Consider the following 144,179-nt stretch of genomic DNA (forward strand, 5'->3'; position numbering starts at 1 on the left):
CACTGTTTTGTTAAAAACAATTATTTTTTTAATATTCCTACAGTCTACGTTAGACAGTATCATCACTTCAAAGCAGTGTTTGAAATTTTGTTCTAGGTTCAAAGTTGTGGTGATCAGAGCTCCCACCAACTGCCCTTGCACTCCAAAAGGCCTTTGATTGATGTCTTGTAGAGTCCTCTGGGTGAAAGTTTTTTTACTTAAAAATACATAATACAATCTTAAGGGGGTACAAAAAAGTTTAAAGTCAGCTTTGTAAATTGTTGGTTATTTTATTGAAAGAAAAAAGAAAAAAAAACAATATCATGACTATCGGTTCCAAAATCAAGTAGCAACTGGTCTACTCCCTTAATGACTCTCCCCCAAGTTCTCAGAAGATTCATTTTTGGCCTATACTTGTAAATGTATATCATCTAGTATGTAAGTTTCTATGTTTGGGTGATGTAAGTATGAAGATAGCTTAAATATTTTTAAAGGTATAATAATATTCAGTATATAAGTAGCTTATACATATTGCCAGCTGGAAAGTAAAGGAAATACAATGCAATAAACTTGCCCAAAGCAAAACAAAATTTAATAGGAAGCATATTTTACTGTAAAACTTGCACATAGAAAACAAAATTTAACAATGTATGATTTACTCAAAGTCTTACATAAAATAACTCTGAAATTAAGACAAAAAGGAATTTATCCAAAACTTACACAATATAAAGGCGCAACATGAACAGTATTAGATACTGATGTTTTGTCTGTACACTGCTGGAAAAATATCTCTACACTAATTATTTCTGTGTTCTGTGGAATATAGTTAATATGCGCATTTAGAGAGGTTGTGGTGCTACTGAGTAATGTGTTGGGGCAGTCACTGTTGTGCTGTTAGAAGTTAACAGTCAAGTCAGAAGAGATGTTAGGATGTAGCTATATATGGCATCACAACACTAGTGTGCATCTGTTGCAGACCTAAGCCTATTTGAATAAAATTTTCCAATGAGCATTACAATAGCTCAACTGGCCTGTTGAGGGGTGCAGATATGCTGATCACATTCCTTCAGTATTATTTCAATGTTTTCAGCATGGGTCTATGGAACATACCATACGCATTTTACAGCACAAATGTATTTTATGAGTAACATTGCGCGAATGAAGAAAGAAATATTAAGATATTAACAACCCAATGTCTTTAAAGATGGAGCATAAGCTCATACTGGGCCAGGATGGGGAAGAAATTCAGCACAGTACCTTGGCAAAAATCATCTTTGCATTCAATTTAATTGATTCAGCGAAACCACAGAAAACCTAACTCTGGCTAGCTGCTGAGGAATTTGACCTCAGCTTCCCTAGAATTCAAAGCCAGCCTCTGTGGCCAGGGTATGAATAAGTCCCACCTATATAAGACTGATGATTGCATTCGTGCGGCACAGATCTGCTGAGCAGTACTAGTGCAGTTACCCAAGATGCAACGGCATCACATTTGGTTGCAAAGAAAAGGGGGTGTGGGAGAAGAGAAAATAAGGTTTACTACATCCATTAGGATGTCAGTTCTGAAACCACTGCTGAAGCAGAGCACTGGTGCAAGATGTTTTTTATGTGACTGTTGGGATATTGCATACTGTGAAATGCCAAACACCAGAATTATATGTGAGACCAGAGTTTCTCCTGGCGTATACAACTTTCAAATAACTTCCAGGAATTCAGCCAGGTAACACTTTCAGCGATGCCTTGAAAATGGTGGGGTGTTCTCCCGCCGAAATATCGGCGGTCGCTGAAAGTGTTACCTGGCTGAATTCCTGGAAGTTATTTGAAACCAGAATTAAATGATCTTATTTTACAAATGAGTTACTGAACCAAATTTGGGAAGAAAAGAAATTTATGGTGCAGCTTGATAAAAAGAAGGGATCATTTGTTAGGACACATCATGGGACATCAAGGAATTATCAATTTGGTAATGGTGGGAAACGGGGGGGGGGGGGGGGGGGGGGGCGGGGGGGGGGGCACTTGTATGGGGAGGCAAAGGATTGACTACAGTAAGCTTGTTCAAATGGATCTAGGTTGAAGTAGTTATGCAGAGATGATGATGCTTGCCCAGGATAGAGTAACACAGAGAGCTGCATTAAACCAACCACAATAACAACACTGCTATATCTCTTACTACAGTCTTTTTTTTAAACTGAAACAGTTCTTGAGAGTGCAGCATTATTTTTTCCAGCAGTGTACAAGATGAGTGACAAACACATTTAAGAAAATTAAGATATAATACAACTCCTTGCTACATTTTATCCAAGCTCAGTACTCAGTATAAATAAGTGGAATGTACGCTTTAACACATATAATATAGTAAACAAAGAACGTTTATTTTGAAACAGACTGTATGTAGGTGATGCTAGTTTGGTAATACTACTCTACATCACTCTGCAGAAAACAAATTACTCTATGAATTAATTGTTATCATCTTTTGTCTTCTCTGAATTAAACTCATCATTGTTTTTTAAATATTTGGTCCACTTTATCTTCCATTTGCAGATATTATTTTCCTTTATAGCAGTACTGTAGAATGTCTCTCAGCAACATTTCCTTTGACATTCATTGCTTATAGGATCAGGGAACACAGAAGATGGATATTGGGGTGCAAGAATATTAAATCCAAGACAGCATCTAATTTCTGAGACTAGTATTGAAGGACTAATATATAAGGTACTAAATGTACTAGGACATCAGTTTACTGCCAATCCTTCCAACAAAATAGAATATCACTCCATTTAGACAACTGTTTACAGCAATGCATCCACACATTAAATAGCTAGGTAGTAGTTTGAATTAAGCCTCAGAATAATAACCTGAAGGTTTGGGGGTTTGAATATCAGGGCACCTAAGTTCTTCTATGGCACATACACGGCCTTTCATATTTATCAGAATGTTAATCATGCAAAAATATGAACCTAACAAGTGATTAGTTTTCTATCCTAATTTGAAATTAATTCTATGACTGACTCAGTAAACTGTTTCTAAGGTTGGTAAAGGTGGGCACATATATCCAGCACCAGGATAATGCATAGTAGAGGACAGTGGCACCCAAATGAACCTTCAGATTAATTTCTGCTTAGAACAATATTGATCTCGCCTGTGTACCATTAAATTTGGGTGTTGGGCAACATTTAGCTCTCTTTCCAGACTTCGTTATTCTACCTCACCTATTACACACAAGAAATGAAAAAGTTTGAGTGTCACAGTTTTCTGCAGTGCATGTGTGTTTGACCAATTCTCATATGTTCCAGTTTCAACTGATGAGTTAGTAATTATCTGCCAAAAACAAAGTTAGGAAATACCAGCTAGAACAATTAATTCTGTTACAAATTCAACTGAGAAATACAAACAAGCTACATATGTAACTGAATTATGCTGGTATCTGAGCTTTTGAATCCTTTTTAACTTATTTTTCAACTGAAGAAACAGATGTCCAAAATTCAGTAATGCCACACTACACAAATATGTAAACGATGGGGGACTGGGATGCAAAAGGTGCCTAAGACATTCAGTTGTATTTGATATTATTTAAGACCTCCCAACATGGTGAGAAAACAATCATTTAACCCTGATATGATGTTGTAGCATGATGTTCGGAAATAAATATCAAGAAAAGAGTGAACTCTTGACACATAATAAATAGTCTTTAATCTGGTGCATATAATGATATATCTTCAAAACTTTAGGAATCTGTTGAAACATAATACAAACATCAACGCTGTCAAGGAAGTGGTTTGAATAAATTTAAATTTATATGCGCGCGCGCGCATCCCCACACACACACACACACACACACACACACACACACACACACAAAGCAAAGCAAAGCAAAGCAAAGCACAAAATCTAGTCCACCATTATGTGTAACCTGCCTAGCAAATCTAATAAATTAAGTTTACATTATAATAGTGCACAAACTTAATAACAGAACATTGAAAACATATGCTACATAATAGCAAATGCTACACACAACACTGTCAACAGATTTTTCCACTAGATGATATCCATTTTTAGTAATACAGTAATTATCATGCCATCACTGTAACATATTTCACATTGTAAATAAAAATTTAACAGATGAAGCAATAAATCTGTTGTTTAATATTATATATTAAAATGCTTAATAAAAGGCATCTTCAAGTTTGTACAGTGTGATATGTACAGAGTTAATCTTTAAAATTGATGTATGTATTTAGTATTCTAAAATTCACATGTACACAGAAGCAGCCTTTTCACAATAAGCATTTTATGAGAGAGGGCAGAGGAATGACATTGATGGTATTTTCCTTGGAACATATCATCGGCAGAATAATTTTGAAATGTTTTGCACAAATCTTTTCTGGGTGCATTTTGTGTGTTCCAAATTTTACATTCCTGAATTTACTACCTTTGATTGCACAGTTAGGTGCAAATTAGCAAAATAATTTTGTAGGAAGAATGGAAGTCTACCTGAACAAATTATTTACGTTAATAAAACCATAGCACTGGTATCCAATATTGTTTTGACTTTGTGACGTTAACCTTGTTATAAGAATAAATCAACTTATAATAACATGGAATTGCACATTTCTTTAGTCTGAGTGTCTTCATTTTAATTCATAACATGTATTTTTTCAAAAGATTTAGTTTCTTATCCTCAGTGGTTTTGTCTAGAAGGCTACACACTGATACCTTAGCAGCATTGTCTTATTTATTAGTATAGTTGATAGAAACAAACTGAATCCACTATCAGAACTCTGTCAATACTGTCTTTGAGTTACAAATTAGCAATTACAAATCAGAATATCATATACTTTGTGTACATAAACAATCCACAGGCTACCAGAGTTACATAAAAATGAAATAGCTCACTCAGCAATTGCATTAAACAAATATTTTCTACTTTATTTACTTTTCTCTGTTACATTTTCCAATACAATCAATTTCTGCCACTACCTACATTAAAAGAGTGAATTGTAATGGCTACCACAATACATTCGTTACCGTAGATTGTAAAAACTGACACAGTCTGCAACTTTCAGTACCATAGTTTATTTGCCATGGAGGCTCTGGATGAAAGAAAGCGAAAGGTAGAAAATATGTTAAAATTAAGGATATATTTCTCAAAATCCTACACCAGAACAAACAAACAGTACTATAAGAAATAGAAATCATGGCAAAAGACTCATCCCTGAGATGTCAATAAAAATTGTTGGCGAGAAGGTATGCAACAGGTCAAACAGCTAGTAAGAGCATTGACTAGCTAACTCGGCAGGACATGTCACACAGTGAGAACTGGGAAAAATTGAAATGAAAAATCAATAAATGAGAGAAGAGTACATCAGCACCCATTAGCTGCTATATTTAAGATGGAGAGCATTTAAAAACTTGATAGAGTATTGAGTATATAACAATTTACAGGAAACATTAAGGAACAGTTTGATTATGTTTAAATCACATGAAAGACAGGGAAATGAGATCCTGAACTGCACTGGTAGGGCTGACATAAAAATATAGAATAAATTACTGACATGATGATACAAACCGAAACAATCTGGAAGAATAGTAAAACCATGGAAGTAATGTGAAAATAAAGTACCACCTTTGAGAATAATACCAATTAAAACCAGCACTGTCACAGTGAGAGTATGCATAATTGACCAGGTCCACAGAACATACTCTGTTAAAAAATAATGGCAACCTCTGCCTACAGTGTCTCTGATAGTCACCCCAACTTATTAGTAATCGAAGTAAAATGTGAAAGAAGGAACATTAATAAATTATGATGAATACAAGTATGCAGAATATGGAGGATATAGGTAAGTGATATTCTGCAAAATGTTAAGAAGATTCTGAATTAACACACAGACAAAGAATGGAGAAAGTAAAGAGTTAGCATTTATGGCTTTACAGGAGAAAACTAAAATGCATGGAGTTTAAGTATAATTAGGAGCTATTCCTGGAATAGCCTCAACTCCAGCTACACCAATTCTCTCTAAATATATTTATACCATTCTGTTTGATTACACACACAATTCTGTACTCTTCTGATATCATCATAATAATACGCAATGAATAACACACAACACTGAACTATTTGCTAACCTGAACTGATGTCATTTTCTACTTTTCTTCTTGGCTTTCACTTGATCGTTCTGTATTCTATTACTACGGAAACTTGAAGCCTGCACAATTTTACATACTTATAATCATACATCAGGAACTGAATAGCGTATTTTTGTGATGCCAGTTTTTATTTATAAAACTAAGTAAGGTTCTCAGGTGAATCATAAAATATACACTACTGTCTGAATGACAAACAAATTGGTTATATTTAACACAAAATAAATATTTGCTTAGGAACTTTATAAATTATTATTGACAGGATGTGTCACTGAATAACATCTTAGTACAGCATTATGCAGACGTGTTCTCTGCAACAGATGCCGACAGAAATGTCAATATACTGCTGTCAACTAACTATAAAAGGCAGGTACATACAATACAACCACTGAAAACTGTCTCTCTCATTGAGTAATTAAGCTATGCCTAATGTAAATGATGTATGAAAATTATCAATGAATTCTCATTGCCATAAGCTTACAGAAGAATCCCTGATGTTTGACTCCAAACCATAGGGTCTTCCGTAACATGTTTTGACTAGATACTCACTACTTATGAAATGCAGGTGTATCATAAATACCTTACGTAAACTGTTACATACCACATTAATAAAATGGACATCTTAACACATAGATATCACTGTCAATACAGAACAACAGACAGAGGAAAGACCAATAATAGTATAAAGCACTTTGATATGCAACGTAACCAAGGACTGCACTATCATTTGGCACTCTTCAGCACCAACAATATCGGGTATACTGTGCTATGGTTTCCCCTTGCCCCCTCTTTTGCAAATCAAATGATACATGGCAGTGATACAAGTAAAAAATAAATAAATACTAATATAAGAAGCATTAAATTAATATTTTGAGATGTTACTGAACTAATTATGTCATATGTGTACAATTTCTTCAAAAAAGCATTAAGTATAGAAACAATACTCTTGCAGTGCATTGTGAAGTAGTAAAAAAAGTATGACATCCAGTTGGGGAAAATATAAATGAGTACAACGCAAATGTATCAAAGATTTCACAAGACATGTGGCAAAAACATCTGTGATAACAGTGGCATCAAATGAACGGTAACTCTCAAAAATAGTTCACTGTACCTACACTGTACAGTGGCACAAATTAATAGTTCAGCTCTGTGTATTACAGACAATTCTTATTTTTCATAATAAATATTCTTCTTGTATCTACTATCAAATAGAAATATTTCAATTATCTTCTGTTCTACAAACTTTAATTTGAAATATTCAGCCTTTTTTTGGTTATAATTATCAGGTATATCAAAATAAATGTGGAAACTTAAACTCGCTGAATTTCAAATAATTTAACATCTGTGTCATACCATATTGGTGGATCCACATTCCTGAAAGGTGAACAAATCGATACAAATTAATAAAAGACTCTTTTCTGTTTCTTGATAAATTCTAGTACTATTCCTTTTAGTATATTATTTTAATGAGAGAATTTAAAGCATAGATTAATCTAACATACTAACCGTAGATAAATAACACCCCACATATAAGTACGGAACCATGTAGTAGTTCCAGTGTTTGCTTGATATTTTCGAATAAGAATTGGATGTGGAACTGGAAGTAGGCCTACCAGGGTGCCATGCTGCAGAAATTTTAGGATCTCACTTTCATCTGTCAGTCCCCTACAAAATATACAAACAATAGCCTCAGACCGGTGCAATAGATAAAATTTGTGCTATTGCTCAACTATAAAGTGATATACTGTGACTTACTTGTCAATACATATCTTCTCAACCTGAGGTACCAAGACTTGAAGCAGCCTCATTATTGTTTGCAAAGGAAGTTTACACTTCCAAGAATTTACCCACTCAGCTGTGGGTATCCACTGACCTCCAACACTCCCCTGGACAAGAGAGTGTGCTTCTGTCAGCCGGATGCTTTGTCGCTAAGTTCATGCAAATAATGTGTCAGCAACATAAATTAAAACAAACAAAACAAACAAATATTCAAAAGGCATAAAATAATAAATGATAACCATGAAAGCAAAACAAAAATTAAAAATGATGTGGCAGGAAGAGGTACAATAACAAGTAGAGGGTGCATTACATTCGGTGAAAAAAATTAGAATTGTTTCTTCTGGATATTTAATGACAGTGGAAATTTGTGCACTGTTGTAATAAAAGACACAACATGAATGAAAAATAAACATAACAAAAAGATTGAAGCATTGGTAAACTAATTAGAAAGGTAACACAGAGGAATAAAATATTAAGTATCTAATAAATTATTATTTCCGCTGTAACACTTGGACCATAAGTTTTCAACTTCTTATCTTCAATCTTTCTTTTTAAGTGATGCCAACCATGAATTCCTGCCCATTTTACCTTTGACAGTTCTGAAGAGTCTTATTTCTCATTGCAAAATTCCAGTCACACATCCTCTTTCTGAAATCTTGTCTGGCACATGGTATCCCAACCAACCAGCTTGATATTAAAATTGGCATCTCAGGTTATCACCCATCCCACTGCAACAATCGTTTTCTTTTCCAATTCCATCAGTCCCTCACTCTCAACTATCTGCTTCTTCAGAATCATACTTGACAGCATCTACTACTTTTGCAAAATCCTTTTACTCTGTAACCACAACTACCTGAATCGCTCCACTACAACAGGAACCCTTGCACTTCAACAGTTGGAATGGCACCCCAAGCACTGTCTGAGGAAGCAGTCCCAGGTACTGCTCTCTTATGCCCACATGAGAGTACTTACAGCCAATAAAAAGCCTTCCACTCTGTTCTGCCCCCCCCCCCCCCCCCCATCCCAACTCCAAGTCAATCCCTCACAGCTCCCCTACCGTGCTTCACTGCGTTACTCCACACTTTACACTCCCAAAAACTTCCTCCACCCTTCATAAAATGCACTACTCTTGAGTACCCATCCTGTAACACTGTTGTCAACGTTCCTGCCAAAGCTCTGGCCCCTGCAGAAGTCTCAGCATTTTCGAAAAACCTCACCTTTAGCCCCAAACCTAAGTTCAACCACACTGAGCACCTTCTTTCCTTTACTCATTCTCTGCAGTGCAAACATTTCTTCACCATACACCCCACTGACAGCAGCTAACTAGAACCCTACATAGAACCTTGCTTAAAACAGTTCAAACCTCCCTCCAACTGGGAACCTCCACTTCCACACAGTCATACCCTGGTAATCTTTCAGGAATTCCTCACTTCCATCCTGGCCTCACCTCCCTTTCCTGAATTCCTCCCCAGAGAGTTCAACAACACTCCTATGAAACACACAGCTACCTCTAACCTGAAAACCAGTCCAGTCCTTATCATCCTTCCTGCTGACAAAGGCTCTACCAAAGTGATCATGAATCCTAGTGACTATGTTGCTGACGATCTCTGGCAACTTTCCAACACCTCAACATACAAGCATCTTGTCAAGCCCTTAGTATTGTCTATAACCTACCATCCTACATTCAAGGCACTGCTCATTTCCTTCACCACTCTCCAAAGTTCCTGTCTTTTTATCTCCAGACTCTTCGATGGTCAGTGCAAATGCAACGTCCATGTACACCAACTTCCCCCATGCCAATGAACTTGTGCCCATGCAACACTACCTTTGCCAATGTCCTCCTGATGCCAAACTCACCACCTCTTTCCTAATACTCCTAGCCAACCACATACTGACCCACAATTATTTCACTTTTGAAGGCCAAATCTATATTTAAAAAAAAATAATAAAATAAAAATATGGTAGTGCCTTGGGCAGTCGCTTGGCACCATTTTATGCCAACTTATTTATGGACCATCTGGGGGAATTCTTCCTATCCAGTCAACATCTAACACCCCTCATCTGGTTCAGATTCACTGATGACATTTTCATGATCTGCACTGACAGTAAGGACAACCTTTGCTCTTTCCCTCATAACATCAACACCTACTCCCAAATCAACTTCACCTGGTCCTTCTAATTTCAACAAACAACCTTCCTATATGTCGATTTCCACTCTCAGATGGCTCCATAAATACCTCTGTTCACATCAAGTGCACCAACCTCAAACAGTACCTCCACTTTGACAGCTGTCACTTGTTCCATGTCAGGAAGTCTCTTCCTTAACAGCCTCACCACCTGTGGATGCCAAATCTGCAGTGACAACCAGGAGTTGTCGAAATATACCGATGATCTTACCACAGCCTTTGGTGACAGCCAATATTCTATTCAGCTCACCCATACACAGATCTCCTGTGGTGTCTACTCATTTGATACCAGTAAACCTGTTAACCAGCCACTGACCAGCACTCCCTCTGATCAGCCCGTATTACTCTGCCCTTGAATAGCTCAACCACAACCTTCACCAGGGCTTTAACTACATTTCATCATGCCCTGACATGAGGGCTGTCTACCCAAAATCCTACCCACTGTGATAGGGCAAAGTGGAGTGCTCCTGTTGCCAGGAATTTTGATAGCCCCAAGTACAATATTATGGCACAATAAAAGTACTGTTCACCAGGAAAGGCTTAATTTACATTTTCTTAATGATAAGGTTTTAACTATGAAGTGTTTTGTGCTATATATATATAAGTAAGAGAAAAGGGAACTGGAGCCAAAGATGATGAAAGAGAGACAGCACGGCGGACAATCCGTTGATGGCTGTTATCAACAAAAGCCAAGAAACTGGCCACTAGGAAGAGCTGCAATAGCCATCAGCAAAAGCCAAAGCTACTGTTAGCACGATGGCTAAAAATGCATACTTCTCTGGTTGTTTAATGAGGTTGAAATTTTTGTTCTTATACTCTCTCTGGATTGCAGAAATGGTAATAATTGTTAATTATTGACACTGACTGGGAATGTGTTGCTAATTTTGGTTGCTTGTCTGATCTGAAGGAATTTTGTGACACCTAAGCTGTGAATCACTAGTTTCAGATTTATTTAGCAATACAGTACCAGTGATAAACATTGGTGTGTTGGAGACTTCTAGTTTTGACAGAAACACAGTCCCAATCACATCCAATTTTTTTATTCTGGTTGGGCAAGTACCTGCTCGAGTTAAATGATTAATTGGTATGTTGAAAGTACATAACCTCTTGAGATACATGATCATTGAACACTCAGAAGTAGCATTTTTAGTCCACTGGTGTCTAAATTGAAATCAGTTTTCCATGATATCTCTACCAAAAAACTAGTACGGGAAGTTAGAGTGACAGGAGCCAACACTGGAAGAGGGACAGTTTTGATATCATAGTCTGAAATAAATAAATAAAATGAAAATATATGTGTCTTCTGAGAATAATGCCTTCAATTTTTTTATGTGAAAACTCTTAAAGCTTAAACAAATGTTATTAACATTTTAAATCTTTATTTTCTATGTATACATAGTTACAGTCCTCTTACAGCCAGAGGGCTTGAAATTTTATCGTGCAACATGGTGAAGTGTAAATTAACTACGTCGGCGTGTGGCAAACAGCATCCCACCACTGAGTTTCTGATCTCAGAAGAGTTCATCCACATAAGGAGCACCCTCTCACTCAGCATGACAATAACAAACCACACACTAGCACTATGACATTTGGCTCTACCAACAAACTTAAATATTCTACAGTGACAGTCCCAACAAACTAGTCTCTCACTGTGAGAAGTGTGTTCATCGCCAGGGTGACTATGTTAAGGAATAAATATGTAGGCACAAAGAATAAAAATGTAGAATATTAATAAAACTGATTTTACTTAAAAAGATTTAAGAATTCTCACATAAATAATTTGGAGGCATTACTTTTCAGCATGTTCTCACGATTATGGGAGGTAAACATTTATATGTGATGTGGGACTGTAATTCAGGAGGAGGAAAAGGACAAAAGGAAAAATGGTACAAGAACATGGATTGGAGGAGAGGAATGAAGGGGTAGAACTGCCTGGTAAAATTTAGCACTGAACACAATTTAAGCATTGATAATACTTTGATTAAAAATCATGAAAGAGGGTCAGACAAGTGGAAGAGACTTGAGACACCACAAGGTTTTGAACAAATTGCATAACTGGATTAAAAATCATGAAAGAGGGTCAGACAAGTGGAAGAGACTTGAGACACCACAAGGTTTTGAACAAATTGCATAACTGTAACACAGATATTAAAAACCAGATTTTAAACTACAAAGCAGTTCTAATAGGTTAGGCAATGATTGCCTGAAACAGATGTAAGCAACACAGTACAAGACAAGTAAGTGTCCTAGAGACACAAAATAGTAAAGGCAGCAGTGGATCAAATAGGCAAAAAGACAGGGCCCAGCAGAAACCTTTGGATAACACATGGGGTATTGAATCTACTAGATGAAAGGCGAAAATACAAAAATACATCAAATAAAATAACCAAAATGGAATACATAGGTCTAAAAAATGAGTGTGGCAGAAAGTTCAACATGGCTAAGCAGGAATGACTGGCAGACAAGTGCATGGCTGTAGAAGCAGTATACCTAGGTACCATCTACAAAAAGATTAAAGAGACCTTTGGAGGAAAAGGAAGCAGGTGTATGAATATCAGGAGCTCAGATGAGGAGACTGTGCTTAGCAAAGAAGGGAAGGCTGAAAGGTGGAAGGATTAAATAGAGGGTCTTATAACAGAAACAAACTTTAAGACAATATTCTAGAAAGAGAATAGGGAGTAAATGAAGATGAGTTTGAGAGAGATGATACTGCAAGAACAACTTGACAGAGCTATGAAATTTAAAGAAGGTCCCCAGAGTAGATGACACGCCATCAGAATAATTGAGATCCTTACTTGGGAAAGCCAGCCATGACAAAACTAATTCACGTTGTATACAAGATGTATCAGACAGACAAAACACCTCAGACCTCAAGAATACTGTCGTAATTACTATTCCAAAGAAGACAGGTGCTAACAGGTGTGACTAGTACTGAACTATCAGTTCAATATGTCATGTCTGCAAAACACTGACATGAATTAAGTCATGTAACAGTGAAACAACTAGTAGAAGCTGATGTTGGGGAAGATCAGTGTCAGTACTGGAGAAACGTAGGAACACATGAGGCCATACTGATCTGCTGCCTTACCTTAGAAGACAGAATGAAGAAAGGCAAATGTACGTTTACAGCACTCATACATTTACAGAAAGGTTTTGACAATGCTGATGGACTCTCTGACATTCTGAAGGTAGCAGGGGTTAAAATAAAGGGAGCACAAAGTTTTGTACAGAAACCATGCTGCAGTTGTAATAGCTGAAGGCCACAAAAGCGAAGCTGTAGTTGTAGCCTATCCTCTACGTTATTCAAATTGCACATTGAGCAAGAAGCAAAGGAAACAAGGAGAGATTTAGAAATGGAATTAAGGTTTAGAAAGAAGAAATAAAAATTGTGCAGTTTTCTGACAACATTGTAATTCTGTCACAGACAGCAAAAGACTTAGAGAAGCAGCTAAACAGAAGGGATAGTGCCTTGAGAAAATGTTATAAGATGAATATTAATAAAACTAAAACAAGAGTAATGGCATGTAATTGAATTAAATAAGGTGACGCTGAGCTAATTACATCAGGAAATGAGAGATTACAAGTAGTAGATGAGTTCTGCTATTTGGGCAGCAAAATAGCAGACGATCGCTGAAATATAACAATATTATTAAAAGGAAAGTTGCTACTCACCATATAGTGGAGATGCTGAGTGGCAGATAGGCACAACGAACACACACACACACACACACACACACACACACACACACACAAAAGACTTCATCCTCTGGCAGCTGAAGCCATGCTGCCAGTGTGGCTTCAGCTGCAAGAGGCTGCAGTCGTGTGTGTGTGTGTGTGTGTGTGTGTGTGTGTGTGTGTGTGTGTGTGTGTGTGTCCGTGCGTGCGCGTGTGTGTGATCTATTTTTGAGAAAGGTCTTGTTGGCCAAAAGCTTATATTGTGACAGTCTTTTTGTTGTGCCTATCTGTGACTCAGCGTCTCCGCTGTATGGTGAGTAGTAGCAACTTTCCTTTTCATAATGTTGTTACATTCCATTCTGGATTTTCCATTGTTTGATTTTTGCCAGACGATGGCTTAAATAGGACAGAAAATGTTTACTGGTAATACAAGAACAGCTTTTCTGAAAATGAGAAATTTGTCGAAAATGAATATCAATTTCTGTCTGGAGTGTACCTTGTATAGAACTGAAAGCAGTTCGTTCAAGGGAAGAATAGAAGCTTTTGCACTGTTATGCTACGGAAGGATACAGAAAATTAGATGAGTAAATCGAATAACTAATGCGAAGGTACTGAATCAAATATGGAAAAAGAGAGACATTTATGGGACAACTTGACTAAAATATGGTATTGGCTTACTGCAAACACCCTGCAGCATTAAAGAATCATTAATTTCATACTGTAATGGAATTGTGGGGGATTAAATTGTACCCCACCCACTTTAGGTTTATATTGTGGAGTACCAGCAGGTTAGGCTGCAGTTCATTCCTTAAAACTTAAGAGTGGGTTTGCCTATCAAAACATCAGTGATCTTAGGCGAATTCACCCAGCCACATTGGCACGTCTTCTCCAAACACCTTTCACCTCTCTCTGTACAGTATATTTCAGGTCACGCATGGTTAAGTACGCATTGTTATCAATGTATGGAAGACCACCTCAGTTGTTCTATTCCCACTATGAAACGTATCTCTACAGCCAATTATACTGATGTGTGTGTCCCCAATAGACATAAATGTGTGCTGGTCCAGGACCCAAAATCATTGATTAATTACAGCTTTCACTTTGCAACAAATTATGTGATAAAGATTTACCTTCCTGTCAGATTAAAATGTATGCTTACATGTACAAATCTAATGCACAGCTAGCCACTTTCATCTCTTGGGACTGTCGCACCACAGTGCCTGGAGACAACAGCGGCTGTGTGGATGTGAGTTGTGCATGTGTGTTGAGATGTTTGGTTGGTGGGGCGCTCAACTGCGTGGTTATCAGCGCCCGTACAATTACCCAATCTTTGCTCAGTCCAATTTCGCCACTTTCCTGGATGATGATGAAATGATGAGGACAACACAAACACCCAGTCATCTCGAGGCAGGTGAAAATCCCTGACCTCGCCGGGAATCGAACCCGGGACCCCGTGCTCGGGAAGCGAGAACGCTACCGCGAGACCACGAGCGGCGGACGTGCATGTGTGTGTATTTGTCTCTCATGTGATGAAGGACTTTGTCTAAAAAGATGGTATTTTCCAACACACTACTTTTAAATGTGCCTGCCTGCCACTGAATATCTCCTCTATGTGGTGAATAGCAATCTATCCACTTCACACTGTTACTGCAGTCCAGATTTTCAATTGTTTGAATCCATCTTGTGAACATAACAGTGCATTGTACCAATAACTGGAAGTCATCACACTCTAAATATAGTTTGAGAAATGAAAACATTGTAGCAGAATAGTTTTAGATTTCTCAGATTCAAACTAACTATATACTGTAATACCCTTTATTGTATTATATTGATTAACTGTATATTTGTAGGCAATGGTCAAGTGCCAGTTACCAATTTCCAACAAAAATGTGCAATTCTACTGTTCCATACAGTTAGCAGTGACATAAATTACTAGGACAATGTTTACAACAGGTGAAGGACAATAGATGAAACAACAGCTGAGAGTATGATAAAAATGACTAACATAATTGAAAATTTGGAGTATCATACAAAGAATATTTGAAATTTACTTATTTATTATCAAATAACATTTGGCAGTTTCACAGGAACTCTCATAAGACTGACATCAGCAATATCGTCATCTCAGTGTTTTGATGATGACATGTCATCACTGTCTTCACAATATCTTTGTGCCAAAGTTTAGAGGTCCAAGACTGAATGCATCAACTACACTTTTACATTGCAATATGATGCAAGCAGATGTAATAACACAAACAACACCATACAGTTTTCCCTGTTACTACAGTAGTTTAATAATTTGAAGAAGCATGTAATGGTCTAAGTTTTTTTTTTTCTTTTTTGCTGTATGATTATTAAGCCAACAGTTTTCAGCAAGTTCTTGTTTACATACTGTCTGTGTCTTCCGAGAGCTATGCAGGGATTCATCTCATTTGTAAGGAACTGAACACTTGTTCACCAAATAACATAAAAGCAATATTATGTAAAAAGAGGAGATTATGAGTTGCAGACAGGTACAGTGAAAAGATGGCTGAACATATGAGCTTTCAGCCAAAAGGCATTCTTCTAAAGTAGACAATGCACACACACACACACACACACACACACACACACACACAGGAACACTGTGTCTGCACACTAAGACTGGACTGCAAACAACTATGCATGATGGAAGAAGCAATCTGAGTGGTCAGGGTAATGAGGTGGCTGGGGTGGGGTGGGGAGGGGGAGGGATAGCAGGCTATGGGTGGTAGGCGGTAAGGTGCTGCTTGTGGGAGTGTGCAGATGTGTGGCGGGAACAAGTCAGAGTTTGCTATGTGCAGTTGGATGGTTAGATGGGGTTGGGAGTGGGGGTGGGGGTGGGGGTGGGGTGTGAAGGGGAGCAGAAAAGGAGAGAAACAGGAGGGGAAAAAGACTGTGGGTGTATTGGTGTAACAGAGGGCTGGGTGGTGCTGGACTGAGAGCAGGGAAGGGGATAAGAGGGTGTAGTATAGAGACTAACAAAGGTTGAGGCCAGGAGGGGGGCGGGGAGGAGGGGGGGTTACTGGAATGTAGAACATAATGCAGGGAGAGTTCCCACCTGCGCAATTACGAAAAGGTGGTATATATAGTAAGGATCCAGGTGGTGCAAGCTGTGAAGCAGTCATTGAAGTGAAGAACGCTATGTCAGGCAGCGTGCTCAGCAACCAGATGGTCCTGTTTCTTGTCGGTGGCCATTCACGCAGACAGACAGCTTGTTGGTTGTCATGCCCATGTAGGACGCAGCACAGTAGTTGCAGCTTAGTTCGTAGATCATGTAAGTACTTTCACAACTACCCCTGCCATTGATGTGTAGATGATGCTTGTGACCGTATTGGAGCAGGTGGTGGTAGGAGGATGTATGCAACAGATTTTGCATCTATGTCTATTACAGGGAAATGAGCCATGAGGAAAGGGGTTGGGGGTAGGAAAGAGTAGGAGTGGATGAGGTTATTGCACATGTTCAGTGGCCAGTGGAATTCTGAGAAGGTTAGTGGGAAGGGTTATCCTCATTTCTGGGTGCAATAAGAGGTAGTTGAAACCTGGGCAGAGATTGTGATTCACTTGCTCCAGTCTTGTGTAGTAGTACTGAGTCACGAGGGGGGGATTGCTCCTTTGTGGCCTGCTGGTGGGACTCTGGCAGTAGATGGATAATTGGAGAGATAAGGCACAGATGATCTGTTTAAGGTGGCTTGTTGGGTGAGTGGGACCAGGTGAAGTGAATGGGCAAGAAGGTGTTGGAAGTTTTGCAAGAAAAGTGGATAGTGTGTTCTCACCCTCAATGAATCTGAACAACGTAAGGGGTTATGGATTCTGAGTGGTTAGGAAGGATTCCTCTAGATGAATATATTGGTATAGGAGGGTGCAATGCAAGTGCCCACTGCTATCAAGGATTTGTTTGTAGGTGATGCTTTCGAAGGAGGAGTAATTGTGGGAGAGGATATCGTTGATTATAGTCGCCGGGAAGAAGGTTGTGGGTTTGGAATCAGTTGGACATTGTGTTCAACAGTAGCAAGAAGAATTTTACTGTCCTCCTCCCCTACCATGTTATCCCTGTCCCTCCCTACCCTAGCCTCCTCCTTACTCCTCCACCCAGATTGCTTCTCCCATCACGTGCAGTTGCTTGCAGTCCAGCCACAATGGCCAGAGAAAGTGGTCACGTATGTGTGTGTGTTGCATACTTCTGGAGAAGGCCTTTTGGCTGAAAGCTCACATGTTTAACAGTCTTTTTGTTGTGCCTGTCCGCAACTCAACATCTCCTCTATATAGTGGGTATCAATCTATCATTTTCATTATACTGTCATTATTCCATCCTGGATTTCCCATGCACGGATAAATCTGATATATGATAACCTACTGAATAAAATTCCTTTCCTCACTGTGTCCTTGCAAATATCAAGGCAGAGTATATAAAATGAAGCATTAAAAAGATAATTATTTTGTGATGCATATGAATAAACAGGTGTCTTATCATAACAACATTGGAGCCGCTAATTTACTTTGTCTGACCAAAACATTAATAAGAACATAACTAAACCACTGTTTTGTTTCCTAGTGCACAAGTAGTAACAGTACAGTGTATATTAAACGTGACAAAATCTCACTAACTGTGGGTACTTACCTGAGAGGCAGACCTCTGTAAACTCACATTTGACACTGATGAATCTGATATTTTACGCATGGAGTGCGACATAGTTGCAGAATGCACTGAAGCTGTGGGAGAACTGGGTGTTGCTGGCTGAAAATGAATTAATATTAGTGCCACAAAGTTAGTCAACATCATTCAGTAAAGTATCGAGTACACAGCATATAAAATAATCTGGTTGTACCTCTCCCTCAGTTCAGCATGGGTAAAACTATATATAGTAACAGCCACAGCAGCTCCAGAAATACCACCACCACCACCACCACCACCACCATTACATTGTGCAATCATTCTATTTTATTCCCAATGTGTAATTAATTCAGCTTTGCTTTGGTTTGTTGTGTCAGCCAGTTTTATTTTAAGACTACAATGGTCTTGCTGGATTGCACATCATGTTTTACTTGATATCCAAGTCGGCATGACAGCTTTAGAAAGAGCTGGCTATCAAGCAAATGGCTACTCTACACAGGTGCCACATGAGACATCAGTACTGCTCTGAAGCTGTATAATAATTATATGTACATAATGATATAAATCTTGGGGAGTATTGCAATTGTTTAGACAGATTGGGTATATGTGATCAGTGGTTCATGTGTAATAAATGTGGACAGATGGGTGTTAGTCTACAGGCATTAATGGCTCACTCTTTGTTGACTGGCTGGTTGGTTGGTTGGGTGGTTGGTTGGTTGGGTGGGTGGGTGGGTGGTTGGTTGGTTGGTTGGTTGCTTGCTTGTTGGTTGGTTGGTTGAGGGGGGGGGGGGGCGGAGGAAGGGGTGGGAGGGGGACAAACAGCAAAGTCATCAGTCCCATGATCTAAGGATGTAGAAACCGAGGGAGAAACAACACAAACAGCATGATTCAGTCAAGGGGAAGTAACACTGGGCAAACAAATGTCTGGGCAGCAGAAAGAGGAAAGAACAGAAGAAGAAGGGGGCAGGGGGGGGGGGGGGGAGCAGGACAGCCCCAGAAATGCTTCGCATGTTGGAGCACAAGCACTGCCAACAACACCTTCCAATCCCTACAACATATGATGATCACAACACAATGGGGACAACACCAAGGGAAGGAGACACACACAAAAGGGAAATGAAATGACACAAAAAAATGTGGGGAAAAAAGGGGAGAGAGAACCTGACCACTGTGGAGGCAATGCCAACACTAACTGAGGGACTCTGATTCCTGAAAAGAAAACTAAGGACAGACATAACCATGTGAGGGGTGTCCGCTAACACCTGGGACAAGGAAGACAGGAGGGCATATTTAGTGGGTGGTTCAATGCTGTGTAAAAAACCATGGGTCAACCTAGTATGGCTGATATGAAAATGACGGAGGTGGCAGATTCACACTGAGAGATGCAGAAGGAAGAACACCATGTGGTGTGTGAAGTGTGTGATTGTGTGAAGTTTTGTTAGATGGGTGGGGTAGTCTTCCAAGGGTCAGCCCATGACCGAGCAAAAAGGGATTTAACGTAAAGCCACAAGTGAGTCCAACTGGACCTGGACAGCAACTGCTTTCAATGTAGTATGAAAGGGAGTCCAGGAACTAACAAAGTCCTTGGGTCCTAACCTCCAAACAACACCAGAAGCTTTCAAAGGGCCAAGCTGGTTTTGATAAAGCACAAAATCTATGAAGGGTCGGTGAGTGAGTAGCAGTAAAAAGAGATTCCTTGAGAATGAATCCATTACAGTTCCAGTCAATAAGCATGGAGCAGATACCTAAACAGTAAGCGAATGGGCGAGAGGTCAAGGAGCGCAGGGTACAGCAGGCTTCTGCAAGATCCACAACTGCAAGAGAGTTGGCTACCTAGTGGCACAAGGACTGCGTGTCCCATAGCTGAGTTGTGATAGCAGGCCTCCAGCCTGAGAGACGATGGGGACAAGGGTCCCCAGACTGTGTCCCACCACTGGCAGGCACCAAAGAATCTGCAGGGGAGAGGGAAAGAAGAGGGGGCCAGGATTGGAGTGAGAAAGAGGGAGGAGGGGAAAGAACATAACAGAGGCAATGGTGGAACTCATCAACACAGAGTCAAGTTGGTCATATTTCTGATGAGCCTCAGTATAAGATAAATGATCAAGAGAGTTATACTCCTGGATCTTCTTTTCCTTCTTATAAGCTGGGCAGTCTGGTGAGTGTGGAGGGAGATAGTCATGACAAAACACACGTGTGGCACAACACAGCCGGCTCCCTCATGGAGTTGGTGTCCACATTCACCACAAAGATGGCCCACTGTACAGCAGTAAGACCTATGCCTGAAATGCAAGCACCGAAAACATCTCATGGGTGGCAGGACATACGATTTCACATCACACCGATAACATATAGGGTGTTACAAAATGGTACGGCCAAACTTTCAGAAAACATTCCTCACACACAAATAAAGAAAAGATGTTATGTGGACATGTGTCCGGAAATGCTTAATGTCCATGTTAGAGCTCATTTTAGTTTCATCAGTATGTACTGTACTTCCTCGATTCACCGCCAGTAGGCCCAATTAAAGGAAGGTAATGTTGACTTCGGTGCTTGTGTTGACATGCGACTCATTGCTCTGCAGTACTAGCATCAAGCACATCAGAACGTAGCATCAATAGGTTAGTGTTCATCACGAACGTGGTTTTGCAGTCAGTGCAATGTTTACAAATGCAGAGTTGGCAGATGTCCATTTGATGTATGGATTAGCATGGGGCAATAGCCGCGGCGCGGTACGTTTGTATCAAGACAGATTTCCAGAACGAAGGTGTTCCGACAGGAAGACGTTCGAAGCAACTGATCAGCGCCTTAGGGAGCACGGAACATTCCAGCCTATGACTCGCAACTGTGGAAGACCTAGAACGACGAGGACACCTGCAATGGATGAGGCAATTCTTCGTGCAGTTGACGATAACCCTAATGTCAGCGTCAGAGAAGTTGCTGCTGTACAAGGTAACGTTGACCATGTCACTGTATGGAGAGTGCTACAGGAGAACCAGCTGTTTCCATACCATGTACAGCATGTGCAGGCACTATCAGCAGCTGATTGGCCTCCACGGGTACACTTCTGCGAATGGTTCATCCGACAATGTGTCAATTCTCATTCAAGTGCAAATGTTCTCTTTACGGATGAGGCTTCATTCCGACGTGATCAATTTGTAAATTTTCACAATCAACATGTGTGGGCAGACGAGAATCCGCACGCAATTGTGCAATCACGTCATCAACACAGATTTTCTGTGAACATTTGGGCAGGCATTGTTGGTGATCTCCTGATTGGGCCCCATGTTCTTCCAACTACGCCCAATCGAGCACATTATCATGATTTCATACGGGATACTCTACCTGTGCTGCTAGAACATGTGCCTTTACAAGTACGCCATAACATGTGGTTCATGCACGATGGAGCTCCTGCACATTTCAGTCGAAGTGTTCGTACGCTTCTCAACAACAGATTTGGTGACTGATGGATTGGTAGAGGCAGACCAATTCCATGGCCTCCATGCTCTCTTGACCTCAACCCTCTTGACTTTCATTTATGGGGGCATTTGAAAGCTGTTGTCTACGCAACCCCGGTACCAAAGGTAGAGACTCTTCTTGCTCATATTGTGGATGGCTGTGATACAATACGCCATTCTCCAGGGCTGCATCAGCGCATCAGGGATTCCATGCGACAGAGGGTGGATGCATGTATCCTCACTAACAGAGGACATTTTGAACATTTCCTGTAACAAAGTGTTTGAAGTCATGCTGGTACGTTCTGTTGCTGTGTGTTTCCATTCCATGATTAATGTGATTTGAAGAGAAGTAATAAAATGAGCTCTAACATGGAAAGTAAGTGTTTCCGGACACATGTCCACATAACATATTTTCTTTTTTTGTGTGTGAGGAATGTTTCCTGAAAGTTTGGCCGTACCTTTTTGTAACACCCTGTATAACCTTGACACTCTCGGAGAGGGTATCTCTCAAAATCCAGAATAATGGTGCCAGTATCAGTGCGACTGTCCTTATAACACGCTGAACAAAATGAATGGCCCACTGTTCCAGTTTCGCCTGGAGTTCCTCATCTGTTTGAAGGATAAGGGCCCTATGAAAAATGACCCCCTAAACCATACTCCAAGACTGCAGATGAGTAATGGACACCGAGACATCGCCAAGATGATCCCAAGCACAAAGGGCTGCAGACTGGGTGGCACAAGTAGTTTCAATCAACAGTGTACCCAACACATCTTACTGTGAGACTCCACTTCACCAAACTTGTCTTCAATATTTTCCACTAAAAATAACAGCTTTTTGGGAGAGATTATGTCCCCATCCTCCCCAGTGCAGACAAGATAGCGAGGAAAGTGTTTCTCCCCAAGCGGGCGAGCCTGGCCCTTCTCCCAGGGTGTAGCCAGGGAAGGGAAAGCCGCAGGGTCATAAGAAGCAGCTTTCAATGATCCATTACTATCCGAAGAGAGAGCTGTAGAAGAATGGCCAGTTTTTTGGAGCTCGCTATGTATCATAAAAAGGGCCATCACAGATGTTGGAAAGAAAAATAGATACAAAGAAGGTACCTGTGAAGAAACCATGAGTAACAGAAGAAATACTTCAGTTGAATGATGAAAGGAGGAAACGCAAAAATGTTCTGGAAAACTCAAGAATACAGAAATACAAGTCACTGAGGAATAAAATAAATATTAAGTGCAGGGAAGCTAAGATGAAATGGCTACCTGAAAAATGTGAAGAAATCGAAAAAGAAATGATTGTCAGAAGGACAGACTCAGCATACAGGGAAATTGAAACAACCTTTGGTGACATCAAAAACAAAGGTGGTAACATTAAGAGTGCAATGGGAATTCCACTGTGAAATGAGGAGGAGAGGATTGGTGGAAAGAGTACATTGAAGGCCTCTATGAGGGGGAAAATTTGTCTGATGTGCTAGAAGAAGAAGCGGGGGTTGATTTAGAAGATAAGGGGATCCAGTATTAGAATCCGAATTTAAAAGAGTTTTGGAGGAGTAACAATCAAATAAGGCAGAAGGAATACATAAAATTCCATCAGAATTTCGATAATCATTGGGGAAAGTGGCAACACAGTGACTATTCACATTGGTGTGTAGAATTTACAGTCTGGCAACACACCATCTACTTCTGGAAAAATATCCACACAATTCCGAAGACTGCAAGAGCTGACAAGTGCGAGAATTATCACACAATCAGCTTAATAGCTCATGCATCCAAGTTGCTGACAACAATAATATACAGAAGAATGGAAAAGAAAATTTAGGATGTGCTACATGACGATCAGTTCGGGTTTAGAAAAGGCACCTGGGAGGCAACTCTAACATTGTGGTTGATAACAGAAGCAAGACTAAAGAAAAATCAAGACACGTTCATAGGATATGTCGACCTGGAAAAAGTGTTCGACAAAGTAAAATGGAGTAAGATGTTAAACATTCTGAGAAAAATAGGGGTAAGCAATAGGGAGAGATGGGTAATACACAATATGTACAGGAGCTAAGAGGGAATAATAAAAGTGGATAACCAAGAACGAAGTGCTTGGATTAAAAACGGTGTAAGACAGGGATGTAGTCTTTCACTCCTATTGTTCAATCTGTACATTGAAGAAGCAATGATGGAAATAAATGAATAGTTCAAGAGTGGAATTAAAATTAAAGGTGACAGGATATCAATGATACATTTCACTGATGACATTGCTATCCCGAGTGAAAGTGAAGAACAATTACATGATCTCCTGATGGAATGAACAATCTAATGACTACAGAATATGGATTGAGAGTAAATCAAAAGAAGACAAAAGTAATGAGAAGTATCAGAAATGAGAACAGTGAGAAACTTAACATCAGGATTGATGGTCATGAAGTAGATGAAGTTAAGGAATTCTGCACCATGGCAGTAAAATAACCAATGACGGACAGAGCAAGGACGACTTCAAAAGCAGACTAGGAATGGAAAAAAAGTCATTCCTGGCCAAGAGAAGTCTACTAGTATCAAACATAGGCCTTAATTTGAGGAAGAAATTTCTGAGAATGTATATCTGGAGTACAGCATTGTATGGTAGTGAAGCATGGACTGTGTGAAAACCGGAACAAAAGAGAATCGAAGCACTTGAGAAATGGTGCTCAAACGAATGTTGGAAAATTAGGTGGACTGATAAGGTCAGGAATGAGGAGGCTCTGTGCAGAATCGGAAAGGAATATATAGGAAACAATGGTAAGGAGAAGGGACAGGATGATAAGACAGGACCAGCGAATGACTTCCATGGTACTAGAGACGGCTGCACAGGGGCAAAAATCGTAGAGGAAGACAGAGATTGGAATACGTCCAACAAGTAATTCACGACATAGGTTGCAAGTACTACTCTGAAATGAAGAGGTCGGCACAGGAGAGGAATTCATGATGGGCCAAATCAAACAAGTTAGAAGCTTGATGATGCCCCACTCAAAAAAAAAAAAAAAAAAAAAAAAACCACACCATCCAGCCACAGCAAGGGGCATCTGGCACTGTGGCCGTTGTCAGGAGCTCTGATGTTCCAGAAAGACAAGCAACCACTCCTAAGCATACATGGGGAGGCAACAACTCAGGTGTCAGGCGTGTGATCCTTCTGTTGCCGTTGGGCTTAGCCAGTTGGTTACATAACAGCCCCATCACACTGACTGGCTCCATGTGCTGGTTGACCTAGCAGAGCAAAGGGGGGCTAAAACAGGGAAGGAACAGGGGAAGGAAGGAACAAGGAATGCAGAAATCAGATGGATAGGCAGGTCGACATAAGTAACAACAGCAAAAGAGGGGACAGAGAGGAAGGAGTGAGGTTGGGGAGGGGGGGCATGGGGGAAGAAATGTAACACGGGAAGCAAAAAGGGCTGCAATAACTTGGGGCCCCATGTGTGCCATGCACAAACTCACGAAAGAACCGTGAGGCCCAGAGAGGGTGGGGGTGGGGGGAGGTGTTCACAGTTGATTTCAACAAAAATCATTCCAACAGTGTATATTATCTCTCTAAAACAATCTCTGCTTTATTGTTGCTATAGAGCATTCAACTGACAAAAGTAAAGTGAAAGGTGAATTGTCTACCAACATTGATAATATACCTGCTGTCTCATGTTGGACTGATTATCCAGCTATTTTCAGCAATCATTGCTTCACTATAGGGAAAGAAATTGTGACCGAAATTGTTGTTTAAGTCAATATAGACAAAATGGAGGGGTGTGGAAGAGGCAGAGCAAGACAGAAAAATGCAAGGAGGAGGAACATGGTTACATTGTGTGTGTACTGACATGAAACTATGTTCGTTACTAAAAGTCTTTCACTAGTATTTTAGAAGAGAGCCCCAACAGAAACAGCAACAACAACTGAACCATTCTGCATTTGAGATAGTTCAGACACCGCATAAAAAGTGCATAGTCAGCCAATTAAAAAAAAAAATACACTCGTTTAAGATGGCAAACTCATCATAAATGCCAGTTGTTATAAAAGGTGTCATGCATAAATTTAACCAGTTGCATGTTACATATATCATTTTGAAACGGGACTACCTTCCCATCCCTACATGAAATTCCTTCCTCATGTCAACATTCTCTGAAGAGGTCATTTTAGCTTATATCTTTAACTTTCTGGACTTTATACTGTTATGTCTACATCCAGTTCCAGTAGTAAACAGCCCTTTAAAATAACACAACAAATGGGTTTATTATCTCAGATTAAATTTCACATTAATATGCTGTCAGATTTATATGGGGAATGAGCCATTTCTTTACAAACCATATTTGAAATTTCATGATATGAACTATGTAGTCATGTTGCACCACATATTCTAGAGAATTTACCTCTCCCCTAGTTCTGAAAACTACAATGTTTATTCATTATCATCATTTAAAATGATAGCTCTACTTGAAACTGAACCAAAATACTGTTAATAATATTTTATTGAAAGTAACTTGTTTATAATTAACTAAATGTAATTTAAATTATTGTACTGTAAATTCATTGAAATTATATACGAAATTAAGTAAACTTTTCCAAATTGAATATCAAAACATATAGGGCAATATGTGGGCCATTTTTTGATGTAAGTAACTAAAATTATCTCATAACTTATTTGTTATTTTGTAAATCTTACATGCAATTACATACTTTATCATTTAGTTTTATAGAAAAGGAAGTTGCGTATGAGCCACAAAGTCAGGCTTCATTATTGTCTTTCGGAAGCTGTCAGATGGCCAATGTATATTCCACCAATGTACTTGATAATCAGTCACAACATATGACAAGAAAAGTGATATACATAGCGTTTTATTTAAAACGTAGTAGAACAGTGAAGCAGAATTCTGGGACTTTCTGAAGCAACCAAGTTATTCTCTGAACTTTCATTAACTCTGAAATTTTCTAGTTTTCACTCATCTTTATACTTGTGAATGGTTGAGGCCCAAACTATTAAATTGCTCGGATGGTATGATTGAGTATTCATTATTACCACTGTCTAACTATAGTCAGAACATGAGAAACTGTATATTTTTTTCTCTCAGCATCAATGGTAATTAAAATGCTTCCCTCCTCTCACATTTAAGGGTGGCATTTTAATTTGGACAACACAGAGTAGTGGTGAAATTGCATTTGAGAATATACACAAATAATAATTAAGTTTAGCAGTATCAAGGATACACATTGTTTTACACTCTACATGCTACAAGTATCCAAATAAAAATTTGTCTGTGGAGATGTCAGGAAGAAAAATGTTCTGTTTGCTTCAGATCCAACTTAGCTACCTGTCATAGATTTTTCATCAATAAGCTGATAACTTTTCCTTGCACCACAATGCAATCATATTTGTGCCAAAGTGATCCTCAAAGGACAGTAATAAAGACAAATTATTCATGCGAAAGTGTGATGGGTTATTAATGACAAAGTTTATAAGAAAATATTAGGACAAACAACCATCTTATTAGTGCTCAGGTACGTAGTTCCAATGTCTCAAAGTGTTTATTTACAAATCTGTCAAAAGTTGCAGTATATACCTTTGGTGACTAGTTTCAAACCTTATGGGTCCAGTTTCAAGCCTGGCGTACTGACACTGCACTGAAAGTGCCTGATCTTAATAATGAACTTCAGTGTTTATTGTTAAGTTCAGGCAATTTCAGTGCAGCCTCAGTGGGCCAGGCTTGAAAATGAACCTGTACAGTTTGGAACTAGTTGCCAAATATAAATAGTGCAACTGTCGAAAGATTCGTTAATAATCACTTTATGAAATTTAATAAAGTTCTGGTTCTCTGTCAACAAAATTTTTGAAACAAAAAATAGTTCAGATGTTCCTGAATACTGTGCACTTAGTGTAAAGCCAAGCTGTGAAATAAGTAACTAATCATTGTAAAATGGTCCAAAAGCCCCAGTTCATGCAACAGCTTATTGTAAAAATGTAACTTAAATAAATGTTGACTCAAAGTGATAAATCAATATGAAAGGATAATAAGATACATTGCAAATATTCATACAGAAACACTGCCCACGGGTGTTATTACTAACTGAACATGGACTAAATTTTAGAAAAGTAATTTATGAGGCAACTTAATAGCAAGCAATTGTTGCAGGCAATGCCATAAAGGTGGTGATATGGCTATTTGTATAAGTTAACATACAGCAATTAAAAAACTTCCTGTCTTTAACAATACACAAAAAAGGTCAATTGAAATCCTGGGTGTTCTGTTCCACAGTAATGATTTTAAGTTAGTAAAGCATAAGTGACTGAGGTACATAGTCCAACAAATGCTGATTTAATGTGCTCCAAGGATAGATATAATAGTGTAGTTGATTGGGCTGGCCCTGAGCACCTTTCCACATTTGGTGACTTCAACATAGATGCAAATTTCAATAGAAAAGAGTAAATGACATATGCCCTAGTAGAACAGATTATACTATAACCAGCAAAAATGTTACAATTCATATAAAGTTATGTAGTGTGGTGCAACACATCACTTCGGTAAAGCAATGTTTTATGTAATGTCAACTTAACCGAAGAATGATGATCACGACAGGTGAAAGTATTTTTATTAGTTAAGTAGATTACAACTGTAAGCTGTTTGGAAGCTTTTGTTATTGCTTATGCATGTAAACTGGTATGCACAGACACTGTGCATCTTCAAGGTGGGACAACAGTAGCAGTTTACTATGCACTGTGGTACCTGATGGCTTGGGAGTTATTCCATGCTGCAGTGTCCTGACTTGGAAGGTGGAGAGTGCTACTGAATAAAAATCAAGCCATGACAATGAAAATGATGTCACAAAATGCAAGAAAGAGTCTCGTGATCTGTCAGAATTTGAGGAACTGTCATTTGATGCTGTCTAATAGAGTTCATGCAATGTTATGTAGAATGCACAAACTGTAATTGTATATGTAATGCTCCTTTACATCCACAAATTGTAATGGAAGACACAGTACAGATATTCTTAGAAAAAATACTTTCTTTTATTTAGTATAGATGAATATCATTAAAGTCCCACCTTTAGTAAGATATTTGAAAGTATTACCCTGTCCCACATTAGTGCCTTTTTCTCACAAAACAAACTGCTAGTAGATTCTTAGCATCGTTTTAAAAAAAGAGATAGACATGACTGCAGTAATTACGCAGTTCTTCCATGAAGCCTACTATCTGTTGGACCACAGGATGCAGATTGCAGGCATATTTTTACACCTGACAAAAGCTTTCAATTCAATAAACAATACTATAAACAGTAAACTACATATCTGGGATCAATCCATGCATTTTCTAAGTGTTAAGTACTAAATCAAGTTAAATGAGAACAAACTAACCACACTTTTTGGTCGTGGTGGCTGCTCCTCACCATCTACCTGTCTCACACTATCAGTGGTACCTCCCTGCTGGCTAGCTGGCTGAGACCCTGCAGTCTGCAGAGGCTCATTTGGCATAATTCCATTAACAGCTGCTGCAGCACTTAAGTCACACAGTTGTTGTACTGATGGGTGAGCGGATTCTTTCTCAGTCATTTTATCAATACCTAAGTGAGAGACAAAGTGGTTAGACAGTTAAAATATTTGTTCAATCAACATTCCTGATGTATGCCTCTGATTTAAATAAGCACAGATCATGTAGAAGCTGAAGAGCAGTATGGCAAGTACAATGAGACCTTGGGTTCAATCCGGTGCCCCCCCCCCCCCTCCCCCCCCCCCCCCCTCTCTCTCTCTCTCTCTCTCTCTCTCTCTCTCTCTCTCTCTCTCAATGATCATTAGAGATAGGCACACATGAAGATGCACCAAACATTTTCATTTTAAACATCTCTGGATAAATTAAATATATTTCATCACCTGTTTCCTCCGTGACTAACAATAATGCTTTTTTAGTTTGTAGTTTCCTGTCAGCTCTGCAAAATTTTCATATCACTGACTGTCTAATCAAGAACATTTCAACTAATGAGGCATCATGGTCACATTTAACAAATATGTCTATCTCAGTAACTGAAAGGGCTGAAACACACATTGGTCATTGTTTTATGAGTTGTGCTGTGGGTTTGTGAAGCTGAATATACATTATCAATATTTGGAGTGCACAGGGACTGAAAAAATTTGCATTTTGAGATAAATGAGAAAGAGGTGAGAATTTTGCCTCCAAATGTGAAATTACTTAATAAACACTGTTTCATAACGAGTTGTATCCAAATGGGCTATTTATCAGAGCTAGTTTGAAATAGTTATGTTTTTGCATACAACATCAAAAATGTAAGTAGTTACTGGCATTGCACATCATCTAGCAAACCATAATTTGGAAAGATAATGTGCCCAAGAACCTACTAGCAAAATGTAGTGTACAAACGCAATGATGCACCAATGCGCTCTGTGATTTCGCGCCATGCCAATGTGGACAGTTGAATGGTCTGTTTAAGATTCACATTGTGTAATGCAACATAGTACTCAGCCATGGAACCTAGCATTTTATAAGAAAGAAACACATGTGTTTGCCTTTTAGCTAAAGCTGAAAAAATAGTATAATGTGGGCAGTTTTAATGTGACAAATTAGATGGCAGATGTTTTGAACTGTAGCTGCATCAAATACCTCTAGAGGTCACACCTGAGCTACATCGTTAACAATATTTTGCTAAATGCAACAAGCAACTGCGTGGTAGCTGCATGTGAATGCTTTGTGTAATGCATTGCTTGTTGTTTTCTTTCTTTTTTTTTCTTTTTTTTTCTTCTTCTTCTTCGAGATTGGCAATCCCTGTGATAATGTGTCCGGTCTGCTGCAGGCTGCTGCCCAGCGAAACAGAGATGGAGTCTGCACTGCTCCTTCCTCTGTGGTGGTCAAAATTATAGTCTGTTTACACTCACCAGCATCTGCCATTACAGCCTATAGTGCCTGCCCTCTGAGATATATGATTGGAAAATAAAATCTGTAACATTTTTTTGGCAGCACTGAACTTCTTCCCCTAATGTTAAAAACAAGTAACCATACGTTCAATTCTACTTCTATGCTAGTGCCTTGTCAGTTCTATCTGCAGTGTTGTCAAGCTTGGGTCGTATGGCTATGAATGCCCACAAAAAGTTGAAATGAGTAGTCTGCAGATTTATTAATCTTCAAATTGATTGGAGGGGGGGGGGGGGGGGGGGGGGAGAAGTACAGAGAAAAACTTCATATCAGAGTGGCATTCACTTAACTGGTGGGAAAATACTGCTGATTTTCAATGGGACAATCATTTTTGAAAGCTTAAATGCTGCAGACAAATAAAGAAAACAAAGTCCATTTAAGTTTTTGCAAAAGCAAACATTCCAGTCAAGAAGTTCCCAATCAGCACTTTTTTGACAGTCAGTTTCAAAGAACTGATAATTTGTTTGTCTTTGCTCATGTAGTGTGACAACCTTTTAAATTTGTGTGTCTAATCATTTAGCAACAAAGAAAGTAGATGGAATTTCGACAAAAATAGACACGAATTTTGCAAAAAAATAGATGCTACATTTTCCAGTCCCTAGTAATGTATCAAAAGATATTTAGTGTGAAACAGTTAAATGTCTCTCCTTATTATGTGAAAATGAGTGCATCACTATGATAGCTGTAGTTTATTTGACATTTCGTTGTGTCTTTCAGCATCAACATCAACAATATTTGAATATTAAGTTAGGTAGAACAGTTAACAGGTTGCTGGATGGACATTGGGACGGACTGTGATTTATGTTCCTGTGGTCACTGTGATCCAAGTTTCAATCGTACATATAAATCGCTTCACAATAATAAAAAAAAGGGGGGGGGGCACGATGAGGATTTTTATATTTCAAATTGCAGTTTTCATATTTCAAATTGGAGTTTTTACGTCAGCCTTTGAACTTGTGATCAAAGACTGGTACAAACACTATGATTTCAAGCATCTGTCATCATGGCACAGTAGAATTTCATCTCTAGTATTTCATTTTTATGTCATTATTTGTGATCTATAATTAAAAACACAGATTAAAAAGGAGAACTAACAATACATCAAACCGACAACCTGCTTCTGGTGCCATGAGCTCTGTTGTTAAGCTGCTTACTCACTGCCCAGACTCCACCCAGACTATTTAGTCTAGTTGTTGACGCATGGCTATTAATAGCTAAATTCGACTCCTGGTGTCAATTGCGCACTTTGATGCTCACTTTTCTCAACATCTTACTTGGAAGTTCAGTGTACTGAGAAGCCAAGAAAATCTGAGAGATCATGTGATATCCTCTATGGTGAGATGATGATCCACAAAATAAACATGTGGGATAAGGTTGATTTTTCAGTACGATGACCTTCCTAAAAAGGCATCAAAAACAAATGAGTACCAAAGAATGTACCTGGTTCCAGGAGTCGAACTGTGCTATAAACAGTGGCACAATGCCAGTAATACTTAACTGTGCAGATAAGAGTATATGCAGCGACTATGCATAAGAGCTCAACTTGCAATGCCTGAACAAGATGACTGGATCAGTTGTCATTATACTGTGCATAAAATGGAATCAATAACTCAACTGTACACATGAAAGCACACCATTAACATTGAGAAAGAGTGGTAACCTATGAAATAGTATTGTTTGGAAATTAATATTTCCATAATATGAGGGTTGGAACTTAAATAGTGGCAACTATTTATTCACAACCGATACAAACGAGTTACATGTTTGCACCTGTTACTGTCCTTCAAAGTAGTCACCAGCATTGTTCAAATGGCTCTGAGCACTATGCAACTTAGCATCTGAGGTCATCAGTCCACTACCAGCATTGTGTAGGACCCATTGGCAGTGATGTGGAAGGCATAGTATACCATTAGCAGAGCCTGTTCTGTTGATGGTGCGAATGGAGCGGTCTACTGCCTGTCGAATCTCTGGAACAGTTTTGAAGCGAATGCCACAAAGTAGTTCCTTTATCTTTGGAATCAAATCAAAGTCACAAGGATTTAAGCCGTATCACTGTTCATTTTTGGAGCATCTCCTGTGACCAGCTTTGTGAAAGAAGCGGTGACACTTTCTGCACAACCCACCCATCATTTTGCACAACAATACGCAGGTGCATACAGCGCAAGCTGTGGCTGCTCTGTTCGGTCAATGGGACTGGGAAGTACTGCACCATCCACCATACTCCCCGGACTTAAGTCCTTGTTACTTTTATTTGATTCCAAAGATGAAGGAACTACTTTATGGCATTCGCTTCAGAACTGTTCCAGAGATTCGACAGGCAGCAGACTGCTCCATTCGCACCACCAACAGAACAGGCTCTGCTAACACTATACTATGCCTTCCACATCGCTGACAGCAGGTTCAACACAATGCTGGTGACTACTTTGAAGGACAGCAACAGGTGCAAACATGTAAACTCTTTTGTATTGGTTGTGAACAAATAGTTGCCACTATTTAAGTTCCAACCGTTGTATAAGTTTTTTGTAAATTACTAACTCACAAAAATTTTTTCAATTATTCATTTTAACTTACTTTGTAACAACTTTCCAGATTTTTTTCCCTTTTAATTATGGTGCAATCAAGATGCTGAAAAAATTAATTACTCTAATCATGCCTCCTTTGAGCCTTCCTACAAAAGTAGAAAAGATCTGAGAGCTTGAAATCATCACTTTTGGTTGTATCACACTTAATAACTCTTTTTAGTGGGAAACTATGGTGTACTTTCAAGAAATAGGCGTGTTACTGCTCCAACGCATATGCTTTTCCAGGTAATGCAATTCTTTATGTACTTTATATGTGTTGAATTTATTTTCTAAAATTTACCTGGTGTGTCTGGAAGCGTTGCCTTAAGTGTTCCAGGTTCAGCAGGCAATGCTGGATGCGATCCCTCCATACTAGGAAGGTCCTTTACATTCTCGGCAGATGACGTGCTCGGTAGGTGACGGCGAGTTCTTTTACTGAGGGACTTTGAAATAGTCCCATAATCTGATGGAAGATTGGCCAATGCATGGAAAACTTGCCTCTTGCGAATAATTGTGTACACAAGATTGGAGTTCCCTGAAAATTTCAAATAGATCACGCATACATTAAAAATGAAATCTCAAAAGAGAAATGCAAAGGCTCAATATAGATTTAATGCTAGTTATTGAAGTGAAATGGAAAGAGTATGACTTTTAGTCAGATCAATATAAGTTAATATCAATATCAGAAGAACAATGTGTACCTGGAATAGGATTTGTTATGAATACGAAAATAAGGTAAGGAGTGAGTTGCTGTGAACAGTTACATGAATGAATTTCTCTCATCAGAATCAAAAGCAATCCAACAGCAACAACAGTTTAGGTATATATGCTAATGTCAAAAGCAGATAGTGAAGAGAGAGAGAATATGAGGGCACTGAATGGACAACTCAGTATGGAAAGGGAGACAAAATTCTAATAATCGTGGTGGTTAGAACAACATAGAAGACAGAGTTATGGATGAATATGGGTGTGGTATAGGAATGAGAGTGGAGTAAGACTGCTTGAGTTCTGCAATAAATTTCAGCTAGTAATCACAAATACACTGTTCTAGAATAACAAGAGCTATATTTTGAAAAGACCTGGAGACATGGGAAGATACCAGATGTGTTACAACATTGTGAGACAGAGACTCTGACATTAGATATTGGATGGTAACAGGAAGCAGGTTCAGATTCAGATCGCAATTCACTGATGATAATGTATAAGAAATTTGGATACAGAGGTAGGGATGAATGTTTCAAGTTTTCCCAGGTTGTAGACACTGTTATAATGAAAATCACATCTGCTAATTTTGTAACCTGGTGCACCAACATTTCACCAAGGCTGTCTCAACTTGAAATATATGCTCCTGTCATACAGATCTTTACATTTGCACTGACAAAATCAGTGTACATATCACATCACACCAAATCCATTGCATTAGTAGATCTTCCTGTCCCCACCTTTCATGACATACATTTACATGTTTGTTAGGTTTGTCTATCTTACAATAGTATCAAACGCACTCATGATAAAATCAATTCGGGTTCTTGTAGTGTACTATCTCAAACTAATATATTTACCATCCACCATCATGCACGGTTGTATTTATCACCACAGAAATATATTTTAGATGTCATCTATTTTTCACCTTCCTTTCACTACTATGAATTCTGTCTTATACAGCACTAGCTGCACTTTGAATGCATTGCATTGCCTCACTCTTTATAAGTAGAAACACCTATACAAAACAGACAAATTTACAATTACAACATAAAAGGCAGACTTTTTGTGCATTAAATTAAGTTGTAAAAAGTTTATTTAATTGCCTTGAGATATACAATATTTTTGGTCTTCCTGTCTTCTGCGTAAGAAATTTTGCAGCTGTCCTACTTGCGAGCATGCAAGATGTAACTGACCACATGCAAAGCACGGGATTTCCCAGACTTAATCTACTCCCCTGAACACTCAAAAAAATGTGAAGTCCAGGTTGCAATATCAACAACATTTTGAAGAGGATGGATTGCTACTCACCCTAACAATGTCAACCTTCCTTCATTACCTTGTACCACCTTGGACTGGAACAACTGAACCACATCTTTCATCAGGGCTTTGATGATCAATCATCATGCCCTGAATCGAGGGACATTATGCCCAAGATCCTTCCCACATCTCCTAACACGGTGTTCCATACCCCACCCAATCTCCACATAATCCTAATCCATGTCTATGCTACACCCAATCCCATCCCCTTTCCCCAGCAATCATATTTCAGTCCTGTCACAGAACTATCATAGCCCATCAGAGGCCGGCCACCTGTGAAAGCAACCATGTCATATCCCAGCTCGGCTAAATCATTGCACAGCTTTTTATATTGGTATGACTACCAAGCAGCTGTTTACCAGGATGAACGGCCACCACCAAATTGTGGCAAAGAGTAAAGTGGACCACCCTGTGGCACAACATGCAGCTGAACATAATGTGCTTCATTTCAATGCCTGCTTCAATACCTAGGCCATCTAGTTCCTCCCCTCCACCACTAGCTTCTCTGAACTACGCAGATGGCGGTTATCCTTACAACGCATTCTCCACTCCAGAAACCATCCCAGTCTAACAGCCTAAGGTAACCTATGGTCTCCAAACCCTTCAACCAACACATTTTGCCCCTCTGTCCTCTCACTTCCTGCCAATTCAAGTCCCCCATGCTCATTGTGCTCTGCTCTGTGTCAACACCACCAGCCTTTTCCCCTCTCTGCTGCTCTCCTTCACAGCCCTCATTCCCCCTCTCATTAGGCAGCCTTCTCTTTTCACCATCTAGTCCTTGGTAGTCTATGCTCGGTCAGGCAGCAGTGACTTCTCTTTCCCGGCCAGTACCCTGTTATCCCTCTACCTTTCCCGCCCCACTCCAGATTGCTGCTTCTGCTCGACATGACACATTGCATTTTGGCTGCAGTGGCCAGAGAGAGCTGGTCATTATGCATGAGGTGTGAATGTGTGTATTTCATTTCTTCTTTCCTTTTCTGAAGAAATCTTTAGCTGAGAGCTCAGTGTGTAACAGTCTTTTTACTGTGCCTGTCTGTAACTCACTGTGTCATCTTTATAGGAGTTGCAACCTATCCTTTTCGTAACAGTACTGAACTTCAAATTTTGAATCACAGCTAGCACTAATTATAGAAAAATATAAGTTAATGTGGATGAGTAGGAGAAACAAACCTGTGATGTTGAAAAACAGCATTAGTCATTTGCTGCTTAACAGAGTCACATCAATTAAATATCTAGGTGTAACATTGCAAAGAAATATGAAATGAAATGAGTTTTTAAGGATTGTAGTACAGAAGGCAAATGGTTGACTTCAGTGTATTAGGAGAATTTTGGGAAAGTGTGGTTCAACTGTAAAGGAGACCACGAATAGGACACTAGTGCAACCCATTGTTGAGTACTGCTCAAATTTTTGAGATTTGCACCAGGTCAAATTAAAGGAAGACATCGAAGCAATTCAAAGATGGGCTGCTACGTTTGTTTTCAGTATGTTCAAACACAACGCTGGTATTACGGAGATGCTTCGGGAGCTCAAATGGGAATCCATGAAGGGAAGGCAACAGTCTTTTTGAAGAACATTACTGAGAAAATTTAGAGAACCAGAATTGGAAGCTGACTGCAGAATGATTTTACTGCTGCCAACATATATTTCGCATAATGACTATGAAGATGAAATAAAGAAATTAGGGCTCTATTTGCATGTGGGACAGGAAAGGAAATAACTAATAGTGGTACAGGGTAGAGTTCAAGTAGAATAACGTGGCAGGTAGATGCACAGCTGGCAGGAGGAGGTGGTGGTGGTGGTGGTGGTGGTGGTGGTGGTGCGGGGGGGGGGGGGGGGGGGGAGGGGGGGAGGGGGGGAGGGGGGGGTTGCAGGCAGGTGCTGTAGGGGAAGTGTCACTCTAAACTGAGGCTTACACTCTCATTTTTTGTAAATATTGAGTGGAGTCCCTCCATGCTCAACCTTTCATGGTGACCATTCAAAAAGATTTGCCATCACCTCCAATTTGGTTAGTATCTAGGAAGAATTCCACTGAAAATGCAACAAAAGCAGCAATTTCTTTTTGTCCGACATTTTAACCATTTGTAACTTTCAGAGAAGCATCAAGAATGCTGAATTTTGAGTAAGATTTACATTTCTCTCTTTGCCACATTAAAATTTGCTTCTTTTGGAGAAACATGGCAGAGATTACATAGTATCACCTCACTAACATATTGTGCAGACATAACTATAAGAAAATTCTGAAACAATGGTTTATTAAGTGAGGAACTGGGAAAAAGAATGGTCAATAGCTTATGAAAAAGTTGCGCAGTACATAGACCTGTTTATTACTACAATGGTTTACATCAGTTCACAGCTTGAACATTTAACTATTTTACGACATACTCAACATTTCTGTCGATGCATTTTTGTAGATGCAGTGGCTGTTTTTCTATGCCCATGTCATACCACCTCGCCGCCATGCTGTTCAGACAGTTATGAACCTCTTCTTTCACTTTGCTGTCAGAGCTGAATCGCTATCCGGTCAAATGTTCTTTTACCTAGGGAACAGGTGATAGTCACTGCACACCAAGTCAGGACTATAGAGTGGGTGGGTTATTATGTTCCACTGAAACTGTTGCAGGAGAGCAATGGTTTGCCGAGTGATGTGTGGGTGAGCGTTGTCACGGAGAATGTGTATGCCCTTGCTCAACATTGCTCTTCTCCAGTTCTGAATTGCCGGTTTGAGTTTTTTCAGAGTCTCACAGTACCTGTCAGCGTTAATTGTGGTCCCAGTGATTCAGCTCCGACGACAAGGTCAAAGAAGAGGTTTATAACTTTCTAAACAGCATGGCGGTGAGCTGGTATGACATGGGCATACAAAAACTGCCACAGCGTCTACAAAAATGCATCGACAGAAATGGTGAATATGTCAAAAAATAGCTAAATGTTCAATCTGTAAACTGATGTAAACCATTGTAGAAATAAACAGTCCTATGTACTTATAAAAAAAATAGGAGACCTTACTTTTGGGATTACCCTCATAGATGCACTGCTTGTGGCTTTGCATACCATGGTGGAACCCGAACTGCAACTTAAGTAAACGATTTCAATCGGGCGATCCATGTGGGGGACCTTTAACAGGGTTGCAAAGTGGTATCTTCAATACTAATCTGAAGTTTAAGGTTATCGAGTAAGTTTTGAAAGTCGGGAGTTGAAACAGACTTATCCCATCTATTAGTTTCATACTGCATAAAATAGGTTGCAAGTATTTGGAAAACTATTTGAGAGAGAATAATTTTTGTGGGCTGTCAATTGTCAAAATGTTTGCTACAGAAAGTAGAAATCACTGATTTAAGACTGGAACTTACAATAATGGTACTGGACTGATTGCCACTATAAGGGTGATTTTTTCCGCTGTGTACAAACTCTTGCAATTTGTTGATAAGAGGATAGGGAACAAAAAGGGTCTAATGAACTTATGTCCGGAAAAGCATGGTTTACATGCTACAAACCATTTATTCCATCATACATTGTTGCAGAGACTGCAGTCTAATATCCACTGTACCATGCAGACACAGTTACAGTTTGTGTTGCAAATAGTTTCCATGTGCCTCAATGCATGCTTGTACATGCCGTAGCATGTTCTCTCTCACATGTTCACATCAGCCAGGCTGCATCTGAACGGTACACGAATATGCTGCTCTACTGTCTCCACATCTGGAATGGGCTCTGCATATGCAAAACTTTTGAGATTGACCCATAATTGGAAATCACACAGTTTGAGATCCAGTGAATAAGCAGGGCATGGAGCTGGACAGCCCCCCCCCCCCCCAATCCAATCCATCAACCAGTGAAGACACAACTGAGATGCATCCAGGCATTAACAGCAAAATTGGCTGGGGCATCATCATGTAGTGGCCACATAGCCCTTCGAATCATCAAAGGCAGTTCTTCCAGCAGGGGAGGCATAGTCACCTGTAAAAACCACACAGATTGTTCTGGCCTGTTAGGTGATGTGAAAGAAAGACTGGTCCCAAAATACAGTGGCCAATTATCCTAGCCCACGCTTTCCGGCTGCACCGATGCTGATGATTCACTGTCACCATACCATGGATGTTCTGCACACTATCCCACAGATGCTCTGCATATTATCCCACAGATGACTGTTATGAAAGTTAAAGATACCACTCCGTGTAAAGGTAGCTTCATCTGTGAATAAGAAGGATGACACGAATCCCGGAATCATGGTTACCTGGTGAAGAAACCAGTGACAAAACTGCTCCCGATGTGGAAAGTCTATTGCTAGTAAGCCCTGCACACACTATAAGTGATAGGCATAGTAGCAATTGTCATGAAGAATGTTCCACGCTGATATCTGGCATACCCTGTCCTGGTGGGTCAACTGCCTGGTACAGGCATAGCAGCCACCTTCCACAGTGATAATCACATTTTCCTCCAAGTCTGGGATGTCCGAACATTTCAGGTACTTCCTTCATGATTTCCTGCTTCCTAAAATACCCCTTTCTCAGGCAAACAGTGAAACACTGTAGCAAACATTGAATGCTATGGTGTTTGTTGGTGTAGATAGGTCTCCTGATACAACCTTGCTGTCAGCTGCCTATTACCATTTGCCTTTCCATAAGTAAAAACTATTTTGGCAAGCTCGTGATTTGAATATGGAGCCATTGTGTACAATTCTGTATCACATCCACTATAAGATGAATCAGCAAGAGAAGTGAATCGGACACAACATTACCCATGACTATGGCAGAAGTGGGCACTGGGGCATGACGTACAAGATACAGTACCACCCTCTAGGAGGAAACCACGCATATTTTAACTGTGGCTGCATGGTACAGTGAATATTAGACCGCAGCCTCTGAAACAAAGTATGATTGAATAAATGGTCTCTAGCATGGGAACTATGCACTTCCGGACATAAGGTCATTAGAACTATTTTGTTCCATATCCTCCCATTGATCAACCCTAGAGTTTGTACACACTGGAAAAGATAACCGTGTATATTGTAAATGGTGATCCATTTCTATTCTGTTGAAATTAGTAGTGGGCAATACATTGAATGGTTAGCTCATTTCTCAGTAAGCGATTGCAATTTGTTGCTTTAAAGGTGCATGTACTGAGGTACTACTGCCAATGCGAGATCCATGTTAATTTACAACTGTGGGTGAGCAGCAAGCTCGCTGCACTGATACAAACACGTATCAATAATTCCTAAACAGAAAGGTATCTAATTGCGATCTTACGGCAAAATAAACCTGGAAGATGTGAAGACTGGATTTAGTGATAAATGCTGGACACTACAACAGCCATTCTAATAATGAAATCATAGAAAAGATGGATCATGCTACTACTACCTTGTGTTGATGTAATGAGTGACCTTTTATTTTTTTTTTCCATATAGGGTTATAGTGGGTTCACACTACATCAACACTGGAAGAGGCATTGTTTATGATTCATTTAAAATCAAGGCTGAAAGTGGTGGTGACAGGATTTTTTTTTTTTTTTTTGCATGCATGCATTACTGATTTGTGTGTGCCTGATATTGCGGGCACTCAATCACACACCTAAAACTGTATTGTTATTGATGAAAAAGACAAGAAAGCCAAGGTGTTATTACACCCAAGTTTGAAGCAAAGGTTTGTCTGCTCACAATCCCATTGTGCTAGTAACTTAACGGATCCCTAGTAATTTTCTGTGACAGATGCATTGGTTTCTTATTTAGTAGTACAAAGTGGTAACTTTTTTTTGTGTTCTGAGAAGGGAAATGGTGATATTGACTAGACAGGATAGATGCCATGTACCTGGTGTGCAAGCATATAGGTCAGTGGCTGCAACACTATGACTGTCCTGTTCAGTTTACTGTGTTCAATGGATTACTATGGCTTGTTGTAGGTATGTTTATTTCCTGTTAGACAGAGGTATTTGTTGTTATTTGGTGTATGTTGCACCTTGAGTGGAGAGAGTAAACAGAAAAGTAAACTGTTTAAGGTTGGGTGTCACAGTTATCTGAAAATCCACATTGTGATGCAAGCTACTGTAGTGACACCTTTATTTGTTGTCACTTTCTTTATACTAGATCCGATCCTTGAGTGATATCATTGATTATTAAGCTCTTTTTACTTGACTGCAGAGTTATTTCCTGCAACATTACTTTGAAATTAGCACCTGTAAGTTTGCTCACTACATGATTTCTTATTCTGCCCTCCCACCACAGTACATACTCATTCTCACGATGCGGTTGGTCCAATGGACAATACACATAAGACAGATTGCACTTAACACTTTTGAAGTATTCCAAGTAAACTAATTACAGGAATGAAATACTAAAGGTCGTTTTCAGGTAAATGGAAAATGCCGTGTGGCTAGGACCTCCTGTCAGCTAGATAGTTTGCCTGGTGCAAGTATTTCAAGTTGATGCCACTTTGGCGATTTTCAGTTGTTTCTACATGTCACACCTTATCAACCCCCCCCCCCCCCCCCCCCCCCACTGCTAGTGGTATATCATTCTTACAAAATTTTTATACAAACAATGAGTCATGCATATACCAAATTTGGTTGAATGTTCCTCAGTTATGCTTTTATGTCATGCCTTTTCACCCCTTATTTTCGCAGTAAATCTGTCCAGATAGCAGGTGATGTGTGTGACAATTCTGATAGAAACTGTTTCAGGCATTACAGTGGTATCCTGATATGTCATTGTCCTGTCTTCACAACCTCCCCCTTGCCATTCACAACTATATGCATGAAACGTCACAGTGACTTCCACCAATAAGTCTAGTGACACCAGAAACCATAGATTTGATATTAATATTGGTAGTTATCAAATATTTTTACATGTCACATCTTCTTATCACCAACCCCTCCTCTATGTTTATATAAACAGTGAGTCATGTATATACTACCATTTGATTAAAATGTTCCAGATGTTCCTTAAGTTAAGCTTTTATGTCTCCCAAACTGTGCATTTGGTGTTCCCATTACTCTAGTCTTTTAACGCAATTGTTACAGGAGTTTCAAAAATTTCTGTTGCTGTAATTTTTGTAATTTCTTTTTGGCAACGACTTAACAGCTCTTTCATAATGCTCCATTTTTCCTTACAATCTTTCACATTTCCCCACACCATAAAGCAAACATTTTATTCCAGAATCACCTTTAACTCGTCTATTGCACACTTTAATAGTGAGTTGTTAACAACATCTTTCAACATGAGAAAATACTCTTCAAGAGAGTCTTCCCATTTCTTCTTTAATTCAGGCAGTACCAGTGGCCTTCATGCCAAATTGTTCTTGCAAAGCTTTCCTCAGTTTAACAGTAAAATCTCAGATAGCCCTAAAGCATTTTTTTGTTGTTGTTGCAGGATATTGGTTACTGCCACAAATTAACTTAAGAGCACCCTAAAAGTCACAGACCAGTGGTGCAAATTAACATTTATTATATGGATATTTTGAGAAATACTCTTTGATTCTATAACCCGTTTTTCAATCAAAATCTTTTATGTTTCTTTCTCCAGTAAACTTTGTCTTTTATAATAATTGTAATTTCAGTTTCCACTAAAGTATTTATACACAATATGGCGTAGATTTCTCCCAGTTCCACTTCTGAAAATGACTCTTATATACATGGCTTTATGTTCACTAGCTTTCAATTCAACAGTGAAGTCACAAAATTCTCTCATATGTTTCCAATGTTTTCTGTCATCTAGAACTTAACCTGTTTACTTTTATACTCTGTTCATAATAAGAATAAAGCTGATATAAACATTACGCCATGTATTCTATCACGTTTACTTGAATCTCAATGGATTTTGTTTCATGTGGAGTGGACGCCAAGCTGTGTCCTGTACAGTCAAGTAGGATCATAAGAATATGTTTTATGCTGTGTTACTCGCACACAGACTGAGCGATAATGCAGAACAAAAGTTTTACTGGCTCATTAAACTTGGACCAGCTGGCTGGTCAGTGCTGTCCAACTAATCTGCAATTATATGAGCAGTTGCAGTTCAGATGTTAGAGAGACCAGCAGAGAAACAATATAGCTTCAAATGTCATTTAATTTTTAAAGATAATGAAATAATATTAGGCAAAACTCCAGCACTACCGCATGTTTCTTGGGTGATGTGACTGAAAACATATAATGCTCTCGTTCCCACCTAACATAGTATTCTCATTATGAACAAGATTGATGAAAATGCCTAACTTAGAGACGGGTAAATTTTCTAAGTGAACTACATGTCATGCAAAAGCTTACTGCTTGGGATTTCACGTATTGCTTAATACCGAAGCCACTGAAGGTATTAATTAGTCTCTTAGCTCCTTCCTTATCCCAATCTGATAAATACATTTCAGTTGTGAAATTGTCATCCACTATGTTGGTAATGAGGCAATCAACAACAGAATCCGTGAAACCATCCAGGCGCCACATTTTCTCCTCTTTTGTGACATGTCGTTCTATATCCCACCAGCATTCAGCAGTAACATGTGAAAAAGCTGGGTGCATTAGTTCCAGTATGTCTGGCAGAGTCTTGATATTTCTCATGATGAATCCCTTAACTTGGCTCCAGATCAGTTTTGTTGGGTTCATATTGTAACAGTACAGTGGTAAATGTAAAAACACAGCATTTGTATGGTGTGCTTGATGCTGTGAAAATCATTGTTTTTCATGTTTCTATGACACTTATCACTCTGGTTGAGAGACTACATCTGTCATATAACACAGTGGACATAGTCCAAATAAAAAGTATTTGGTTTTTCATTTCTGTCCTAAAAAATTAAATTATGTTTTCTTAATTTAAGCAACCATTACTAACAATCTTTCATAAAATATCAATAATTAGGAACTTGTATTTGAAATGAAAACAGGGATTTTGCATGCAATATGTAATTAGAAACAAGAAGACATGCATTATTTGCAAAAAATGATTATGAATTTTACAATTACGAGATGTCGGTACTTCAAATTGAACGAAAAAAAGACCATGGTGAGATCTGAACCAGCAAACCCAATCTACTATGCTACCAATTCTGCTACATATCCAACATGCATCTGTATCTCCATTGTATCAAATACAGTCCCTCAGAAAACTTCAAAGTCGCTTTTTCTGTAACTTTATGAAAAACATTATGAACAACCCATTTCTCGGCACTTTCTAACCATGTTCCACAAGTGTGTTCCACTACGGGGCAGTAAGCAGCCTCAGCCATATATTGCGTATTAACAGTGCAAAAATCAGAGCACAACAGTACAGACACTGTGACTGTACATAATTTTTGAAATAAAAACTATAAAGCTAAAGCATGATTGAGAAAAACCTTGATGGCTGTTAATACTTTAGAATATCCTAAAAGTTTCATTTAATGGAACTTAGTATTAAAATATAATACGTAAGTAGGTCCTACTTACAAGAGCTTAACACCACCTTGTGTGCGTGCTACAGCTTCTGACCAACCACTGTACTTGTGTTTGTTTACATCTGATTTATTCTTATGATGAACAGAGTATATAAAGATTTAATGGCTTTAAGCAGTACACAGGTTATATTTTAATTACTTTTTCAATTTCGCCTAAAGTTACCATTTCCACATATTTCATCACCTTCTTTCACTCTTAACAGTGTTCCAAAATAGCAAAAACAGATCTGTTATAATGCCTAAAAGTTAATGCATAGATAAACCTATCACCAAGATTCTAATTCAGTGTTCCACACTCAAACTTGTTTTATGCAATAGTTTTTTTTTTCTTTTGGGTTGTTTCTCCTTTTGGCACAACATATGAAATTTTTTCTTGCATCATTCTCTTATTTAAAATTCATATTCTCATATTTAAAATATGAGTCCTAACTGTATATTCAAAATCCACCTAATCACATGCTACTACACAGTAACAAGCAAAATAAGGCTCAAGTAATTTTATTGTATTCATCATCATCATCATCATCATCATCATCATCATCAGAGGGCCAAAAACTGTTGTTAATCCTTCTGTTGATTGATGCAGGGCTCTACAAATTTGTAGGAATATAAAGTTTCCAAGTTTCACAGAAACCATTTATTATTATCACTTTTAAAAACTTAAGTTATGGAAATGTGCAAGCTTTCAGAGCCAGTGGCTCCTCCTCCTGGAAAAAGTTATGGTAAAAGCACACAGAATTCTGGGTCAGGGGAGAACTTACAGGATGACAAGGAAAGACTTGTTGGGGGTGGCACTGGCTGAGATTTAAAAACTACAAAGAACAAAACACTGCAACACACATTTTCCCCATGAACATACAATAACTACTGAAGATTTATTGGCTTCTTTGGTGCATCATTTGCCTTGTTAGCAGAAAAATCTTTAAATCCTCCAATGAAATATACATTATAAAAATTGAAAGTGTTTATCTGAAATGTATCTTGCAAATCAGTAAATTGTATGTTATTCCAATGACTTCTGCTTAAGAAGTTCCCTTCATCATTACTGAAACCAATCTCTTGCTCATAAGGTCGTAGCAGCAGCAGTTTGAGATACATTGTTAAGAAAACTAGAGCAACTGTTTCCATAGTTATACTGTTAATACTTGTTTAGCATGTAACCCAGTAAAGATATGGAATCATTTTGAGCAGTTTGTCACCATATAAACAACAGGAATTCAGATTCAAATCAATTTAGCCACACTATATTATGGAACTTGTAACAAAACTTACCATCGAACTGGTACTGTATGATGTTATTAAAGATTTCAAGTAAAAAGAAAACTAAATGGTGATTTGTTGGAGATGAAAATAGGAACCATGGAGTACTAAATGCTTCCAACAAATGTAACAGTTTTGTGCTTGCAACCATAGAAAGGGTTTTCAAATATGGTGACACTGAAACATAAGAATATTTTCAAAATTACAAAAATGAAATTAAAATTTCCTTCAATAATTACGAATTCTTTTCAAGAAAGGTTCAGTACCATTAACAAGGATCGTCAGAAGACAGTCAAATAAAGGCTGCAAACGCTGATGTCCAGTAGTAATAATCTTGTGAAAAACAATGATTAAGAGATCTGCATGTGTTCCTGAAAAAGGGAAAAAAAAGACATCAGTATCTACATAGATAGTTCAAATAAATACGCCAAATTCACATCAGATAATTAATTTACCAGTAAACACAGGTATATCCATTGGTATTGTGGCAGTGTAAGGTTTGTTTAGACGGACACCAAAATTTCTCTCTCCACTGAGCAGGAGCAATATAAATACTCCAATGTGCATCAGGCCCACACGAGCTAAGGAGAAAAATCAGAACAGTTGTGATTAGGAAATATCTGAAACTGTGTTCATAATACTGGAATACTATAGAAATGAAGCAAGATGATGCCTGCTTACATTGATCAGCCCTTGAATCATTGAGATGATAGAGAATTGGCACCAAAATTTCAAGAACATCACTGCTCTTCAAAACATAGTATAGGAATTTCTGAAAGTAAATTATGTTATTTAAAATTAAATTCATAAGACATAAATAAATATTGCTGATACAAAAAGCTTTTCTTGGGTTTCCAATTTAAATTAAACAGATGAGAGCAAATCCATAAAATATAATTTACATCTAATTATCTAACAGAAGATAAGAGTCATACCATTCATTAATAAACTTATCAGATCAGTGGAAAATCCAGGATGGAATGCAAAAAGCTCTATTTGTGACAGTCTTTTTGTTGTGCCTATCTGCGACTCAGCATCTCTGCTACATGGTGAGCAGCAACTTTCCTTTACATAATATTGTTATCAGGTAAGTTACCTTTAAGATACTTTACACAGTACAGCATGGGATTTTTAAGGAGCCAAACTCAAAAATTTCAGGTATTACGATAAATAATTTAAGTTTAATAACCATGCCCATCAAGTGAATAGGAATCAGGTTTCCCTTTAGGATAAAATGCTTTATGCAATACAGATTCATTGCCAGAACACCTGCTGCTATGTCAATGCCCTGAATGTTTGAAATATATACATCAGGGAGATTATTCCTTAGATAGATATTTTTGTATGCTCAATCAAGAAAACTCATTTTTAAATTTCTTTCTACGGAAATTTTAAGTTGTTATGATGATGACGATGATGATGATGATGATGATGATGTGATCTGAAATGTACAATGACTGAAACAGAAGCTGCATTTGATGACTCATGACAAAACTTGAGAAAATTACATTTGCAACAGAATATCAAAAGTTGGAATGAGAATCCTACGACTATCATGAAACCAACTGAAGAATTGTGCAACTGGTTTACAGTAAATTGAGCAAGATTTCATATCTCGATAGCAACTCTGAAAGGTCACCAAAATATCTACACATGTCAACCATAACCACTTTGATACACACAAAATGCTTTTAAGACACAAGTTTCCCGGAATGTGGGAATAAGTAAAAGTCAAAGGGTCCCACGTGTGGTCAACAGGATGGCTATTTCAACAATTCTTACTTCAAATCCTTCAGTATGCAGTGCTAAAAGATGAGGAAATTTTCTCAAGTGTCCACTTACATCAGTGGTTGCATGTCCATGGGCTTTAAGACAAGTGATCCTTGACAACTGTTAACTGGTGAGTCACCAACCATGGATACCACTGATAGCTCAAGAAAAATTTACCAGTATATATGGCCGCGAAACTAGGCATTCATACAATGTTACAGCATCTTTGTTATATCACCTTCAAGACACATACACTTTTATTTGAATTAAGCTCTTGTTTTCTTAACTGTTGTAAATGAAGATGTCAAATCTTGACCAGTATTGGATGGATTTATGTTAACTGACGAAAACAAAACAATTCAAGTTTACCAATTAGACCAAAACACATGCAACATGACCACTTTAAAAAGCTGCACAAACATAACTACTACACAGAGCAAATGCACATTCAATTTACTTTATTCAGCACCTTTTACCAACAAAACAAAAAAAGTTTCATTAATGTCAGTAACACGTCTGTGTCAGGGCAAGAACTTTTTACCTTGCCCTTGTAACACACCTTATATGCTTTTGAATCATAAGGAATAAAGTGGAATCAATGAGTTGAAAACCTACTTAAATCACACATTTCATCTTCAGCCATTATGTAACATGCTTTTGTGTACTGAATGAATACCAAAAATTTTAATATATTTTCAATACTAACAATACAAAAAGTTTCTTTCTTAAGGAAGCTTGTTGGGGTATTTATTCCATAAAAGCAGGCAATAAGAAAACTGTGCAAAACTGATTACTGAGCATGGTACACAAAAGCTTATTCAAAAATTGTTTTACATCTTTACACTTACTAACCAGTACATTTTGTCAGTTATATTAAAAATGGTAGTGATTTTTATGAAACTAGTAGCTTTCATTCATGCATATGAAGATAATGATTTGCTGTCACCTCAACAAACAAAGTAGTAGTATAATTAATTCCAGTCAGCAGTTAAAACAGCATGTACAAAGCTGACAACTGAGAAATCAGTCCAAGTATTGTCTCTCATCCGTTCTTTCTCATTTATCAATAGTAACTCTTATGTTATTTATCAGTATTTCCCTCTGTCCCTGACACACTCTTTTCGTCTTTAGAATTATACCCCTCACCTATTTCCCACACCAAATGCAATCACATTTGATTGCTCCTTATTTCTTCTTCTATTGTTTCTTGTGTGTCTTCTACTTAACTCCTTTTCTTTGGGTTCATAATTTCACACTACAATATTATATTTCATCACTTTTTCAATACCATTTTTGTTAGAAAAATATTAATTACTTTTGCACATTAATCTACTCCTGCTGCTAACACAAGTAGAGGAGAGGGACCTGGAAGAGAGAGAGAGAGAGAGAGAGAGAGAGAGAGAGAGAGAGAGAGAGAGAGAGAGGGAGGGGGGGGGGGAGAAAGAGAGAGAGATTCTTGTTATATCATTCTCACTGACACTGAGGATGCAATACAAATTAATAAATTACGTGAGCTTATGATTAAATAAAAGGTGAATGTAACAATACCTTGTTGTAGTCACACATTTTCCAAAAAAAGACCAGAAGCTCTTGATGAAATTGCACTTTTTTTGTTGAGTTGGGTAAGTATGTTTGTACCAGCGGATTGTTAAGAAGTCTGGTAAATCCATGGAGAACGAAATGAAAATCTTCATCTCTGTGGATTCTTGACAGATAATTTATAAAAAGATTGTCTGGTACAGGAACCTACATGTACAGATTGCATTCATTTAAAAAGTGATCCCTTAGGCTATATAAAAAAAATTACAGCTATAAACTGAATGTCAGATCTTTACCTCTTCTCCTTCAGGGGCACTGCTGGTTGTATCATGATCTAAAGTTACTATCAATATCTGCAAGGCTGTATCTACTAAAGGTTCCATAGAATCAGAGAAAAGTAAATGGTTGTAAGGAACACCAAGACCCACTGGATCATATGCACATACAGTGTTCAATAGAGAAGTAAACAGTGGTAAAGCATGCCGATTCTCAGCACTTGTGAAGTACTGAATCCATCTATTTGGTGCAGTATGTATATCTGCAACAAGAAAAATATATCATCATGCAGAATATATACGCCAGAATACACTAAAAGTATGAATGAAATGAGACATAGTTGCACAAATAATATGTTGGATACTGCATGCACTCATGCCACAACCTCTCCCCCCCCCTCCACACACAATTTCAACTTACTCACTCCATTTAATTTCACTTGGTCCTCCCCTTCTAAGGGAGCAACATTTCCAAACAGGAATCCTTCTCTGATGGTCTCTCAAGAACCACTACCCAAACCAAGCCAAAAAAATAAATTTTGAAAAATAAATAAATAAATACCAGTCAGATGTATTGTGAAATTATTTGTCTAAAAATAAGAAATAAAATAGATTAGAGAAACTTTTGCTGCATCTCATTTGCGGTTTGTGATTTTGAGCACCATTAAATTCTTCCTCTAATCTATTTTATTTCTTTTTCTCAAGTCTATTATATTTCTTTCTGGCCAATCATTTCACAAAACATTTGATTTATGTCCAAAGACGTTAGGCCTCAAAGAGTTAATCTTTCCGACACTTCATTTACATAGCTAGCAGCAGCTGCTCATGAAATATTTCAATTTTCTATTAAATCACTACTTTTTTCTTAGTTACCTTTATTACTTTAAATCAGTTAACTTTTTTTTTTTTTTTTTTTTTTTTTTCAAAAACAGACCTCAAGCTAGTCAGTATGATACTCCATTTATTGATTTCCCATTCCACCAAATCAGTATTTTTTTCCTTAATTGCCCTGATTATTTTCAAGAAAATAAATCATTTATTACAAAACTAGACCTCATGCTGGTCTATTTTATACCAAATTTGTCCATTTTCCACTCTTTGTTTGTCTATGAAAAATCAGACAAAACACTGTTGTGTAATTTATAGGGAGCTTTGTTTGAGCAGAACTGCACCACCACCACCACCCCCACCACAAATTCTCTCTGAGAGATGACACTCCTTTCAAAATGTCACCTCCATACTTTAAAGACAAGCATAAGTTAAATTCACATCCTTCCTGCATTTAACACTACTACTACATTCACTCATCAACAAGCCACAAAGAAGGAGCTTCCCCTTTTCCCTCCCCAACTACACACCACTGCCCTGTGCTGAAACAAATCAACCACATCCTTCACAAGAATTCTGCCTATGTTTCATCACACTTTTAAAAGGAATGTAAATACTTGGGATTAAAGGTGACCCGTATGGGGACAGAGAGTTACCCGAGATTGAGGCCAGGATGATTACAGGAGTGGAGGATGTGTTTTAAGGAGAATGCCCATCTGTGTAGTTCAGAGCAGCTGGTGCAGGTGGGAAGGGCCCAGATGTCCCAGACTGTAAAGCAGAAACTGAAACTGATCATGTTGTGCTCAGCTACATGTTGTGCCACCAGGTGGTCAACTTCGTTCTTGGCAACAGTTTGGTGATGGTCATTCCTTTTGTTGGACAGCTGCTTGGTAGTCATACTGACATAGAAAGCTATCCATCATTCGCAGCAGAGTTGGTATATGACATGGTTGCTTTCACAGATAGCCTGGCCTCTTGATAGGATAGGATAAGCCTGTGGCAGACTGCAGGACGATGTGATGGATGCACGAATTAGACAGGTCTTTTACCTTGGTCTGTCACAGGCATACAATCCCCGTGGCAAGGGATTGGGAGTGGGAGTGGCATAGCGACTACAATGTTGTTTGCATTCGGTGGACAATGAAACATAACTTTAGGAGGAATGGGAAGTATCTTGTGTACAATATCACTCATTTCAGGAGGGTGAGAGATAATCAAAGCCCTGGTGACAAATATGTATCAGTTGTTCCAATCCAGGGTGGTACTGAGTGATGAGGGGCCACTCCTTTGTATCTGATTCTCAGGGGTGATGAGAGGATTGGATGTGTGTGTGAGAGAGATAAGGCACAGGAAATCCATTTGTGAACTAGGTTTGGGCGGGTATTGCCTGTCTGTGAAGGCCTTCGAAAGGTCTGCAGCATACTGGGGCAAGGCAGTTCTCATCACTGCACATACACATCCATGGGTGGCTAGGCTGTATGAGTGGGATGGACAGAGGTATGGGTGAAGCCATCAGAGAGGTGGAAGTTAATGTCAAAGCAGATGGTGCATCGGGTAGGAGGAGGAACAGGTGAACTGGATGTGAGAGAAGGTGTTGAGGTTGTGAAGGAATGTGGATAGGGTGTCTTGGCCCTGAGTTCATATCTTTAAGATATGATTAGCCTGAACCAGACTAGGAGTTGGGAGTTTTGGGAGGCTATGGAGGTTTCCTATTTGTTCCATAAACAGGTTTGCATAGGAAGGTACCACGCTGGTGCCCATGGTTATCCTGCAGATTAGTTTGCATACCTACAAAGGAAAAGTAGTTAGTAGTTGTGGGTCAGGATATAGTTGGTAAGGAGTGTACGGAATGAAGTGGTTGGTTTGGAGTCTTCAGGATACTGGGAGAGGTAATGCTCGATAATGGCAAGGCGATGGGCATTAGGGCTGTTGGTGTATAGGTAGGTGGCATCAATAGTGATGAGTAGGGATCCATGAGGGAAAGAGATGGGGACATTGTAAAGTCGGTGAAGAATGTAGATAGTATCTCTGATGTGGAAGGCTAGGTTTTGGGCACTTGGCTGGAAGAGTGGAAATTCTTGCAGTGGGAGCACAGTAGCCGGCTACAGTGGGATGTCCAGGATTGCTGGATTTGTGGACTCTTGGTAGGATGCAGTCAAGGGATGTACAAGGTGTCATATGGGTCAGTAGGGACTTACCGGAGAGGTTCAGGAAAGGGCTTATGAATTTCAGTAGTGACTGGACGTTATACTGGACTTCTGGGATGGAATTACTCTAGCAGACCCTGTAGATGCAGGAGTCAGACAGTTGACAGAGACATTTTGTCAGGTAGTTTCTGTGACTCATCACGACAATGGTGGAGGTTTTGTCAGCAGTGAGGGCAATTAAGTCAGGATCTGTTTTCATGTTGGGTTTGCCTTTCCTTTCTTCTGATGAATGCTTACTGTTCTTAGAAAGGAATAATAAGATCAAGCTGGAGGTAAGGAATTCAAGGATGGTGACCATGGGCTGGTTAGGTGGGAAGGGGCTGGAGGCTCATGGATGGTGGTATGAACTGTGAGAAAGAATGTTCAATGTTGGGATTAGGCTAGCTTTGCTTAGAGCAATTGGTGGCGAAGAAGGGTTTCCACTGTAGGCATTGGGAGCAGGAAAGTAGGTCTTTGACAGATCCATTATGGTTAAACTTGGGTGCAGGGCTGAAGGCCTAAGGGTAGGACAAAACTTTTATGGAACTGATGTTTTTGGAGGAAAGGTTAATAACTACATTTTGAATTTGCTTGGGTTCTGTGTTTTGTGTGATGCTGGAAGGGAATTTTGGAGGATGTGAGAAACTGAACAGGTCAGCTAGGCACAGTTTTGGATTACAAAAGGGTTCACTGTGAGTGGGATGGGTGTTAATGGATAATTGAGCCACAAGGTGAGCGTAGGATGTCAACAGGTTGGACAATTTATGGAGGTGGTATCTGAAATGCTGCTCCAGATGTTGGAGTGCAAGGATTTCTATTTCGGAGATGATGTATGTCTACTAGGGACTGCATAGCAGTAGTGTCTTGCGGAGGCTGTAGAGGTGTTTCTGGTATGGTTGTACCATCAGGTGTTTCTGCAGTACCAGGTTTGTAAGGGATAGGGGCTAGCAGAATCTGACAGGTGAAGGTCATTCTGAAAGGAAGGGTGGGATCCAGAGAAGGAGACTTATGGTTAGGCCATGGAGGGGGGGGGGATTTTCATGGTTTAGATGGCATTAAAGGAACAGGGTGTGGGACAGGATTTTGACCAGTGAAAGGAATACTTTCTGAACCGCTGCAGAAAGATGGAGCAGTGATCAATTAATACAGTGTGAGTCTAAGGAGTGAAATGGATGGAAGAAATTGTGCTGGTAACAACAGGACAGTTTTTGGTGCAGTACTGCATTTCGACAGCTGCTAACCCTTCCATATCATAAAATCCCTCCAAGAATGGGTTGTGCAAGTGTTCTGTGCTTGGTTTCCTTTACAGATGAGCTACACTTTCCTAGAATTCTCCCAATGAACTTACCATTCACCTTCCCTAAAATCAAACTAAAATAATCACTCCATTTTATGTTGCTTTGCATCATTATACCTGGGTATTTAATCACTGTGACTGTGTCAGGCAGCAGACCGCCAGTGCTGTATTCAAACATTACAGGATTGCTTTCCCTACTCCTCTGCAGTAACACACAATTGTCCACATTTATAGCAAGTACGTAACAGTTTATAAAAAGTTCAACTTGCTGCATTTGTTTGAGTTTGAAAATCAAAAAATGATGTATTCATATTCTGTTTGGATGTCTGCAGCATAACAAAACAAAAAGGTAAGGCACAGAAGAAGCCTTAGACCACAGCCTAATGCCCTTATAATGAAAATCAATTAAGACACAACAACGGAAGGTCTTCAGTAGTGGATGAAACCCTTTATGAACTGAGGTACAGTTGACCAGCAAGAGAACTTCAGTACCGTCATATAAACAACAGAGGAACTGGTGTAATAAAGAGGAAAAATTGCTGGGGTTCACTGAATCCAAATGCAATTCTGTGGTATTCTGAAATATTTTGATTTTTATGAAAGCTCTTTGTAATTTGTCTTGTTACTGAATAGATTGTATTTTTTATAATTCTTAAATAAAACTTTGTAAAATTTAATATTCTGTAACAGTTTATTAAATAATGGAAAATACATTGAATATGTTCAGAATGAGAATCTGGCCCTTTTTACTAAATATCCATTTACAAAAGACACTATTTCTGAGAGAGGCCTCTTACTTATCAGCTACTGATACAAAAAAACTGTATGAGTTCTAGATTTAGTTTACAAAAAGTCTGTGTGTGTGTGTGCGTGTGTGTGTGTGTGGGGGGGGGGGGGAAACAAAAACAAGAAAGCCCAGATGTATCAGTACTAAGTGGATGGAAAATCCACTCCAAACAGTTAATCTGACGTGGCTGAAGTTCAAAATTTAGACTAGTTTTACCATCCTTTTTAGGACAAGTATGCCATCCTTTCTTGTTTGTTTGCTAATTTACTTTTTTATTTTTTATTTCATGACTTACCTTTCATCCTGACAAAGTTTCCAACTGTACAGAAAGCTAGAAGTCAGTGCTTTTATTTTTTATATTCACATGAAACAGCCACACATCACACACAGTTTGATTCACTATTACCAGTATCATCAGATGTTAACATCATCAGACAATCATTGACCCCAGTGGTCACAAATTATGGGTTAAAATCACTGCTCAGTGTCACAGTCAAACACTTCACGAAACTGGTAATCAGATTGTGGACAGTCTGTGGCTGTTTTATCTAAATGTTAATTAAAACATTTGCTGTGTCCTCAGCACGCAATGACTTCTCTCTCTCTCTCTCTCTCTCTCTCTCTCTCTCTCTCTCTCTCTCTCTCTGTGTGTGTGTGTGTGTGTGTGTGTGTGTGTGTGTGTGTAGATGTTTCTGCACTGATAAGCTAAAACATTATGACCACTGGTGGCATTGCGGTCACATGACATGGTAACAAATGTACGTAATGGAACAGACAGGGGCAGGGGATAACCCTAATGAAGATATGGGCTTTCAGATGGAGAAATCCACCAAGATAAGTAACTTTGACAAAGGGCAGATTATTATTACACAGAGGCTGTGAACGAGTATCTCAAAAACGGCAAAGCTGGTCAGATGTTTATGCGCTACTGCCATGAGCATCTAAGGAAAGAGGTAGGACAATGAAACTACATCTAGATGCTAAATAGTTGGACATCCACGACTCTTCACAGAACTTGGGGTTTGGAGGCTTGTCTGCTCTGTAGAGTAGGATAGATGGTGGTATGTGGCATCTTTGCTGAAAGAGCACGGTGCTGGTGCACGCAAAAGTGTTCTGGAGCACACCGTTCATTGTGTATTGTTGAACAGCAGACCATCCTGTGTATTCACATGTTGACCCAACAACATTGTCAATTATGATTGCAGTGGACACGGGACCATCGGAATTTGACCATCAACCAATGGAAACACGTCTGCTCTTCAGGTGAATCATAATTTTGCTACACTAGGTTGATAGTCATCTCCACAAATGTTGTCATTGAGGTGAATGGCGGCCCGAAACGTTTAGTGCAACATTGATGCAGGCTGATGTGAACAGTATTATCCTATGGGAGACGTTCTTGGAGTCAGAACTGTGCTACATTGGTTTGAAGAACATTATAGTGAACTCACATTGATGTCTCCAAAAGCAAATTCGCCTGATGTAAATCCTATGGAACCCATCTGACTCGCTATCGGATGCCGTCAACGCGTTCGAAAATCAGCGGCCTGTTATTTACAAAATTGTGTGCACAGACATCTGATGCCATGTCCCTCCACAAGCCTACCAACAAACTATTGGATAACTGATATTTTGTTCCAAAGATGGACAAACAAGCTATTAAGCAGGTGGTCATAATGTTTTGGCTCATCAGTATATATTGCAGTTGAGTTACTTACTGTCCACATCTTGAACCAGTACTGATTTTTTTTATAATTGTATAATTGTAATGTATACTGCAATCTTATTGCAGTTTTACATAGTCCACTCAGAGATGCTTTAATATCATGGGCAGTATTAATGGAAAACACCCCCTCCCCTCTGTTCTCAACATACTTCCTGTCATTTAAATTGTAAACAGTTTACTGAACCATGTAAAGCTTCATCTGTTCTGCTCTCCAAGGGCACTTAAAGCTATAGTGTCCATGTAGCCTCCTTCACTTACAAAAGCTAAGGAAGGCAATATTATGCCACTGCACACCAGGACAGTCAGAAATTTGTGGCTCTGCATTAGCGCATAGAGCACTCATGAGAGAGTGTGCAAATCCTACTGTAACACTATGTACCATTCATGTACAAACAGTGACTTCACTGTTGAGGCAGTCTATCCTAAGTATAGTGGTTGGAAGTTTGGGATAAAATGTTTGAAGTTACGTTCTCCAGATAGGAATGTGGGAGGGAGGAGTGGTAAGCATACAGGTTCAGCACATTAATTCACAATCGTAGGGGCCATTGGGGAGCAGTGCACACTGATGGTGGCATGGGGACGTGAACTGGAAGGGGGTGACAGGATGGAGGAAGGGGAAACTGTCATGTGGAGGTTGCAGAGACAGTGAATTACGTGAAATGATGTGTTGTAAGGATAACTCCAATTTGTGTTGTTCAGAGAAGCTGGTGGTGGAGGGAAGGATGTAGATTGCCCGGGTTGTGAAGCGGCCATTGAAATTGAGCATGATGTGTTCAGCTGTGTGTTGTGCCACTGGGTGGTTGGCTTTGTTCTTGGCAACAGCTTGGTGGTGCCATTCATTCTGATTGACATTTGGTTGATAGTCATAGCGTCATAAGAAGCTGTACATTGTTTACAGCAGAGTTGGTATACGACATGACTACTTTTTCAGGTGGCCAGGCCTCTGATGGGCTAGGATAGTTCTGTAACAGGATTGGAGTAGGTGGTGCTGCATGGGTGGATTGGGCACATCTTGTGCCTTGTTCTGCCTCAGGGATATGATCCTTGTGGCAAGGGATTGGGGGTGAGAGTGGCATAGGGATGGACTAGGGTGATATGCAGTTTGAGTGTGCAATGGAACACCCCTCTGGGAGGGTAGGCTATCCATCTTTTCGGGGCAGGATGAGAGATAATCAGAACCCTCATGAGGAATATATATCAGTTGTTCCATTCCAGGGTGATACTGGGTGACAAGGGGAGTACTCCTTCGTAGCTGATTCTTGGGAGGTGTTAGGAGTATTGGGGGTGTATGAGAATAAAGTATCGGGAATCTGTTTGTGGACTAGGTTGGGTGGGTATTCCCTTTCTTCAGCATACTGGGCAAGGAAATTCTCATCACTGCTGATAAGTCGTCTATCAGTAGCTAGACTGCTAGATTTGTTACTGGTAGGTTTGATCAACAAGTGATCATGCTGGACATGCTTAGTGAAGGGAAATGGGAATTCTGGTCAGAAGAAGGCATTCTCCTTGCACAACGTAACTGAGAAAATTTCGATCACCACCACTTGCGACAGACTGTAGAATGATCCTACTGCCACCAACACAGACCTCGTGTTAACGACTGAAAAGACAAAATAAGAGAAACAGGAATTGCATGGAAACACACAGACAGTTGTTTTTCCCTCTATTTGTGAGAGGAACAGGAAAGGAAATGACTAGCAATAGTACAACATACTATCCACAAAGCAACGCATGGTGGCTTGCAGATTATGTATGTAGATGCTAATGTACATGCATTGGGTTGCAGTATCATCTGACCACCATATACTGTGAAATCCCTCTGGAGTGTGTTACAGAACTTCTACTGGAAAAGAGTTGGTGCTGTTTGCTTTATTTAGCACTAAGTTAGACAACTCGTCTTCTTTCAGTTTTTCTTCTTTTCTGTTGAAACTGGTTGTGTGTTTTTGAATTCCTATGGCCTTTCAGTGCATTCTAGCGTAGTAATTGTTGGACCTGATAAAACTGCAGTATTAGAGAATTGAATTTTGTGATTCTCTGGCTTCAATTAATGTGCAACTGCTGCCAATTTATCCATTTAGCACAGACAAGAATTGTCCTTGTGTTCTTTAAGCTGAATGTTGATGCTTCCACAGTCTTTAATTTCCAATACAAAATTTATAGATCATTGATTTATCAAATATGACAAGTTTCGATTGCTGAAGTAATCATCTTCAGATCATGACTCAATACATGATTTACTGCATGTAATGAGTTACAGTAACAATATTTAATAACCTGAAGATGAGTACTTGAGAAATCAAAATCAGTCATATCATTTTATAAGTGTGTGATTTAGACAAATTTTATATTGCTTCTTTCATTGATTTCTATGTGCAACTGACTACATGTGCAAGGAATTTTTATACTCCTGCCATGTCAAGTCAAGTGATGAACATAGGCCATTCACAATAATCAAATATTCACACATTTTTCTTGTCGGTTTAAACAGTGTTTTCATACTGTGCCTTTTTAGCACTCTCTGATGCAATGAGTGACTGTTTCTTGTGAATTGGATGAAAACTTTCTCTTTAGCTGGCTGTTTTTCACATATTTTAGGATGTAGCGCCCTGTTTATCTCTGTCATAGTAGTCATTTTGACTAAAAGTAATTCTTAAAATTATCAGGCTATTCCTGTGCATGCATATGTGTGAGTTTTCTCTAAATTTTGTGCCCTAAGGATCTGTCAGTTTTATTAATATTTTGGAGACCTTACCAGAGCATAGCTGATGCGACAATGCTGTGTTCAAACGGCCATGCCAGATTATAGCTTGGACTGCGATTTTCTCAACATGAGCCAACCTCTCTCTCTCAAAAGCTGTACTCTTTCATATGATTACATTTACAGATATCTCACTACCTGTCCTTTGACAGGTGTTGCCTTCAGTTGTCAATTTCCAGGATTATTTAAAAAAACATTAGCAAATGTAAAAGCTGCTGCAGCAAATGGCTGAGCCAATATGTAATCACATTGACACAATTTCATGCATGTACTCACTATGTTTCATAGTTTGCTGTAATTCTGCTGCAAATATGTCTCATCTGTTGAGCAAGCAAGAAATTTTTGAAGCTCAGGAACAAGACATTGCTCAACAATTCACCTCACCCCTCTTTTTTTAAGAATAGTTACACTTTCTGTCATCATCATTTTAAAATTTGCAATCTATTAAAGATCCAAACTAAATATGAAAAATAAATCTTTAAGTTTGGTCTTTTTTTAGTATGTATTACTCTCCAAGATATATTAATTCATTTGTGCCAGTAACACTTTAAAAAATGGCTGGTCTTCTTGGCCTGATATGCCTCTGAGTACCCAGAGTTACATAGTGAACTTCATGTTACAAGTAATATCATTCTGAGAGTTATTTTCCTCCATGAGGACATACAATGAAACCATCATCAACATATGAAAACTAATGAGTGGGCTTCTTTATGGCCCGATGAAGGGCTGCTTCTACAAGTTTTCCCAGACAGAAATTTGCTATATTTCTTGGACTCAACATGAGGGTTTTTAGTTTTTGATACAGCGAACAGAACGTTTAATATATTGGGCAGTTTCCCCTGTAAATGGGTATAGGAGAGTTGTCAAGTGTTTGATAGTTCCACGAGTTGGGCATACTAACAGTAGTTCTTGACAGGACAACTGGTTTGTGAAGTTTTGGTAAATTATACAGTGTTAGTGAAATTAAACAACAGAAAATCCAGGATGGAATAATGACAATGTTATGAAAAGGATAGACTGCTACTCACCATATAGTGAAGATGTTGAGCTGCAGACAGGCACAATAAAAAGACTGCTAAACAAATAAGTTTTCAGTCATAAGGCCTTCTTCTGAAGACACACACACACACACACACACACACACACACACACACACACACACACACACACACGGAGGGGGTGTGGAGAGGGGGAGGGAGGGGGGAGAGGCAGGGAGGGAGGGGGAGGGAGGGGGGAGAGGGAGGGAGGGGGGGAGAGAGAGGGGGGGGGAGGGAGATGACCAATGTGTCTGTCCATCAAAACCACACTGCAAGCAACTGCACAAGATGCCAGAAGCAATCTGGATGGTGGGGGTAAGGAGGAGGCTGGGGTGGGGAGGGATAGCAAAGGTAGCAGAGGGTGGTGGTAAAGTGCTGCTTGTGGGAGCATGCAGGAACATGATGGGGAGAGGATAGGGCAGCTAGGTGCTTTTCCACTCCTCCACCACCCAGCATCTAACCTGCCACTGCACCTAGATGCCCACCCTCTCCACACCACGTCACTGTAATCTCCCACAACTAGCACTTCACTATCCCCCACTCTTACCCTCCTATCCTTCACTGCACCAGCCTCTTCCTTACCCCCATACCCCCATCACCCATCGCGCACAGCTGCTCACAGTCTGGCCTCAGCAGTCAGAGGCGGTGTGTGTGTGTGTGTGTGTGTGTGTGTGTGTGTGTGTGTGTGGGGGGGGGGGGGGGGGGGCGTGCGTGTGGGCGTGCGCACGTGTGTGTGTGGGTGCGTGCGCGTGTGTGTGTGTGTGGGTGCGTGCGCGTGTGTGTGTGTGTGTGTGTGTGTGTGTGTGTGTGTGTGGGTGGGTGGGCGCGCGCGCGCGCGGATGCACGCATGCTATCTACTTGAAGATGGCCTTTGAAAGCTTACACGTTTAGCAGTCTTTTTGTTGTGCCTGTCTGTGACTCAACATCTCCACCCTATGGTGAATAGTAACCTAGCCTTTTCACAATACTATCATACAGTGTTGGTGGCAATGTGACCGATTTGATGAGAAACTTCTTGTCAATGGGAGGAACTACAGAGGCTTTTATTAGCTAGTTAGTTACCCTAAATACACAAGTCATGTGATACGCCTTAGGTTCTGTGTCTTCCTGGTTCTAACAATACCTGAATTTTATTGTGGCAGTGTTCTTTCCTCATTACTACTATAGCATTGCTCTTATATGCTGGAAGAATAACAATGTCTTTATCAGAATTTAAATCCCTGAAAGCTTTATTTTCACCTTCCATTAAGTTATTGCTGGAAGAGTGGGGAGGGGGGGGCGGGGTGGTAAGGCCCATATCTACTGGTAGGAATGACACAGAATCTGTAGGCTGTTCACACATAGAAAAACAAGGGCCCCTTGTTCTAAATTGGCAGAAATCAGTCGACTTTGGCCCACTCATGTTTCTTGCCTGACCACTGTCAACTTCAATGTAGCCACTGTGATGATTCTTGTGCCGTGTTATGTTGTGCCACACGTTGATACATCTATTGATGAGCAATGAAGTAGTTCCCAGCCCATCAAGAGCAGCACTTGATACATGTTCCACTCCGCAGCGAGGGTAAGCAATAGTGGTTTATGGAGTACAGCAGGAAAAATAATTAGTAGTGTCACTGAAACAGCAAAATAAAGAGTTGCTCCACCCTCCCTCTGAGCCAATGAAACAAACAGTGATGGGAACGGAAGTCAGTATCCCAGATGTGAGAAGAATTCAGAAGTTTTGTAAAGTTAATCCTGGTAAATCACCAGAAACTCCTGGCAAAATGATCTAAATTTCAGTTCAAAATTTTCAGATCATCAGTTATTTGGAACTGCCTTACCATTTGTCAGAATTACTTTAAATTGGTAATTATGTTTGAATGTGCAAAATCACTGCTATTAATGGTAAAAATTCCTGGTACTGTCTGCCTTACAAGGAGACCTTTTGAATTTACAAATGTGGTTTTGTAGGTTGGGGTCCCAGGTATTATCATGCTCTGTAGTCTTTTACTGTGGTGGGCCCTCGTTTACAAGTAATCAACAAAAAATGAACTACTTGTGATTCACTACATGACTAAAGTCCTCAATAACTCTAGGTGGTTATTGAAACAATGTTGAGTTTTACTACTAGATGTTTTTAATTTTGAACTGTCTATGAGAAAGAATTAGTAGCAACAAGTACTAGTGTTCAACATGAAACTATACCAATTTCAATTTTGTGAATCTTGTAAGCTTCTGTCATGGCCCTGTCCCAGTTTTTACTTTTGTATGTGTGTAACATGCAAGTAGGTGACAGCTCATACAGTGCCCAATAGATTGCACTGTCAATGCTGCTTGGAGCATAAACTGGCACGAGTGTGAGCATAGCGAGAGCACTGCTTGACGTAAGCAGGGCTTGTTTCCCCTCACCGCTTGGTAGCCCATGTGCTGGGAGTTGGAGGGCAGAGCTTGCTTCCTCCACCCCCCCCCCCCCCCCCACTGAATTTATTCTTGTCCCAAATATCACAACCACTTATAATTGAAGAAAATGTGCAGCTCCATTAGCGACTCATGTTCAGCATCAAACATGCAACTTGGACAACTGTTTTATTTTCACCTTTTGGTACACTTTTTTGTAGGGGAATAGCACAGAAAAATCAGTAGTTGCATTCCTTTACCCTTAAGCAATACAATGACTTTCTTATAATTAAATTCTCTTCCTCTACCACTTCTGAACTGTTTAACATTAAGTCTGTTGGTTTGACCTTTATTCAGAAATTGTTTAAGCACCTCACACACTTCATCTTTGTGTTTAAAAAAGAAAATGCAATAAAATTTACTGAAACTGTCTTTAAAATGTACGTAATACCAAGCATTTTCATACTCATGGGTCCTTGAAATCTGCGTGTATTGGTTCACGAGGAACTGTACAGCAGTTTACTCATTGAATGGCATTCTACCCATCTTTTGTACCACTAAACCATCACAAAATTTGTGGTGTCACCGCCAGACACCACACTTGCTAGGTGGTAGCCTTTAAATCGGCCGTGGTCCGGTAGTATACGTCGGACCCGCGTGTCGCCACTATCAGTGATTGCAGACTGAGCGCCGCTACACGGCAGGTCTAGAGAGACTTCCTAGCACTCGCCCCAGTTGTACAGGCGACTTTGCTAGCGATGGTTCACTGACAAATTACGCTCTCATTTGCCGAGACGATAGTCAGCATAGCCTTCAGCTACGTCATTTGCTACGACCTAGCAAGGCGCCATAATCATTTGCTATTTATCTTGTGATACATGTACCGTCAGACCGATGTTCACCAATTATGGATTAAAGTTAAGTATTCCAGAAGCTACGTACTATTTTTGCTACTATAAAGACCTTGTCATTTTCCAGACCTCACGCCAGCCTGCGTGAGCTTAACGCGTGCCTTTCGGCTTCACCTCATAGTGACTTGGCTGTCTTGCCAAGTCACAACAAAATTCATGCTTGCAACATTTTACATTCACATCACATTTGTTCAACATCATCTTCATGTGCTGCTTATCTTGATAAGGCACACGTTCAACAAATACAGAACATTTTTCAAATATTCCTTAAAAGTGTTACCATTTTTAGTAAATAATTTTTTTATGCAAATACGTATTTTAAACATTTTTCTATCATTAAATAAATTCCTGTTTCTCAGTTATTAGCACACAATACTTACTTTTTCAATCAATATGCTACATTTTTCCGTTTATTTCAAGTTCTGTTTTGTGTTACTGAAATGAGGATAATCTGCGAGCTCTTTAATCTTAAATACCTATGCAACTATTGCCCTGTATTTCAGCCTGCAGCTGTGTGTGTATCATCTGATCAGTCTTGTTCTCCATAGAGGCCAGAGGTTTCCTTGCCCATAACCTTATTGCAACATGTGTCTCACCTTCCTCCCCAACTCACTCAGATGTAGTTCATTTCCAGTGCTGTGAAGTGCAAAGCAATACTATAGTGCCTAATGTGAAAGCAACAAGTTGCTATCAGTAACAGTATGTTGCAGGATTTAAGGATAATATCAAATGGAACCATCCAGTTCTGCCAACCATGTGGGAAAGCATTAAAGGCTGAACAGCCATCGCAAGTTACACAACACCTGGAGGGCAAGAAATATCGTGCTGCAGTTTTCCACCTGATGACAAAACCTCTAATTAGTGATGCAATTCCAAAGTGAAAGTGAAATCAGTTTATTGTGAAGATTTAAGTACAGTATTTGTGTCAGCCAACATACCTTGTTCTAAGGCAAATAATAAGTGTTAAGGGAATTTCTCTTCAAATATTCAAATCTTGACACTCCTGAAGAGCCAGTGCTGAGAAAAACGTATCTTACAAAGTATTACCAATGAACTAAACAACAAATTCACTTTGCGTATGAAAAACGAGAAAATCTGGGTGACATTAGATGACACTTCACACACTACTGGCAGGAAAGCTGGGAATGTCATTGCTGGAGTATTTAAAAATGAAGTGATTTCGAAGGAATGTATTCTGCTAACAAGCCAGAAACGACTACTGTGAATTGTGATGGATGCAAGATTATTTAATGAAGCAATGCAAATTTTGTGCCCAGGTGGTGTGAAGTTTGACAACATTTCACTGTTAATAACATATGATGCAGCATACATAAAGAAGGCAGTGGCATGTATTGTTGTTAATTATCCTAAAATGATCTATGTTACACACATTGCACATGGTTTACACAATGTGAAGAAATTAGAGCATTATTTCCTAATGCGGATAAAGTGATTTCTAAAGGAAAAAACAGTGTTTATTAAGTCATCACAAAGAATTCTCATATTTCTAGTAATACAGCCCAGCCCGATGGAAGGTATGGAACTCTTATGACACTGCTGGTACATCTGCGGGCACTGGTGTTGCCAGTGCAAGTGCTCAAATGGCGAAACGCACACCTTGCCAGCCTGTCAGCACCCATGGCCACACTTTAAAGCCTACAGCTCTATAGTCACTCATGATTTCACTGTACTCTTGTACTGATCTTCCTACACATCATTTTTTTCTGGATTCACTACATCTTAAGTTTCTGATCTTGGTTTACTTGCTGGCCCTGTTATTCCACATCGATGTCTCCGTTATGTCCCCCTCTCTCGTTGTGCCTTCCTGTTTACTACTGGCGACTAACTGTAGATGCCCTCGATTGGTCGGCCAGTTTCTGCTGGTTCTCAAGTCAATCCCCATCTTGTCAGATTCCAGCTACTACAACTGGTGATGAAGTAAAATATTAGCAATGTCTCATGTATGCCAAGCTCGTGTAACTAATGGAACAGCAACAGCAACAACAGTAGGTCAGGGTGAATATTTTTCTAAGATTTGGTTGATTTGTATTTGCATAGCCTGCTGGATGATTTTGGTTGATTTGTATTTGCATAGCCTGCTGGATGACGAGTTGCAAAGCATTACGGTTATCAACACTCCTTTCAGCTTATACAAATACAAGCATGTGCCTTCTGGGATCCCTTCTACTTACGTAATTTTCCAGAGATACCTGGAACAGTTAACCATGTCTGTTTCCATTTGCTTTAACTACCTCAATGAATAATTAATTGTCATGGACACGCATCAAACCACCTGCACAACCTTCTCACCCTCTTTACTACCTTCTGTGAGGCAGGGCTCGAGTGTCACAAACATTCGAATTTGCTGAGGAGCTAGTGAAGTACATCAGACACTTGCTCAATAAAGAAAGGATCCATCCCCTGACCACAATGTTGCAGCTATTACTTCTCTTCCACACCCCCAAAGCTTACAGCAGCTGCAGGCTTTCTTTTGGAAAGGTGAAGTATTATTCGAAGTGCCTCCCACAAGCAGCCCATATTATGCACCCACTAAACCAATTGTGGAAGATAGGCATTTAGTACAAGTAGACTGCAGCCTGTGAGTGTGCTTTCATGCAACCAAAGCATCCGCCGTGCTCGGACCCCTGCCTTAGACTCTTCTCCACATCACATCCTCTGGATCTGGCCACTTATGTTTCTCCCCATGGCAATGCTGTCACACTGGTGCACAGGAGTGATGATCGTACAGAGCAACTGATTGCCTGTGGGTAACAGATGCTGACACTTGCTAAAAAGAACTATGCGCAGCCCAAAAAGAAGCTTTGGTGATTATCTTTGTCATTACAAAGTTTCGTATTTACCGTTTTGGGACCAAGTTTACACTCATTACAGACCACAAACTGCTGGCAGCAATCTTTGGGCCACACCTGGTTTCCAGAGTGGACTGCAAAATGGCTCCAGCATTAGGCATTTTTTATCAGCTTCTACATTTATACAGTGGCACAACATGCGAATGCTCATGCTCTCTCTCATCTTCCTGCGGGTCCCGCAGGCCCAACAGGAAATCTCATGTCCCACATTCACATGGAATGGTGGCACACCTTGAATGGGTTTCCCATCACACCTGCTCAAATCGCCAAAGATAATGTGCTGCGACCCTATCTTAAGCTGCATCACACACTTTGTTCTCCACGGATGGGCCACTTATTTTTCAAAGAATGCCAATCGAGAGCTCCAGACCTGGGCTCGTCTCTCCCATCATTTGTCACTGTCACTGACGTTCTCACAAAGATGTGGAGGTCATGGTGCACAGCTGTTTTTCTTACATGCAGCGTCACACACTGGCCTACTCACCCCTCTGACCACAGTCATCTGGACTTTGTTGTCCCCTGTATGGGCTTTTTGTGGCTCATGCCATGGATGCTCATTCTAAGTACCCCCATGTGGGCAGCAAGCCATCCATCACTACTGATGCCACACTTAATGCACTTGTCCATACTCTAGGCATCAAAGGGTTCCCTGAAGCATCATATTGAACAATGGCCCTAATTCACTGTGAGAGGTTTTAAACAATTCTGCATCTCAGATGGCCTCAAATACCTGTTTAGTCCACCACTTCACCCATCCTGCAGTGATGAAGGAGACTGTATGGTGCGGACATTTTATCAGAAAATATTGAAAGTGGTCGACACCGCCGCCGCCGCCGCCGCCGCCGCCGCCGCCGCCGCCGCCGCCACCACCACCACCACCACCACCACCACCACCAAAACTGCACTCACAATGTTCCTGAGCACGTATAGGATCACCTCTGTCTGCAACCACAGGCCAGCGGAGATCCTCCATGGACAGCAGCCTCATATGCTCACCCATCTCCTGGTCTCTCAGCCCAAGGAACCTGAGACCTGGCACACCTGGTGTGCTACCTGCAGGCACAACAGTGAGGGCACACCCATACAGAGCTCAGGCCTTGTGGCTACCAGCTACAGTGATTACCACTCACAGACAATGCCTGATGACAGCTGACACTCAGAGGTTCAGAGCACAATCATACCAAGCAATTCCATCCGCACCTATCGACTACAGCACTGTCGGTTACTCAATTGGACATGGAATGCCAAACTTTGCTGATCCTGCACCCACATGAGTACAACTTGCTCTCCATGGCACCTCTGGTGTTTCCTGTGGCTGAGGGCATGGAGGTAGTGATCTTGTCATAATCTCACCCATCTCAGCTACTGTCACCTCCACTGCCACACCCCACCGCATTGCCTCTTCTAGTCAGTGAGCTTCACTGTCGGGACACCAACCAGGCTGCCAGTTCACCTTCCAAAGTTTTGTCCAGGATGCTTCCATCCACTCACGCCCATTTCATGGGAGAGGGATCCGATATCCTGGCCCAGTGAGTTTGAAAGCCCTACGGACAGAAGATTTGTCCGGACGGGAGATATGGAGCTCAGTGACACCTGATAAACAATGCTGCTACATCTGAAGGTGCTGGTGTCATCACTACAAACACTGCTGCAGAGATACACCCACCTTGCATTGTTAGCTGCAACAGGCAGAAGATGTGCTTTGTTGGTGCTGCATATTTTGGCGATTTTAATCGTTGTGTCCACCTGTTTACTCTCAGCAAATCGTGGTTGATGCCCTCAGCCAGTTTCTGCTGGTTCTCAACTCATTCCTGGTCTTGTCAGGTCCTGGTTGCTATAGAATTCAGGACCAAAAATCAAAATGTACCACTGCCACATATCCAGGTGATAATACTGTGGGGAATTTTGCTTGCTGCAATCCAGTACTATGCAAAAAAAATTGACAGTTCTGCCTCAGTACTGGAGAAAGATGATTTCAGTTGAAATCCTTCAGGAAATATTAAGTGAAGCTGTGTTAAAAAATTACTTGGCATATATCTATGAGCTAACTTGAATTTCCTTAGTAGCACAAATGGCAAACTTGAAAATAGAGGGATCCTTCTGTCAGAAGCATTTCAGTATGTTCACGACATTGGAAGAAAACAGATTTAATGGATCTCAAGCACAAAGTCACAAAATGAATTCAGATGTGTATTTGAAAATATTAGTGGGTTTCAAATCGTGTGCAAAATTTTAAATGTGTTAGATGGCCACAAAGAAGGGGCTGTCAATGTGAAAGTGAGTAACTAGTCCAGCTATAAATTTTCCAGATCCTCATCTTGTGATGCAGAGTGCTCATTTTTCCAGTATACGACAGTGTTTCAGGATCGTCATTAGTCATTTCTGATGGACAAATTGAGAATGAGTACTACTGCATATTATAATAAATTCTTCAGTAATTAGGGAGGCACAGCATAGATTGCATTTGTGAGTCCTGCATACTGTTCATAGTCACATAAATAAGCTGAAATATAATTAAATATTTTTACCTTTTAGTTAAATATTTCAAGTACTAAAGAGACTGCCGACACTATGCTTGTACATCCTCTTCTGGAGTACTGCTGTGTGGTGTGGGATCCACAGCATACAGAATTGATGGAGGACTTCAAAGAAGTTCAACAGAGGGCATCACATTTCGTACTATCACAAAATAGGGAGGAGAGTGCCACGGATGTGATATGTGAATCAAGCTGGCAATCATTAAAATGAAGGCATTTTTCATTGCAGCAGGATCTTCTCATGAAATTTCAGTCACCAACTTTCTCCTTGAAGTGTGAAAATATTTTGTTTGCACCCATCTACATGGAGGGGAATGATCATCATAACAAAATAAGTGAAATCAGAGCCAGTGCATTGCTTTCCCAAAATAAATCACTTCAGGAAGAAGAGATTCAAAGTACAAAACAAAGTATTCTTTATTTGGAGTGCTAAGCTTAATATCACCACTGTCAGAATATCATTTATATGCATCAGTGAAGTTTCTGTCTACATCAGAGCACAGCACTGTTTGCCTCACTCTTTGATAGATGACTATTATAGCAGCAAACATGCACCAAAATTTGTAGTTGAATGTGCTGTGATTGTGACTGTCACCCAACACTAATCAAAGCAATAAACAATTCCAGTAGTGGATTGGATTGGATTGGATTGTTTGGGGGAAAGAGACCAAACAGCGAGGTCATCTGTATCATCGGATTACGGAAGGACGGGGAAGGAAGTCGGCCGTGCCCTATCAAAGGAAACATCCTGGCATTTGCCTGGAGTGATTTAGGGAAGTCACGGAAAACCTAAATCAGGATGGCCGGACGTGGGATTGAACTGTCGTCCTCCCAAATGCGAGTCCAGTGTGCTAACCACTGCGCCACCTCGCTCGGTTAATTCCTGTAGTCTGCGACAGTTTAAACATAAATATTGTCATTCACATGGACATGGCAAGAGCTTATGTAAACTACAGCACTCTCTTGACCTCCTCCAGAAGTAAAATTATAACACAGTCAACTAGGCCTGATGTGACATACATCAAATAGTGTGTCTCCTCTCACCTTGACTTAATCTTCTGACTCACATTAGTGGTGACAAGTTTTTCATACTTATTAAGAGCAAATTTTTACTTTGTTTAGTCTTTTGACATCTTCACTTAACAGTTAGGAGCTGATGCCCGTAAAAATACGGGCGCACCTGACCAGCCCGAAAATCTGATGCCCGTAATTTTACGGGCACGTGTGCTCGATCTTCCCCTTCCTTCCTTTGCGGGTTCGTAGGGCTCCTAATGGGCTGCGAGAGACGGCAGAGGCTACAGTTGAAGTATTTGACGCTAGATAGTGCGGGCATGCGGGACAAGGGAGAACCACTCCCTTTTTGAGGCTCTGCAAGCAGGAATATTCTGCTGTGTGTGCACTCAGTTGCATCGTCATGGCGAAGTGTGGTTTGACAGATGATGAAATCGCTCATGAGTTATCTCGTGAGTTTGAAGAAAGTGATGTTGATTTTTCGGAGAATAATGATATGCTTGATTCTGATGATGACGTAGACTGTATTCAAGAAAATTCTGAGTCTTCAGGTAAGGAATGCAGATAAAATATGCAATATTTTTATTCACATTTCAATTGAAAGAGCTTTCAATACGTAACTATTGTAGTAAGTGATTTTATTTGCAAATACTACTTTTATGGTAGATTCAGATGAGTAGAGTGAGTGTCCAAGTTCAGAAGCATGTATTGCCATTGTTCCTGCTGATACCACACCTGAAGTGCGTGGGCGACCAAGGGTAAATGCGAGACCGAGAACTTCGTGCCATACCGATTCTCAGGAAGGCTGGACGACTACTGATCATGTGCCAAATATCTATCCATTCTCAGGACACTCTGGAAAAGTGCAACCTTACCAGTTTGGACCAGAACAGCACACCTCTAGGCTTCTTTTTGTGTTTACTTACAGAAAGTACGGTGAATCATATAAAGCAGCAAACTAATCTCTATGCACAACAAAGCATAAGGAAATTACAAAGCACAAATTCCCTCTCCCCTACCTACTCGCTATCAAAGTGGAAAGGAGTTACTCTCATAGAAATAAGAAAGTTTCTGGCAATTGTAGTCCATATGTGTGTAAGTGTGAGACCCTGTATACGAGAGCACTGGTCCAAGAATCCTGTTGTGTCATGTAATTTCTATCCAAACATCCTGAGCTGTAACAGGTTTCTTTCTATTTGAAGAAACTTTCACATCAGTGACAATTCAGTTGCCAAGAAAAAAGGAGAAGCTAGCTATGACCCACTGCACAAGGTGAGACCTCTCCTGGATATGGTGTCTGCTAATTTCCAGTGAGCATATACACCCTCTGAAAAATTTAAAATTGATGAAGGCATGTGCAAATTTCATGGCCGTGTGTATTTCAAGCAGTACATGCCACAGAAGCCAAATAAATGTGGTATAAAACTGTACATGTTGTCAGAGTCAGAGACAGGTTATGTCTGGAATTTTTCTGTTTATGCAGGTGAGAGGTCTGACACAGTGACACTCGTAAAGACATTGCTTGGGAAGCTGTCAGGAAAATGTTACACTTTGTTTACAGACAGATTCTACACCAGTCCAGTCCTTGCTTCAGAACTGGAAGCTGCAAAAACTGCTCTTGAGGAAACTACAAGAAAATCTAGACACGGATTACCTTCTGCTATAAAAGATCCGAAACTTCAGCGAGGTGAACTAATTTTAGGTGTAAAGGAAATATCTTGGCATTCTGTTGGAGGGACAAAAGAAATGTGCACATGATAAGAACAAGGCACACTGCTGAGATTGTGACGTATATTGATAAGAGAGGTAGAGAGAAGTCGAAACCAGCCTGTGTGGTGGACTATAATAAAAACAAGTTGAGTGTTGGCTTATCAGACCAATGACTATCATACACAGCTTTTGAGCATCTAACTGTGAAGTGGTGGAGAAAGTTGTCATTCCACATAATACTAATGGTGATAACAAATTCAAATATATTGTACAACAAGGTAACTGGAAAATGCCTCACAACATCACAGTTTATGACAACTATCTGTGCAGGTCTTGCACACAGCAGAGATCTCGAACCACAACCTGGTACATCGGGACTCTCCAGATTATCAACTGGAAACCATTCTCTGGAAAAGATTGAGACAGAAACAGACAAGAAACAGAAGCAAAAACAATGTGTAGTGTGTTCTCTGAGAGGCAAAATGCTTACTGGGAAAGTGTGGCACAAATACACATGCTACCAGTGTAGTGAATGCAAAGTGGCATTGTGCAAACTACTGTGTTTCAAAAGTTATCATACAAAGACTAAAATTGCATCTTAAAATAAAGCCAAAGGAGGTTACTGTATATAAAACAAGCAGTATAAATAATTATTAAAATTCTTGTTTAATGTAGTTTTCCTTCTGAGCATTAAGTGCATATATCCTTGCCCAATTTTTCCTCTTTTCAAAAACAATGCTATAACTGAAAGTTTCATGAAAGCAAATTTTAATTAAAAGAACAAAGTATTATACATAGCTTCAAACTAGAAAGTTCAGGCTTTTCAATAAGGGTAATGTCATTACTATAACAAAAACCATTTAAGAGTTGTTGTAAATTAAAATATGCTAAAAACAGCTAGGCCTTGTGGTAGAGCTTCATGCGCTATGGCTCAGGGCCCAAAGTGTTAACTATTATTTTGTTTCCTTTTTCATGTGTTAGAAGCATCACCTTATGTCCCAAAGACCTTTAAAATTATCATATTCATTTCCCAGCCTGGATCAGATTTGACAACTTAATATTCATTTAATATTTTCTCAGCATGTTTAATTAATTCAGCATTTAGACGTACAAATATCTTTTACGGCTTGGCAAACATGTGTGACAAAATATTCTGTTTCAGTTAACATATCTACGAGGGCAGTTCAATAAGTAATGCAACACATTTTTTTTCTCGGCCAATTTTGGTTGAAAAAACTGGAAATTTCTTGTGGAATATTTTCAAACATTCCTGCTTCGTCTCTTATAGTTTCATTGACTTCCGACAGGTGGCAGCGCTGTACGGAGCTGTTAAAATGGCGTCTGTAACGGATGTGCGTTGCAAACAACGGGCAGTGATCGAGTTTCTTTTGGCAGAAAACCAGGGCATCTCAGATATTCATAGGCACTTGCAGAATGTCTACGGTGATCTGGCAGTGGATAAAAGCACGGTGAGTCGTTGGGCAAAGCGTGTGTCATCATCGCTGCAAGGTCAAGCAAGACTGTCTGATCTCCCGCATGCGGGTCGGCCGTGCACAGCTGTGACTCCTGCAATGGCGGAGTGTGCGAACACACTCGTTCCAGATGATCGACGGATCACCATCAAACAACTCAGTGCTCAACTTGACATCTCTGTTGGTAGTGCTGTCACAATTGTTCACCAGTTGGGATATTCAAAGGTTTGTTCCCGCTGGGTCCCTCGTTGTCTAACCGAACACCATAAAGAGCAAAGGAGAACCATCTGTGCGGAATTGCTTGCTCGTCATGTGGCTGAGGGTGACAATTTCTTGTCAAAGATTGTTACAGGCGATGAAACATGGGTTCATCACTTCGAACCTGAAACAAAATGGCAATCAATGGAGTGGCGCCACACCCACTCCCCTACCAAGAAAAAGTTTAAAGCCATACCCTCAGCCGGTAAAGTCATGGTTACAGTCTTCTGGGACACTGAAGGGGTTATTCTGTTCGATGTCCTTTCCCATGGTCGAACGATCAACTCTGAAGTGTATTGTACTACTCTTCAGAAATTGAAGAAACGTCTTCAGCGTGTTTGTAGGCACAAAAATCTGAACGAACTTCTCCTTCTTCATGACAACGCAAGACCTCACACAAGTCTTCACACCCGAGGGGAGCTCATAAAACTTCAGTGGACTGTTCCTCATGCACCCTACAGCCCCGATCTCGCACCGTCGGATTTCCATATGTTTGGCCCAATGAAGGACACAATCCGTGGGAGGCACTACGCGGATGATGAAGAAGTTATTGATGCAGTACGACGTTGGCTCCGACATCGACCAGTGGAATGGTACCGTGCAGGCATACAGGCCCTCATTTCAAGGTGGCGTAAGGCCGTAGCATTGAATGGAGATTACGTTGAAAAATAGTGTTGTGTAGCTAAAAGATTGGGGAATAACCTGGTGTATTTCAATGCTGAATAAAACAACCCCTGTTTCAGAAAAAAAAGTGTTGCATTAGTTATTGAACTGCCCTCGTAAATGTTCTATGCTGGTTTGTTCAGATCACATATGTAATTTGTCCCATATTGCTTTAGCACTCTTGCATTGCAACACGAGTTATCCAACTGGTTTACTTAGTGCAACTGCTGTCAGACTTTCTGCTTTTGCATTATTCTGTATACACTGCCTTTTGTTCATTTGTTGTTCTTGTGGCAATGCCACACATTTGTACCCGCCACTAATAATATGTTCATATGAACAAAATACCATAGAGATATTCCACATACATACAGCCCAGTTATCGGGTCCTTCATGTTTATCAATATTCTCTTTATAATCACCATTAGTACCCACATTCACAATGAAGGTTTCCATTACAATTAGTTTCATCAAAAACAAGTTTTCCATAAACACAACTGAGTTGTTCAAATGCTTTTAAAACTAGAATTTGTTCATGTTTAATTTAAGAGTTATGTATTCATGAAATACCAACTATTCCACAACAAAACAAATTACAGAGAGCTTATGTAAAAATGAAGCATATTTCTGAATACCATGGAATAGCGTGTTGTTTATAGTAAACTCTCAACAATTTTTCCTTTAACTACAACACAAACAATTGCAAACATTACGCACAGTACACAGCTATCATTTATACACAATACTTACCAACTGGTGGCTGGTACATAGTTTCACTGAAGCAAGTTAAAAGCAGTTTCAAAAGTTCAGTCCTGTTTGCTTCTAAATGAGGATGATGTGGAGGTGACTGAGCAAAACCTACACCTGCTTCCCAAATATATTCACAACTATCAATTGCCTGTAAGTCCTCAGCTTTGTCCTGCAATGATCAAAACATTAAGACACAAGAAATCAACTGCTCACACTACCTGTAAAATATGACAAACTACTAGCAACTACATACCGGACCCGACTTTCTATTGGAGGCCACAGTAAAATCAGGGCAAAACAGCAGATCCTGAAACAATAATTGATATAGGTACATGAAGAAAGAATAAAGAATGCAATATTAGTGTAACTGTGTGAAAACAGAAAGGTGTGCAAGTCATGTTACAGAATACCTAAGTGGTAGTATATTTAAGCTCTATATTTTAGATGCAAATTCTCTGAATCAAGTTGAAAACAGACAGCCTTTAAACTGAGATCCTAACTGCTCTGAATCATGGAATTTTCAGGACTTCTGTGACCAGATGATGTCGCATTAATTCTATAGGACAGACAAGTTAAAGGCAGAGAGAGATTTCAAGTGATCTTAACTTCGGCACTTCCTCACTTGTCTCTAATAATGCACACTGTCTGTTAAAACACGGAAAGAGTAAATATTGACCTTCAGCCTATTCACATCCATTAAGAATGAATACGAACTACTCCATCAAATATTTTCACTGTGGGAATCCCAGGCACCAGCAGAAGGAATTAGCTGAAGTTTGATTTTAACACTACAGTGCTTTACTACAAACGGTCATATTAGGGGCAGATTGGCATTCCATTCCTCTGACCTTTGAACTGACTTACCCAGGAACGGTGGGGGAGGGGGGAGGGAGAAGTGGAGAGGGGGGGGGGGGGTACCTATAATTTAATGAGGACTCCAAGCCAGGGTGTAACTTGGCATTTAATTATCGTAGTAAGACATTCCTTACATCTGTCAGACAAATTGCATCTCATCTCTCTTCAAAATTGGAGATAAACTGATACAAGACTGAATATGTCTCCAACTCCTAGGATGTGTTGTTAGATTCATTTTATTCATTATATATGGGAGGCAAATCACTATCAGTTCAGCTTGTCACACCTCCAGAGATATTCCAAGGTGGGGAAAACACTTAAGTTTTTTTCATATTTCAATATTTCAACTATGGAAACATATTATAATTTCTGTTCTTCATATCTAAGTTCCTTGAAAAAGTTTCTGGATGACTGACTTTGAATATGTATTGTTTATTAGACACATACATAAAACAACAGTTTCGTCATCACTCAGTACCATACAAAAGAAGCCTAGAAGATTACTGTTGTTAAGTACAAGTACCAACAAAACCAATGATTCAAGCTATCTAAATTCCAGATCTTCCAAATTATCACTAAAAAAATTTTCTTTGTTAGGATTTTTTAATCTTTTGTATTCCTAAGAGTTTTTTTCCACTTTCTTCAAAGCAGTGCACGTTGTGCTTCAAGTAGTTTTTGTTGTGACATTGCCACGAGATTTAAAAGTGCCGCTATGTCAGTACGCGAACACGGCGATAGAGGCGCTCCGCAGCCCGGCCGAGCGCGGGAGCGCCACCTGGCTATGAACGGCGCCTGCCGCATGTCACGTCACGGCACGGCACGGCAGTCTAATGACAGATACGGAGTTAATAGCATGTAACCCGCTATTGTTCCTACTTTTGTGTATCCACGCAAATTATTAGTGATTAAAGGTTATAACACCTTCTGGCGACGAGGATGGGATATTTTTTTTCCTGCGTTGTGGCATTGTGTGTTCGTGTCGGGGCCGACATGGAACAGCTTATGCAAGCACTCATTGAACAACAAACACAGCTGACGGCTGCTATTCAGGTGTTGTCGACGTCGCTAACTCATCGTCTGTCTTCCTCTTCTCCGCCTCCGTTCCCTCCTAACGACGAGGCCGCTGAAGACTGGGAGGATTATGAGAAGCGTTTACGGCAACACTTCTTGGCTTTCGGCGTTGTCGACGCTCCTATGTGTAAGTCGTTATTTCTATCTTGGATTTCCCCATGGATCTATCAGCTGCTATCTCAGTTAGCCCCTCTGCGGGAACCTGCCTCTCTGTCCTTCCAAGAAATGTGTGAATTATTGTCTAACTATTACTGAAAAAACACCCACGTCGTTGCCGCCTGCGTGGCGTTCTACCGGTGTCGTAAACAGCCCCATCAATCTTATTGGGCTTGGGCGGCAGAACTACACGGTCTGAGTAGGAAATGTCAGTTTGTCACGGACACTCATCATGAGTCTTATGCTGATTCAATGGTTCGGGACGCTATTCTACGGCTTGCTCCTGATAAAGAAGTTCGGCAACGTGCCTTACAACTGCCAAACCAGTCGTTGTCGGAAGTTCTCAGCATCGCTCAATCTTTTGAAGTGTCTCACGCTGCTGGTGCGCGAATAGATGCGTGGTGTGATGTGGGCGCTGTACAGACCACTTTCGACGCGGACAATTTGCCTGTTTCACAGGGGAACGACGATGTGACGGCAGTTCACTCGCGTCAACAATGTCGCGTTGGGCCACCACGCTCGCAGCGAAAGCGGCAACCATAGAAGCAGGTTCGTTCCGCACTTCCTTCTTGTCCACGTTGTTTCGTACAGCATGACAGGGCCACGTGTCCAAAACGTTGAGCCACGTGTAATTCATGTAGGAAAAAAGGCCACATTGCTTCTGTGTGTCAGTCCCCTAAAGTTCCTGTCCACGAGGACGAGGCATCGGACATGGATGTTAACTGTGTGCTTTCTCAAACAAATAAGTTGTTTGTTACTGTTCGTGTTCTGGATAAAGACATTCGCATGCAAGTGGGCACTGGCTCTGCAGTAACTCTCATTAATTCTCGCACGTATTTGGAGTTGGGCTCCCCTCCCTTGTCTCCAGTTACGCGAAGTCTGCGAACTTATAATAAGCAGAAAATTCCTATCGTTGGCCAGTTTGATGCTCCCACTGCCTACAAGTCTGTTGTTAGGCCCCTCACGTTTTATGTGGTGGATCATGCGGGCACGGAAAACCTGTTCGGTTATGATGCTTTCCAGTTGTTCGGGTTCTCCATTGATGATGATGTGCACCTCATATCTGAGGATATTCCGTATCAACAGCTGGATGGATTGTGTTCTGAATTCTCGTCCGTGTTCTCTGCTGGTCTGGGTCGGGCCAAGGATTTTGAAGCCGACATTACTCTTAAACCCACAGCTCGCCCTAAGTTTTTCCGGGCACGCCCTATTCCGATGGCGTTGCGTGCACCTGTCAAGGCTGAGATAGACAGGTTAACAGCTTCAGGGATTCTCCTTCCTGTTACCTCCAGCGAATGGGCATCGCCAATCATGGTGGTTTCTAAACCAAACAGGAGTCTGCGATTGTGCGGTGATTTTAAAGCCACTGTCAATGCTCAGAGCCTCATTGACACTTATCCTCTTCCCCGTCCTGAGGAGTTATTTACCAAGCTCGCTGGGGGGCAGTTCTTTTCCAAACTTGACTTATCGGAGGCGTACCATCAGTTGCCGTTGGATGCGTCTTCCAAGGAATTTCTCGTCATCAACACTCCTTGTGGGTTGTATCAGTACCAGCAGTTACCATTTGGTGTCACTAGCGCGCCGGCCATTTTTCAGCAGTTTTTGGAACAGCTCACGGCCTCCGTTCCCGGCTGCATCAACTACCTAGATGACATTGTTGTCACGGAGGCCTCCGCTGAGGAGCACCTTCGCAATTTGCATTCACTGTTTCGGGTTCTGCATTCGGCTGGGTTGAAGTGCAATCTGGACAAGTCGCAGTTCTTCCAACCCTCCATTGTTTATCTTGGTTTCCACTTGTCCCGTGAGGGTATACGTCCTCTACAACAGCACGTTGCGGCCATTACCGCTCTACCCCGGCCGTCCATGGTCAAAGAACTTCAGGCGTTTCTAGGCAAGATTGCTTATTATCACAAATTCATTCCCTCCGCGGCGGCAGTGGCTCATCCTCTGCATCAGCTGTTACGCAAAAACGTTCCTTTCTGCTGGTCCGACAAGTGTGAGCAGGCTTTTTTCCACCTGAAGGCTCATTTGCAGTTGGCGCCTTGTCTTGCCACATTCCGTCCGGGTCAGCACTTGGTTCTGGCGACTGACGCGTCACAGTATGGCCTAGGGGCTGTTCTTGCCCATCGGTATGAGGATGGGTCGGAACGACCCATTACCTACGCTTCCAAGACCCACAACGATGCCCAACGGCGTTACTCTCAAATCGAAAAGGAGGCGCTCGCTATCATTTATGCTCTAAAAAAGTTCAGCGTTTTTTTGTATGGTTCTAAGTTTGACCTCATCACCGACCACAAGCCGCTGGTCTCTCTGTTCAGCCCCTCGGCGTCGCTTCCAGATAAGGCAGCTCACCGCCTGCAACGTTGGGCCTTATACTTGTTTTCACTATGAAATTCACTATCGCCCCACGGCCCAGCACGCCAACGCTGACGCGTTGTCGCGTTTGCCGATGGGCCCCGACCCGGTTTTCGATCGAGATGAACTCCTCTGTTTCCACATTGATGAGGAAGAATGACGTGCGGTGGAGAGTTTTCCACTTACAGGTTCGCAGGTTGCGTCGGCTACTGCGCGGGACCCGGTCCTGCGTCAGGTGATCGGTTTTGTTCAACGGGGTTGGCTGGACAGGACCAAGGCCCGGGCATCGGATCCCCTTCGCAACTACCATGCCTTGCGCCTTCGTCTGTCTGTTCGTGAGGGTGTTGTTCTTCTGGCCACGGATGGCACATCTCCACGGGTCGTGGTGCCAGCCTCTCTTCGCAAAGATGTTCTCAAACTATTGCATGAAGGCCATTGGGGGATTTCTCGGTCTAAGTCCCTGGCCCGCAGGCACATTTATTGGCCCGGTATTGATTCGGACATCGCCCACATGGTCGCTGCGTATGGTCAGTGTGCTCAACAACTGGCTGCACCTTGTACTATGCCCTCTCCGTGGCCTGATCCGGCGCAGCTGTGGGAACTGGTGCACGCTGACTTTGCCGGCCCCTTCCTCGACACTTATTGGCTACTGTTGATTGACGCCTTCTCGAAGTTTCCGTTTGTTGTTCGATGTCCGTCGCCCACCACTGCGGCGACGACGCTGGCTTTGTCCAAAATCTTTGCGCTAGAAGGTCTTCCATCCACGATTGTCACGGACAATGGCCCTCAGTTCTCTTCGCAGGCCTTCCGTGATTTTTGTACTGGACAAGGCATTCATCATGTTACAGCACCGCCCTTCCATCCGCAATCGAATGGGGAGGTCGAGCGCCTTGTCCGCACTTTCAAAAGCCAGATGAAAAAATTCCTTAGTGATTTTTCCACAGATGACGCTCTGTTGCAATTTCTGAGTTCTTATCGCTTCACGCCTCTGGGTGATTGCAGCCCTGCTGAACTCCTGCATGGCCGCCAACCGCGCACTCTACTGCACCTACTTCACCCTGTCACGCCTTGTACTGTGTCCCCTAGTGCGAGAAAATACCTGGTGCGTGCCGACATGTGGGCACGAGGGTATGGATCTCGCCCTAAATGGATTCCAGGGGTGGTCCAGGCTCTTTGCGGCCGCCGGCTTTGTGAAATACGTACGGACGACGGCATAGTTGTTCGTCATTACGACCAGATGCGCCCACGAGTGGTGGCCACGCCGGTGCCACCGCCCCTTCTTTCGTCTCCACCAGCCCGAGAAGCCAGTCCTGTCGCTACTGCCGATCTTCCGGGCGTGTTGCTGCAGCCGACATCGCTACCGCTTCCGAGTATGCCGGAACCGGCCCCAGTCGCGACGCCGCCTTCTCTGGGACCCATCTCGCTGGGGCACACCCCCAGGTCGACGACACCTATGGATGCTGCTCTGGAGTTTTCCCCCATCATCTCGTCCAGGAGGCGCGTTCCACTCGCAAGCTTCCGTCCTGGCCATTTTCGACCATACTCCCGTGTTTCTCCACGGGATCTTCTCGGGGCCTCCCGAGGCCATGGATGTCTCCGCACTGTCCATGTCTCCGAGGAAGTGAGTGTTTTTTTTTTTTCAAGGGGGGAAAAGTGTTGTGACATTGCCACGAGATTTAAAAGTGCCGCTATGTCAGTACGCGAACACGGCGATAGAGGCGCTCCGCAGCCCGGCCGAGCGCGGGAGCGCCACCTGGCTATGAACGGCGCTGGCCGCATGTCACGTCACGGCACGGCAGTCTAATGACAGATATGGAGTTAATAGCATGTAACCCGCTATTGTTCCTACTTTTGTGTATCCACGCAAATTATTAGTGATTAACGGTTATAACAGTTTTTCAAATCTTCACCTTAAAATTTCTCTTGCACACAAGAATTATTTGCTTTCTGTAAATACATCGAGCAACTTGCAAGCAAAGCACACAGAAATCTTTCAGATGATTATTTCATATCAAGTTTCAGTCTTAAACTTGTTCAGATGATTCTAATACGATGGTCTGGTGTTGTGATTAATTATTAATCTATTCCTGGATATCAGTAACATCTGCATCTATGGTTGAGCTCATTAAAAATTCATGGCAAATGATTGGAAAGAATCTTTTTTCATCAAGTAAGGCCAGTAAAGAGAGAAATAGTAGTTGTGTATAGTTCCTAATATCAGAATACACTACCAATGTCCTGGATCACATTGCAAATCTTTTGAAATTGTCAGTGCATGGTCATTAGCTGCTGTTGTACTTGCTTTATTCGTGAAACACAGACAAAAAAAATCTGGCATCTTTTCAATGATTTGCAGGAAAAATAAGTTACAGGTTGCACTTGGATTTCACATTTATCATTTGTATCATGAATATAAATAATTCTGTTCTCTAAATGCATTCATTGTACTCAATGTATATAATGATAGGATAATATCAATGTCAGGTAACACAGATCTTTCAGAGCACATACAGCCTAATGTTGGCACAATACGTAAAGTCAAAACTTTATATCTGTGGCAAAACCATTTCAATTCATCATTATTATTTATTATAAAGGTAAACAACCACATGAAGGAAAAAATACTACATTTTCCATGGATTCAATACACCAATACAAAGCATGCAAAGTTATTATTAAAAGTTATAAATGAACAAACTGTCTACATCTACATGGATACTCTGTAAATCACATTTAAGTGCCTGGCAGAGGGTTCATTGAATCACCTTCACAATTCTCTATTATTCCAATCTCGTATAGCGCGCAGAAAGAAGGAACACCTATATCTTTCCGTATGAGCTCTTATTTCCCTTATTTTATCGTGGTGATCATTCCTCCCTATGTAGGTTGTAGGTCGGTGTCAACAAAATATTTTCACATTCAGAGGAGAAAGTTGGTGATTGGAATTTCGTGAGAAGATTCTGTCGCAACGAAAAACGCCTTTCTTTTAACTATTTCCAGCCCATATCCTGTATCATTTCTGTGACACTCTCTCCCATATTCTGCGATAATACAAAACATGCTGCCTTTTTTTGAACTTTTTCAATGTACTCCGTCAGTCGTATCTGGTAAGGATCCCACACTGCACAGCAGTAATCTAAAAGAGGACAGAAAGTGTAGTGTAAGCAGTCTCCTTGGTAGGTCTGCTGCATTTTCTAAGTGTCCTGCCAATAAAACACAGTCTTTGGTTAGCCTTCCCCACAACATTTTCTATGTGTTCCTTCCAATTTAAGTTGTTTGTAATTGTAATACCTAGGTATTTAGTTGAATTTACGGCTTTTATCTGACAGACATATGTACTGTTTATCCAAAGGAGTCTCATTAGACTAAATTTATAATGTTATACTTTAGGCTAACTGGATTGAAAAAGAACAAACAAATCAACTCATTACTTTACTTTTGCACATTCTTGTTAGTTGATGCAGACATGAAAAAGTGACAATAGCCCCACATCCACTTCAATCTATTGTTGCCAATTTTAGCATAGCATAACTATTAAGAGCAGTGACAATCTGACATCATCTATGTTTCACACAGTTTTTAGCCCCTGGTAATCACTTATTCCAACTGGAGCATATCTATAAATAACTATTATATGACTCATCAATAGATCTGAGTACAAGACAGTAGTGTAAACAACTACATATAGTATTTATTGTTTCTTTTCCTTTCTGAAGCAGATAGTAGAGGCATTGATCAGTTGACAGGCACATAAAAAAGGCTCAAATTGTTATTAGGCTTCAGACAACTACTTTCTGCAGAGCTAACAAATAAGGCACACAAACGCACAGCTACATTGTATTGGCATTGCAGCCTGGCAAAAGTGAGCGGTTATTTCTGGTGGAATGGGTGAGAGGAGCAAGGACGCAGGGAGCAGCAAAGATGGTGGGGAGATGGAAGGGAGAGACAGCAAGGTCAAGGTTAAGGATACTGCACCAACGAGCCCACTCTGTCACAGGCAAGGGAAACTGCATACAGACACAGTGAAGTAAAGGAATGGGTTGAAACAATAGGGAAGAAGACAGAACAGAGAACGAGGGAGACTGCAAAGTGATAATTTAGATTAATTGAGAGAAGTGGGAGGCATGGGAACAGGGATGGAGGTGAGTGTAGAATACAAGCTATCAGAGACTGAGAACAGGAGAACTGGAAGTAGAAGGATGTATTGTAAGAAAAACTTCCATCTATGTAGTTCAGAGAAACTGGTATAGAGGGGCAGGGCACTGTCTGACCAACATTGTTCAAGGCTACAGTTTGACAGCAGCAATTCATTTACTTTTTATTTGCTTGTTGTCATGTCCATATAAAGATTCTTGGTACATGATGTGATTGGTTTTACAGGTGGCCCTGCTTCTGACAGGATATAATATGCCTGTGATGGAATTAAGAGTAGGATGACTTGGGTGGGTGCCTACAATTGGTGTTGAATACAAGTATTTGACCTAGGTAGGAAGAAGCTGGGATGCTGAAAATATATACTACTGCTGTATTTCTTTTTGTGCTAATGCATATTATTTTAAGTTTTTAAATGTTTATCATGATAAGACGTTATTCCCTACACCAAGAGATGGTAAATTTACTTACACAGATCGCACTTATTAAGGACTGCGCCAGTGGCATAGCCTGGTCTTCCTCTTCCCCTTGAGCCTGCCCAGGCAAACTAGACCAAAAGAATCCACGCCAGTCAGGGTCTTCAAATATATAAGGCAGTACACGTGTCAGAAGACGGACACAATTGAGAACTGCAATCAAAATTTAATATAACATTTGTGTGATTATTTTCATAACATTTTAAGATAACATTTATGAACTGAAAGGGATATACATCACATTTATGCAGGATGCTCAGAAACAGTCTAAAAAGCTTGTAATGGTGTTGCAGGATACGTTGTGCTGAGAAATAACTGTTAAGAAAAAAAAATCAATATGTTGTGTTGTTTCCGAGTTAATTAGCATTGAAGTTAGCCAGTCGGGCCATTGTGCATGCCAATTTTAGATGGCCTGCCAGAGAGAATGTTGCCAAACATGTTCTTGATGTGATTTCCAAAAACTAAATAACAGAGTGATAAAAAAAATTGGACATGGGTCGGTAGTAAGAACCAAACCCAAACCAAAGGCTGAGCAGTCTCGTGCGCTATCATGTACGCTATGAAGACAACTGACACTAATTGCATCTGGTGGGCCACTTTGTGTGTGCAATGTGCCTGATTGGCTAAGTTCAATGCTAATTAACTTTGAAATGCTTCAACCTACTGAATTTTTTTCCTAATAATTATTTGTCAGCCCAACTTACCCCGCAACACACAAGCTTTTCAGACTGTTTCTGACCACCCTGTAAAATATATAAATCTGAAATAAGTGGCAATACGGAAGCAAAAAATAAAAACTATCAATAAGGGCATAGTAACACAATGACAACTGTGGCAGAGATAACAAACATCATTATAAGACAAGTTTCAAAATTATGCTGAAAAAAAAAGTAAACAAAGACAAAAGTAACATCTAAACATATGTTACAAAAAATGAATGGGAGAAGACAGACAGTTTTCAAAAAAGTTAAACAATGTAGTAAAGCATGGCAGATGCTTTTCAGACATTAAACGCCATTCATGTTAAGGAAATGATACAAGACAATAAGCTCCACATATCATTAGTTTTGTATTACAACATATTTTCTTAAGATAATTTTATTTTAAATTTCAATGTCCTGAAATACAAAACACTACTGAATTCTAGAGCTTTGAGGATAATTATCATCACAGTTATGGAATAAATATTCACTCCACAAAAGTGTCACCTTTACATCTATTTTTTTCCTCTCTTTTGATTAACGAAGGACTATGCACATCCGACAATGCTGAAAACTGATTTTTCTTTTATTCTGGTCTCACACATATAGTAACTCATTTTATTAAGCTGTATCACTTTAGTGATCATGTCAGTTGTGAAATTTGACACATTTTCATAAATGGAACAGGAACAATGGAGAAATTTTTAGGTTAACTTGGCAACATTTCCAAACCAGTTGCTGCCATGTAAGTTCTGACCAATCCCTACTTGAGAAAATTATTCTTAAGCATTATCTTCTTCAAAAGCTAAAATTCTGATCCAAAAACAACTCCCCCTGAAATCTGCAGTAACAAAGATATACATTCACTGTGATCAGACACTTGCTTAGGTGGTCAAAATCAACAGAAGGAATAAATCACTGTCTTGCTGAAAGAAATAGTCTAGCATTCAGCAAAAGTTGTTGGGAAAAATATCTAAATCAGTATCACTGGATAAGGACATTAACTTATCTGTTCCACAGAGCCCTCAGTTTTGAAACTTGAGGCTCTTCAGCCAACTGACAGACCTAATGCAAGGGGGAGCTGCCCTAAATATAACTGGCAGGGTGGGAGTAAAATGTAGGTTAATGTGCAGAGCAGCCCCCCCCCAAATCCATCTCCTTTTGGACCACAACTACTTCCTACTAAGGCCATCTTCTGCATGTTTCCCAAATGTCAGAGCAGGGCCATCTGCAAAATGAGTCAAGTAACATACCAGTTCTGTTGTAACTTCTGCAAAGCATTTTATGCTGGCATGTTCCCAGCTAGCTGCCTACCCAAACGAATTGCCACCACCAAATTGTGACTTAGAGCCAAGTTGACCACCCTCTGGCAGAATACGCTGCTGAGCACAACATGCTTTGTTTCAATGCCTGCTTCACTACCTGTGCCACCTGGATTATTCTGCTCTACACTAGTTTCTACAAATTATGTATGTGAACGTTGTCATTGCAACACATATTCGACCGTATAATCATCCTGGCCACAATCTCCACCAGCTCTTGTCTCATCACTCCGACACCTGCACACTCACACTATTAGCCACAGTCTCTCTGTTATATCCCCCATACACAATTCGCTCCTCCACATCACTATGCACTATGTACAGCACGCAGCTCCCTCTACAAGTGGTTAAAAGTGTCCCACGAGTGCCAGTGATACATACTATTCAATGCACCTGCACCCTCTTCCCACCACATGTCAGCCATCTTCCCCCAAACCACTCTCATGCTTCTCATCTCCTTTTTCTCTCCTCGCCCACTTCATCCGACACAGTCCCTCATCCCAATCACGTTGCGGTTCTGGCACAATGTAGCTGTATGTGTGTGTACTCTATAAGTGGCAGGGATAAGCAAAAATAAAACGAAGTGCCAGGGAACAAAGAAAGTGCCACCAAAAAGGAAAGAAATAGTGGTGATGATTATGTAAATCCAACAATGAAAGATCATCATCTTACTTGCTGTGTGGATAAAATACATATGGTAAAGTCTAAAACTACCAACTACCTTTTACATCATTACATGAAAATACAAAAATAATAGGTTACATAAACTTTTCGTAATTCAAATGAATAAGACATGCAGAATTCATTTGTAATTGGTTTACTTTCACTCAAAGGGTGCATTCATGATTATAAATGTTACCAAAGCGATTCTTCAGCAATAAGGTGTAGTGTTCTTAAGTATAATGTAAAATTACAAGGTACTGAATACAAAAGAGTCTGAATGAAAGATTTTTGTAACATTGCCAGAATTTCGTTAAACTTACCATGTGTAAAACATCATCTAACATGGAGAGGGAGAGTGAAGGGAGGGAGCAGAGAGACGGAGGGGGAGCAGAGAGACGGAGGGGGAGCAGAGAGACGGAGGGGGAGCAGAGAGACGGAGGGGGAGCAGAGAGACGGAGGGGGAGCAGAGAGACGGAGGGGGAGCAGAGAGACGGAGGGGGAGCAGAGAGACGGAGGGGGAGCAGAGAGACGGAGGGGGAGCAGAGAGACGGAGGGGGAGCAGAGAGACGGAGGGGGAGCGGGAGGGGGTGGCGGGAGGGAGAAACGGGGGGTGTCGCGGGCGGCGGGAGAGATCGAGGGGGGGTGTCGGGGGTGGCGGGAGAGAGAGAGGGGGGTAGGGGGCGGCGGGAGAGAGAGAGGGGGGTAGGGGGCGGCGGGAGAGAGAGAGGGGGGTAGGGGGCGGCGGGAGAGAGAGGGGGGGGGGTAGGGGGCGGCGGGAGAGAAAGAGAGGGGGTAGGGGGGGCGGGAGAGAAAGAGAGGGGGTAGGGGGCGGCGGGAGAGAAAGAGAGGGGGTAGGGGGCGGCGGGAGAGAGTGGGGTAGGGGGCGGCGGGAGAGAGAGAGGGGGGTAGGTGCAGGAGAGAGCGGCAGGGGCGGTAGAGAGAGGGGGGGTAGGTGCAGGAGAGAGCGGCAGGGGCGGTAGAGAGAGGGGGGGTAGGTGCAGGAGAGAGCGGCAGGGGCAGGAGAGAGCGGCAGGGGCAGGAGAGCGCGGCAGGCAGGGGCAGGAGAGAGCGGCGGGGGCAGGGGCAGGAGAGAGCGGCGGGGGCAGGGGCAGGAGAGAGCGGCGGGGGCAGGGGCAGGAGAGAGCGGCGGGGGCAGGGGCAGGAGAGAGCGGCGGGGGCAGGGGCAGGAGAGAGCGGCGGGGGCAGGGGCAGGAGAGAGCGGCGGGGGCGGGGGCAGGGGCAGGAGAGAGCGGCGGGGGCGGGGGCAGGGGCAGGAGTGAGGGGCGGGGGCAGGGGCAGGAGTGAGGGGCAGGGGCAGGAGTGAGGGGCAGGGGCAGGAGTGAGGGGCAGGGGGAGGAGTGAGGGGCAGGGGGAGGAGTGAGGGGGAGGAGAGGGAGGGTCAGGGGAGGAGAGGGAAGGGCAGGGGAGGAGTGGGAGGGGATCAGGGGGAGGAGGAGTGGAGGAGAGGAGGGGGAGGGGTGGAGAGGGAGGTGGAGGGGAGGGAGGTGGAGGAGAGGGAGGTGGAGGAGAGGGAGGGGGAGGAGAGGGAGGGGGAGGAGAGGGAGTGGGAGGGGAGGGAGGGGGAGGGGGGGAGGGGAGGGAGGGGATGGAGGGGGAGGGGATGGAGGGGGAGGGGATGGAGGAGGAGGGGATGGAGGGGGAGGGGAGCGAGTGCAAGAGCGAGAGAGATATGACCTACCCATTTCAGAATGAGGAAACTGCATTAAGTCAATTTTATCAGGGAGGTGAGTATGCAAATAGATACATAACAAAACTTGTGCAATTTTGCTGGAATCTATCAGGGACCACATTCGCAAAGTAGAACTATCATTGTTGTCACAGTGATATTGCCAAGAAGGTATATATAAACAAAGCTGCCAAGAAGGTGTATATAAACAAAATGAAATTCATAGCTGAGATGTACTGAATATATAAAAACGTATGTGACAAGATATTTTGTCCAACACTACAACAAAATATTCTAAACCCTTTCATGCAGAATTCAGTATTTCATTTAAAACGCTTGTGTAAGAAACATGCAAAGGAAACAATGAGTGTAACACTTGATAAAACTAAGAAATATCCCTGGCTTTAAAACTTCATAATGAGGGAAAGCCTAATGCAGTTAAAACCCTACTAAAATGGTTCTCAGTGGGTTACAAATACTGAAGATTTAGATTACTGTCTGGATTTATAGCAAGTACTGACATTGCAAAGTTAGCTACTAAAAAAATCTTTCATCTCATACAGCTTTGTGTCGACAATGTTGGTATTCATGTAACAAATTTCAGAACCCATAAGGTATTCTGAAGTGACATCCTGCTTATACGCCACACTAAGGGTAGCAGAGAATAAAGTGGTTGGTTTTATTTTCAGATTCAGTTCAAGACGTTAGATGTATTTTCCAATTGCTTGTATTTTCTAGCTATTTAAAATTGTGGATGACATGTGGAGCGAAAAATAGTATAGCAATACAACATCTGGCAAAACTGTTTCTAGAACTTTTTTTTTTCCTTTCTCAGATTTAGAAGCTTGTGGGATAGACCCCTATGACATCAGGTCCTTCAGTTTTCTTCTGTATTCGAACTCTTCTTATCCCAACAAACTGGATTAATGCCTTCGACTCTAGGCTGTATTACTTTTTTAATTTTATGTCTCTCTTAGTTTCACTACAAGTAAAAGGAAAGGTTTATTAAGAGTTCAACAAAACATGAAAATAATTACAAATGCAGCACTGGCTTACTTGAAAAGAATGGAGAACATAAAGCGGCCAAAGTCTGTTCAGGGGAAATCATCTCAGTGTTCATCTAAAGTGACTTAAGGAAACAATGGAAAATATACTTATCTAGAAATTTTTAACTCTGCTGCTCCAGAAAGCAAATCAATCTCTTAATCATTAGTACATGTCTTCTTGTGAGTGTCAGAGAATTTAGGTGGATCACTATTTCTGAAAAATGCTTACATCTGAAAAATGTAGTGGCAATGTCAAATACCTTCTCAGTACATAGTAAACAGAACAGTACATGCAGCTGAAACACATTCCACAAAGATAGATGAAATTCCGCTGAATATAAAATGAGCAAGTCTTCTACAGTAATATAAAGAAACTGAAGTGCATCATCTACATATCAATAACTGAATTACTGTTAGCATCTCTTTTCACAATATTTACTGCAATTATTTCATTGATTTGACTTATTACAGTTTAATAATTGTTTACCTGATGGTTATTAAGTTTTTGTGTTATCGAAAGACTTGGCTTTAAATTTTTTTGAATGGAGCCAGCACATATAGTTAAGAAAGCCTATTTGTGGGAAATATCATGTTTGGAAATGCTGAATTTACAAAAAATGTAATTTGTCAAGAAGAAAGAATTTCAGTTGTTCATTCTTGTTTCCCTAATGATCACAGAACATTGCTCCTCAGTTGAATGATTCTTATCATGGCAGTCCAACTGCAAATATGGAAAATATACTGTAGAAAGATCTTGTGTTTGGGAGAAGTATCCAGATTGCACAGGTTATGAAGCAGCCATTGAAATAAATCATTTTGTACTCAGCAGCGTGTCTGCCACTGTGTGATCAACTCTGTTCATGGCCACATTTTGGAGGTGGCCATTTATACGGGTGGACAAATGCTTGGTGGTCATGCTGAAATAAAATGCTGTGCAGAAGTTACAGAAGAGCTGGTATAAATGAGAGTAACGTATTCACATGTGGAACTGTCTCTGATATGATAGGATATGCCAGTGATGCCACTGGAGTACAATGTGCTTCACAATCAGTGTTATCTGGATACTTCACCGTAACAATTGCTTTCTGAACTTCAAAAAAACAAGATGTCCTTGGAACACATACTTTGATCTCACAATACTCATGTATCACACACAACTCCCCCTGCCTCCACTGCCCACCTCATTTTACCCTTACCCCCTCCACCAAACCTAGTCCTACATGCCAGTGAAGCTGCTGTGCTTGCAGAATGTAGTCAGCTGGTACAAAAAAACTCACGAGACAGAGAGAGAGAGAGAGAGAGAGAGAGAGAGAGAGAGAGAGAGAGAGTTAGCAAAATTCTCGTCTTATTTATGTGCCACTTTATGACCTGGCAGCTGTATTATTCAGTGAGCTGTTACCTTTAGTCCCCAACAGATTTACATTCAACAAAAAGTTTCTGTTACATGAAGGTACAGATTAGCTTGACCTTAGCTTCACTGTGCCAGAAGATTAGGCCATAGGGGAAGTAATGACAGACAGTATGCACAGCATGCTAAAAATCTCAACTTGGTATCAACACACTGAGAAATATTTCTGAGTGCAATGCAGATAGAACTGAGGTTTTTAGTTAAGTAAACCATGTGCTGGTGGTACCTCAGTTTGTTATCCATCTGGATGTCAAAGAATCTCACAGACAAACATTAATTTAGTGTACACCCATTGATGTCTATTTTTATTTATTTGAAGTTGGATAATATGAGGCCTTTGTTGGCTTATAGGTTAAGCTGATTACAGAGAATTCTCTTCATGACTAATAATGCTCTATACCACTAGAGCTTTGTTTCAAACTTATGCACACTGCAAACTTACTTCCTTTTTTTCTGGCACAGCAAAGAATTCTCTAGTATCATTTCTCACGCACTTTGATGAAAGCTAGTTCTTCTGCATAAAATGGGACTTATCTATCTCTCTATCCACTTACATCCAAGCTGGAGAGTAGGATGGGAGGGGGAACTCCCATCTATTTTTGGGGAAGTGGGTGAAATGGAGGAACAAAGCACAATTCCTTACAAAATAAAACACAGGAATATTGAAAAACTGTTTTTTAATCACAGCCCCATATTAGTTACCATAACTACAATGTACTTCACTGAAAGGTTATAGTTTGAGACTTGTATGTAATTATTTTGCTATTGCCATTACTTGCGAATGGGAGCAGCAATGCTATGTGAAGCTTTTAGAGCTCATAGCAATGCAGCATTTTCAGTTGCAAGGAGAATACTTGTGAACAGCAGAGTAGTTCTGATATTTCCTGACTAATGATTCTGGGTACACTTGCTGGGTCAGGAGGAGTGTTCTATATGAGTCGTCGGCTTTGGCCAGTGGCATAATGTTAATGGCACATGTCATGTCAAATTTCAGTGCATATATTCATAGTTTTGTTGTTAGTTGGTGAAGCCAACAATTTTGGTACTAAAAAGATCTTATGGTGACAGATTGATCTGGAGCTTAGTTTGAAGTCTAGATTAACTTGGAAGATGACGATTTGGTTGTGAGTTGGTGAAGGGAACAAATCTGATATTAAACTAAACCTGGTTGTGGTGACAGACTGGTCTGCAGCTTAACCTCTTTGAAAAACATCAATAATATCATATCATCATACTGTTTATGGGATTTGTCTCATGTTTCCTACATCACTAGTCAAATCCAACACTTGTGTCAAACATACTTCTGTATCCCACTTGCTATTACTCAGTTCTGATTCTCTTCAAACTGATACCAAGTAGAAGGGAAAATCTCAGGTTTCCAGCCATGTGGCAGTGTTAAAATACCACACCACTTTGAAGAGTGTCATTATCTTCTGAGTCTCTTTGAAATGTCACATTATTTTAACACTGCCACCCAGCTGGAAGTCCAAGAGCTTTTCATCAGTAGTACATGCCAGGAGAGTCTACATTCACCTATGATACCAAGTTGATGTAACTATGTGTGGTGGTGGTGATGTGATTTCAGATTTTGAAGGCCTCTCCTACCCCCTGCTTACATCCATAGCAGTCTCTACTAATGACTTTCTTGAAAGTCTCTAATAGCTTATACCTAACAAATTCCATATCAAATGTGAGAAATGCTACCTTTGCCAATTTTTTCAAAAAAATTCAATTGCTTTTTGGCAGCATTACTATTAAAATGTATACTATTGGCACAACACAACCATAAAAGCCTGATACAATGGAAATTATATTAATGAAGAAATACTGGACATTGAATTGCTTGCAGTTTACTGTTATTTATTCGAACACTAAAATTCCCACAAATATTTGCACCACCAATGTTCTTAAGATGTGACCAAAGTAAATTATGATTCTGTGCATGGGCTTATGTCAGTTCTAATGCTACAGACAGTGAACACTTTAAGCAAGTTCTTTTTTAAAATTGAGATATTTCTTTTATTTATTTATTCTTACATAGCCCATTCATTACAATGGTACCGAACAGGTCAGATACATACACAAATCGTACATGTGTACAGAAAACAAAGTAGGATAGGATTAGGTGAGCATAGGGCAGGACATCAACCATGGCCTAAACAAAGGAAACATTCCAGCATGAACCTTTGCCTTTAGTTCTATTGTTTTGTTAAACTCTGCACTACATCACAGTGTTTGTTTGACAGCTCTGAAATGCTGCTTCAGTTTTTTTTTAATGTTTGTCATTCACTGTCACTTTCACATTTTTATAATTCTTTATGTGTCTTTCTAGTGAAACTAGTTCACAGTTAAGGTTGCACCATTTACTACAGGTTGATGCCTATCCACTGGTCAGAAGAACACTGACTGGCAGCTAGTTTTTAACATGACATACTACCACATCAATAACTCATCAGAGATCAAACTTAGTGATGCCATCTGTTCTGTCCACCATTTCCATATTGTTCTCCTACTGCTGGTGATAGTTACTACAGTTAGTTGCAAACAACTGGGAATGGTAATCTAAATGTCACACCACTTTTTGTTGTTTCTCTATGCAACATGTTTAACTTATATAACACAATGTTTGAAGCTAGCAAAAAGGGATAACATTTCCATAATAATACAGCAACATGCATTACAGAAGTTTGTGGAAATTTATACATGCTCAAGGACTCAAACAGTTGCAGCTGCCAGAGTCACACTGCTCACATGAGTAATGGGAAACTGACAACACAGCCCCCTTCTTCTCTCAACCATATCTGACCTGCCGTCACCCTGTTATTGTGATGCATGGCATACTGTGGTGTTAACACAAACCATCAGGTTGGTGAGCGCTCTGTTTTTATGTGAAAGATTCTCTTGATTGTGTCTGTCATTGCAAAAAAAAGCAATCTGATGTGAGCGTTGAGAAACTAAAGGCTACAAATCAATTGGGTCCACTGAACTTATTGATGCTAAATGTCAGCTTCTCAGACTACATGCCTCATCATCACAATGTTGCATTATACTTACACAGTCAGAGAACACCGACTTTAAAAGAAAATCTGTATTAGATTTTGGAATGTAGGCTGTAGTAACAGGCTAGCCTATAATGTAGTCTGACATCAAGGTTAGGTTGGAAGACGACAGATTGGTTGAGAGTTGGTGAAGCAATATCTAACACTTCAGTTAACACAGTTAGCCTGTTACAAGACAAACAGTAGATAATCTACATTCTGTGAAACACAATCAACTGCTTCCAATATAACTGAGAATTGGGTGAACAAACTGGGCAAACTACATAACTGAGCCACCCCATTTAGAGGTCAGAAATATTAGTGTTAACAAAGCCCCACTTTTTGACATACAGAAAAGATAAATGTATCTTTCCTGATAATAAGGTAAAATCAACTGCTTCTCCACATTTCCAAATTGTAAACATTGCTAGCATGATTAGCGTTCCTTTCCAAATTCCTTCCTAATGTTCCTATAACTTATTAATATTCAGTGGTAAACTGAGGATTAAACAGACCTAGCTTTGTCATATATTTTACAAAATTATGACAACAGATTGTTAACATCAATTAAGAAGATAATAGCTGTATATATACACAAAGTAATTGAGTTTTACTGCTAGGCTGATGTATGGTATTTTTCTTCATTACACACATTTTTTTTTTTTTTTTAAATCCTGCAATCCTAAACTGCAACGAATGTACTACTAGTAATAAGCTTGCCTTTTTGTAGAAAATGTTGAGTACAGAGTATCTCAAAGAAAACATTTAATTTGGGAGGTTCATTTACATTATTTTCATTTTACAGCTCTCATTCACGTTTTATTTTCCATCAGAATTTTAATATGTTAGGGTAAATAATAGGAGTATTTACTTTACCAGTTTGTTGTTCATGCTGTGTACGACAGCTGTTATCCACGGCTTTAACCAATTTCTCAACCGCTTTATAACATAGTGTCGCCAAATTCGATGGCGCTTCTTCGCGCAAAGCTCGAATTTCTGGTGCAGGAACTAATGTAAACACATCCTGCACGTTTGTCACATTTTCCGACCAAAACTGATCCCAAAAACTGTCATCTCCTGCGTCAATTGGCTGGAAGAAACATCAAATATCAAAACAAACTTTAGTTTTGTCACACGTATGTTAATTTTTCCTTTTCATTTTTTTGAAGAAATAATTACTTCGGAAACACATGTTTCGAAAACACTCCTGATAACTACTTTTATGAAGTGAACATCGTCTTGCCACATATATGTATTTACAAACGAACTGTTGTTTCTGACACATAAACTTGCAGACGACGCTCAGACATGTCATTATTGGTAATTTGATCTTTACCTGTGTTTTGGAGGTAAGTTGTACAACAGCTTTGCGAAAATTAAGTTTTGTATCCGTGTTCCCCATACTTGTACTGTGTTCTCGCACTTGTTTATAGTATTTACATCTGACGTATACTTGTGTCAACTTCCTTTCCTTTTTTTTTACCCCTACAGTCTTTGTGCGCTCCCCCCACCTACCGAGGATTAAACCAAGGATTATTACTGTTTAACCAGAACACGAGTACCACGGCCGCCTGTAATAGAGGCGGCCGTGCGAGTACATAAGGAAGGTTCCACCTCCTTGGGTTCCAAAACGCTAATGTTACTTGAATGAAGCGTGGCTAAATTCCTGTACATAGCTTCCTGGCTTTAAATTATTCACTATTGCCTGTATTTTTTCGAACTTGCAATTTCATTACATTAAGAATTCGTACATTCTCTAAAACCTATAAAACATTCCAAGGTCATCAGCGTTATTTAAATGATAGTTTCCACTATTTCTTCATTGAGGCAGTCTAGTAACACTGGAGAGGCTTGTAAAAAGTCTGTAGTCCGTTGAAGTTAAGCAAATCTGTAAATTCTTGTAGTTTTCTTCACACAACGTAAATTAAGAAATTTACGAGACTAAGCGGAACGTCAAAACTTTCCACAATGTGTTTCAAATGGCGGCATTCGCACAGGCCGTCAACGGAAAGGGACGGGACGGATCGCTATGTAAAAGTTAGGCTTCTCGGAATAAAGTTTTTGACGTTGACGTTGGTGGGGAATGGTATCGTCGTCTGCTAATATCGGAAGTTGCCCTATTTTCCATGGTGCTCACTTTTGTAACAGAAGTTGATTTTGTGCTTCTGCTTTTCCTTAGTCTTTATTTTATTATTCAACTTTGTTTTCATAGTACACTGCAAATGTTCCATGGCAACTTGGATTTTTTTCCATTGTGTGTTCTTCCGAAAGCAAAGTCACATATCTGAAAACCGAAAAATTATTTAAGTTTTACAATAACAGAACAGAGTTGGCACCCACACTGTATTTAAATAAGAACATATAGTAAGTTGATGAAGCAGTATCACATTAAGTGAAAAATTGAGCTCTAATGAAGATATCAGCGTGACAAAGGCCACCATCCGAACAAATTACCAAGCGATGTGGTGCACTGGTTAGCACGCTGGACTCTCATTCAGGAGGACAATAATTCAAACCCATGTCCGGCCAAGGAGATCTAGGTTTTCCGTGGTTTACCTAAATCACTTCAGGCAAATGCCGGGATGGTTCCTTTGAAAGGGCACAGCCGACATCCTTCCCAGTCCTTCCCTAATGCGATGTGGCCAATGACCAATCTGTTTGGTTCCCTCCCCCCAAATCAACCAACCAAACCAATTACGTCTACATGTTCGAGAAAATCAGTCGGAATAGAACACGAAATATATACTCTCATGTACCATGAACATTAAACATTTATTAACGAATACAGAAAACAGAGCAAATATTCTGCAAGAGCATGAGACTTGTTATGCAAAAGAATAGTGTTAGTCGAGATCTGTCCCTATTTACAAGGAAGTTCTCATAATGTCACAATAAGGCCATGGGTGAGGCATTGTCCAACTTGTGACATGACACGTAAGTGGTGCCTTTAAATAACGATGCCAACTTTGACCATGTTGTTGCTTGCTGTGTGGAAACTGGTTGTCCTGTGATGCAGAGAACCACAGAATTTACTGAGTTGAGTACATAAATCTTACTCAGATTGTCAGCTGTGGTACACGGTGATGCGCAGTGGACAACAAAAGCGTGAAATCCAATTTGACACCAAGGCAAAGGCTAGCATTGCCATCAATATGTTGTAGACTGGTATAGCTTCTGGCCAATGGGTGAAACGATCAATTGCAGTTAACAGATAGAGTTGACTATAGGACAATGGTAGTGGATCTACTATATCGATATGCATGTGTGTGAAACGTTATAGTGTCCGGTAAATCTCCAACTGGCTCATGCACACGACAGAATATCTTACTGCATTGACATTGAAGACATGTTCAAGCTTACTCATGACAATAATTTTGCATACTAGGCCAGATAAAACATTTTGAAACCAGACGAGTTGATGGTCCAATGCCAGAGTGGCATAGGTTGTGGGGGCTGTCAAAAGCACATGTGTGGAATGTGAGTAGCCGAAAATAGTGAGACTGTCCAGCTAAAATTCCACAATAAGGCTTCACACCTGAACCAGGAATGTCGACGAGCTGTAACTGAAGGGTAGATGATGCATCATTCTGTAGTTTCTGGAGTTCCTGATCAGATTCTAGTGCCTAAGCATGTTGAACAAAATCAGTACCGTAACATTTGTTCCACTCATGGCAGACAGCCAGTAACCAAGTTGCTAATACCATAAATGTTGCGAAAGTCAGTGTTGAACTGGGCACAGTGAATTCCATAGGTCTGTATTGTCGCAGTGAACACTTGTTGTTGTTCTATCTAAAGATGAAGACAAATGGCTTGTGTTGCATAAATATTGTGAACTCTCTGGTTTACAACTGTGGCCGAAAATATTTGATTCATAGACAGTGAAAAGCTCACGATAAGCACTCCATTTTTATTGTGAAGGAGAGGGCTTGTGGAACAGAAGACAGATGGATGCCATTGACTTGCTGCAATAACACTTCACTGATAGCTGTCTGGCTAGCATCAACTACCATCACGAGACGTGCATCTTATGTGTGGTGTGACAGGAGTGCTATATTGTCTATGCTTCCCTATGCTACCTCAAAAGCAGCTCTCAGCACATTTGTCCAGTGGATCAGTGAAAGTCTTGGGTCCAATAAGTGCTGCAGTCAGCAGTTCTTGCAACTTGGCTGAACGGAGGTGGATGATGCTGACAAAAATTCTGCGTTCACAAGAAATGGTGTAGTTCTTTGTTGGTTCTGGCCATGAGAGCTTCATGGTGGCTTCTACTTTCTCAGGTAGCGGCAATGTTTCTGATGACAAAATTTGATGGCCCAAGAAGATAATCTGTGGTTTGCCAAAAGGCAGTATTTAACACCACAACACTAAGTGTTGCTGGACCGTTCTGCTGTGGCTGAAAAGACGAGGATGTCATCTAGGTACACAAAACAGAACGACAATCCTTGCAACACAGAATCAATGAACGTCTGCCAAGACTGAGCAGTGTTTTGCAAACTAAATGTCATACAAAGACTCTCAATCAAGCTGGATGGAGTGATTATGGCTGTCTTTGTAACATCTTTGTCTGCCACTGGAATTAATGTAAAGGCCTTCATGCAGTCCAGTACGCTTAACACAGTTGCACAACAGAGAGCACAGTTGTACTCCCTTAACAGGAGTGCTGGGTAACTGTCGGAAATTGATCTTGGATTAAGTGCACAATACTCACTAGATGGGCTCCTTGTGCCACACTTCTTGGGTACTAGATGGAAAGATGATTACCAAAGACTGCTAGAAGAACTGATAATTCCTTCCCTGAACATTGAGTCAAATTCTGCCCTTCTGATAGTGAGGCATTCAGGAGCTAAACGCCTAGAGTGGCATGAAAGTGTTGGGCCACCAGTCCTTTTCATGTAATGCATGGTGTTGTGATGTACCTCCCTTGGCTGGTAGTCGCGTTATGGCTGGAAATTGATCAAGCAACTCAGCGTATTGCTTCCTGCTGCATGAATTAGCTTGGTGCTGTGTGTCACTGCACTGAATTGGAATCCAGCAGCCGAAAGTCTAGTCATGCTGTCAGTAAGCCTCGTTTTTGCCACATCAGGCAGAAAGTGGCAACACACCAGGGAAATGGTTCCAGTTATTGACTCAGTGACAGCAGCAACTATAAAATTCCAAATGAAGGCGCATCACAGCCCATGCATGACTATCAATGAGTTGTTTGCAAAAGAAAGGCAGAATGTAGTTGGTGGTCAGTAAGTATAGGTGAATCCGAGGATAAATGCACAAATCTGAACCAGTATAAAAAAAAAATTGTGTCTAGTCTTCCGATCACTAATGTAAAGACATTGAGATACCACACAGCACTAGGATGCACTTGTGTCTGTCACTGCAGTTTGGGTAGGTGTAAAGCGAGATGCACTTAAATGCCTGATTTTTGGTGAGACCAGCGTATCATAGGGGACTGCTCTGCGCCACTGAGGACCAAAGATTCATCATGGAATAACTTTGTGATCTTCTGTGACAGTATCCTCTGTGATTGCTGGAGCTGAGACGACATAGTAGTTTACTTATCTGTTAAGCCAGAGCGTCGACCTTATCTGACAGGCAATCATATGTGCACGAGTCTCTGCCGATGATGAAGGAATGTTGCATGGTGCTGCTACTGCATTGATTGATGGTGACATTACTGCATCTTGAATCTTATCAGCCAGATCTGTCACATTGTCTAATGGCATTTCTGTTTGATTAGACACTATTACAGTTTTAACTTGGTCCAGAATACGGCCACTCCAAACCATATGTAGCAAGATGCCAGGTACACTTCTCGTGTCGACTACACTGTGTAGTTGTCTCAGGTACTGTGACAGCTTCCTGCCTCCAGTGTCTTCCTGTCATACAAGCTGACACACACATTCTTCTTGTGATGTGGACACTTCGTGAATCAATGCTGTCTTGAGTTTGTCATAAGAATCTTGTGTATGTTGTGCTGTAATTATGACTTTCAAATAAGTTGCGTAATGGAAGTCGAGCTGACTAGCCACTATAGCAAATCTGGTTGAATCAGTAATTATTCCTGCATAATGGAAACTTCCTTCTGCTTGTGCAAACCAGAGAGTTGGGCTGTGAGACCAGATTGGTGACAGTCTCATTACAAATTGCAACACTGACAGACCCTCTGTGCCTGCTGAATCTTGAATTTTCATAGCTTGAAAAAATTCTTTGGTCACTCTTGAGTGTTCGTACTGCTTCTTCTGGTCTCTGTAGGCTTATCATGCTGGGGTCACCAATGTCAGCATAACTAAGGAAGTAACCACCCAAACTAACTACATTTGTCTGTTCAGGCAAATAAACCGAAATAGCACACAAAATGTAAACACTTGGGTACCATGAACATTAAAAGTTTATTAAATAATACAGAACACAGACAAAGATATTATGTAAGAATTTGAGGCTTTTTAAGCGCTGCAGTAGTCCTAGTCGAGACCTGCTTCTCTTTGCAAGGAATTTCTCACACTGTTACCGAAAGTCGCAAAAAACAGAGACAACAAGTCAACCATAGTCAATGATCTTGATTGCTACAACGAAGAAAAATACAGTTTTTAAGACATTAATAGTTACTTCAAAATGGATAAGGTAAACAGGCTCTGTTTTATTCCCTTATAAATATTGTTTAATGTGTTTGTATGTAATATATTGTCACTAGTAAATAAATGTCGATCTTTTGAAAAGTTGTTTCACTTCTCAGTAGTTAAATATATAAAACTGTTCAAGAATATAAGTCTTGAATTTTGCTTTGACCATTAATTAAATTTATCATTGGTTGTTTCTTACATGTGATAAAATATTCTGACTTCTTGTATCATGGACAGTATCTCATAACCTCACTTTTACCTTTACATACTGGACTAACCCATGGCCTTCTAGTCGAAGGGGCGTTATGATTGTGACGTCACCAGATGTTGTGTTCCATTCCATTGATTTTTAGTGTGAATCGAGCTTAAAACTCTATCACATTTTCCCAGAATCTTAATATCACTGAGAACATTGCCTTGTTGTTTCGAAAAAGTAAATCTCAAACCGCTACCCGAGAAAAGGAAGAAATAAGTCATAAAAAATTATTGGTATGTTGTACTATCATCTGGTTCATAAAAAATAAAGGTATAACTTAGCACTATACAATGACAGAACATTTTACAGTGCTTTCTTTCAGATGGCAGCATTAACATATGCTGTCAATGGAATGAAAGGAGACAGAATGGGATATCAGTGTTGGTTGTCAAGCTAGACAATTTTTCAGTTTTTTGTTGCTCTCAAAGACAGTTGTTCTGCTTCTTTTTTTTTAATTTGTGAGTCTGCAGTTTGCTGGATTTGTCGCAGATGAAGGAGTTGTAATGCAGAGAAAACTAGAAATTAGTATTCCTTCATTTATTAATCTATTTTTACGTGTTTTGGAGCCACCTATCATCAGAATTCTGGTTCAGATAAATAATTACGTAGTTATATGGTTGACTTCCGACGAGCATGAGCAAATCAACAACATAACTATGTAATCCTCTAGTTTTTATCTGTACCAAGATTCTGATGATGGATGAAGATAAAACGCTTAAAAAAAGAATTTATAAATGCAGGAATACTGGTCTTAATTTTCTCTGCATTAAAATTCCTTCAACTGTGATCAATTCAGCAAACTGTAGACTACACAACTTATTCACGATGGTCGGCTACCTCCTGGGTGCCTTTGTGGCACACTTTTGTCAGTTGTACTGCTGACAACAAATTTCACTTTTCTTAATTTCAGACTGGATGATTTCCTGAATTGAAATGAAATGTTCATCAACGCTCAAATCTGGTTTAGGAAGAACAAATCAACAGAAACAGCAATCTTTCAATTCATGAAAATGGTCATAAATACCTTGGATATAAACACATTAAGCAGCAGTATACTCTTCAATTTATCTGAAGCATATGATCTAAAGAGCCATGAGTTACTGCTTCTGAAGTTAGATTGTTTCAGGGGCTGGGGACTGCTCTTCAAGTGGTTCAATCCCTATCTCTTCATCAGTCAACAGAAAGTACAAATATGATATCCAGGAAAGGACGGATTAGCAGTTGTTAGTATCTCATTTAGATAGTCACCTGACACCAGTTAGTTCCATTAAGATGGACTTAGAGAGATTATGGGCAAAGTTTAAGTAGACTGTAAATCGTGGTCTGGAGAATTATGTGACCAGTAAGTGCATTAAGGATGGAGAAGACTCGCCACGGTTTAATAACGAGATTCGGAAAATGCTGATGAATTACAAGCTCTTGCACTCTTGGTTCAAAAGAGAATGTGTAAATGACAACAAGCAGACATTGGAAGAGATTAGTGAGTCTTTGAAAAGATCTACACGTGAAGCATACAACTACCACCACTGTCATACCTTAGCCTAAGATCTGGTAGAGAACCTGAAGAAATTCTGGTCCTTTGTAAACCAGCTAAGTGAGTCTAGGGCTTTCATCCAGTCACTTGTTGACCAGTCTAGTGTGGCAGTTGGAGATACGAGAACGAAATCCGAAGTTTTAAATTTCACTTACAAGAAATCGTTCACACAGGAGAACCATACAAACATATCTTTGGTTGACTTTTGGACAGACTCCTGTATGGACGACATGGTAATAAGCCTCCCTGGCGTAGGGAAACAATTGAAAGAGTTGAAAATAAATAAGTCCAACGGTTCAGATGGAATCCCAATCCAGTTTTTCAAAGAGTACTTACAGCATTAACCCTTACTCAACTTGCATTTATAGCTAAACACTTGCCCAACACTAAAGTCCCAAGCGACTGGAAAATGCGCAGGTGACTCCTGTGTATGAGCAGGGCAAAAGAACGGATCTGCAAAATTACAGACCAGTATCCTTAACATCATTTTACTTCAGAATCCTTGAACATATTCTCAGTTCAAATATAATAAATTTTCTTGTGACCAAGAAGCTTCTGTCAAGAATCAGCATGGTTTCAGAAAGCACTACCCAAGTGAAACTCAGTTTGCCCTTTTCTCACATGATATACTATGAATCTGTGAATGAAGGGAAATAGGCAGATTCCATATTTCTAGATTTTTGAAAAGCGTTTGAGGCAGTACGCCAATGGTGGCTGTTAAAGAAGGTACGAACATATGGAATAGGTTCACAGATATGTGAGTGGCTTGAAGACTTCATAAGTTATAGAACCTAGTATGTTGTCCTCGATAATGATTGTTCATCAGAGATGATAGTATCATCAGGAGTGCACCTCAAAAGTGTGATAGGACCGCTATTATTTGTATATACATAAATGATTTGGCGGACAGCGTGGGCAGCAATCTGAGGTTGTTTAGTGATGATTCTGCGGTATACGGTAAGATGTTGAAGTTCAGTGACTGTAGGAGGATACAAAATCACTTAGACATAATTTCTAGTTGGTGTGATGAATGGCACCTAGCTCTAAATGTAGGAAAATGTAAGTGAATGTGGATGAGTAGGAAAAACATTTTCATAATGTTTGGATATAGCATTAGTAGTGTTCTGCCCAACACAATCTTTTTGTTTAATTATCTGGGGGTAATGTTGCAAAGCGATATGAAATGGAAAGAGTATGTGAGAAGTTTAGTAGGAAAGGTGAATTGTCGACTTCGGTTTATTTGGAGAATTCTAGGAAAGTATGGTTCATTTGCAGAGGAGACCGCATATGGGAAGCTAGTGTGACCAGTTCTTCAGTACTACCAGAGCGTTTGGGATCCATACCACGTAGGATTGAAGGAAGACATCGAAGCAATTCAGGGGCGGGCGCTAGATTTGTTACTCGTAGGTTCGAACAGCACATAAACGTTACAGATATGCTTCAGGAACTCAAATGTTAATCCTCGGAGACAAGGCGATGTGCTTTTTGAGGAACACTATTGAGTAAATTTAGGGAACCAACATTTGGAGCTGACTGTAGAAAGATCCTGTTGCCTCCAATACACATTCAGTATAAGGACTACAAAGATAAGGTATGAGAAATCAGGCCTCATATGGAGACGTATAGACAGTCATTTCTCCATCGTTCTATTTACAAGTGGAATGGGAAAGGAAATATGCGATTGTAGTCTTTCTCAGCATATTCCACTGATGACTTCTTCTCCGGTTATCAGCCGAGTGGTGGCGTCGTCTTTTCGCAACGTTTCAATGAGTTTCGTACCCATCATCTTCTGGCCAGAAGGAATCATGGAAGGTGCAACCATCCGGAAAATGTGGCGAGCCTTGGAATGACTGATGAAAACTGTCCGGGCCGTGAGGTCATATGTGGACCAGACTCAGTATAAAGGGTAGACATAAAATTATCATTTTGTCCTTCCATCGAACACCTGAATCACCTCCAAAGTGTCACTGAAAACTTAAGTGTAAATCACAGCTTTCTTGTCTATACAGGGTATCCAAAGATGATATGGCGGCAAAGATCATTCAGAGCAAAAATGTCTGGTAAATATGTGCTCCAAAATGCATATCCTAAGAGCTATGAGTACTTCTTTGTTTGCAATACTGAGAGATAAAATGTCTAGTAAACATGGGATGTAAAACGCCTTCCATAAGAGCTATGAGCACTTGTTTAGTAGAAGAGATGTGTTGCACAGTAGCGAAGATGAACTTGAAGTGATAGCCCTTAATGTAAGCTATCTTCAGAATTCAGAGCCCACATTTACCAGACATTTTTTTCTTATTTTGCTCAATACTATTAGCGAACCTACTTATACCTTCCAGCTTGTGATGAGAATGTCTCCTCAGATTTGTAATGGTTTCATGTACAAAAGACCATTAAAAAAACATAGCCAAAATGTAATTCATGAATATCACATTTTACCTAACACCATAGTAATGTGAGAGATTACTTTGCACAATATCTCGTTGAAACAAAGGTGTTTTTTGCTGCAGCAGAACCTTCTCATGAAATTTCAATCACCAATTTTCTCCTCAGAGTGTGAAAATATTTTGCCGGCGCCCATCTACATAGGGAGAAATGATAATCATAAGAAAATAAGAGAAATAAGAACTCGAACAGAAAGATTTAAGCAATCGCTTTTCCCACATGCTGTACGAGACTGGAATTATAGAGAAGTAGCTTAAAAGTGGTTTGATGAACCCTTAGCCAGGTACTTAATTGTGAATTGCAGAATAATCATGTAGATGCATATGCAGCTGTAGAAACAGCAGTCGGTGAAACAGCACCCATCGACCTCCCTTTTAAGTAGTTGATACCTGATAGCATGTAGAGAAGAGCTCCACATTACTAATGTCTCGGGTCTGTAGCTTGATACGTGACTGTCAATGCATCAGAAAGTACCATACATGGGTCACAAGTCCAACCCACAACACATCACAAGATGGCTGCCGTACACTGTGGCACGACCTAGCGTCTTAATACAAAGAATGATGATGTATATACAGAAATAAATTGAAATAAGTAGGTTGATAAGCACTTATACCGTAACTGAACACAGAGAAATGGTTTTAAGAGTGCTATTTCTTTTTCAGTTCCCAATCGGTCACGAAATTAAAGCCACAGTGAAAATCCGGTAAAACTTAGCACAGATGGGTTTGCAGTGTCTATAGTATGGCCGTTACTCACGTAAGGCCGCACATTTCAGTTCTGAACCCACAGGAAGCATGTAAAGATGATTAGAAAAGTAGTGCCTCCCGCCTAGGGCGAGGTGCGTGCTGCGGGGTTTCACCTAACTTCATGCAGCCCACATAACGTAACTGTCATGCATTCTCTTCATGACATTTCTCGCCCATACAGTGCAGGTGCAACGAAGACACTCCTACAGCTTTTTCGATGGGGAGTGTTTGATCACCACCATACAGCCCAGACTTGGCTCCCTCTGATTTTCATCTCTTCACTCACGTGAACCGCTGGCTATGACGACAGCGTTTTGGTACAGAAAACAAGCTGCAGACCAGCGAAGAGAATTGGCGGAAATCACAGATGTGTGCTTTCTGTGGCGAGGGTTTCGTAGTGTTTGTGCCACACTATAAAAAATTTCTAATCCTGAGCAGCGAGTATGTAGAGAAGTAGCTGGAAGGTGAAGCTAAATGTCTTAAATAAAACATCTATGATTTTCACCGTGGATTTTTTTGGTGCCAGATCGGAGGATGAAAAAGATTAGCCCTCGTACAAACCTACGTGGGTGCTAAAATCTACAAGTAGAAGATTCAGATTGTCGTCAAGAAGACAGAACATTATGTTCTCATCTCACGGTTTTGAACAAAGCAAGAATTGCTTCATGTTTTAGGAGAGAGTAACGACATTGAATATACAGCAGACTAAGTTAAAAGATATGTGAGACACTATAATTAAGTTTCATTCAACTGAGTTTTCATTTACTACATGCAATCACAGGGCCCCAATCCTGCCCACAGAATAATTGCGACCAAGTGATGACAAATAACCTCACCACTTTAAGCTTCACCATGGCAAATAAATTGGAATGGTTTCACCCAATTCTTTATTCATTGTAGAATCTCCATCACAGAATGGACGTCCGTCAGACAGAGGCAGTCTTCTCTCCAATTACTACGTTTACTATATGCTAATCTTGTGCGGATATCTATATCTGTCTCCAGTCTCAAGGGAAAAAACTTTAACACTATCATTATCCCTCCCCTACCACACCATCAGCACACGTCTTATGTCATGTGCACTGCGCTTTCACCACAGATGTTTGTAGACTGTATCACACCTGTTGGGCAAACATTCGGATGAGCAGTCTATGAATATTACAAAGCCTCTCTCACAGGGCGATCCTCAGCCCAATATTGCACACCACAAGTATTGCTGACACTGAAATTTCTCTGCCACCAACTGATAAACTATTACAACATGCACAGGATATATGACTATTCCAGGGCCATATCTCTCCAGGATACCTGCTATAGTCTAGATCACACTGCCATGTTAGGTAGGCTGTACTTTAGGTAAAGGGGGCCCTGCGACTGCCATGGGCTCCAAGAGAAATACGGGCCCCACAGCGAACCTGCGACGTCACATCAGTCGCCTTGTCCATCATACTTCGCAAATGCTCGGCTCTATCCAGGGCCCATGGGAAATCAGAATATCAATGAAAACGTACCCAATGAAGGTCTTAACTTTGTCATGTACTATCGAGAAGTTGCACACATTTAAAGTCGCAGTTAAGAATTATTAAATTCGTCTCAAATAGATACTCGCTCCCTGCCAGGGACACTGCTCCTCAAGTAAGCCCTGCAGTACGATGTGCAGAGACGTACACATCGCAGTCTGTCTTTCGCATGTGCCTTATGCTGCCTTCTAGCCAACGATAAATACAGATCTAAGCGCATGTCTGTGTGACGACAGTAATGTAGTGTTAATTGTCGGCCGACACAAACACATACTTTGTCAAAGATTTTGTCAAACTTCTTTGATTAAACTTCTTCACTGGAGCTGATCGTAAAATTTGTTGTCATACGTGTTCGGAAATGGATCCAAACAGATGACAACAACATATGTTTTTGGCGACTGCACTGCTTGAAAAAAAAAAAAAAAAAAAAAAAAAGAGAGAGAGAACTGGAAACGATAGTCGGTGAAACCGTGCACAGCGAGAGGATAAGCTCAAAGTGTTCACTAAATTTAGCTACATGAGCTACAGCGAGAGGACACAAAGAACAAGACTCATTCAAGAAATACCATTTCTTAATTTCATTTGCTATAATACATGTTTTTAGAAAGCCTGCAGCAGTGTGAATCACGATTTAAACAATGAAACACTGTGCTAATTGCGTATTTTTGTGCATTATATGACGCTTTTCGAGAATTTACTCTCATTATCGAAAGGAAACAGTCACATACGTATATGTTGTGTGATGTTTGTATGTGTGTAATTCTGTCTCTCTGTCCCTGAGGCTGGGTCTTATGGTTTACTGGAGTCGGACGGATTTCTTTTGTCCGATTTTCAGAAACATCACATAAAATACCTATGTAAATATTTGTACTTGATCATGAGATTAAATTCTCGCAAAGCATCGTGAAAAAATGTGTGTTTGGTACAGTGTTTCACAGATTAAATCATGAATGTTGTTTCTGCTAAAGATCGTCTCATTGTTAAGTTAAAATTTTTAGCACCAGGCGAAAGCTATTCCAGCTTGCAATATAGTACTCGAATCCCCATGTACTATTCTACGTGTTATTCCAGAAACATGTCAACCAAAATATTAATCACCTAATGAAGAATGTATGAAGGTTAAGTTATTTAGAGTACAAATAAATACATTTATTTCACTTTCGTATGCTTCTGAAGACACTTGGCTTCTCACATTCCATCTCCTTCCACATCCTTCCTTTATATATGTAAGCTTCACAGCGCAGCAACTTCGAATGCAGCTGATTGCTGCAACTTTTTTTTTTAGGTACTAACCCTTTATTGCGGTTTTTGTAATCCGCGTGCTTTGAATTGTGAATAACTTTCTTGACACTTTGCAATGATCACTGTGGAGGTAGTCACACACCAAATATACTTCGTCATTTTATAGCTTAAATGCACTAAAGCAAGCGAGTCGATATGTAACAACGGCCCTCGCTCTACCTTTCATCAAAGAATTTTGCAAAGAGCATCCCTAGTAAACAGTCAAAAGTTTGACCAAAGGGCTTTGAAGAGTACTTATCACTGGCCACTAACACTAACCGCGCGAGGTGGCGTGGCGGTTAGCACACTGGACTCGCATTCGGGAGGAAGGAGATTGAAACCCGCGTCGGGTCATGCTGATTTAGGTTTTCCGCGATTTCCCTAAATCGCTCCAGGCAAATGCGGGATGGTTTCTTTGAAAGGACATGGCCGATTTCCTTCCCCATCCATTCCTAATCCGACGGGACAGATGACCTCGCTGTTTGGTCCATTCCCTCAAATCAACCAATCAACTAACACTACATTGCCAAATCAACCAATTAACTAACGCTACATCGCTGACTGCATACATACTCAAGCCTCTATTTATAACTGGACGTGGGCTGCCACTAGTGACGTCACAGCCTGAGTGCTATGCACAGGTGCAGGCGTGAAAGAACTGTGCAATATCCAGTATGAAATTTTGTTGTAAACGTATAAACCATCAAATATTGCGCTTTTCACACAGATTATGTTACGCTGTAGAGGAATAGAGAATGAAAAGTAAAGGCTATAAACACTCTTTAGCAACATTACTTAACAAAATCTTCGTTCAAGATGACTGCTTTCTTCATTTGCAAGATTTTGTAAAATGTGCACCCTGGAGCTTGATCTAATGTCAAAAAATTCAGCTTCTATGTCACTCAACAAGGAAAAACTAACGTTTAGAAGAGGCCATTAATAAGGAAAAGAAATACTAGTACACTGAAATGAGTTTCTTTTGAAAATTTAAGTAACTGCTGTCTCCTGTTGTTTATAATGAGGTTGTGTTTCATTTTAGAGTAATCGTTTGTTTAGCAATTTTTCAAAATGTGCCATGTTTTAGAAGTGATTTCTTTTACATCTTTACCACAATGACATGTCTCAGAAAAGCGAGCATAGTTAGCCATCATTTCCAAAAGCTGTTTAATCATTTTTCTTTGATTTGCACTTCTTACGAACAAACTTTCAGCGTTATCACACATAAACGTTTGAAGAAACTGGCACCTTTCAACAGCAATTTGAAATATTAAATTAGATGTTTGCTTTATGGTACCTAAGCACAGACTTAGTACATATAAAGTCACTGTTTATCCCACTTGCAGTGAACTCATCTTTAGTGTCAACAAGTGGTTTACATTTACGCTACCAGTTTGTGAAATTTAATAAACAAATAGCCTCCTATGTACATCATGAATCAGAAGTGGTAGCATGGACCAAAACAAGAAAGTAACGTAGCTCCAAAATCTTTTAAGAGCATTTGTTCACCTTGACTCCTATGAGATACAAGTCTTCTGCTGCAAGCTGTTTGCTCTCCATACTTTGTGAGAAGGTAGAATGGGTCAAACAGAAAAAATTGCTGTAAACATGGGCCCTACTTAAGAGCTGTGAGCACTTGCTCAGTAGAAGAGACGCATTTCACAGGAGCGAAGATGAATAAGTACTCAAACCCCTTAAGGTCTGCATTTTAGAGCCCATGCTTACTGGAAATTTTTTTCTTACTTTGGTCCATACTATCGCCTCTTAAAATATGGAAAAAAGAGCTTTTAGTAAAAGAGATGTCTCAAAGTAGTGATGATGCATAATTGTTCGTACCTTTTAAGGTGTGAATTTTAGGGCCCATGCATACTGGCCATTTTTTTCTTGGTTTGAGCCATACTACCACCTCTAAAAGTTTGTTGGTGCAATTCTAGTTCACCCTGTGGATCAGGACACTTAAGTTATTCTGAGAGGTTTTTATTTTGCTTGCATGTTCATGAAACTGTTCTAAATCACTATATGCGTAATACCACACTTGTTCATCAGGTGTTTCTTCAGAGGTTAGTGCCAGGTCTTTTGCACGGAAGTCCCCAAACTATGCAAATCTCATTTTAATACACTTCTTGTTTTTTAGTTTCTTTTCAGAATCTATGACCTACTAAAGTGATACAAGAGAGTATGCACTACCAATTTTTCTACAACTAAGCCCTCTCATAAGAGGATCAGTCTGAAGCTTACTCAATAATAAATGTTTCCAGAATACAGAAGTGCTGGCAGCATATTTAATAAAACGAGTGAGTGTAGTTGTAGTATGCAGCAATTAAAAAGTGTATTTGGTGTAAGTTTTTCAGTATGTTTAGGGGAAGGCACAGGTAGTGGTTTTCTCTGCAGCAGGAACTTGAAAGCATTTAGCAGGTAGTGACTAATGGTGTCATCGATCCTGTGTACTGGTTGTTGCGCCATATTCGCGGACAGCTTGTCGTAGTTTGTGACTGTATTGGTCTTCTTTTGTGTATATCAGAGAACTTAGTATAAAGAGAGGTGTACCGTAACTGTTGGTATTTTCAGTTTTTGAAATATGGTCTATAAGACTCATTATTTCTGACTCCACAGAAGCTTCTGATTGCCTTTTTTTTTCGCCAAATGAAAACTTTTTTTTTTGTTCCAGAGGAATTGCTCCATAAGAAAGTAGTATGTGTCAAATGGGTGTGGCAAATGGCATAGTATTATCTATGATAATCAATTTGTACCTGGCCTTCACACAAATTTTACTTCATTGTTTTGGCCTTTGTTCATTATCACTGGCCTAGCATGCATTGAGTAACAGCATATCACAAACACAAGACCTTAGTATACCTAACAAATATGTAACGCGAGTTAACTTAGCGCAGTTGAAATAAGTACGACTCTTAAATGTTAATTTTAAGTCAAGATGGATCCCAAGAAGTTTAGCTGAAACATAGACGTTTCCATCGTTTTTAACACATAAGTTAACTGTGCCAGTTACTTGACAACCATACATATACACTCGCTCGACGAAAGATCCACACCTAAGGACTGGTAAATAGGAAGTCTCACCAGTACTCAAGAAAGGGAGTAGGAGTAATCCGATGAAGTACAGACGACATAGTGTCTCGTGAGTAATTGCTGTGGAAAACGACCTGTTACCTTTAGCAGCAGTGGTAATTTATCCCCGTAGCTCCGCCGATACTTACAAAATAAATAAATAAAAAATAAACAAAAGGAACAAGAACTGAAATTTATTACACGTGTTTTGAAAAGCTTCTCTTGGGAACTGTAGGTTATGTTCCAGAAAATGAGAAGTGGGTTGTGTATATCTTACCAACGTGCTGCTACAGTTCATTTTCATTTACTAGCCCTCATTCGTTTTTCATTTTTTAGTTTTGTAGTTGAACACCAAGTATTTGCACAGTGGTTTTGCAGTGTCGATGTGTGTATGTAAATTTTATCAATATCGGCACTGTTGATTTCCATAACTCTTGATGTAAATAGTGTGAGGGACAATTAGATTACATGAAATGCCAAGGCACTCGAGCATAGCTGTATTACAGGTATACCTTAAACATTTGAATTATAAGTGCAGTTAATATTGTGTCATCGTATTTAGAAGTTAAAAACTTTTAATTATGCTTGCAGTTGTTTAATAAATAATAGAAAACCACAAAAAGAAGCGCAGTATATCCTCACTATTATTATTATTATTAATTTCCCACGAAGTTCTACGTTGACAGCAGAAACATCAAGATGCTTATTACTACAAAATCAATGTTTTATTTTTGTAGTCTTTTTAATCCAAGTGACAATTCTTGCTTCAACTTCACTTTCAGTGTCGTTCGTGCTCCATGAATAACTATAGATCCAAAGTACAGCTCTTACTCGACGTGAGCAAAGCGAAACGAAACAAAACACAGTCACGCTTCATAAGTAGACAAACGAGTCTCAGCCAGGCAACCACAATGAAACATATCGCAAGCCATTCAACAGACTGCATGGGAATTCCTAGCTGTCAGCGATCAATCGTTGTGAGCTGTTATTCGCTTACACACGTACCATCTGCGAACAGATACCACGACCTGACGACCTCTCGCTCGTGTGTCGGGCGAATTTAGGAGAACGAATGTTCAAAATATCGGACGTAACGTACAGGATTTCCAAGGTCATGGTGACATTTGAAGCTGGACCCCGGCCTGGCGCGTCACCGTCTTCGTGCCGCCACGTGAGCCAGCTACCTGTCTGTTGCCGGAAGTTCTCTATACCGTAGCGGAGGCTGCTGCCGGGTTCAAACCGAATCTGCGCGGCGTTTAGCTACCGTTGCTCTGGTGACCCGGCCCGTCCGAGTGTGTGTTTCAGGCGATATTTTAATCTTGTTTTAGCAAAGTTTGCTGCTGACTATTGTGGAACGAAGAAATTAAAGAAATGTATGATGAGATAAAAGAAATTATTCAGGTAGTGAAGGGAGACGAAAATTTAATACTCATGGGTGTCTGGAATTCGATAGTAGGAAAAGGGAGAGAAGGAAACGTAGTAGGTGAATATGGACGGGGGGGAAGAAATGAAAGAGGAAGCCACCTGGTAGAATTTTGCACAGAGCATAACTTAATCATCGCTAACATTTGGTTCAAGAATCGTAAAAGAATGTTGTATACGTGAAAGAAGCCTGGAGATACTGACAGGTTTCAGATAGATTATATAATGGTAAGACAGAGATTTAGGAACCAGGTTTTAAATTGTAGGACATTTCCAGGGGCAGATGTGGACTCTGACCACAATCTATTGGTTATGAACTGTAGATTAAAACTGAAGAAACTGCAAAAAGGTGGGAATTTAAGGAGATGGGACCTGGATAAACTCACTAAGCCAGAGGTTGTACAGAGTTTCAGAGATAGCATAAGGTAACAATTGACAAGAATGGTGGAGAGAAATACAGTAGAAGAAGAACGGATAGCTTTGAGGGATGAAGTAGTGAAGGCAGCAGAGGATCAAATAGGTAAAAAGACGAGGTCTAGTAGAAATCCTTAGGTGACAGAAGAAATACTGAATTTAATTGATGAAAGGAGAAAATATAAAAATGCAGTAAATGAAGCAGGCAAAAAGGAATACAAACATCTCAAAAATGAGATCGACAGGAAGTGCAAAATGGCTAAGCAGGCATGGCTAGAGGACAAATGTAGAGGCTTATCTCACTAAGGGTAAGATAGATACTGCCTACAGGAAAATTAAAGAGACCTTTGGAGAAAAGAGAACCACTTGTATGAATATACAGAGCTCAGATGGAAAACCAGTTCTAAGCAAAGAAGGGAAAGCAGAAAGGTGGAAGGAGTATATAGAGGGACTATACAAGGGCGATGTACTTAAGGGCAATGTTATAGAAAGGGAAGAGAATGTAAATGAAGATGAAATGGGAGATACGATTTTGCATGAAGAGTTCGACAGAGCACTGAAAGACCTAAGTCGAAACTAGCCCCAGGAGTAGACAACATTCCATTAGAACTACTGACGGCCTTGGGAGAGCCAGTCCTAACAAAAGTCTACCATCCGGTGAGCAAAATGTATGAGACAAGCGAAATACCCTCAGACTTCAAGAAGAATATAATAATTCCAATCCCAAAGAAAGCAGGCGTTGACAGATGTGAAAATTACCGAACTATCAGATTAATAAGTCACAGCTGCAAAATACTAACGCGAATTCTTTACAGACGAATGGAAAAACTGGTAGAAGCCGACCTCAGGGAAGATCAGTTTGGATTCCGTAGAAATATGGGAACACGTGAGGCAATACTGACCCTACGACTTATCTTAGAAGCTAGACTCAGAAAAGGCAAACCTACGTTTCTAGCATTTGTAGACTTGGAGAAAGCTTTTGATCATGTTGACTGGAATACTCTCTTTCAATTACTGAAGGTGGCAGGGGTAAAATACAGGGAGCGAAAGGCTATTTACAATTTGTACAGAAACCAGATGGCAGTTATAAGAATCGAGGGGCATGAAAGGGAAGTAGTGGTTGGGAAGGGAGTGAGACAGGGTTGTAGCCTCTCCCCGATGTTATTCAATCTGTATATTGAGCAAGCAGTAAAGGAAAGAAAAGAAAAATTCGGAGTAGGTATTAAAATCCATGGAGAAGAAATAAAAACTTTGAGGTTCGCCGATGACATTGTAATTCTGCCAGAGACAGCAAAGGACTTGGAAGAGCAATTGAACGGAATGAACAGTGTCTTGAAAGAAGGGTAAAAGATGAACATCAACAAAAGCAATACGAGGATAATGGAATGTAGTCGAATTAAGTCGGGTGATGCTGAGGGAATTAGATTAGGAAATGAGACACTTAAAGTAGTAAAGGAGTTTTGCTATTTGGGGAGCAAGATAACTGATGATGGTCGAAGTAGATAGGATGTAAAATGTAGATTGGCAATGGCAAGGAAAGCTTTTCTGGAGAATGAAAATTTGTTCGCATCGAGTATACATTTAAATGTCAGGAAGTCGTTTCTGAAAGTATGGAGTGTAGCCATGTATGGAAGTGAAACATGGGCGATAAACAGTTGGGACAAGAAGAGAATAGAAGTTTTCGAAATGTGGTGCTACAGAAGAATGCTGAAGATTAGATGGGTAGATCACATAACAAATGAGGAGGTATTGAATATTATTGGGGAGGAGTTTGTGGCACAACTTGACTAGAAGAAGGGATCGGTTGGTAGGACAGGTTCTGAGGCATCAAGGGATCACCAATTTAGTATTGGAGGGCAGCGTGGAGGGTAAAAATCGTAGAGGGAGACCAGGAGATGAATACACTAAACAGATTCAGAAGGATGTAGGCTGCCGTACGTACTGGGAGGTGAAGCAGCTTGCAAAGAATAGAGTAGCATGGGGAGCTGCATCAAACCAGTCTCAGGACTGAAGACCACAACAACAACAACATTGTGGAACGCGTACGTGTTTGTGTGGCGCTTCGACTATGTACCCTTTGCATCTCAAAGGAGCTCAAACGGATGGTGGTCACACTTGACTGCTAAGGTGAAAATGCACTGTTCAACTGTATTGTCAAAGAATATCGCTAGAATGGCCACAAGCTCAACTGGGAGAGCCAGGACAGAAAAATTCGCCTTTGATTTCAGGGTCATTACAATTAAAGTTAAACATTCAAACCGCTGCAGAAATAACACCACTGGTCAGAATGACGCCAAATTGGAATGGAATATTATCGGAGAAACGGTAAAACGTATGGCAGAAGAAAAATAAATAGTTATAAAATGTAGCAATAGATGACGCTGTAAGCATCATAATTTAATAGTGGTCGACTACAATGACAAATGAATCATACAACAATGCCTAAGGTGTACGTTTGACGATAAACAAACTGTACTACTCAGTGTGCATGGGTGTACAGATGTAATACTGTTAGTTACGTAAGCCCATCAACCGCGGCAAGGCCATATCACATCGGATGGGAAAAATCGGTTTTCAGTTGTCCTGAGGCCAAAAACCGCATAAAAAGCATCACTCACGTCGGTTTTTAATTATCCCGAGGCCAAAAACCACGTAGAAAGCATCAATCAAAATCATATCGGATTATCAATTTGCGTGTGACTGGCACAAAACATGTTGAGTATGCTGTTCAACGTTTTCTGCAACAAGTTGAAATCGAAAAACAACATGTTCCTCAACTAATCGAAGTGTTTCCGGGGTCACGTTCAGTATGTGTTGCGCAGTGCTTGCCTTCAATGCAGCTAAGTCCGCAATCGGAACACTGAACACATCTTTCAGATAGCCTCACAGCCAGAAGGCACACGGATTAAGATCAGGTGATCGGGACGGCCAGGCTGTAGGGAAATGGCGGCTGATAATTTTAGCATTTCGGAAATGGCGCTCCAGCAGCTGCTTAACAGGATTTGCAATGTGCGGAGGTGGGCCATCTTGCGAAAAAATGATCCCATCCACGCTGTTGGAGAGCTGGAATCACGTGACAGAAGACACTTTTAGCACTTACCAGTGAGGGTACAAGTAACATGACCGGAAGCACCAGTCTCTTCGAAAAAATATGGCCCTATGATAAATGACGCAGTAAACCTTCACCCCGCAGTGACGTTTTCGGGATGAAGTGGTACTGGTTGATTTGCATGTGGATTTTCCGTTGCCCATATTCGACAGTTCCGTGTATTGATATATCCTGTCAGGCGGAGGAGGCCTTCGTCTGTCCACAAAATCGTGCAAGGCCAATCATTGTCCACTTCCATGCGAGCAAGAAATTCTGAAGCAAAGCTCTCTCTTGCTGGCACTTCAACAGGAAGCAACTCGTGCACGAGGGTAATTTTGAATGGATAGCGAAGAAGGATGTTTCGTAGAATTTTACGCACCAGGCTCACGGGTATGTCCAATGTTCGGGCAATTCTCCACGCAGTAAACGCTTGCACACCACCAGTCGTCACCTCCTGCATTGCTTCCACTGATGTCCAGTCAATTCGTTTCCTCCCTCTAGCAGGTTGCACACCAAAAGAACCCGTCTTGTCGAGTTTCTCCAGACCCATGGCAGTCATCGGACCAACGCCTTTTTGAACCCTTCAGTGGCCGGAACCTCTGCAGAGCGACATGTGCGCAGTCATCATTGTTGTAATGCAGCTTTAAAAACAGAGTGCGAACCTGCATTGAGACAGTCATGGCGAACGTCACAGACGCGAAAGGAGGAAAAGCCGTGTACCCGGCGCGTTCATACCAACTTGAATGGGTCGTGCGCATGATAGGCGTTTTCATTTACGTATTCTGACACACACAGCGCCATATAGGGAACAATTTTTACACTATTTTTTTTCTTCTGTCATACGTCTCCCCTCTTCTCCGATAATATTACGTTGCAATTTGACGTCATTGTGAACGGTGGTGTTATTTCTAAAGCGTTTTAAGAGTTTAACTTTAATTATAATCACCCTGTATAGTCGTGGACAAAACGAGCGAGACCCCTCACCTTTGCGTTATGCTGATCCGCACAGCTTTAAAGTCTGCTACACAGCATAACAGGCAAGGCGACGAAGTACTACCAACATACCATGCACAGGCGTGAAATTGACAAACTATCCGAATTTTCTCAGACTGTTTTCAATCACGAGTATGACTATATTAATGCTGATTAGTGAGTTAAACACAACACGTAAATATAAGATATAAATGAAGGAAGAAACGCTAATCAGTATGAAATGTACTAATAAAAATAAATTTCAGCTTATCGAGATAACATAACTGTTTTAGTAAGACAAAGTACCCCAAATCGTTACGAATTAGCAAAACGGGTTTTAAGGGCTGGGTAGACAGACAGACGGTCAAGAAAGTGAGACTAGTAGGGTTCCATTTTTACCGATTTAGGTGACGAAATCCTAACAACGAAAATAGCTACGACAGTTACTGAAGATGAGGGCCGCATAAATAAGCCCCTCTACTCTTTATTGGAAATGTTCTAGTCGCAGTCGATACATCAGCATATTACTCGTAGCTATGCTTTCGATCCATATCACGTTTACAGTAATGCAAATAAAATACATTTGCCTATACACGTGGTAATTCAGATCCCACTATTAATGCCACCGCGTTTTAGAAGTGCGAATATTCCCATTGCCAGGTATCTTAAGAAACACTTCGGCTAATGAACGTTTTCTGGCTGTGGCGAGTCTAATGGAGAAATCGAAACACTGTAGAATACGTTTGGCAGCAGAATTATCCTACTCGCTAAATTTACTCGCTAATAACAGTATTTTGTCATTTCGATAAACATCCCGAATGATTGTCACATAAGCGGTGACATAGGTAGAAAATGCTTGTTTTTGAGTCCAGAAAGCTCTGTGCAACGGAAACTGCAGATCATTTTGCCATTTTCATTGCGAAATTGCCGGATTATTCAAGTCTGGGGTAATAATAGAGGGCTGTTTGCATGGGTTGTCTGCTAGAGTAGTGAAAGGTGTTTGCTACTGCAAGGGAGGTCTGGTTTGTTTTCGGTTCTAATCTCGATGGAGGCAAATAGACTGGCAGTAAAGCAATTGTAAGAAATTCTCGCGCCCCCAATACGTTTTATTGCTATCTTCATTCTGTACCGGCGTCCTGTGGATGCAAGTATGAAGGTCTTGTAGAATTTCATACTTCTTACTGATTACTTTTTCCGCTTCTGTCAGTAACTGAATTGACTTACGTGTGGCACTGAATGATTTTTTACTGAATTTCGTTATGAATCTTCATGCATTGCAAAAGTTGCACATTTTCATGGTAGGTCAGCAACGGTAATCCAGTATGCCTGGTCTGAACGTTGACACAGACCGTTTCGCAGCCGCATAATATTTCGCTAATTGGTAACGACCTGAGGTACTTTCTCTTACTAAAACAGTTATGTTGTCTCGACAAACTGAAATTCATTTTATTAGTACAGTTCATAGTAACTAGCGTCTCTTCTTTCATTTACATCTTATATTTACGTATTGTGTTTAACACACTAATCAGCATAGTCATACACAAGATTGAAAACAGTCTGACAAAGTTCGGAAAGCCTGTTAATTTCACGCCTGTGCGTGATATGTTGGTAGCACTTCGTCGCCTTGCCTGTTATGCTGTGTAGCAGACTTTAAGGCTGTGCGGATCAGCATAACGCAAAGGCGAGGGGTCTCGCTCGTTTTGTCCACGACTGTACATCTACAGCTACAGTCTGTAAACCAGAGTTAAGTGCATGGTAGAGAGTTCTTCCCAACGTACCACTTATTATGGCTTCTTGGATTAAATGCCTCTGTGTGCGCTATAATATTAGTTTAATCTTGTCCTCGCAACAACTATGGGAGCGATACGTAGGAGATTGTTGTATGTTTCTAGATACGTCACTTAAACCAATGCTCCTGTCAGAGCTTCAGGCTATGACATTCACGCATGGCTATTTGAGACAGTGAGACCACAGATGAGGTAGCCTACGGAATTCAGTGGACTCGTTCCAGAATAGTACGTTTTTAAAGAAGAATAAACAAGAATACTTCAGTAAAATTATAAAAAACTGCTCAATGCCATTAAAATTCAGTTAGTTCGACGGTGATGTCAGCAATGTGGCAGTAACAAATGCGAGGATGGCATAAGACACATGAGAATTTAGAATATACACTGTGAAATCAGTAACGATTTCGTGAAATTATCAGTGAACGAGACCTTTTGAACACATCATTGACACATTGAGTGATTCATGAGGAGAAAACGTGCGATACATCTACATCTACATCTACATGGGTACTCTAAAAATCACATTACGTGCCTGGCAGAGAGTTCATCGAATCACCTTCACAATTCTCTATTATTCCTATCTCGTGTAGCGCGCGGAAAGAACGAACACCTCTATCTTTCCGTACGAGCTCTGATTTCCCTTATTTTATCGTGGTGATCGTTCATCCCTATATAGGTCGGTGTCAACAAAATATTTTCGCATTTGGAGGAGAACGCTGGTGATTGGAATTTCGTGAGAAGATTCCGTCGCAACAAAATACGCCTTTCTTTTAATGATGTCCAGCCTAAATCCTGTATTATTTCTGCGACATTCTCTCCCATATTTCGCGATGATACAAAAAGTGCTGCCTTTCTTTGAACTTTTTCGATGCACTCCGTCAGTCCTATCTGGTAAGGATCCCACACCACGCAGCAATATTCTAAAAGAGGATGGACAAGCGTAGTCTCCTTAGTAGGACTTGTACGTTTTCTACGTCTCCTGCCAATAAAACGCAGTTTTTGGTTAGCGTTCCCCACAACATTTTCTACGTGTTCCTTAAAATTTAAGTTGTTCGTAATTGTAATACCTAGGTATTTAGTTAAATTTACGGCTTTTAGATTAGACTGATTTATCGTGTAACCGAAGTTTAATGAGTTCCTTTTAGCACTCATGTGGATGACCTCACACTTTTCGTTATTTAGGGTCAACTGGCACTTTTCGCACCATTCAGATATCTTTTATAAATCGTTTTGCAATTTATTTTGATCTTCTGATGACTTTATTAGTCGATAAATGACAGTGTCATCTGCAAACAACCGAAGACGGCTGCTCAGATTGTTTCCCAAATCGTTTATATAGATAAGGAACAGCAAAGGGCCTACAACACTACCTTGGGGAACGCTAGAAAACACTTCTGTTTTACTCGATGACTTTCCGTCAATTACTACGAACTGTGACCTCTCTGACAGCTAATCGCAAATCCAGTAACATGACTGAGACGATATTGCATAAGCACGCAATTTCACTACAAGCCGCTTGTGTGGTATCGTGCCAAAAGCCTCCTGGAAATCCAAAAATACGGAATCGATCTGAAATCCCTTGTCAACAGCACTCAACACTTCATGTGAATAACACAGGAACGATTTTTTCTAAACCCATGTCGACTGTGTGTCAATAGAAATTGATTCATGAGGAGAAGACGTGCGATATAATAAAAACTACGGCGCCAGGATTTTCAAAACAAAAATCTCTAGCCACGTCCTCATACATAACAGTGAGTGGGGCTCTCGTAGTCTATGGCGGGGAATCGTGCACTTTTGCAGTGTGCAGCTCAGCTCATACTGTGGCGGAGTGTTTCCGTAGCCACGTGACCAGACTGTTGTTAAATTACGTCAGGCGCAATGCTAACTCGACGATTGGTGGAGGATTTAAATGAAGAATATCATCCCGCTCCAGTCAGTCCCATTTGCCGCCACTGCACCAGCAGGAACACAGTGATGCTCGGAAGTGAAAAAACAGAAAAAGTGGCCTACCTTAGAAAACAAAAACAAAAACAATTACAGCCGAATACACTGGACCAGTTGCGTGGGTGTCAAATACGCTGAGAGATAGTAGTACTGAAAACGCATTCACAGAAACAGCGCAACCTGACGAGAAAATATAGATATGTATACTGCCATCGAGCAGGGGAACAAATGACCAGGAATGCCAAACATCATGCCAGGGAAAAGAACAGAACCATCAGTTGCCACACAGAAAAACTCAGGTTTCAACGACAAGAATCGTTACTGTGTGTATAATTAAGTGACCGTCCCGCAACCCACAACAAGTTTCAGGTTGCCTATCTAACGGCTACCGGGGGCAACAAAAATTTGATTTTCAGTACTTCCCGCAATTATTGGCCAGTTTCAAAAATTTAAAATTCTGTCATAATCTACTCTTCAAGAGGTATAATCTTAGGTTAAAAGTTTAACGCAATAATTCAAGTATTACGGTTAGGAGCTGTGTGTGTGTCTTTCGACAGCGTAACTGATGGCACGCAAATCCCCGGACTTTACTCAACCAGTATTTGAGAACGAAAGAACTTAGCGACTTCCAATAAACTCTACACATCATGCCAAACATTTACGATACTTTCTCGCGGGTATCTCCCTCCCCCACGACTCCCCCCCCCCCCCCCCCCTCCGCGGCCAAAAAGTACATGATGGGGAAAAAGGTTATCGCTTACTGCATTTTGTCTTCTTGCAGGAAAACTTCAGAATAAGACAGGACTTTTAATTTATTACTTCTTTACTACCGCCTGTATTCGCAGCACAGTTTGGAGACAACATCTACATACACCACCGAATGTACTTACAAAATTATATCGTTGTAGAACAGAGCTCAGTAGTTGTAATGTCATAGACATTCAGATGCGTGAAAAACTAGCTTGTGTTTAAAATGGAGCCCAGTAAACTTCAATATCAGCACGACGTTTAAATTCTTATTTCTGTGCTACCAGCTCTGATCGCAATCGAAGCACACTTTGCAGACAGTGTGGTCGTGACCGGGCCAAATATCTCACGAAATAAGCGTCAAACGGAAAAACTACAAAGAACGAAACTTGTCTAGCTTGTAGGTGGAAACCAGATGGCGCTATGGTTGGCCCGCTAGATGGCACTGCCTTTTTTTTTTAATAGGAAGCCCCATTTTTTATTACATATTCGTGTAGTACATAAAGAAATATGAATGTTTTAGTTGGACCACTTTTTTCGCTTTGTGATAGTAATAGTAACAAACATATGGCTCACAATTTTAGACGAACAGTTGGAAACAGGTAGGATTTTAAAATTAAAATACAGAGCGTAGGTTCGTTTGAACATTTTATTTCGGTTGTTCCAATGTGATACATGTACCTTTGTGAACTTATCATTTCTGAGAACGCATGCTGTTACAGCATGTTTACCTGTAAATATCACATTAATGCAACAAATGCTCAAAATGATGTCCGTCAACCTCAATGCATTTGGCAATACGTGTAAAGACATTCCTCTCAACAGCGAGTAGTTCGCCTTCCGTAATGTTCGCACATGCATTGACAATGCGCTGACGCATGTTGTCAGGCGTTGTCGGTGGATCACGATAGCAAATATCCTTAACTTTCCTCACAGAAAGAAACCCAGGGACGTCAGATTCGGTGAACGTGCGGGCCATTGTATGGTGCTTCGACGACCAATCCACCTGTCATTAAATATGCTATTCAATACCGCTTCAACCGCACGCGAGCTATGTGCCGGACATCCATCATGTTGGAAGTACATCGCCATTCTGTCATGCAGTGAAACATCTTGTAGTAACATGGGTAGAACATTACGAAGGAAATGATGTTCCACTTGTCGCAGCCATCGTTGATTTTCCGTTGCCCAATAGTGCATATTATGCTGGTTTACGTTACCGCTGTTGGTGAATGACGCTTCGTCGCTAAATAGAACGCGTGCAAAAAATCTGTTTTCGTCCCGTAATTTCTCTTGCGCCCAGTGGCAGAACTGTACACGACGTTCAAAGTCGTCGCCATGCAATTCCTGGTGCATAGAAATTTGGTACGGGTGCAATCGATGTTGGTGTAGTATTCTCAACACCGACGTTTTTGAGATTCCCGATTCTCGCGCAATTTGTCTGCTACTGATGCGCGGATTAGCCGCGACAGCAGCTAAAATACCTACTTGGGCATCATCATTTGTTGCAGGTCGTGGTTGACGTTTCACATGTGGCTGAACACTTCCTGTTTCCTTAAATAACGTAACTATCCGGCGAACGGTCCGGACACTTGGATGATGTCGTCCAGGATACCGAGCAGCATACATAGCACACGCCCGTTGGGCATTTTGATCACAATAGTCATGCATCAACACGATATCGACCTTTTCCGCAATTGGTAAACGGTCCATTTTAACACGGGTAATGTATGACGAAGCAAATACCGTCCGCACTGGCGGAATGTTACGTGATACCACGTACTTATACGTTTGTGACTATTACAGCTTGTAATATTAGTAATTTTCGCCTCACAAACATTAATACACGCTCAATAGTAAACGCCTGATGGCCTAAAGTTATCGAACAATTGTAAAGTAAAAGAAATGAACCATCGCATAGCAGCGACAGAATCTATTATTCTTTATCTTTGCCGTTCTTGCGTGGTGCCAGTAAATCTCTATGTACATGTATCGATTAATGGTATAAAAAAGAATTCTGTTGTTTTCAAGACAAATGAGGCTTTTGGCGCCTTACCCTTTACTGTTTGTATTCCATGAGAGGCGCACGCGGACTTGCGGCGTTCCGCAACTGTATTTTATATTCTATGTGTAAATATTGAGTGAAAATGCGAAATGTTATTTCTTTTTCAATCAGAAAGCATGTAGTTTCTGGTAACTGATTACAGACAGCATCAAGAGGACATTTTGACTGTTATGCATAAAGTATTTAACCACTATGGTCATCTATTGTAATTTAATATGAAAAGGTACGTAGCATTAAAAAAAACGTGTGTTAAAGATAAGTGTGCTTATTTTCGTAAATTAACCTTGATGATTCCATCTCCTTATTTAACTGAATGATAATTATTTTTGTGTTACTTCATCATCAGAAATTACGATCACGCTGATGGGCCGAACGCAGCATGAGGCAGAAGGAACATTATCGTTTTCCTATTATTTCTGAACCAACTTTTTCGTGTAGTGTTGCATTTCTTTTAAAGTCTATAAATCTTCTGGTCCCTTAGTGTTGATCCGGGTATGACTACATCGCGACTATAAAAAATGCACAGAAATGATAATGTTTCTTCCGAGCGATCTCAAATATATATATCAATATGCTGCTCTTATTCAAGTATTTAATGGTCAACGTATGTTATTATAATAGCGTAATAAATCCCTGATTCTGTTGCCAAGTGGCCCACCAAAAATATTCACTTTTTCGACAATAAAAAAAAGTAACAATTCTTTTTATTTTCGTCCCCCAAGAGCAACGCTACAAGCTCCATATATCACAAAGCGAAAAAATTGGTCCAACTACAACATTCGCATTTCTTTACGTACTACACGAATATCTAAAAAAATGGGGGTTTCTATTTTTAAAAAAATGGAGTTTATATCCGTTTGACTTATGGCATCACCATCTAGCGGGCCAACCATAGGATGTCCGGACAGTTGCCACGCCGGTCATTTGCCACGCCGGACATTTGCCACGGTTTTGCCTGCTCCGAATGGCTGAGTCGCTTGTCCCCCCCCCCCCCCTCCACCACCTCCTCCTCCTCCTCATCCTCCTCTTCCTGCCCGCCCAGTTTGCTTTCGAAGTTCCTAACGCGACCATCAGTATGGAAGTTATTACAACGAACAAGGGCAGGCCTCCTGCTCATTACAAAGGTTACACGTATCTTAAACAGAGGGAATCTAAAGAAGGTGTTGTTACATGGATGTGCTTACGCCGAAAAGCGGATCATTGCAAGGGAAAGCTGCTTTCGAGGAACGGAGAAGTGTTGAACGTATTAGAACATATCTGTGGACCACCTGACGATGCGGCCCTGAAAGTCAGAAAGCAAGTGGAAAGAGCGAAGAGAAGGTCTTGAGAAGAAACTACACAGTTATCGAAGATATACGCTGATGAAATGGGAAATCTACATAATAAACTTTATGACTTTGTTACAGTGATGCCTCATTCAGAATCTATGAAGAGAACCGTGCGTCGTCGATGGAGTGAAGAGCGGGTGAACCAACAAGAGTCTAAGAACTCCTATGAAATTCATCTTCATGAAGATCTAATAAAAATGGGAGATGGCAGTAGTTTTCTTCTCGAAGACGATAGATTAGAGGTGAGAATAATGATTTTTAGTGGACGCAAAAGAAAAAAAAGTTTAAAAACATGTTCCCATTTTTTAATGGATGGAACATTTAAGAGATGCAGCAAGCAGTTTGCACACATCTACACCATACACGTAGACTTAGGAGGCCCGATTAAAGAAACAAACATTTTTCCTACTGTATTTGCACTGCTCCCTAATAAGAAGAAAGACACATATGTTCGTCTTTTTCGTCTGATAACAGACAGTCTCTGAGTGGCGTCCTAAACAAGTAAAGGTGGACTTTGAGGCAACTGCGATATCGGCCATTCGTCACGTTTTTCCCACAACTGAAATAAATGGATTCTATTTCCATATGAAGAAGAGTTTATGGAGAAGAATTCGAGTTCTCGGTCTAACTGAGGAGTATCGCTAGAACGAGGAATTAGGACTTCACGTCAGCATGTGTGCAGCGCTGGCAGTTGTAAAACTGGAGGACGTAAGCAATGGATGGATTTAGATTCATGCAGAAGCTCCTGACAACGGAAGGTTTTCTCAATTTTTTGACTACTTTGTGGATAACTGGCTAGAGCATGAGGATATCGCAATGGAAATGTGGGACTGTTACGGAAAAAGGCATCGAACGACGAATGCTGTTGAAGGGTGGGACAACAAAATAAATAGTATTACTGGAAAACCTCACCCTAGAATCAACTATTTGGTGGAGTGCTTGAAAAAGGAAGCAGAGCTCACAAACTGCATGTACATGAAATTGGAAATGAATCTTGAAGGTAAGAAGAGGAAGAAGAAGTACTTGAAGCTGGACGACAGGATAGAATCGTAAAGAATTATGAAGAGACCGGCAACATTAGGCCTTGCTTGAAAGCCATTGTCCATATTCAGAAACTGGACTAAAATACGTTAAAAATAATGTATTAAGAACTATGAAGACCACTGAGTCCTCGCAGATTAAAGAGATAAAATTATTAAAACATTGAAGCAGCATTATCGGAGCTAATATTAATTGTAATTGTAAATATAGTGTACATTAGTTCAGCGTGTTTACGCTGATTTTACACACGCTAAATGGTAGATGGTCATTTATCATTTTCACGGTCCAAAGCCTGTGCAAAGTGTGATGTGAATCAGCCTTTAATGTAAAAATTAAAAAGTGTTTCAAGCCTCACAAAAGTATCCCTATTGTTGTCACGTTAAGATAACTTTTTTCTTCCTTCCAATATTATGGCCATACTATTAAATAATTGTCAGTTCTAAAATAATTTTCTGAAGCTTCAGAATCGCAACTATCACCTAAAATATCATGGTTTGTTAAACGGATAGTATACGTTTTTGTAAAAGAAAATGGGAACTGAACCTTTGAATTGCACCTAAAATTGACATCCCAAAACTGATCTGATCCTAAGGTTGACAATTTTGGCACCTCAAATATTTTTTATTTACGTTTAGCTGCAAACATTTATAGTAGTTGTAAATCTACTTAAGTACATTTAGATATAGTCCTTTAAAAATTAAAATTTCTTACTAAATCGTTGATTGTCTTTAAACAGGTCAGTAAAAGCAAGGAGCTTACTATTGAAAATTAATTGTTACTAAAGAACGTCAGAATCAAATGTATTAGACCTACTTTTCTTATACATTAGAGACTTTTTGAAAAGATATTTGATCATTTCCTCTGTCACTGACAGAGAAATTTCAGTTGCTTTGCAACACCAGGGATATCTACTTCTAAAATATATTTGCAGCTATTCTCATTTAGAATTCTGGAATATTTACTTCGTCTTCTTTGGTGAAGGAATTTCGGAAAATTCATTTACTAACTCCACTTTAGTGGCACTGTCATCAGTAACATTACCGTCGCTGCCGTGCAGTAAAGGTACTTACTGTGCCTTTCCGCTGGTTTACTTAACATGGGAGCAGTATCACTTTGGATTTTCCGCCACATTTCTAGAGCGAGTTTCGTTGTGGAAACTATTTAATTTATCTCGCATTGAAATCCGCACCAAATTTCGAGCCTCAGTAAAACTTCACCAATCTTGGAGATTTTGCGTTCGTCTAAATTATACGTGCCTTTTGCGGTGCTCCCGCAACAGCTTTCTGTCGTGTTTTGTGTACCATGCGGAATCAGTTCCGTCTCTTATTAATTTATTTGGTATATCTCGAGTGCTGTTGATACTATTTCTTTGAACTTAAGCCACATATGGTCTTCATTTACATAGTTTGGAAGGATTGGAGACTATCTCTTAGAAAGACGTCACCCGAATTTTTAGCTGCTTTTATAAATATATATATTTGGCGTTTAGTTTTGGAGAATTTATTTGTTACGGAATTGAGCCTCACTACGACTTCGTGTTCACTAATCCCTGTATCCGTCGTGATGCTCTGGATTATTTGTGGCTAAGAGGTCAAGTATGTTTTCGTAACCATTTACAATTTGAATGGCCTCGCCAACAATTCTTAAAAATAATTTTAAAAAAGCATTTAGAACAATTACGGAAGTTCTCTTCTATTTACAATAGGGTATGAAAATGTATTTTTGTTAACATACGGAAGGTAGATTGAAGTCACTGCCAACTATAATTGTATGAGCAGGATACCTATTTGTGATGAGACTCAAGTTTTCTTTGAACTGTTCAGCAACTGTTTCATCTGAGACAAGGGGTCGATAAAAGGAGCCAGTTATTAAATTATTCTGGTTGTCGAATATAACCTCTGCCCATACTAAGTCGCAGGAACTATCCGCTTCAAAGTAGATTGTGAGCTTACATTATTTTTCCTTAAGTTGTCAAATGGTTCAAATGGCTCTGAGCACTATGGGACTTAACATCTATGGTCATCAGTCCCCTAGAACTTACAACTACTTAAACCTAACTAACCTAAGGACATCACACAACACCCAGCCATCACGAGGCAGAGAAAATCCCTGACCCCGCCGGGAATCGAACCCGGGAACCCGGGCGTGGGAAGCGAGAACGCTACCGCACCTTAAGTTGTCCTTCTTGTTTCTGTTGTAGTGCAGATAATTACAATTACGGCTTTTCCCTCCAGAACCTAAAGTGCTTTCTATGTGACCCTGTAAATACCAGAGCTAAACAATGTAGAACAACAACGTACGTTACAAACGTAGCATTCTGTATTACCTCATTTCCTTATTTCTAACATTTTAAAATTGTAAGTCGACTTTAGATGACATGTCAATCATAGATGTTCTTATCTCTATTTAGTGAACGTGTTTTCAGTAATGTTTTGAACATTGTCCCGCTACACTTTTATTAACTAATGTTTTTAGGGAGAATATTAATATGTATGTCGTTCTTCTTTTCAAACATTCACACACTCATTTATTCTTTCCCTATTGTCTTTTGGCTATGCAGTTGTAGTAATTAAAGTAGGCACAAATGCAGTGATCAAAAAGAAATGATTAGCGTACATTCGCATTCTCGTTACATCGTTCCTTTCTTGTTGCTCCCATGCCGATGGACTGTTTCTATCGCAATCAGTAAGCGTGAAAGGAAGCTACCGTACAGACAGAGGAATCTATATTTATACTCGGCAGAACAAATTACATACTGACATAATCGTCGGTATTCCTTTCGTTTCCCAAAAGTAATAAATATTTCCATTTCGGAAATGAAGCTCTGTATTTGGCCAAGATGTCGAAGAAGAAGGTCCCTTGCGTACTGGTTGAATCGAGTAAGATGTGGAGACGGCGGTTTGAAAGCGGACAGAAGAGGTACGAGGAAGGGCGTCCCTTACCTGAGCGATCGCTACCTGGCGAAGGGGCAAGTGTGGCAAATGTCCGGCGTGGCATATGTCCGGCATATTCAACCATAGCGCCATCTAGTTTCTCCCTTCAAGCTAGACGAGTTTCGTTCTTTGTAGTTTTTTCGTTTGATGCTTACTTCGTGAGATATTTGGCCCGGTCACTATCAATGGACCACCCAGTATATTAAACAGAAGCTACTTTTTCACGCACCTGAATGTCTATGACATTACAATTGCTGAACTCTGTTCTGCAACGATGAAATTTTGTAGGTACATTCGGTGTTATATGCAGATATTGTCTGCAAACTGTGCTGCGAATACAGGCGGTAATAAAGAAGTAATAAATTGAAAGTCATGTCTTATTCTGAAGATTTCCTGCAAGAAGAGCAATATGTAGTAAGCGATAGACTTTTTCCCCTTCATATTCTTTTTTTATTGGGGGGGGGGGGAGGGGGGGGGCGTGAGGCAGATACTAGCGAGAAAGTATCGTAAAGGTTTGGCATTATGTGTAGTGTTTATTGGAAGTCGCTAATTTCTCTCGTTCTCAAATACTGGATGAGCAAAGTTCGGGTATTTTCGTGCTATCAGTTACGCTGTCGAATATATACACGTAGTTCAGGAGAAATGACGCAGGAAACATTGAGATGCGTAAAAAATACGCTTTTTCTTGGAATGGACAGCAATTTACCCAGACTATATTCATCCAGTGTGTAATAATGAGAACACTTAGCGACTTCCAACAAACTAAGTATAGTTTCAAACCTTTTCTAGACCTTTGCTTACATCAATGCTTAACGTCAAATATTTTCCACATTAACCAGTTCGTAAAGTAATCAGACGTCTGAACTTGTTTTGTACATGGGAGTTCGATTCTTCAAAGAATCTGGTATCGACAGAGAGCAGATTATTGCGGATGAAGACACAGACCATAGTGATTTGAACTTTGAAAGCGACCACAAAAATCAGCGCAAAAGAGATGGAAACGGCACAGTAATCTTATACACAGACAGTATACAGAAGAACGAACACCAGAATTGCCATCAAGCACACTATCATCTAATGATTATTCGGAAGAGAACGAGTCAGACAGCAACCAGATTAGAAAGAGAAGGAACACAAGAAATAATGTCTGCAGGAGCATTGGGACAAAAAAAAAAAAAAAAAAAAAAAAAAAAAAAAAAAAAAAAAAAAGAGTGAGCAGACTCATCGAAAAACAAATACGATATCCGAAAGCGAAACGAATGAAGGGAACTAGACTCGAAAACCCAGTAAAAAAACGTTTAAAAGCGGCATTTGACGCACGCCTACACGCACAGGTTGTAACTTCCGCCAGCTGGACCAACAGCTGTGGGGCAAACACACGTACAGCGGCTTCCGAATGAAAGGATTAACCTTGGCTAAAAATAACCTCACACACACCGTTACTAAACATATTGCATATCGGTATCAGTTTTAAACATTCGCAGGCTGCAAAGGGACACTAAAAGAAATACTTCAAGCAAAGTGACATTAAAGAGCAACCTTGAAGGAATACCTAAATGCGGCTGCAGTACATGTGGCGATGTTACTTCAGTATAGAAGACAAAACCTGCCACAAAGCCATACAGAACAACGGAATCAGTCGAAACACAGGCACTGTTATCAGAATGAAGGGAGGACTTAAAACCGAAGAGGTCCAAATGTTGGAATCAGATTACAATATAGTGTGAACAGGGGAGATACGATAACTATCAGTACAGTGTATGTCGGTACGCATGCGACAGCGACTAATACGTTCCAAAACGCCGCACATAAAAACTTGGTTCTACCGAAGAGCCTTTGGGCCATTTGTATACCTAACAGAATAATCACCTTTGTGTTCAAATGGCTCTAAGCACTATGGGACTTAACATCTGAGGTCATCAGTCCCCTAGACTTAGAAATACTTAAACCTAACTAACCTAAGGACATCACACACATCCATACCCGAGGCAGGATTCGAACCTGCGACTGTAGCGGTCGCGCGGTTCCAGACTGTAGCGCCTAGAACCGCTTGGCCACTCCGGCCAGCTATTTCATTAACAAACAGTACAGAGTAACCCACCGCTTTGAAATGCAAGGTGAGTCGAATGCTCCTGAATCTAATAGGAAAGACTTCTCATTGTTACGATCTTATTGGTATACAGTTAGCCGGCCGGAGTGGCCGAGCGGTTCTAGGCGCTACAGTCTGGAACCGCGCGACCGCTACGGTCGCGGGTTCGAATCCTGCCTCGGGCATGGATGTGTGTAATGTCCTTAGGTTAGTTAGGTTTGAGTAGTTCTGAGTTCTAGGGGACTGATGACCTCAGAAGTTAAGTCCCATGGTGCTCAGAGCCGTATACAGTTGTTAATGCTTTTTTTATAATAATATAAAGAACATAATACATAAAGATTTCTCTGGGGTTACAGCGAAGTGAATGTTTAACAATTGTTAAAATTGTTCCATATAATTGGTTACTACCTAGTTGATGAGTATATAATTTATATAATGCAACTGTCAAAGAAAAATAAAAAAAATAAAATGTAACACAATGAGCGTGCTGAAAATAATTTGTAGTATGTAGAGGGAAGTGATATGCTGTATTTGGATGTGTAATGGCCCGCATCTCGTGGTCGTGCGGTTGCGTTCTCGCTTCCCACGCTCGGGTTCCCGGGTTCGATTCCCGGCGGGGTCAGGGATTTTCTCTGCTTCGTGATGGCTGGGTGTTGTGTGCTGTCCTTAGGTTAGTTAGGTTTAAGTAGTTGTAAGTTCTAGGGGACTGATGACCATATATGTTACGTCCCATAGTGCTCAGAGCCGTTTGAACCATTTTTGATGTGTAATGCAGTCTAAGTAGCATGTTGGTTAATAATGGCCTATTTCTACCTATTTCAGATGAGAAGGTCTCGGTACAACATCGAGTTATTCTCATCTGAAATGGTACAATGAAATTTATTTCAGGGAAGCTCTGACTATTGTTCGTATGCCAACCTACGCATCCTCGGGGACAACATTTCTTTCCTACGCCTAGCCGATCATCGCTGCTCCGACGAATTGCTGTCTTCCAGATTTTCAAAACACACGATTTTTCTCGCTGCTGCCCGCCACATGCGTGTAGCGTCAACAGCGCAGGAGAAGAGACAGGAACTAATGTGTGGTTGTGCCTCAGCAGACAAACGCCGCTCACCGCCCTTACGCCGCCAGGCGGAAGTAAGCAAACAGTAACGTACGCGAGTAGCCTCAGGAACACAGCCTCATACACCCCACGCAACGTTCAGTCGCACCTATAAGCCAGACTCCTTATTGCCTGGTGCTCACAGGTTAGCAGGAACAGAATCAACGACAGCCTCCAGTTCGCACTGAACTAGTCGATAAGATATTACATGTTACAGACGTTGTTACTCCCAACAAAGAAAGCTTGCAAAGAGCCTGATATAGTCCTGTTATGCGAAACATGGTTCAAGTCTCAGGCGACTGTTCATTTTAAAAACTGTTGCATAATAAGGGAGGGCCATCTCGCTAGGAAGGATGCAATATGCAATTGCTATATTGGTAAACCATTCGCTGCCACATCAACCATATCCGCTCAATGTGAAAAACAACTATTGTGACCAGACGAAACAACATTCTTCCAGCCATAACTGTGGATTCTTTGATTGCTTTGGGGAAAGCTCATCAAACTCGAACACATGAAATATTTGTTCACTTTGTCATATAAATGAATAAAAGATGTATTTAACTTTGACACACTTCTTTGCCACAAGAGTTCAAATGGTTCAAATGGCTCTGAGGACTATGCGACTTAACACCTGAGGTCATCAGTCCCCTAGAACTTAGAACTACTTAAACCTAACTAACCTACGGACATCACACACGTCCATGCCCGAGGCAGGATTCGAACCTGCGACCATAGATGATAGTCACTGATGAAGGTTGTAGTATGGTATATTCACGTATATTCAGTAGACGTTCTGCAATAGATGTAAACCTGTCATCTCCTTAAACAGTTCCATATTAATATAAAGGTTGATACTACACAGATATGCTACGCTACTAGTAAGTGGAAATTTGCAGAAGCCACTTGGGGCAAATATAACAGCACAGTTCGCCGGACACTCGAAAACATGCGATGTGATTTATGGGAAGAAGACGCGCTGCGGATGTCAGCACTCCTAAGAAAAAGGAGTTTCTGTTATGAAGCAACATTCCCCTCCTTGGCGGAATCCTGAATGCTTTCGAGGAGTTGCAAAACGCAGACTTGTTCTGAAAACAGCGCCAGAATCCTACTGTGGAGAACTTCTTCAGAGGGAGAGGAGTAAACGTGCTTCAAAAATTTACTGAAAAAAATAAAAGGACAATTGTGTTAAGTTTCAACCTTCACTTAATAAAGCACCTAGCATGGCAAGCATATGGTATAAAACAAAAGCTTTTGAAAACAGCCTATTGCCTTCCCCTGTTCCTACTACCAACGCCTGGTTAGAGGACTTTATCGATCAGCTCGCTCCTCCCACGTTTCCATTCCCAAGTCATCCGTCACCGTTGAAGATGAGCGACGTCTTGCCCTGCTTCGTCCTTTCTCTCAACAAGAACTCAATAATGCTTTTAAAACATCGAGTGACAGTTGTCCTGCTGTTAATTTTATTCGTTTCTCTTTGCTTGCAAGCCTGGCCATAGTAGCGAAAGATTTGCTCTTGTACATTTTTAATAGATATTGGATGAAACACAAATTCATGCCAACACGGAAGACACAACTCATAGTTCCAGTTCTGAAAAGTGGGAAAGATTGAAATACGGCCTTTAACTATCGAACGCTTTGCCGTCACTTGTTGCAGAAACACTGGAAAGAATAGTGAAAAGGAGAGTAGTAAGTTGGCTTGAAAATGGTAAAATGGGTTCAGAAAAGGCAAAGGGGCTATGGGCAATCTGTATTCGCTTGTTAAGAATACTACGTCGGTCTTTCAAATTAAACAATGTCTTAGTATGATTTATGGCATCAGTACCGTCGTCGCTCTAAGAGCATTCTATGCCAGATTGAAAGGCTACTTGCTCGGACCTTTCCATGTCTCCCAGGGCTTGCCACAGCGTGCAAGTTTAAGTCCGCGTTTATATGTATACGAGGTCTGTTCAGAAAATTCCGGAACATTCGTAATTTCGCGTCAGTGGTGTGTAGGGACGATATGCTGTTGGCATTCCTGCAAACGCCTGCTTTTAACGTGTAACTGTCGGAAGCGTTTTTGTGTCATCTCGTTGCCACTGTAGAGTCTTGTACCATGAGAAGCAAGGAGAGGATGTTGTTTCGTGGCCGGTATCCTCTTTCTACAACAAAACTGCACGCATGCATTAAAATGGTTCTTTATTAACATAAACAGAGAGCTACTTATCTTAAAGCAAGTTGTTGTGGTACAAGCTCTTCTGTAATAGTCCACGTTAGTCTCACTGCTGGTGAAGTACAAGTCCCACTATGTACACTACTCTGGTTGCTATGTACTGTCTGGCTCTGACAAGGGGAGGCCGCCAATTGTGAAATTCAGATTCGATTCATACTGCGCGTAATAAAAGCTCGTGGCCAGATGTGTAATGTGGCAAAGCACCAAGATGCACTTCTCAGCCGTTGTCGAGAAAATCGACAGTTAAAAGAAACCGTTGCGGTGAAATACTCTCTACGATTAACAACTTTCTACAGCGTCGTGGTGCAGCGGTAAGCGCTCGGGTTCGTAATCCGAAGGTCGCCGGATCGAATCTCGCGCGATGCAACCTTTTTTTTTTTTAGTATTTGTTTTTTGTAATTCAAATTTATATATATATATATATATATATATATATATATATATATATATATATATATAATTACCTGCAATCAGTTGCAACAATTATGCATATAATAAGTTGTTGAAAGTCGATTGTCGTGGAAAAACTGGCGACTTCGAACATCATTATGTTTTCCGTAAACAAAGTTGTATTTCACAAATGTTATTAATTGTCTTCGTAATGTTAACCACGTATAGTTAACGGAAGACGTAGAAACGATATTCCGAAACGAATACGTATAGCGTAAGTCAAACGTTCGAATTAGAATAGAGACCCCCGCGAACACAAATTTGCTATGGCAGGTATGAAATATAAACTCCGTTACTCGCTCGTTACACTTGAAGAACAGACGTTTGAATGGGCCGAAACGAGCCGCCGCATAACTAGCGTAGTTGCCTGCTAACTTCGAAAGAAGGTAGATGCGGTCCCTAGCGCAACTTATAACATCGTCGAAAATCAGTGCGGACGGGAGAGCTTTGGTACACCCTGTTAAACAAACGGAAAAATGGAGGCGGTACAATTGGAGAGCGATCTGCCTTCACCAACATGCATAAGCAATTCATTAATATATATATATATATATATATATATATATATATATATATATATATATATATTTGAATTACAAAAAACTAATTACAAAAAAAATTGCATGGCGCGAGATTCGATCCGGCGACCTTCGGATTACGAACCCGAGCGCTTACCGCTGCGCCACGACGCTGAAGAAAATTATTAGTCGTAGATGGTATTTCACCGCAACGGTTTCTTTTAACTGTCGATTTTCTCGACAACGGCTGAGAAGTGCATCTTGGTGCTTTGCCACATTACACCTCTGGCCATGAGCTTTTATTATGCGCAGTATGAATCGAATCTGAATTTCACAATTGGCGGCCTCCCCTTGTGAGCTAAAGACTGTGACTCCGACTGACTGTCTGCGATTGGGCTGTGGCTGTCTGAGACTGATTAGGCCTCTGGTCCGCGGCGGAAATCTAACTATTGGCGCTCGAGAGGGCGTTGGCGATGGAGTACTTGAAAGACTATCTTTGGCCTCTCTCCTGATAGATTCAGCGTCTATTATCAATCTTCTTGTAACCTCTTTGCCGCCCAGTGCGCTGGCGACTTCTTACGCCAGCATAAGTTTCGTTATTGTAAGTCTGTTAGTTATTGTCCAGTGCTGTGTTGAGTAGAACGTTGTGTCGCACAATTTTGCGAATTTCGAGATGGCAGTTAGAGGAGCAACGCGTCTGCATAAAATTTTGCGTAAAACTCAAGAAAACCTTTTCAGAGACACACCAAATGATGCTGGAACCCTATGATGGCGAGGGCTGAAGCCCTATTTGGTGTTATGAATGATTCACATGGTTTAAAAATGTCCTGACGGAAGTTCCAAGTGACTCCCGTTCAGGACGGCTTTCCATGTCTACCGATGACGCTCATGTCAGGAATGTCAATGGAGTCGTGTATGCCAATCGATGACTGACTGTCCGAGAGATTGCAGAAGAATTTAACATTTCAGTTGTCCCATGTCATGAAATCCTGACACTGCATCTAGGAACGCATCGTGTTGCCACCAAGTTCGTCTCACGGCTCATGACTCAAGACCTGAAAGACCATCGCCTCACAATCTGTGAAGACCTTTTGGATCACGTAAACGAGAAAGAGATGTTCCTATAAAGAACCATAACTGCTGATGAAACGTGGGTTTACAATTATGATGTTGAGACCAAGGTTCAGTCTCCACAACGGGTGGGGAAAGGCTCTCCAAGAGCGAAAACAGCTCCTCAGGACAGGTAAAATGTCAAAACCATGCTGGTAGTTTTCTTTAACTTTGAAGGCTCAGTTCATCATGAATTCGTGCCACAGGGTTCAAAAATGGTTCAAATGGCTCTAAGCACTATTGGACTTAACATCTGAGGTCATTAGGTGTGCAACTGGGAGGAGCAACTATGACTCTCTTAAGGTAGCCAATGCCTCGTCTCCAGGCAAAACCCATCAGCAATCTCGAGGAACACCAGGCAGGAGTAACGATTACTCTCTTAAGATACACACCTGGTGGCATATCGCTTCTGGCAGACTAGCCACAGTAACAAAGAAACTTAAACCTAACTAATCTAAGGACATCACACACATCCATGCCCGATGCACGATTCGAACCTGCGACCGTAGCAGCAGCGAGGTTCTGGACTGAAGCGCCTAGAACCGCTCGGTCACAGCGGCCGGGTCGTGCCACAGGGACACACTGTTAATCGATGGTAGTATCGAGACGTGTTCCGACATCTGTGAGTAAATGTGAGAAGGAAACGGCCTGAAATATGGCGAGACAATTAATGGCTCTTGCATCACGATAACACACCTGCGCATTCATCCCTGTTGGCGCGTGACTATCGCTCAAAAGACGAAATAACTGTGCCGCCTCACTATTCGTGCTCTCCAGACCTGGCCCTTGCGGACTTTTTTATTTCCAGAGTTGAAAACCCCATTGAAAGATTGGTAACGAAAGATGAGATAACAGAAAATTCACAGATGGCAGTTCTCGCGATCCAGCATGAGTCGTACCAAGGCTGCTTCCAGAAGTGGAAACGGCTTTGGGAGCGGTGCATCGATTGTGGAAGAGAACATTTCGAAGGAGATCATGCACAATAAGTTAGAGGTAAGTGTAGAAAGATTCTGTGGTTAAAGTTCCGGAATTTTTTGCACAGACATCGTACTTATGATTTTGGACGCAGAATCACCTCTCTCCCCACTAAGATATTGCAGTATGCAGACGGTGCAAGTGCTTATTCCACGGCCGAGTCCTACCTTCCGACCAACACGGCATTACTCACTACCAGAGCACACATCGATCAACGGCTGTCAAGTAACGGGCTGGAGATTTTGGCTGAGGATTTGGTGACCATCCCTTTTACAAATCGAGTGCTGCTCAATTTGATGCTGACGCCACGCTAGAAAGTACATTTTCCAGATAAATCTCTTGCTCGATTCCTCGGAATGATATTTGACTCTCGGCTAAGCGGAGCGCCTCATATGCGGACTACTGTTACTGAGTGTGCAGAAGGTTTTTTTTTATTATTATTTCAATTTGTTGGCTTTTGGGTGGACTCATTCAGCCATCTCTATAATGGAGATGATTTTTCTTGTCAATTACGACGATACGAATGTAAGGACAGAACAACACCCAGTCTCCGAGCGGAAAAAATCTTCAACCTGCCTGGGTATCGAATCCGGGCCCGTTGTCACCAACCTGCAGCCGTGATCCGCAGCTATCGAGGCGGGCATGAATAAGAGTTAAATGTAATGCACTCTTGCACCCGTGTGTGGTGAGGAGCACATCACAGTACTTTACTCACCGTGTGCTGAGGAATTATTCAATCTCGACAAGATGATGCTTGTCTATTGTATCACAATGAGCCCTGCGTTCGACGCCCACGAATGTCCTTTTAGTGGAGGCACGGGAGACGCCCTTGAGCATTAGACGCCAAATGTTATCATATAAATTTTACAGTCAAGGCATGGTTTTCGTGTACTACTTTGTATTTGGAAGTCGAGATTGTACACTCCTGGAAATTGAAATAAGAACACCGTGAATTCATTGTCCCAGGAAGGGGAAACTTTATTGACACATTCCTGGGGTCAGATACATCACATGATCACACTGACAGAACCACAGGCACATAGACACAGGCAACAGAGCATGCACAATGTCGGCACTAGTACAGTGTATATCCACCTTTCGCAGCAATGTAGGCTGCTATTCTCCCATGGAGACGATCGTAGAGATGCTGGATGTAGTCCTGTGGAACGGCTTGCCATGCCATTTCCACCTGGCGCCTCAGTTGGACCAGCGTTCGTGCTGGACGTGCAGACCGCGTGAGACGACGCTTCATCCAATCCCAAACATGCTCAATGGGGGACAGATCCGGAGATCTTGCTGGCCAGGGTAGTTGACTTACACCTTCTAGAGCACGTTGGGTGCCACGGGATACATGCGGACGTGCATTGTCCTGTTGGAACAGCAAGTTCCCTTGCCGGTCTAGGAATGGTAGAACGATGGGTTCGATGACGGTTTGGATGTACCGTGCACTATTCAGTGTCCCCTCGACGATCACCAGTGGTGTACGGCCAGTGTAGGAGATCGCTCCCCACACCATGATGCCGGGTGTTGGCCCTGTCTGCCTCGGTCGTATGCAGTCCTGATTGTGGCGCTCACCTGCACGGCGCCAAACACGCATACGACCATCATTGGCACCAAGGCAGAAGCGACTCTCATCGCTGAAGACGACACGTCTCCATTCGTCCCTCCATTCACGCCTGTCGCGACACCACTGGAGGCGGGCTGCACGATGTTGGGGCGTGAGCGGAAGACGGCCTAACGGTGTGCGGGACCGTAGCCCAGCTTCATGGAGACGGTTGCGAATGGTCCTCGCCGATACCCCAGGAGCAACAGTGTCCCAAATTTGCTGGGAAGTGGCGGTGCGGTCCCCTACGGCACTGCGTAGGATCCTACGGTCTTGGCGTGCATCCGTGCGTCGCTGCGGTCCGGTCCCAGGTCGACGGGCACGTGCACCTTCCGCCGACCACTGACGACAACATCGATGTACTGTGGAGACCTCACGCCCCACGTGTTGAGCAATTCGGCGGTACGTCCACCCGGCCTCCCGCATGCCCACTATACGCCCTCGCTCAAAGTCCGTCAACTGCACATACGGTTCACGCCCACGCTGTCGCGGCATGCTACCAGTGTTAAAGACTGCGATGGAGCTCCGTATGCCACGGCAAACTGGCTGACACTGACGGCGGCGGTGCACAAATGCTGCGCAGCTAGCGCCATTCGACGGCCAACACCGCGGTTCCTGGTGTGTCCGCTGTGCCGTGCGTGTGATCATTGCTTGTACAGCCCTCTCGCAGTGTCCGGAGCAAGTATGGCTGGGTCTGATACACCGGTGTCAATGTGTTCTTTTTTCCATTTCCAGGAGTGTATTTACCGAGTATGGACTACACCCTATAGAAAGAATAAACTTCCGTCCGTCTGTATAAGCTGTAACGCTTTGTTTCCTATCTTATGTTCTACTCTACGTCCTTCGCATTTGCCTTTAGTTTAATATGATCTTGACACACTCAGCTGCCAGATTGGCTCAAATGGCTCTGAGCACTATGGGACTCAACTGCTGAGGTCATTAGTCCCCTAGAACTTAGAACTAGTTAAACCTAACTAACCTAAGGACATCACAAACATCCATGCCCGAGGCAGGATTCGAACCTGCGACCGTAGCGGTCTTGCGGTTCCAGACTGCAGCGCCTTTAACCGCACGGCCACTTCAACCGGCGTAAAGGAAAGAAGACAGACAACAAGAAACCAGAAGAGAAGCCTTGAAGCGAAAGACGACCCAGAGTACAAATGTGGTGCCTTCTGAAGAAGTGACATAAGGAAAAAAGTTAGACTGAACTTTAAATTGCGTTTCCTACAAAGTTTGTTTTTTAAAGTTTATGTATCTCTTCTTAGATTCTATGAATGCTAGAATTATGAAATTTTGTGCGCATATTTCTGTAAACCTAATAAACGTTGTCTCGAGAGCAAAATTTGAAATTCTGATTGCAAGCTGAGATACGGGGCAAAGTGCTTGGAATTTTGCATGAATTTAAAATTGTACTTGTGGAATTATAATTAAAAAATTATGAAAATTCTCATATTTGACCTATTCCAAAAACCTCATGAGAGAAGCTTACAACATATAAAGAGATGAAACAGACAAATTTTTGTAGAAATCTCTGGAATACTTTCTGAGAAAAAGGAACATACATTATTTTTTGAAAATAAAACTTCAAATTTCATTCAAAAAAAGTTGAATATGTATAATCAAAGGATTGTATATGTAAATGTGTTGCTTTCATGTAAAGCGTGGTACAAAATTTTATTGCCATATCTCCAAAACTGTGGATTTGGTGCATTTTTGAAATAGTGTGTGCTTTTCATCAAAGTCCCCCCTTAATGATGAATGCATAACGATGGAGCCAAAATAGCACAAGAGGAGTATAATGAATGTGATTTTCTATGCACCCAGCTCCAAATCCGGAAAGCCTTCGATCTGCTTAAGAGCACAACTATTCTTATGGAGGAGACAGTGGCTCGTTTGGAAGCACTCAAGTTTCTAATTTCGATTTCATTCTCAAAGATATTAATCGTGTCTCTGACTCCCAGAGAGTCCTTAAAAATATTGAGAACCGGAGATGGAATAAAACGACCAACTGTTGAGTATCGGATGCGATTTGGGAATATGTGCGCAGTATACGGAGGCAGCAGACAATCCATCTGCTATGGCTACAGTCCCTCGCACGCATTTGCTGTAATGAGGAAGTTGACGTATTAGCGAAGCAAGCTGCTTCCATAGGCGTTGTCCTTGATCTGAAATTGCCGTATACAAACTACTTACGAAAACATCAATGGCAAGAGATGCCGAACGTGTCCCAACAAACAAAAGGTGATTATTGTGCGGTGTTTACAACCACGAATTCCAGCAAAGTCGTGGTTTAAGGGGATACATTTGGAGTGATCAACGATTTTTACCTCCATACGACTCCACTTCATACCACACCTCTTTTCCTCCCCATCTATATCGAATCAACATTTGCAATTTTCCTGCATGTGACTGAGATTTTGAATAGGAAGCTGATGTAAACCACATTTTGCTTTCATGTCCCAGATTTGACTGTGAACAGTGGGACTTCGAAAACATTGCTGAGTATGGGATACCAGGTGACTCAATCAGCTTCTTCTCTTCTGTTTACTAAAGACATTCGCATAAATAAAGTGATAGTTAATTTCCAGAAGAGTATTGTGGAAAATCTGTATGTGTCAATGGTATGCATATTTCATTTTTGTGTCTTGCTTTTTATGAAATTTCAGAAATGCTGTGAATTGATAAAAGTGCCTCATTTACTTTTAAATATATTCGTTAACAATTTATGGTGGACAAAATTGTGACAGTTTGTGCTCTTATATCTGTAAATATGCGTTCATAGATTCTTTCCATAGAATTCAGTGTACAGTGCAGCCACATGTTTCAGATGCCTAAATTGAGTACACACTGCGGAGGCCAAATAAATGAAGTGCCGTTCACCTTTCAATGTGTAATTTACTCATTAAGCTGAAGTTGAAAAACGTGTGTTTTGGTGGTTTTGTGTGTGGCAGATGTAAGACTCTAGAGCAGGGGTGTCCAATCTTTTAGCTTACGTGGGTCTTGGTTTAAAATGAAACTATTCAATTTATCATACCCTTACATAAATGAAACATTTTTTTTTCTTTTCTTGTTTTGGGCCGCATGAGGGCCGTGGGTTGCACACCCCTACTGTAGAGCCTTTTATGTGTAGTAGCACGTATAACAAAGATGGCAGAGAATAGGATATGTCGATCATAATTCGTTACAGTTGACTTGTAACATCGTATCTGCTCGGATAGATGCGGTTGGCATCCTCTTCTCCGTCGTTAAGTGGCTGCTTTGTCGCTTGTCTGCTGTTTTATTTCTAGGAATGCTGCAATGAACTTTTGCACAGCTCATGGTAACACCCTAATTCCCAGTCGTGACTTTAAATATGAAGTTGCTGGTGACCTATGTCGCTAAATGATTGTTCCATTCACGGAAGAGACATCTCACTAGTTCAGACGCTGATCAGAGATAAAAGCGATCTAATGCTCTCTTGATGGACATGGTGTTTCACGATTCATATTACACCCTTCTAGAGGTTGTAGAGAGGACTTAGTAGATATAGTTTTACAAAGAAACACATGTCCGGAAATGGTTCGTTTCCATGTTACAGCCGCGCAGAGTGGCCGCGCGGTTAGAGGCGCCATGTCAATGACTTCGAGGACCCTCCCGCAGGAGGTCCGAGTCCTCCCTCGGGCATGGGTGTGCGTGTTGTTCTTAGCGTAAATTAGTTTAAATAGTGTGTAAGTCTAGAGACCGATGACCTAAGCAGTTTGGTCCCTTAGAAATTCACACCCATTCCATGCTGCAACTTCACTCGGGCTAGTACACAACCTTTTATCATGACTCGTCTGCAAAAGGGGTTCGGTTGTGCACAGTTGCTTTCGCGCCCTATATTGAGTAAATAGCCAGCCCAAGTGCAGCAGTGAATGAATTCAAGTATTTGTCTAAATCACGATCGTTCACAAATGATTTACACCGACAACAGTTTAGAATGAAAACGTTTTTATTTTACTAAATCACATCCACAAAACAAACTGATGGTCATGTGATACTATGTCGGCGGCTTTTAGCCGCACCGACCTTACCGCACCGACGGACCACGATCAAAAGACCACGACCTTTGTCCCCTATCCTCTGTCCTGTGTCCGGTCACGTGACACTACATTAGTCAAATATATTATTTCTGAACACGGCCATCATGCATTTACAATGTTACAATATTAAAATACATAAAACTAAATACCTTATAATATTTTGTAGACAATCATCAGATTATTTACATATTTAAGGGCACTCCACTTTTTGGTAATTTCACCCCTCTTCTTTTGTTTAATCACGTCTTTGCCTAAAAGGTGTGGCGTACGAAATACTCATTTTGCTCTACATAGATCGAAAACTGAACAGTACCTTAACAATAAAAGACAATAACTTATTATGAAGAGGTTCTCAAACATCATTACAACTTAATTTTTATATAAAAAATTGTTCTTTAATGTCCAAAATATTGTCCCTGCTACTATGCTTTAAATTTAAGTTTCGAACAATTTTGAAGAGCTCTTATGTTTATGGAGTACTCCTATTTCGGTGATCAGATACCCAGCAAATCCACTGATTAGCAAGACAAGCACATCTTACATTATTAACATATGTACTAAGTTATGCACTGAGACACAGGCAATTGGCTCTGAGCACTATGCGATTTAACTTCTGAGGTCATCAGTCGCCTAGGACTTAGAACTAATTAAACCTAACGAACCTAAGGACATCACACACATCCATGCCCGAGGCAGGATTCGAACCTGCGACCGTAGCGGTCGCTCGGTTCCAGACTGTAGCGCCTAGAACCGCACGGCCACTCCGGCCGGCTAGACATAGGCAATTATGTAACTAAGTAATTCAATGTGAAACTGTTATATGCTGCCTCGTCTCTTTATCAAGAAGGTGACTCCATAAATATATTGACTTGTACACTCCTGGAAATTGAAATAAGAACACCATGAATTCATTGTCCCAGGAAGGGGAAACTTTATTGACACATTCCTGGGGTCAGATACATCACATGATCACACTGACAGAACCACAGGCACATAGACACAGGCAACAGAGCATGCACAATATCGGCACTAGTACAGTGTATATCCACCTTTCGCAGCAATGCAGGCTGCTATTCTCCCATGGAGACGATCGTAGAGATGCTGGATGTAGTCCCGTGGAACGGCTTGCCATGCCATTTCCACCTGGCGCC

General features: G+C 40.7%; 1 protein-coding gene across 1 annotated transcript; it reads right to left on the bottom strand.

The window, feature by feature from the left end:
- Window positions 1-7,357: 7,357 nt before the first annotated feature.
- Window positions 7,358-95,177, bottom strand: LOC124551183 (protein HID1). Its single transcript, XM_047126175.1, has 17 exons — window positions 95,042-95,177; window positions 94,582-94,795; window positions 83,836-83,993; window positions 75,029-75,082; window positions 74,776-74,944; window positions 49,620-49,861; window positions 49,333-49,530; window positions 46,696-46,786; window positions 46,470-46,595; window positions 46,281-46,385; window positions 46,027-46,191; window positions 33,626-33,859; window positions 29,197-29,402; window positions 18,400-18,516; window positions 7,876-8,048; window positions 7,627-7,785; window positions 7,358-7,494 (listed from the first exon to the last, which is right to left on the bottom strand). The coding sequence occupies exons 1-17, from the start codon at window positions 95,105-95,107 to the stop codon at window positions 7,431-7,433; spliced, it is 2,541 nt and encodes an 846-aa protein (XP_046982131.1). The 5' UTR covers window positions 95,108-95,177; the 3' UTR covers window positions 7,358-7,430.
- Between the last annotated feature and the right edge of the window lie 49,002 nt (window positions 95,178-144,179).

Source organism: Schistocerca americana, chromosome 1 (genome assembly GCF_021461395.2).
Source record: "Schistocerca americana isolate TAMUIC-IGC-003095 chromosome 1, iqSchAmer2.1, whole genome shotgun sequence".
In the NCBI taxonomy this organism is placed as follows: Eukaryota; Metazoa; Arthropoda; class Insecta; order Orthoptera; family Acrididae; genus Schistocerca; species Schistocerca americana.

Coding starts and splice junctions, on each gene's coding strand:
- LOC124551183 (XM_047126175.1), bottom strand. CDS start 95,107: ATGGGGAACACGGATACAAAACTTAATTTTCGCAAAGCTGTTGTACAA. Junction 75,083..83,835: donor CCTTAATAAGTGCGATCTGT/GTAAGTAAATTT, acceptor TTATTGTTTCAG/GATCTGCTGTTTTGCCCTGA. Junction 46,192..46,280: donor TCTGACGATCCTTGTTAATG/GTACTGAACCTT, acceptor CTTATGTTTCAG/TGTCACCATATTTGAAAACC.